This window comes from Rhinopithecus roxellana, chromosome 12 (assembly GCF_007565055.1).
Source record: "Rhinopithecus roxellana isolate Shanxi Qingling chromosome 12, ASM756505v1, whole genome shotgun sequence".
Classification (NCBI taxonomy): Eukaryota; Metazoa; Chordata; class Mammalia; order Primates; family Cercopithecidae; genus Rhinopithecus; species Rhinopithecus roxellana.
Genome location: NC_044560.1, coordinates 111,561,651 through 111,698,831, shown reverse-complemented (window position 1 = coordinate 111,698,831; position 137,181 = coordinate 111,561,651). Strand labels below are relative to the sequence as shown.

At 51.7% G+C, this 137,181-nt stretch overlaps 8 protein-coding genes across 17 annotated transcripts in view; 6 read left to right on the top strand and 2 right to left on the bottom strand.

Annotated features, from left to right (window-relative positions):
- Positions 1-3,074, bottom strand: part of SBSN (suprabasin) — a 5,085-nt gene extending 2,011 nt beyond the window's left edge. The window contains exons 1-2 of one of the 4 annotated variants that reach the window (XM_030913138.1): positions 2,089-3,073; positions 1,207-1,926 (exon numbers count right to left, since the gene is read on the bottom strand). In XM_030913138.1, the coding sequence (XP_030768998.1) occupies positions 1,207-1,926; positions 2,089-3,006 (1,638 nt within the window). In that variant the 5' untranslated portion in view covers positions 3,007-3,073. Of the gene's footprint in view, positions 1-1,206; positions 1,927-2,088 lie in introns of all 4 variants that reach the window. The other 3 variants (XM_010369293.2, XM_010369294.2, XM_010369295.2) reach the window with 3 other exon arrangements.
- The window catches only part of GAPDHS (glyceraldehyde-3-phosphate dehydrogenase, spermatogenic), a 20,788-nt gene extending 1,240 nt beyond the window's left edge, over positions 1-19,548 (top strand). The window contains exons 2-11 of the mRNA XM_030913137.1: positions 11,123-11,252; positions 12,559-12,655; positions 12,829-12,935; positions 16,592-16,682; positions 16,763-16,881; positions 17,220-17,301; positions 17,615-17,766; positions 17,935-18,097; positions 19,144-19,241; positions 19,329-19,548. Of these exons, the coding sequence (XP_030768997.1) occupies positions 12,596-12,655; positions 12,829-12,935; positions 16,592-16,682; positions 16,763-16,881; positions 17,220-17,301; positions 17,615-17,766; positions 17,935-18,097; positions 19,144-19,241; positions 19,329-19,401 (945 nt within the window). The 5' untranslated portion in view covers positions 11,123-11,252; positions 12,559-12,595 and the 3' untranslated portion in view covers positions 19,402-19,548. The remainder of the gene's footprint in view (positions 1-11,122; positions 11,253-12,558; positions 12,656-12,828; positions 12,936-16,591; positions 16,683-16,762; positions 16,882-17,219; positions 17,302-17,614; positions 17,767-17,934; positions 18,098-19,143; positions 19,242-19,328) is intronic.
- Positions 19,549-19,781: 233 nt separating this feature from the next.
- On the top strand, positions 19,782-21,749 carry TMEM147 (transmembrane protein 147). Its single transcript, XM_010369297.2, has 7 exons — positions 19,782-20,047; positions 20,119-20,188; positions 20,749-20,808; positions 20,894-21,030; positions 21,167-21,251; positions 21,340-21,461; positions 21,546-21,749. Exons 1-7 carry the CDS (start codon positions 19,971-19,973, stop codon positions 21,667-21,669), a joined length of 675 nt encoding a protein of 224 aa, XP_010367599.1. The 5' UTR covers positions 19,782-19,970; the 3' UTR covers positions 21,670-21,749.
- Positions 21,750-24,721: 2,972 nt separating this feature from the next.
- ATP4A (ATPase H+/K+ transporting subunit alpha) lies at positions 24,722-38,540 on the bottom strand. Its single transcript, XM_010369287.1, has 22 exons — positions 38,506-38,540; positions 38,272-38,415; positions 38,096-38,155; positions 37,204-37,407; positions 35,297-35,410; positions 34,841-35,093; positions 34,306-34,574; positions 33,505-33,703; positions 33,089-33,198; positions 32,874-33,008; positions 32,192-32,384; positions 31,449-31,624; positions 30,206-30,342; positions 29,971-30,121; positions 29,697-29,865; positions 29,453-29,607; positions 28,234-28,357; positions 27,575-27,720; positions 25,975-26,108; positions 25,541-25,642; positions 25,365-25,456; positions 24,722-25,175 (listed from the first exon to the last, which is right to left on the bottom strand). The coding sequence occupies exons 1-22, from the start codon at positions 38,515-38,517 to the stop codon at positions 25,147-25,149; spliced, it is 3,108 nt and encodes a 1,035-aa protein (XP_010367589.1). The 5' UTR covers positions 38,518-38,540; the 3' UTR covers positions 24,722-25,146.
- Positions 38,541-76,708: 38,168 nt separating this feature from the next.
- Positions 76,709-93,413, top strand: HAUS5 (HAUS augmin like complex subunit 5). Of its 3 annotated transcripts, XM_030912618.1 has the most exons (21): positions 76,709-76,852; positions 79,999-80,142; positions 82,058-82,341; positions 83,186-83,248; positions 83,324-83,356; positions 83,487-83,511; positions 84,420-84,525; positions 84,605-84,764; positions 86,448-86,517; positions 86,609-86,691; positions 87,149-87,206; positions 87,365-87,489; positions 87,693-87,756; positions 87,860-87,990; positions 88,175-88,337; positions 88,730-88,810; positions 88,911-89,056; positions 89,308-89,419; positions 89,491-89,623; positions 91,962-92,094; positions 92,243-93,413. In XM_030912618.1, the coding sequence occupies exons 3-21, from the start codon at positions 82,244-82,246 to the stop codon at positions 92,358-92,360; spliced, it is 1,902 nt and encodes a 633-aa protein (XP_030768478.1). In that variant the 5' UTR covers positions 76,709-76,852; positions 79,999-80,142; positions 82,058-82,243; the 3' UTR covers positions 92,361-93,413. The 3 variants fall into 3 exon arrangements, with proteins under 3 accessions (XP_030768478.1, XP_030768479.1, XP_010367588.1); XM_030912619.1 differs by lacking the exon at positions 79,999-80,142 and having other exon boundaries at positions 76,726-76,852; XM_010369286.2 differs by lacking the exons at positions 76,709-76,852; positions 79,999-80,142 and having other exon boundaries at positions 81,909-82,341.
- Positions 93,414-99,060: 5,647 nt separating this feature from the next.
- Positions 99,061-108,151, top strand: RBM42 (RNA binding motif protein 42). 3 transcript variants are annotated; one of them, XM_010369284.2, is made up of 10 exons: positions 99,066-99,326; positions 99,563-99,707; positions 101,153-101,237; positions 101,344-101,418; positions 102,953-103,018; positions 103,115-103,269; positions 103,707-104,039; positions 104,276-104,393; positions 107,625-107,819; positions 107,908-108,151. In XM_010369284.2, the coding sequence occupies exons 1-10, from the start codon at positions 99,199-99,201 to the stop codon at positions 108,018-108,020; spliced, it is 1,413 nt and encodes a 470-aa protein (XP_010367586.1). In that variant the 5' UTR covers positions 99,066-99,198; the 3' UTR covers positions 108,021-108,151. The 3 variants fall into 3 exon arrangements, with proteins under 3 accessions (XP_010367587.1, XP_010367586.1, XP_010367585.1); XM_010369283.2 differs by having other exon boundaries at positions 103,094-103,269; XM_010369285.1 differs by lacking the exon at positions 102,953-103,018 and having other exon boundaries at positions 99,061-99,326.
- Positions 108,152-112,960: 4,809 nt separating this feature from the next.
- ETV2 (ETS variant transcription factor 2) lies at positions 112,961-116,409 on the top strand. Of its 2 annotated transcripts, XM_010369281.2 has the most exons (7): positions 112,961-113,370; positions 113,647-113,739; positions 113,824-113,907; positions 114,170-114,250; positions 114,479-114,958; positions 115,771-115,883; positions 116,190-116,409. In XM_010369281.2, exons 2-7 carry the CDS (start codon positions 113,670-113,672, stop codon positions 116,388-116,390), a joined length of 1,029 nt encoding a protein of 342 aa, XP_010367583.1. In that variant the 5' UTR covers positions 112,961-113,370; positions 113,647-113,669; the 3' UTR covers positions 116,391-116,409. The 2 variants fall into 2 exon arrangements, with proteins under 2 accessions (XP_010367583.1, XP_030768726.1); XM_030912866.1 differs by having other exon boundaries at positions 113,106-113,370; positions 113,647-113,907.
- A 4,214-nt stretch (positions 116,410-120,623) lies between these two features.
- LOC104667089 (cytochrome c oxidase subunit 6B1) lies at positions 120,624-131,384 on the top strand. 2 transcript variants are annotated; one of them, XM_010369279.1, is made up of 4 exons: positions 120,624-120,804; positions 123,606-123,725; positions 127,036-127,136; positions 131,196-131,384. In XM_010369279.1, exons 2-4 carry the CDS (start codon positions 123,617-123,619, stop codon positions 131,247-131,249), a joined length of 264 nt encoding a protein of 87 aa, XP_010367581.1. In that variant the 5' UTR covers positions 120,624-120,804; positions 123,606-123,616; the 3' UTR covers positions 131,250-131,384. The 2 variants fall into 2 exon arrangements, with proteins under 2 accessions (XP_010367581.1, XP_030768850.1); XM_030912990.1 differs by lacking the exon at positions 120,624-120,804 and adding an exon at positions 121,796-121,852.
- The last annotated feature ends 5,797 nt before the right edge of the window (positions 131,385-137,181 follow it).

The window sequence follows — 137,181 nt, the reverse complement described above, 5'->3', positions numbered from 1 at the left end:
ATTCCCACTCCTCTACTGCACCGTTCCTCCCCACCCTGGCTCTGTCTGGCGGCCGATGTGGCTCTGGGCTTTGAGTTTGGAGCCAGTCACATCTTGCAGATCCCAGGACCCCTTATGGAGCCTGGAGAGTGAGGGCGCACAGAAGTCCACCCTCTCCTGCTCCCCATGCTCCCTTCTTGGTGTCTGTTCTGTTGTGAGTGGTGCTATTTGCCTGCCTCCAGTCTCTGTTCCCTCTACATATTTTATTTTATTATTATTATTTTTTGAGACGGAGTCGCACTCTGTTGCCCAGGCTGGGGTGCAATGGCACGATCTTGGCTCACTGCAACCTCCGCTTCCCGGGTTCAAGGGATTCTCCTGCCTCAACCTCCTGAATAGCTGGGATTAGAGGTGCCCGGCACCACACCCAGCTAATTTTTGTATTTTTAGTAGAGATGGGGTTTCACCATGTTGGCCAGGCTTGCTCTTGAACTCCTGACCTCAAGTGATCAGCTTGTCTCGGCCTCCCAAAGTGCTGGGATTATAGGCATGAGCCACTGAACCCGGCCTCTGTTCCCTCTACATAAATGGGTGAGAGAAACCTTCCAGAAAAACTCTCCTGGCTGGGCAGTGTAGGGGAAGAAAATCCTGGCCTGCCCTCCGCCAAAGCTGGGCACTAGCCACAGGACCTTGGCACGTCCCCTAACTTCTCTGAGCCTTTGTTTCCTTATCTGAGAATCAGGGCGCCAGCAGCCTCATCTTGACCACATCAGAGGGTAGTTATGGAGATTGCACAGGCCAAGGCTCATCTGCAAAAGCTGTTCCTCATGCTCACTCTCCTCACCAGGTTTTCTCCACACTCAATGCCTTTGCATTGAGTGCCTATACTAGATCTTGATCTCAGGAACTGTTTCCCATTCCCCAGGAAGGGCTTCACAGTCCCCACTTGAGGCCCTCTTAACCAGGAGGGCAGCTCCCTGAAGGTGGGACGGGGTGCCCGCCACCCTGTCTGATACATGCTTTGCAGATAAGGTGGCTCACCCCATCTGACCAGCTACCACCAGCTCCTCTGTAAGGGAGATGGGGAAGGGGGAGAAGCACAGTGATATAGCTGCCCAAGCTTCTTTCACCAAACGAAGACTACATGGACCCCCCAAATGTCCCAAGGGTTTAATCTTTCCCTCCCCCAACCCCCCGTCCCCCATTTCCCCATCCCTGTTCACCTACATTCAGCAGCTGGTTGGCCTCCTTGCTGGCTTGGTTGACCCCATTATGAGCATTCTGTGGCTCCTTCCCGGCCTGGCCAGCAGCATGGTGGGCACCTTGGCCAAGCTTCTCCACTTCCTTTCCAGCCTGGTCAGCAGCATGGTTGACCCCTTGGCCAAGTTTCTCTGCTTCCTTCCCAGCCTGGTGGACCCCAGTGTGGAACCCTTGGACCGCTTTGTCTGCTTCCTTTCCGGCCTGTTCAAGGGTATGGTGAACTCCCTGGCCAAACTGCCCGGCCTCCTTCCCGGCCTCGTGGACCCCGGGTTGGACACCATGGACTGCTGTGTCTACCTCTTTCCCAGCCTGCCCTGCTGCGGAGTGAATGTTTTGGCCAAACTGCCCCGCCTCCCTTCCAGCCTGACTAATGCCATGATGGAGGCCTTGGACCACTCCGTCTCCCTCCTTCCCCACCTGCGAGGCAGCATGGGGGACTCCCTGGCCAAACTTCTCTGCTTCCTTCCAGGCCTCATTAACCCCATGGTGGATCCCATGGCCGAGCTTCTCTGTTTCCTTCCCAAACTGACTGGCAGCATGGTGGACCCCCTGGCCTAACTTCTCTGCCTCCTTCCCAACCTGACCAGCAGCATGGTGGACCCCCTGGCCTAACTTCTCTGCCTCCTTCCCAACCTGACCAGCAGCATGGTGGATACCCTGGCCAAACCTCCCTGCCTCATTTCCTGCCTGCCCCACAGCTGGGTGGGCCCCCTGGCCGAGCCTTCCTGCCTCATTTCCGGCCTGCCCCGCAGCATGGTGGATACCCTGGCCTAACTTCTCTGCCTCCTTCCCAACCTGACCAGCAGCATGGTGGGCCCCCTGGCCAAACTTCTCTGCCTCCTTCCCAACCTGACCAGCAGCATGGTGGGCCCCCTGGCCAAACTTCTCTGCCTCCTTCCCAACCTGACCAGCAGCATGGTGGGCCCCCTGGCCAAACTTCTCTGCCTCCTTCCCAACCTGACCAGCAGCATGGTGGGCCCCCTGGCCAAACTTCTCTGCCTCCTTCCCAACCTGACCAGCAGCATGGTGGGCCCCCTGGCCAAACTTCTCTGCCTCCTTCCCAACCTGACCAGCAGCATGGTGGATTCCCTGGCCAAACTTCTCTGTTTCCTTCCAGCCCTCACTGAGACCATGGTGGGCCCCCTGGCCAAATCTCCCTGCCTCATTTCCCGCTTGCCCTGCAGCATGGTGGGCCCCCTGGCCAAACCTCCCTGCCTCATTTCCTGCCTGCCCCACAGCTGGGTGGGCCCCCTGGCCGAGCCTTCCTGCCTCATTTCCGGCCTGCCCCGCAGCATGGTGGATACCCTGGCCAAACCTCCCTGCCTCACTTCCCGCCTGGTTGACCCCGTGATGGACCCCGTGGTGGATCAGTTTGTCTGCCTCCTTCCCAACCTGTCCAGCAGCGTTGTTGACCCCATGGCCAAACTTCTCTGCTTCCTTTCCTGCTTGTCCAATACCATGGTTGATCTCATGGGCTACCTTGTCCATTCCGTGGTTGAGCCCCTGGACGCCTTTGTCCAACTCCTTGCCGGTGTGGCTCCCCATGTTGCTAAGTCCGTTGAAAACCTTCTCCACTTCCCTTCCAGCGTGTGTGATTCCACTGTTGATGCCATCCAGGGCCTTGCCCACCTCTCTCTCTGCATTGCTCAGCCCTCGGTTGATCCCTTCAATGACCTTCTCAATGGGGTCATCGCTGGCCGCCCATCCAGGCAGGGCCCCCAGTAGCAGAAGGAGGGAGCAGGAGCTGACCAGATGTGCAAGATGCATATTGCTGGGAAGGTCGGGGAGGATGCAGAGAGGAGCCTGGGAAGCCACACTGCTATTTATTCTCTCTCCCTCTAGCCCTCTTCTCCACCCTTCATGACTCAATTACCCCTGTGAGGCACTGACTTGATCCTCAGTCAAGGAGGTGTTTCCCAGGGAGATTTGGAGTTGAGCAATGGAGAGGAGGAGGAAGAGAGGGTGAGTCATGGATGGAGAAGAACTCTGGCATCTTTGCTTCTTGCCCTCCACCCCAGAGATGGGTGTCTGCCCTTCCAACCACCTCGTCTTTTCATTCCTCACCCACTGTCCAGGCCTCCTCTCTCTCAAACCAACCTTCCACACTCTCTGGGATGCAGGGGATTCCTCAACACCTCACTCCTCGCAGGCATCTAAGCCTCCAGCTCCCCCAGCAGTGAGGGGCTACAATGATGGGAGGCACTGTCTGGAGAGGGAAGAACCCTAGGGGGTTTGAGGGAGTTATCAGACCTCATTCTTGTGGGCCGGCCCCTGCCCTTCACTCATTCTATTCCAGCCACACAGGCCTTCTCCCTGTTCCACAAACAAACCAAGCTCATTCTTGCTGCAGGGCCTTTGCACATGCTCCTCTCTCTGCCTAGAATGCAGAACCCAGATCTTCACATGGCTGGCTCCTCCTCATCCATACTTGACTTAAATGCCAACTTTGAAAGAAAACTTCCCCTGACCATAACATGACATTAATTATATACTCTGTAGTATCACCCTTTTGTTTTCACAGCAAAAAAAAAAAAAAAAAAAAAAAAAATTCTGAAATTATCTTTATTTTTTATTGCCTGTCTCACCTACTAGGAATGTAAATTGGTCGTGTTGGTCACTGCTATATTCATAGCTTCTTGAACACTGCCTGGGGTTCAGTAAATATTTATGGACTGGACAAATGGATGGATTCAAGGAAGCCAAGGGAAGAGACTCCAAGCCCAAATCTGGGTTTCACAGAGTGCTGGAGGGAAGGGTGCCTGGGTTGCCAGGACAGCATAGGGTCTCTTGGGGAGTGTCGCGGATTTTGGAGGGGGGATCCCATTCCTGTCACAGAACCCAGACCGCCTGCCTCCCAGCCCTTGGGCAAGGGCAGGGGGCTGATTGGCATGAGCTGGAACAGGACGCAGTGTCTCCTGAAAAGCCGGTCGAGGCAGCCACAGGGAGGGGCTGAAGACCCGGGGCAGCAGGAGCCTGTGAGACAGAACCTGGGCTGGGGCCAGGCGCTCACCCTTCCTGCCCTGCCTGCATGGGCCCTCCTAAGCCCCAACCTGAAGCTCCAAGTGTTGACATTTTGGCTCAGGTTGGAGGGGAAACAGCTGAGAGTCTGACCTTGGGCGTGAAAAGGCATTGGAAGGAAGGGCAGGTGGTGGTGGGCAGGCTTCGGGCAGCAGATGGATCTAGGAGCCAGTGTGGAGGAGGCTAAGACCAGAACAAGAGCCAGTGGGTGGCTACAGTGGGTGCAAGGGTGAAAGATATTTGGGTTTTGGTGCCAAGGGGAGAGACTGAGAGAGGGGTGGAGGTGGGATTGCTGGTGGGAAGGCCAGGCAGGAAGGAATGTGCAGGGTGTGAGCAGCTGGAGGTGGCAGAGCTATGTGTGTGGGTGCCCAGGTGTGGCAAGAATCTGCTCGTGTTTTCAGGCTTTGCTCAAACAAGGGTGCTAAGGCCCACTCCCCTCAGAGGACCCAGGGTTCCTCTCCAGCTCCTGGACACTTGACTCCACCCAAAGACAGGCATCCCAGGACAGATACTCAGAAGCTTCTGCCTTCTCTGGGCTCTGCCTATAGAGGGTGACTAAGTGTGCCACCTCTCCAAGCTTGAGTTCATCAAATCTGTTCCCCGGTTTCACACTCCAGGGAAACTTCCTGGGCAAACTCAGGTGTGGTTTTTCTGCCCTGGTCCAGGGCCGAAATGATGGAGTTTCCCACACCAGGAGGTGGCTGGGCAGAGAAGCGTGGGTGATGAGTGTCAGAATCCTAATCCACCCGGAGATCAAGAGGTGGGGTTTCTCCCCCTTTGAACTATGTTCCATCTTCTTTTTGTTTTTTTTGGAGACACAGTCTCGCTCTATCCCTCAGGCTGGAGTGCAGCGGTGTGATCTCAGCTCACTGCAACCTCTGCCTCCCAGGTTCAAGTGATTCTCCTGCCTCAGCCTCCTGAGTAGCTGGGATTACAGGTACACGCCACCACACCTGGGTAATTTTTGTATTTTTAGTAGAGACGGAGTTTCACCATGTTGGCCAGGGTGGTCTCAAACTCCTGACCTCAGGTGATCCACCTGCCTCGGCCTCCCAAAGTGCTGGGATTACAAGCGTGAGCCACTGCACCCAGCCAAAATCAGCCCTTTTTTAATCCTGGTTTTGTCAATGTTATATTTTTCACCTCCTTGATTGTACACCAAAATGTAGCCCCCTTTGTTTAATTAATCATCTGTGTTTTGGTCTCGGTTCATTAAAACCTCCTCACCTGTACACCCAGTTTACTTTCTTCTCCCAGGCTATCAAAGAAGGAGAACCTCACCCTGCCCCAGTCCCATGGCAGGTGCTTGGCAAATGAATTTCCCATGGATGTTGGTGGAAGGAAGAGGTTATGTCATTCTGCCCCTTCTTGCATCCATCCCTCTCTGGGATGGTGACTCCTTCCTGGTGCAAACCCCGACTCCCCCTGAATCTTGGTCACAGCTGCGTGTCAACCTGCTGTGCAGGTGAGGGTGCCTGCCTGTGAGTCACTGAGGTGCAAGCAAACCCCTACCCCGGGGCTGCAGGGGAGGGAGCTGTTTGTCCACTTGTTCTTTGTGTTGTTCTAAGTGCTGGAGGCACAGTTGTGAACAAACAAACAAGAACAGGAGCCCTGTGAGGGGCTTAGAGCCCAAGGGAGAGACATAGAACAAATAAACCAATCAATAGATCATGACAAACTACATGAAAAGCTACAAGGAAAAGAATGGGTGCTGCCAGAAGATGTGACGTGAAGAGTGTGGTAAGATTGGCAATCAGGGCCGGGCAAGGTGGCTCACGCCTGTAATCCCAGCACTTTGGGAGGCCCAGGTAAATGGATCACCTGAGGTCAGGAGTTTGAGATCAGCCTGGCCAACATGGTGAAATCCCATCTCTACTAAAAATTAGCCAGGTGTAGTGGCACATGCCTGTAGTCCCAGCTACTGAGGAGGCTGAGGTGGGAGAATCGCTTGGATCCAGGAGGCAGAGGTTGCAGTGAGCCAAGATCGCATCATTGCACTTCAGCCCAGGCAACAAGAGAGAAACTCTGTCTCAAAAAAAAAAAAGAAAAGAAAAGATTAGCAATAAGATGAAACCTGAGGAATTGACATTTATTCATTCAGGCATAGTTTATTGGGCTAATGTCTTTTTCCGATTTTCAGACAGGGTCTTGCTGTGTCACCTGGCTGGAGTGCAGTGACACAATCATAGCTCACTGCAGCTTTGACCTCCCAGGCTCAAGTGATCCTCCCAGCTCAGCCTCCCTAATAACTGGGGCGACAGGTGTGCACCAACACACCTGGCTAATTTTTTTATTTTTTGTAGATACAGGGTTTTGCCACGTTGCCCATGTTGGTCTCAAACTCATGGGCTCAAGTGATCCTCCCACCTCGGCCTCCCAAAGTGTTGGGATTACAGGCATGAGCCACTGCACCCAGCTCACAAACACCTTTTAAGTGCCAAACACTTTTCTTGTCAATGGGATATAGAAGTGATATAGATGACGTCCCTGGTCTCTCAGAGCTTACAGTCTGGTTGGCAAAGACAGTTGGCAAGAAAACAATTTTTAGAGAGACATGTGCTCTAAGGAAAATAAAAACATAGACAGTGTAGCCCTAGAGAAATTTTGCACATTGGAACATAACCCAGAATGGAGAAGTCAGACAAGGCTTCCTGGAAGATGGGCAGAGATTGGGGGGAAGGGGGTGACGGCTGACAGTGACAGAGAAAGGAGGGAACTTAGATGGGGAGTCTAGAAAGCCTCTCTTAAAGAGTGGGAAACCAAGAGGCAGCCAACGGAAGCCCTGGGTGGGTTTTCCAGGCATATGGAGGCAGCTAGAGTCACTCCGGGGGAGAAGCCAAGGAACAGTATGGAGCCTGTGTACTTCAGGAGACGGAGAAGAGGAAAAGGCTTTCAGGAACGGTGTAAAAGGTGGAATTCCAGGCTGGGTGTGGTGGCTCACTCCTGTAATCCTAGCATTTTGGCAGGCTGAGGTGGGAGGATCACTTGAGCCCAAGAGTTCTAGACCAGCCTGAGCAAAAGAGTGAGACTCTCTCTCTACAAAAAAATAAAAAACAAAAATAGCCTGCCGTGGTGGCTGCAGCCACTGGAGCTGGTGGCTCCAGCCACTCAGAAGGCCAAGGCGGGAGGATTGCTTGAGCCCAGGAGTTCAAGGCTGCAGTGAGCCATGATTGCACCACTACACTCCAGCTTAGGAGACAGAGTGACACCCTGTCTCAAAATAAATAAACAAATGATAATTTTAAAAAGTGGGATTCCACTCCAGACAGCAGTGCGTGGCCATGGAACGGTGGTGCATAGCATGCTGACGTCCCATGCCTCTACGGGGATGGGATGTGGTGGTCTCAGGCCTCTGGCTTGGGCACCGCCTCCTGGGTGGCGTCACTGGATACTGTGACGTCACTGGGTACTGTGACATCACTGGGCACTGTGACATCACGGCAAGAAGCCCCGGATCCACCAGCCCTGGCGCTCCGCACGCACCTCAGTAACATCGCGGCAGGTCCCAGGGCAGCCAGGCCAATTATAACCTTATAAGAGGCCATGTCGAAGCGAGACATCGTCCTCACCAATGTCACTGTTGTCCAGTTGCTGCGACAGCCGTGCCCGGGTAAGGGAAGCAGCGGAGGACGCGGGGGAGGGGTGGAAAGGGTAGTGGGGAGCATCTGCACCCTCACACCTGTGCCGCATCCCGACCGCCCTTCCTGGCGTGTGCACCATCTAGGGACAAGGGGATCGTCTGCCCTCCCTCCCTCCACACCCGCCACTGTGCTGGCAGAGTGGGGTCTACCGCGATGGCGGGGAGACCGGGCCTCCGCCCCCAGGGCTGGGTAGGCTTTGCGCCGCTATCACGCGGTGGAAGGAGCAGAAACGAGGGCGCATCGGAGGCTGCAGCCTAAAAGTGGCGGAAAGTGGGAGGGCTTAGGAGGGGCTTATGGAGAACCCAGGGGTGCTGGGCTTCCACGTAAAAGTGATGTTCATGGCGCTTTGCGTGAGGTGGGCTTTGCCCTCCCTGTGATGCACAAAACAAGGACACTTGCAACCTTGCCGGGGACGTACTGACCACTTCGCAGGCGAGAGCTCAGGGAAGCCTCACCACCACTTGAGAAGGCCAATGTGTGCCCGCAGTTTGCAGAGCGGACAACAGAGGTTAAGAAAGGGCAAACTACTTCGTTAGTCTCTCAACTAGGGCGGCACGCGCGCACACACACATACACGCAGTCATTTTAGCCGGAGGAACCGGGTCTTCCGGGTGGGCTGTCCCCATTCCCACGCTGTTCCCTCACTTCCCACGGGCGGCGGTCGCAGGGGTAGGTGGGGCCGGGATGGGCGCAGGGCTTGGGTCCAGGAGACCCTGGAAGACATAGGAGCAGACAGGCTTAGCAGCCATAACAGCCATGAGACTTGAACCCCTGCCCCGCGCATCACTGCTCCGCGGCCTCGGGCTTCATTTTCCCCTCTGTAAAGTGGGTTTATAGCGCATGCCTCTCGGGATTCAGTGGGAGGGCAGCAGTGAGGAGCTCGGCACAGCACCCAGCTAGCCCCCAGGCTTTTCTCCAACCCAGGGACCCCACCCCTACAGTGGAGGGGAAGAAAGTGCAAGGCTGGGGGTGCTGAGAGAGGAGGAGCATCTGAGTTTTCTTCGGAAAGGTCACCCATTGGGCTCAGATTCCCACCCTGAACCAGATGTACAAATCCCCTTCCTCCGATAGCAGAAACAACCCCCAGGGATTCTAACATCCTCAAGTTCACCAATAAACACTAACACCTTCATGAACTTGGACAGCCACTGGAAACACCCATAGTCCAGCCTCAGGCCACAAGGTCTGTGGCAGCAGGGAGAGGTCAGGGAGACAGACAGGCCAGCTGGCCCCCAGCTCCCAGCCCCACCACCTCCCAAACGCCTTTGATGTGGTGACGAAAACTTGGACTCCCACTATCCCCTTCCAGCCCCTCTCTACCTACCCTCTGCTGTCTCCCTTTCCTCGTGAATCTGCGTAGGATCAGACTTCCCTCCTCTATTAAAATCAGCTCCTATGTGTGGGCCTCAAGATCTCACTGAGCCCTCACAGCAGCCCCAACGTGGAGGATCAGCCCCGAGAGGTTCATTAACTTGCTCAAGTCCACAGAGCAGCAGGTCTGTGTGGACTGAGCCAGGCTTGACTTTCCAGCTTGAAACTCTCTGCCACCAGGACCCCTGAGTCTCTACTTCTCCCCTCTTCTCAAGCCCTCCTCTGTAGCTCAGGTGGCTGCTACCTCCAGGCACAGGTGTTTGTAAGTGCAGTCTGGGAGTGGCAGTGTGTGTGGAGAGGTGGGAGCCAAGGCGAGCTTCCATGGGCTTCACAGAGTATGATACACGGCACTCTCTAAGCTTCCCTGGGGATAAGAAATGCCTGGAGTACTTATTTTATTTACTTATTTGTGTGTGTGTGTGTGTGTGAGAGAGACAGAGTTTCGCTCTTGTTGCCCAGGATGGAGTGCAATGGTGCAATCTCGGCTCACCGCAACCTCCTACTCCCGGGTTCAAGCGATTCTCCTGCCTCAGCCTCCCAAGTAGCTGGGATTACAGGCATGCGCCACCACACCTGGGCTAATTTATTTTGTATTTTTAGAAGAGACAGGGTTTCTCCATGTTGGTCAGGCTGGTCTCGAACTCCTGACCTCAGGTGATCCACCCACCTCGGCCTCCCAAAGTGCTGGGATTACAGGTGTGAGCCACTGCTCCTGGCCTGGAGTGCTTACTAAAAACAGGATTTCTGGGCCTCCATACAGACCTACGGAGTCCAATTTTTCTAGGAAGAGCCCTCCTCAGGTGATTTTTTTTTTTTTTAGACAGAGTCTCACTCTGTCGCCCAGGCTAGTGTGCAGTGGCACAATCTCGGCTCACTGCAACCTCTGCCTCCCAGGTTCAAGAGATTCTCTTGCCTCAGCCCCACTAGGAGCTGGGATGACAGTATTTTTAGTAGAGAATGGGTTTCTCCACATTGGTCAGGCTGGTCTTGAACTCCTGACCTCAAGTGATCCACCCACCTTGGCCTCCCAAAGTGCCAGGATTACAGGCTTGAGCCACCACGCCTGGCCACTCTGATGATTCCTATCATTGGAACAGCTTGGGGACCACTGGGCTAAATCAATTATTGGACAAGTTCGGGGAACAATCTCCAAAATACTAATGCATGTCAAACATTTCCTGGGCTTGGGCATAAGCACTCCATGTATTACCTCATTTAATCCTCACAACAACCCTCTAAGAAAAGTACTATTATCTCCCCTTACAGAGGAGGAAACTGAGGCACAGAGAATGTCACCCCAAGCAATCTGTGTTGAAAGTACATACCCAGGCCGGGTGCGGTGGCTCACACCTGTAATCCTAACACTTTGGGAGGCCGAGGCGGGTGGATCCCCTAAGGTCAGGAGTTCGAGACCAGCCTGGCCAACATGGTGAAACCCCCATCTCTACTAAAAATACAAAAATTAGCCAGGCGCCATGGCAGGTGCCTATAATCCCAGCTACTTGGGAGGCTGAGGCAGGAGAATCGCCTGAACCCAGAAGGTGGAGGTTGCAGTGAGCCGAGATCAGGCCACTGCACTCCAGCCTGGGTGACAGAGCAATACTCCGTCTCGGGGGAAAAAAAAAAGAAAACGAAAGTACATACCCAGTGAATTAGAATCTCAGGAAAGAGCCCTTGGGATTGATATTTTAAACAAGTTTATTCTGTAGAGAAAGTGGGTTTGGGAAACACTGGGCTAAATGGTTAGTCACTAGGGGCAAGGAACCAGCAACAGACTCTGGGCAGCAAAGACAGTTTGTTCTCTTTCACTTTGGTGGCCGGGCAACCCATTTTCCCTCCCTTCCCCCGCATAGTGACTGGAGCAGTGCCTCCACCTGAGCCCAAGGTTGAAATAGAGCCCCAGCCCACACCAGTCAGGGATGAAATAAAGCCACCGCCGCCACATCACCATGTGCCCCGGGAGCTGACTGTGGGCATCAACGGGTGAGTCTACTCCAGCCCCTGATCAGTCTGAAGCCTTAGAGCCCAGCCCTTCCTCTGGCTGCTAACTGGGGGCACCTCCACATTGGCCCCCATCAATGCTTTCATTCCGACGACCCTGGAGAAATAGCCCGGAGTAAGGCAGACAGGGCCCCATGCTCAGCCCACATTCTGGTGGGGAAGACAGTAATCAAATAAAGAAATGACATTGTTCAGTAGAGTGTGCTGGGAACAGCGTAGAACCCAGTGGAAAAGTAAGGCTGGAGAGGGCAGCCTCTGCCAGTGATCAGGGAAGGCCTCAGGGAGAAGGTGTCATTGGAGTTGGATCAGAGTGATGAGGTGCAGCCAGCTCTCAGGACACCTTGCTGGGGAAGGTGTCTTCCAGGCAGCAGGACAAGCAATGATTCTGGGGCAGAGGCGAGTTCAGTGTGTTCAGGGACAGCCAGGAAGTCACAGTGGCTGGTGTCCACCAAGCAAAGGGAAAAGGAGGGAGGCCGGTGGGAAGCCCAGCGGGGGGCTGCTACACCACAGTGAGGAATGTGGATCTTGTTTTACTAATGGACAGTCGTGGATGTTTTCATGCCAAGAGATGTAATCTGTCTTGAAGCTTTAAAAGATCCATCCAGGCTCACACCTGTAAACCCAGCACTTTGGGAGGCCAAGGCAGGAGAATCCTTTGAGACCAGGAGTTTGAGATCAAGTGTTTGAGGCCAGTGTGGGCAACATAGCGAGACCCTGTTTCTACAAAAAAAAATTTGTAATTGTTTAATGAAAAAATAAAAGATCCATCCAGCTACAAGGTTAAGAATAGGGGTTAGGAGCCAGGCACAGTAGCTCAGGCCTGTAATCCCAGCACTTTGGGAGGCTAAGGCAGGTCTATCAACTTTAGGTCAGGAGTTCGAGACCAGCCTGGCCAACATGGCGAAACCCCGTCTCTATAGAAAATACAAAAATTAGCCAGGTGTGGTGGTACACGCCTGTAGTCCCAGCTATTTGGGAGGCTGAGGTAGGAGAATCATTTGAACCCAGGAGGCAGAGGTTGCAATGAGCCCAGATAGCACCACTGCACTCCAGCCTAGGCAAAAGAGCTAAACTCCGTCTCAAAAAAAAAAAAAAAATAGGGGTTAGGGAACAGATTAGGAGAGGGAGCTGAAAAAGCAGTGAAAGGGCTGGTGAGGTCATCTTAGCAAGAGATGACCGTGGCTGGCACAGAGGTGGTTGCCTTCTTCCCTTGGATTAAGGATTCCCAACCAGCCTCCTCGCCATTACCCCCTCTCTCCCATCCCTTCCTCTGTCTGTCCCCGGCCAGATTTGGACGCATCGGTCGCCTGGTCCTGCGCGCCTGCATGGAGAAGGGTGTTAAGGTGGTGGCTGTGAATGATCCATTCATTGACCCAGAATACATGGTCAGTAGCTGGCAGGGGGCAGGAACAGCAGGGTGGGACTAGGGTGGGAAGGGGGCTTAGGGAAGCTGTATGGAAGGCTCTCAGCTGCAATGTGAGACCTTCGCCAAAGAGGGGACTCTCTAGGGATCCTCGCCCTGCCACCCTAAGACTGGGAGCCATTCCATCCCCCACAGGTGTACATGTTTAAGTATGACTCCACCCACGGCCGATACAAGGGAAGTGTGGAATTCAGGAATGGACAGCTGGTCGTGGACAACCATGAGATCTCTGTCTACCAGTGGTAAGGAGAGCATCTGTCTGATGCACGGCTGTGACATATTGAGACAGGGGATGTGGAGGTGGCTAAAATGGGATTCCAGCCTCTCACATGGGGTTCTGAAACCACCCCCAAAATTGCATGTGCATGCCTCTAGGTACTAATTTGAAGAGGGGAGTCTCAGATAGGTCCTTCACCCCTAAAATGGTTAAGAAGCACTAATCTAAAAAGATGTCTCACTGTACTCAAGAATGCTTTTTATTTTTATTTTTTTTAGGGACGAGGTATCACTCTCTTGCCCAGTGTGGAATGCAGTGGTGTAATCATAGCTCACCGCTATGAGACCTCCCGAGCTCAAGTGATCCTCCCACCTCAGCCTCCCGAGTAGCTGACACAAGCCACCACACCTGGCAAATTTTCTGTAGAGACGAGGTCTTGCCATTTGGCCCAGGCTGGTCTCAAACTCCTGGTCCCAAGCAATCCTCCCACCTTGGCCTCCCAGAGTGCTGGGATTACAGGCACGAGCCATCACATTTTGCTTTAACACACATTTGTATGTTTTCTTGGGGGCATATCAACATGTCCAGAACTCAACTCTTGATTTCCCTTCAACCCCACACCTATTCAGCTCCCACTGACCACTGCTGGTCAACTGTGCCTGAAATCCAAAGGGAGGAAGGTATAATGAGGCTTGTGCGAACATCCGAACATCCATTCCCATCACGGCCTGAACCAGTGTTTCAGGTTTACTTTAGAATGCCCTGGGCCGAGAGAAGGGCTACATTCAGTTAGTTGGGAGAGCTTAGAATTTTATTTTTGGCTGACATTCACCTTTCTAATGTAAACTATTAGCCACACCTGGCTCTGTGGCTGCCTGGGGCTTTTACACACACACACCCACAGGCACGCACACATGCACATACAGGCACACTAGTGAACCCTGTCCTGGCCCAGGCAGGGTCTGCAGCCTCCCCAGCGCCCCTCCCCACAGATCTAATCTCAGCCCTTCTCCTTGCAGTTACTGGGGGTAGGGTGAGAGATAAAGGAGCAGGGATGGGTGCAGGAAGTTTGCGGGCAGGGGGCAGAGACTGGAGAGTCAGTGAAAATGGAAGAAAGCTGCTTAATCCAAGTTTGAAATCAAGACAGCAGAAACAACTCCAGCACCGTAGTTATCATGCAGACTTCAACATGGCCACCACCATTCCTGCCACTTGGAGTCATCCCCCTTCCCCACCTAGCTGCCCCCTCCATCCACGGCCCCAACCCGGGTGTTGCCTTCTCTGGTCACTCATGCAATGCAATGCGGTTCCCCGCCCCTCCAGCCTCCTCTCCATTCCTGCACTGTTGGGCTGCACAAGCCAAGCTGTGTGCCTGCACTCTGACCTGTGCTGCCGCTAGCTGGCTGGGTGACCTTGGGCAAGGGACCAAACTTGCCTGAGCCTCAGTTCCCCACTGTGATGGGGAACGCACCACAGCAGTAGCTGGGAGCACGAGTGGAGTGAACACGTGATTGTGGACACTCAAATGGGCACTTCCCACAAGGCCATGGCCTTCCAGGGAGGGCTCTGTCAACTGGTGCCACCACAGTTGCTCTGGCATTAGGATGTACAGGCCCTGGTAGACATTCAGAACTTCCTTTGAATGAATGAATGGAATCCTCAAAACAGCCAGTGGGCAGGAGGCTGGGGCCCATGGCAGCCTTGGGGAGGGCCTGGGGTCTTCTGGGGCACATTCCTTGCCTCAGGCCAACTCAGCAATTGCTGCAGAGGAATCGGAAGTGTCCTGAATTTGGAAGGCAGGAAAGGGGGGTAGCTGAGAAGAGCTAGTTGGGCCAGATGATGGAAGGCGGACTGACAGAGCAAGAGACAGGAAGAGGATAACCATGTACTATGGCCTTGCGGGGCGGCCGATTCATTCACTCATTCAGGCAGTGGAAGGAGGAGTGCAGACACGAGCTGGGGCCAGCCACCTGCACTCCAGCAGGCTCTCCCTCTCACTCCCCTCCGCCCTGATAGCAGTAAAAAAAATGCAAAAAATGACAGTGGTAGCACTTCCTCATTGGGTTATGAAGATTACATGAGTTTAATACAGGTAAGGCACTTAGAATATGGGCACATGATAGGTGTTCAGTAAACATGTATAAAATGGCTAAAAAAAAAAAAAAAAAAAAAAAAAAAAACATGAGGCCAGGTACAGCAGCTCATGCCTGTCATCCCAGCATTTTGGGAGGCTGAGGTGGGAGGATCACCTCAGGTCAGGAGTTTGAGACCAGCCTGGCCAACATAGCAAAAACCCATGACCACTAAAAATACAAAAAACAACAAGAAAACTAGCCAGGTGTGGTAGTGCACGCCTGTAACCCCAGCTACTCAGGAGGCAGAGGCAGGAGAATTGCTTGAACCTGGAAGGTGGAGGTTGCAGTGAGCCAAGATCGTGCCACTGCACTCCAGCCTGGGTGACAGAGTGAGACTCTGTCTCAAAAACAAAACGAAACAAAACAAAACATAACAAATAAACAAAGAAAACCCATGAGGCCAGGCACAGTGGCTTACACCTATAATCCCAGCACTGTAGGAGGCCAAGGATCACTTGAGCCCAGGGGTGCTAAAGCACCCTGGGAAACAAAAGTGAGACCCCATCTCTACAAAAAAAATTAAAATTTAGCTGGGCATGGTGGTGTGCGCCTGTAGTCCCAAGCTGCTTGGGAGGCCAAGGCAGGAGGGTGGCTTGAGCCAGGAAGATCAAGGCAGCAGTGGGCTCTGATTGTACCACTGCACTCCAGCCTGGGTGACAGAGGAAGACCCTGCCTCAAAACAAACAAACAAACCCCACAAACATTGATTGAATCCCTCATTGAGGGGAGCAGGCTCAAGGGCAAAAGAAACAGACCGACACGACCGAGAATCACAGAAGGAAAGCACTCGGTTACTCGTGATAAACCTGGGAAGGAAGAAAGCGGAATACAGTTTATTCACTTAATGCTTATTTGTAAAGCCAAGTAGATAATGGCAATACTAGATGTTTAATGTGCTTCAAATACAAACGTCTGTCAAAATACCAAGTAAAAACGTAAATTTATAAAACAGGAAACCAGAAACCTCCCCCTACTTACCTTTCTAATGTAAACCATGAGCCACTGCTGCCCCAAGGCGGCCTCAGGCTTCAGGTGTCCTCCGGGAGCTTTTTCTTTAATGGCAGTGTCTGTTTTCAGGGACTCTCCTGGCCCTTGGCAGCCAGCTTCCTCTTGCAGGAACTGAGGGTCTAGGAGGGTTCGTGGCGAGGTTGTCGGGGTTGGGGACCAGAAAGCAGCCAGGCAGGCCTCACAGTCACAGAGTCCACATCCCGGGCAGCATACGGAGAAAGGGTCTGAGCTGGCTGACAGCAGTCAGGGTTGGCGCCTCTGAGGAGGATGAGGGCTGAGTTGGGGAGGTCACCGCCTGTATCCAGGCATAGCAGAGGTGGTGCAACCAACAAAGGGAAGGTGGTCCGAAGTGGGGCAGTGGTGAAAAGCTAGGCCAGCGGAGTGGAGCCCATCTGGAGCAAGTAAGTATGTGGGTGGGAGATGCAGGTGGTTGCAGGTGGGCTGGCACCTGCTCAGCCTTTCAAATGGTGAAGGCTGTGGACTATGAAGGTGGGGCTCAAGCAGGGGAGACTGACTCAGCCCTGCCACTACCCCACAGCAAGGAGCCCAAACAGATCCCCTGGAGGGATGTCGGGAGCCCCTACGTGGTGGAGTCCACAGGCGTGTACCTCTCCATAGAGGCAGCTTCGGTAAGCCGGGGAGAGGTGTCCAGGGCCAGCTGGGGGGATGATGGCGCCAGAAGCACCTGACACCCATGCTTCCTCCCCAGGACCACATCTCAGCAGGTGCTCAACGTGTGGTCATCTCCGCGCCCTCGCCGGACGCACCAACGTTCGTCATGGGTGTGAATGAAAACAACTATAACCCTGGCTCCATGAACATTGTGAGGTAAGGGGGCCAGTGACATCCTGCAATGTGTGGAAGGGAGGGTAGACTCGTCCTCTCCACTCTCAGCCCCACTGGATTCCTGGTCACTCCTGGCTTCTGCTTCTCCTTCCTGAAACTATCTGCTAAAAACGCATGACTTCTGGAGGACAAGCTTGGGGAGCCTCCCCAGCTGCATCTCAGTGCCTCCTTCAGTCTGACGGTGTCCGCACAGATCCCTCTCACCCTCATCCTGACGTTTCACAAAACCAAGTCTGCGTGCATACCCCAAGAGGGGTAAGGGTGGAGGGGTGGCTCTGCAACTCACCTCACAGTGCCTGTGCACACCTTGGCTGTTGCAGCAACGCGTCCTGCACCACCAACTGCTTGGCCCCCCTTGCCAAGGTCATCCACGAGCGATTTGGGATTGTGGAAGGGTTGATGGTGAGTTGAGGATGAGGGGCTGGGGCAGGATGGCAGGGAAACCCCAACCTCTTCTTCCCAGGCCTTGCTTACTGTATGGAGTTAAGAGGGAGAGACTGGTTTCAGGAGGAGAGGCCCACCAGTGCAGAAGTCTTTTAAAACACTGTATAACCCTCAGGCAAGGCTGGACCCTGGCCTGAACACATCCCCTCCTGTGGTCTGTGCTGGTGGCCCCACCAGTCTCCACACCTAGGCCACCACCCTAGTCCTGGAAAAAAGAGGTATGGGAGCTTAGGAGCACGAAGGCCTCATCTTGGTCCTTCTCTTCCCCAAGACCACAGTCCATTCCTACACGGCCACCCAGAAGACAGTGGATGGGCCATCAAGGAAGGCCTGGAGAGATGGGCGGGGTGCCCACCAGAACATCATCCCAGCCTCCACTGGGGCTGCGAAAGCCGTGACCAAAGTCATCCCAGAGCTCAAAGGGTATGAGGACAAGGAGCTGCAACCAGGGTGGGGGCATACCCCGGGAGGACTGGACTGGCCCTCAGTCCTTAAGGGGAAAGCAGGAGCCTGGCCCGGCCACAGGGCAAGGGGAAATGGAGGGCAACATTCCTAAGTTCTGACTCCTGTTCTTCATGGGGGATTCTCCAGGAAGCTGACAGGGATGGCATTCCGGGTACCAACCCCAGATGTGTCTGTTGTGGACCTGACCTGCCGTCTCGCCCAGCCTGCTCCCTACTCAGCCATCAAGGAGGCTATAAAAGCAGCAGCCACGGGGCCCATGGCTGGCATCCTTGCCTACACTGAGGATGAGGTAGGGGCTGAGGAGAGGAGACCCTGGGAAGAGACCTCTGGGGAGGGACATGATTTCCACTTGCCAGGGAGCTGCTCTCAATGTGTCAAGACAGAAACTGCAGGGCGGGAAGGAAGATCTCCCTGCCTCAGGGCCTTTGCACTTGCTGTTCCTTTGGTCTGGAATGCTTGCCCCCCCAGATGACCACACAGTCTGTCCTTACTTCCTCCAAGTCTCTACTTCAACCTCCCTCTTCAGCAAGGCATCCCCTCAAAAGATGTTCTTTCTGTGGCCCTATTCCCTCCTGAAATTTCTTGTCAGTCACTGTTGACCCCAATGGTGTGTGCATTCCAAGAAAACAGGGATTTAGGGGCTGCATTTTCACTTTTGTGGCTCCAACCTGGCATACAGCAGGTGACCAATACATGCTTAGTGAACAAAACAGTTCTCATTTTTTTCAATACTTGTTCAGGGCCAGGCCATGGCCAGGTGCGCCTTCTCTGTGAGGAGTGGATGCCATGGTCATGGTGGACCCCTGTATGTCCACCTTGGTGCTGTCTCCCTGCATTAACTCCTGCAGGTCCACTTTCCCACAGTCACCAGGATCTTTTGTTTTAATGGAATCACACTGCATCACCCGTTTTCAGGAGTGAAACACTCCTGTGGCCTTTCATGACACTAGGGCTAAAACCCTCAGGTTCTCCATTCCTGCAGCTCCTTCCACCTCAGACACTGTGTTGAGGGCCAGAGCCAGTGAGATCTTCCTAGTCATCTAGACCCAGGCTCATGGCCACCCCTCAGAGAGGCCCTCCATACTGGCCCATTCCAAATGCTTGCATTATTCCTAGGAAAGGGATGTACTGGTACAGCATGAGGGTGTTTGTGACCTGTGCCCTTTGGTCAGACCCCAGTAGAGTGCCTTGGTCCCTGTCCCCAGAGACTGAACACAGTAGGGCTACATCAAATATAGATGAGTGCATGGATGGGCGATAGAGCTAAGAGCTCTGTCAGCTCCTGGAGGTCCTTGCTCTGCCGGACACACTTATCTTTGAAATTCTGACGCCCAGGTCGTCTCTACGGACTTCGTCGGTGATAGCCACTCGTCCATCTTCGATGCTAAGGCCGGCATTGCGCTCAATGACAATTTCGTGAAGCTCATTTCATGGTAAGGGGAAAGGAGCTGGAGACTTGCAGGGGAACTAAGGGGTGGTCGGAAGGAACCCCCTTGAGCCTGCCAATCCCTCCTCCACAGGTACGACAACGAATATGGCTACAGTCACCGGGTGGTCGACCTCCTCCGCTACATGTTCTGCCGAGACAAGTGAAACGGAAAGGTCCCTCCTTTCCTTCCCAGGGGCCAGGGACGGAACATGTGCCTCCCGTTCCTGCATCTGGCTGCCCGGGGGAGGAAGGGCACCCGGGGCGGACGCCCCACGCCGCTGGGTCCATGGTGAAATAAAAAACAGTGCTCACAGCTGCGTCTCGTATTTCTGCGCCGGTCACGGCGGGTTCTGATCCGGGTTTGAGGCCCACCCCACCCTTACTCGATCTTCTGCGCCCACGGGCGAGGGGTCGCGCTTGACACCAAGCCGGGTTCCACTTCGGGAGACAGAGACAGCGATGGTAGCGAGAGAGTCCCCGCATGGCCGGAAGTCACTCCCCACAGCGCTGGGCCGGGAGCGCTGGCAACCAGGCCGGGCTACGGGCGCTCTGACGTCACTGGGCGCGACGCCCCGCGCCGGGACTACGGATCCCAGAAGGTCGCGCGCGGGCCCCCGCCAGTCAGGTGGGCACCAGGTCCTGGCCGTGGCGAAAGTACCGGCGGAGCCGGAGACTCGCTGCCGGAGACGCCGCCTCGCGATCCCCGCGCGGGCGGGACCGGGCGGCCGGCGTCATGACCCTGTTTCACTTCGGGAACTGCTTCGCTCTCGCTTACTTCCCCTACTTCATCACCTACAAGTGCAGCGGCCTGTGAGTGCGGGAAGGGCGCAGGGCGGAGAGGGCGCGGGGCCCGGGCCGATCCTCACCTCCCGCTTCTCCAGGTCCGAGTACAACGCCTTCTGGAAATGCGTCCAGGCTGGAGTCACCTACCTCTTTGTCCAACTCTGCAAGGTAAGGGCCGCCGGACTCCACGTGTTCTGGCCCCCAGGCTCTGCAGACCCAGGGACCCGCCCCCGTTGCGTATCCCCCGCCACGGTGGGAACGCCCTCGGGACTCCGCATAGGGAGGCGTCAGGATACCTAGAAAGGATGGACTTTAAAAAGGGCACGACCTGAGAAGAGGCCTAAAAGCAACTTTTGCGTCACACTTAGTAAAACTGAGAAAACGTCAGTAGTGTGGTTGGCTAAGAGGTGTTTTCTTTTGGTGCGATTAAGAATGATTACTGATTCCCTACATGCTGTTAACACTGCCCAAGGAGCAGCACCTTCAGACCTGACTCAGATGCCCTGTGATCACCCAGAACTCAAACTTCCAGCCCCCTCGGGGACCCGGGTACCTATCCTCTATTTCCTCCATTCCTGTAATCTTGCCACCATCTGGTGGTTCCTCTTCCAGATGGGTCCCCAGAACCTGTCCTGCCCTCCTCATACCCACGAACTTCCCACAAATCCCACGTGGTTTATCTTGATCCCCTCACCTTGAAGTGACCTCTTTCTGCTTTCTGTTCTCAGATGCTGTTCTTGGCCACTTTCTTTCCCACCTGGGAAGGCGGCATCTATGACTTCATTGGGGTGAGAGGGGCCAGGGAAGGGCAGGGAGTGCAGGAGTGGGGCTCCCTGTCCCCTGTGCTTACTTAAGCTTCAACCTGACCCGCAGGAGTTCATGAAGGCCAGCGTGGATGTGGCAGACCTGATAGGTCTAAACCTTGTCATGTCCCGGAATGCCGGCAAGGGGGAGTACAAGATCATGGTTGCCGCCCTGGGCTGGGCCACCGCCGAGCTTATTATGTCCCGGTGCGTGCAGCAGCCTGGAGCCCAGACACCTGAGAAGGAACACCTGGGTTCCACGGGGGTGCTGGAGGGCAGGGGCTCAGAGCCTGGTACTGAAGGTGTCTGGGTACTGGAGAATCCCATCCTTTGCCTTCCTCAGCTGCATTCCCCTATGGGTCGGAGCCCGGGGCATTGAGTTTGACTGGAAGTACATCCAGATGAGCATAGACTCCAACATCAGTCTGGTAGGCACTCCTGCTCTCCCACACACACATTTCTGCTGGCGGCCATACTCCTACCGAGGCCTGGCCCCAACTTTCCGCCTCCCTCCAGGTCCATTACATCGTCGCATCTGCTCAGGTCTGGATGATAACACGCTATGATCTGTACCACACCTTCCGGCCGGCTGTCCTCCTGCTGATGTTCCTCAGTGTCTACAAGGCCTTCGTTATGGAGTGAGCTGGGTGGGGTTTAGGGCTGGGTCCAAAGTGGGGTGGGTTATCTAGTCTTCCCTCCCTCATTGTGACATTTTCCTGCAGGACCTTCGTCCACCTCTGCTCACTGGGCAGCTGGACAGCCCTACTGGCCCGAGCAGTGGTAACGGGGCTGCTGGCCCTCAGCACCTTGGCCCTGTATGTCGCCGTTGTCAATGTGCACTCCTAGGCTTGGTGTCTCAGATATTGATGTACCCTTTCCCTGCCTCGCTTCAGGTTTTAGTGAAGTAAATAGTATTTGGAAAGTTGCTTCTGCCTCCATTTCTCTCTCTTGGGAACTGTCTCCCAATACCGTGCCCACCTGGGTCCCAGAGGCCCTGGTTCTGGGTCAGGAGCCAGGTAGACAAGCTGGAAGCTAGCCAGTCACTGACTTGTCCCATATCCTGTTCCTCAGGCTCCTAGTTTGCCAGGAGTAGACAATGTTTGGATGATCTTTGAGCAGTGGCAGAGGCCAGGGCCCTCAGGGAACAGGTGATAGAGGGGAGCTAGAATCCAAGAGAAGGCCCTTGGGGCTCTTCCTCTCCTCACAGCCTCAACCTGGGCCTCCCCACATGGGCCCTTCCCAGGCTGGTTACCTCCGAGGCTCCTGGCCCCAGTGTCCTCCTCCAGTCCATCCTCTGTATGGCAGCCAGGGGATCTATCTGAAACCCATCTAACCGGGTCATCCTCCCGCTTGCAACCACTTGCAGCCCCTTGTCATACAGCGGACAGTCCAATTGCTCGGCCTTTGGTTTTATCCAACCAGCAAAACCAGCTTTTCTGAAACTGCTCCCTAGAATAATTTGCCCAGCCAGATTCTTAACATCGTTCAAGCCATGGGGTCAGCATGAGGCTGGGGGGAGAGTTGTGACTGTGAGCTCCTCAGTTCTATGGCCCTCAGATCAGATCCCAGCCTGAGCCTTCTCAGGGTGGAGTGGAGAGACAGCTGCAGCCAAGGAGCAGAGCAGTGGGGCCCCCAGCTTCGACATTGTCCTGGATGCCCCCCTCCACCCTCAGCCTTCCTTGGTCCACTGAAGCCAGCTCCCCGCCTCTCTCTGAGGGGGATGTGTCAGAAGTTTTGAATGTCATGTTTAAGCTCCACTTTGATGCACACCTTCCCCACTCAGGAAGATGCTCCCCAGCCCTGACGTTCCCAGTGGAGTGCCCCAGGGAGTAGGTTAGGGCAGTTGCCCCTCCTCTTCCTCTAGGCTGTTGAGGTTCCATATGATTTTTTTCTTTTTTTTTTTTTTTTTGAGACAGAGTCTCGCTCTGTCGCCCAGGCTGGGGTGCAGTGGCGCAATCTCGACTCACTGCAAGCTCCGCCTCCCAGGTTCACGCCATTCTCCTGCCTCAGCCTCCCGAGTAGCTGGGACTACAGGCGCCCGCCACCGCGCCCGGCTAGGTGTAATTTCTAGTAGAGACGGGGTTTCACCGTGTTAGCCAGGATGGTCTTGATCTCCTGACCTTGTGATCCGCCCGCCTTGGCCTCCCAAAGTGCTGGGATTACAGGTATGAGCCACCGCGCCCAGCCCATGATTTTTTTTTTAAGGTTAGGCCTAGGAAAGCTCGCTATGACCATCTCAGTGTTTCTGGAGGGAGCATTTGCCCTCAGACAGAGCAGCTGCCATCTAGGCCCATTCTTTCTCATTGTTTGGAGTAAAGACAGGGTCCACGGGTGTCGGGAGCTGGGAGTGATTGATCGCCTTGACTTAGATGTGGAAACGAAGTAGATAGGGCAGTCTATCTGGGTGGACTTGTGACAAGGTCACTTTCTCCCACACTTCCATGCCCCACATAGCTCTTCACACATATTGAGACAAGTGTAGGTTGCAGAAATTACCAGCTGGAATAATCCCAGCTTACATGGGGTTCAGGGAGAGAGACTGGAGTGGTAAGGGCTGAGTTGGCAGAAGATGGTGAAGCCTGGGCAATTGGACTGTGGGGATCCAGGCTGCAGGTGATCAGGGTTATGATGGGAAAACATTGGGTTATGGGGATCCAGAGGAGCCACCTGGCCTGCCGTGGAAGCAGTGCGGGCTTCCCTGAGCAGAGGACGTGAGCTGAGACCTAAAGAATGAGTGATTGGGGCAAGGCAGAGGTAATGGTCTTGAGGTCAGAGAGGGGGCCTGTTTTTCCCAAGGGAACATCACTGGTTGGAATGAGTTCAAGGAGGCTTGTGAGACTACAGAAGCTGGCAGGGGTCAGATCACAGAAGGCTTTGGGAACCATGGAGAGCTCTAGGCAGAGGAAGGACAAGGTCAGATTTGGCTTTAGGAAGCTCTGCATGGCTGTTGTCTGGAGTGGGAAGGCTGAGGCCAGGAGGCCAGGGCTGGACCAGCAGGGCTGGTGGGGTTAGGGTAGCGACTGGAAGCCAAGCGGAGGTGTTGGTGATCAGTGGGCTGTGTGTATTTCTTTACCGGCAGGGGGCGCCGTGGGGTGGTAACAGGTAAGGGAGGAGCAAAGAGTTCCAGGATAACTGGAGTTTGGGGCCTGTAAGCCCAAGGGTTTACCACGTTTCCAAGGGAGAAGGGACCACACTGATGAGACAGTGGGACTATCAGATTGGGTCAGTGCATGGGTACAGGTATGGGGGGTAGGGAGGATGATGAAGAGACCAGTGTAGGTCACCTCTGACACTGGGGGAAGCTGGGGACAGATGTGGACCTCACGGCAGAAACAACTGAAGCCATGGGGGTCTGGGGGGCTGTGGTCACGAGGAAGGAGAAGCCCAGGACCTAGCCAGAGAAAGCTACATAAGAAAGAGGAAGAGAAGTGAACAGAGGGGCTGGGAAAGGAGCAGCAGAGGTGGGAGGTGGGGGGATGGGGTTAACCTTTCAGGTGAGGGGTGTGAGGAGGGCACCTCCAGGAGTTGTTCAGGAACTGGCCATTTCTGGGACAGAGGAGTAAGCAGGTAGGCTCAGAAAGGAGACACCGGTGGGGGGTGGGGGATGCTTGATGTGGAAATGACTTGGGCCCCCTTGTGTCTGGGAGCCCCCAGGAGGGAGAAGGGTGCTAAGAACAGAGAAAGCCCAGAGGTGATGGGGGGTGCCTGTGGTGATGGCCCAGCTTGCCTTTAGATGCCATGACCCTGGGCAAAGAAATAGGAATCATTTCCCCAAGGCAGGTTTATTGAGCACCTACTATGTGCCAGGCTGTGTCCTAGGCACTGAAGGTATAGGTGTAGGACTGTGGAAGATCATAAGTGCTAATGAGAGACGCTGAGGACAGCGTCTGGCACCGGATACAGCACAGTCAGCGTGAGCTGGTTTTATTACCATCGCCCAGGACACAAGCATGTCTTTAACGAAGGGCCCCTGGGCAGCCCTCCTGCCTGGACTGGAGTCCTGAGGACAGAAACACCCTCCAGGAGCGGCCAGCTGTACTCCCTGTCAGAGCCCCACCGCCACGGCAGGTGGGGGCTTTCCCAAGGCCAGCTCAGAGGACTGCCCAGGTGCTGCTGCTCCGGGAGGTGCAAACTTGGGGATGGGGGAGGGGAGTGGGCAGGTCCCTCCAAATGTGGGGTGCCGTGGGCTGCAGAAGCAGATACTGGTGGGGCTGGGACTCTTGGTTGCTCAGATGACTTGGTGGCTGGCTGTCTAGAGGCTCCCACGAGCCCCGCCCCCACCTGCTGTGGCAGTTGCAGGGATGCTTGAAGGCTGCTCTCCCTCTAATAGTAGAGTTCCTGGTCCCACCAGCCTGGGAGAGAGAGGGAGAAAGGAGACTCAGTGCTGGGGGTGCCACTTAGGCAGGGCCAGGGGCTGAGAGGTCAGAGATTGGTGCTGGTTGCTATGGAGGGTCAAGGGCTTGGAGGCCAAGTGTTGAGGATCAAAGGTGGGTGCAGCTGCTCGAGGCCCCCGCCCCCAGGCCCTCAGTCTCCACACTCACTCCCTGGGCAACAGCGAACTCCAAGCTTCCGGATCTCATCATAGACGAAGATGAGGATGCCGTAGGGCAGGGGGACCAGCCACCACTGGAACCTGAAGGCACATGGCAAGGTGAAGGCCATCCCAGGCCTGTGCCCCACAGCCCCCTCCCTCTCCTGACCCCTCACAGCCTCTCACCGAATGGGCATGAAGTTGAAGATGTTGGGCATCCCGGGGCAGTAGCACAGGAAGCAGCCGATGCAGACCTGGAACACGATGGCGATCACCAGGATCTTATTCCTGGGGGTGGGCAGGATAGGACAGGCCATTAGGAATTGGGGACGTGATGCAAATCAGGATACTGTGCGTCAAAGTAGGTCAGATGTCAGCAGCAGCAGGAAGGTGTTCTACACACTGAACACTGGAGTGGCCCAGGCCTCTCAGCACCACCCCTTTAGTGAAATGAGGGGGCTGTGGCGGGGAGCTGCTGGTCAGTTAGAAAAGTTTTTTGGCATGTCAGCATCTGGCACCGGCACCCGCTAGCATTTGCCGGCTGTTCTAAACCACAGTCAGGATCTGATGGGAGTTGGGACCAGGGGTTGGAGGGCAGGAATGGGGCCCGCCAGGGACACCTGAAGAAGCCTTGCTGGAAGGCGGAGAGGCGGCGCGTCTTGCGGATGAGGACGTCGGCGATCTGGCACACCTCGATGCTGATGAAGAACACGGTATAGCAGGTGTACTGCTGGTACAGGCGCTGCCCGAATGTCTGCAGGCCAGGGGCAAACGGAAACAGCCTGAGTCCAGCCTGAGTCCCGGCAGAGAACCTCTGCAGCCCACCGGGCATAGGGTCCCAGGGCCGTGAACCCCTAAATGCTCTCTCTGCCTTGCATCAGAGGGTGGGAGGTGGGGGGAAGGTGAGAGGCAGAGTCTGTCAGGTGTGCAGGACCCCAAACTGGGGCCCAGAAACCTCAGCCTAGCAGAGCTTGGATGACAGTGCCCGGGAAAACAGTAGGCTGGGCCGACTGCTTTCGTAGTGGAAGGGGGGAGGCACCCAAAAGAAAGGGCCTGGGAAAGGGGAATTGAAATCCTCAGATGGGATTTGCAAAGTCCAGTGACTCCAGGGGCCAGGCGGATGGCAAAAATAGGTGAGGCAGGCACCGCGGGCCTTTCGGGAACAGAGGGCACGTGCCCAATTTAAAGGGGGCAGCCACTATGCAGCCCATTTCTTCAACACAGCTACTTCTTTTTTTTTTTTTCTGAGATGGAGTCTCGCTCCATCACTCAGGCTGGAGTGCACTGGTGCGATCTTAGCTCACTGCAACCTCCAAATCCCAGGTTCAGGAGGTTCTCCTGCCTTAGCCTCCCAAGTAGCTGGAATTACAAGCATGCGCCACCATGCCTGGCAACACAGCTCCTTCTAATACCAGCTAACTGTGGGGATCCCCGACTGCTCCAGGTACCGAGTGTTGCACGCGCATTAGCTCATTTAATCCTCTGGGTAACCCTAGGAGGTAGATCAATGGTGCTGGAACTTGAACATGCATGAGAATCCCAGCAAGGGCTCCCAGAGGGCTGGGATAGAGCCTGAGAATTTGTGTTTCAAACAAGTTCCCAGGTGATGCTGATGCTGCTGGTCTGGGAACAAACTGAAAACCACTGAGGTAGACTTTGGTATTCTCTCCACTTTGCAGGTGAAAAAACAGGCACAGCAAGGCAAAGCAACCTGCCCAGGGTTACACAGCTTGTGAGGAGCAGTACCAGACCATGAGTCCAAGCGGTCTGGCTTCAATGTCTATCTTAACCATGACAGAAAATGTTTAAGGGAAATATCCTCATCCGTATGGAACTCTGCAGGTGGACTAAACACATCTGCTGGCCAAATCTAGCCTCACTGTGCTCCACACCTTCATTAAAATGGGCCACATGTGCAAATACCCTGTGGGAGTGATGCTGTAGGGAAAATAGCAGAATAGAGGCCTGGTTCCATGTCTGAGATGATTCATTAGTGTCAGGGCGGAGACACCCATCTGCAGCTGCCATCATCAGTAGCAGGAGTTTGCAGCTGGAGATGGTGGGAAAGGCCCTGGCCCCCAGAACTGGCAGGGAGTCTGGGTGTCCAGGATGCTCTGGCTGAACTCAGTCACATGTGGAGGAACAAGTGGGCTGCACGTAAGGCAAGTGGCCCTGGGAAGGAGGGAGCCCAGGGATGGGAGGGGGTGGGGCAAGGCTCACCCACTCCTGGCCGTAGCTGTCCTGCAGATCTTGTAGGTGGTGGTCCTCCCACTGCGCCCGCAGCCCCACACACAGCAGTGGGAACCAGCCCTCCTGGGCCATGGCCGTGAAGTAGTCGGTGAAGCCAGCAAAGGACTGAATGGCACCTGGAGAGAGGCAAGGGGACACAGGGAGACAGAGATGGACACAGAGACAGGGACATGGGAAGAGAGGGACATGGAGAGACAGGGACACAGATACACAAAGGTCAAGGACACACAGAGACGGACACAGGAAGAGAGACAAGGACATGAAGAGACAGGGACACAGATACACAAAGAAGGTCAAGGACACAGAGACAGGGACGCAGAAACAGACACAGAGGCAGAGAGAGACAGAAGCAGGGACAGAGAGAAAAAGACACATCCAGGACCGAAAAAGACAGAAACAGGCAATGACTCAGAGACAGGGTCATGGAGAGCAAGGTCAGAGACAGAGCAGGGATACAGTGGAACCAGAGAGATCGTCACAGATAGAGACACGGAGGACAATGGAGACCCAGGACCAAATGCAGACACCGAGGTCCGGAACCAGCCAGAGCCCAAGGCAGAACCTGGGGCAGGCAACCTGCCCAGCGCAGAGCCCCCCACCTCCAGGCTCCCTGGCCCATGGGCACCCACCAATCTGGAAGTAGGAGTAGGCAGCCAGAGGCTCGTTGACCAATCTGTCGCGCTTTGGGTTGCGTGGACGCAGGTGCATGATGTCGCTCTCGGCTTTTTCATACGCCAGGGACACAGATGGGAACTGGCCAGGAGTGGAAGGAACTGGGACTGAGAGTTTGGCTGGGCCCCTGTCCCCTCCACTCTGGGTCCCCCTTCCCCCACTTGTGGGCAGGAACAGGACTGAGGTTAGCAGGCAGGACCTGCAGGGACAGCACAGCCACACCAGCCTGGACAGCCTGGGCCCCACTGGCCCCTGGGTGTTGGCATCCTGGTGTCCATCTTCATAAGAACATCTACTTTTATCTTCTCCCTCTGTCTCCCTCTCTCTTTTTCTGTTCCTCACTCTGTCTGTTTCTCTGTCCCTGTCTCTGGTGTAACTCTCTTGTGACTGTATCTCTGCTTTTGTGCATTTCTGCGTTACTCCTTATCTCTGTGTATCTTCAGTCTCTTGGTGTCACCGTGCCCCCTTATCTGCTTGTGCCTAGAGTGGCAGCAGAGCATACTGACCACGACCACAGGCTGTGGGACCTGTGACTGCCCGGACTCAAGGCACAGCCAGGCCACTTATTTGCCCAGTGACCTAGGACAAGCCACTCTACCTGTCTATGCCTCGAAGAGCTCATCAGTAAAGTAGGGGTGATAGTAACAAAACTCATAGCGTGGTTATGAGTACAATATTAAGGAAATGATTGTGTGTCTGGCCCAGAAAAAGCACTATGTAAATGTTACCGAATAAATACCTGTCCACCCAGCCATACCTCTGTCTGCATTCATGACTGTATCTGTGGCTCTTTTCTATCTGTCTGCCATGGGGTCTATCTGAGGGCGTTTACTTGTCCATGTCTGTTTAGGAGCACGTGTCTGTGATTCAGGTTTGGCTAGATACCTATTCTGTTTCCATCTCTGTCTGAGTATCTGTATCTGAGTCCCCATGTGTGCATGTCGGCCCGGGCCTACCTGAGTGTCCGCCTGTGTGTGCATGGCTGTAGGTCTGTCCATTTAGGTCTGTCCACCTGCCTGCCACCCGTGTGTCCTGCACTGGCTGTCATTGCACACACAGGTCTTGTCTGTCACTCTGTGCCCAAGAGTGTCTGTGGTGGTCTCTGTCCCTCCTGTCCATCTGTGGGCAAGTATCTCTGGGCACCCTGTGGATGGGTACCCTGGGCTATGGACTCACAATGTCAGTGCAGAGTTCAATGAAGAGGATGGTGATGCACCCAAGGGGCAGGGGCACACTGACAGTGATGTAGATGAGGTAGGGTGTCAGCTCCGGGATGTTCTTGGTCAACGTGTAGGCAATAGACTTCTTCAGGTTGTCAAAGATCAGTCGACCTGTGGGGTCGGGCAGGCACCTCAGCCTCCTCACAGCCCTCTCCCTCCTGTGCCCACACCGCCTACCCCCTCCCTGGCCTGGCCCGGACCCTGCTCCACGCCTGTCACAATGGAGGCGAAGTTGTCATCCAGCAGGATCATGTCAGCTGCATTTTTGGCAGCATCCGAGCCAGCAATGCCCATGGCTACTCCGATGTCTGCCTTCTTCAGAGCTGGGGAGTCATTCACACCATCCCCTGTGACGGCCACAATCGCACCCTGCAGGCAGTGGGTGCAGGCGGGTGGGTGGGTGGTCAGTGAGAGGCCGGCCCAGGACCAGCCCCGCCCCTCTGCCCACCTGCCGCCCTCATCAGCAGGGCTCACCAGCCGCTGGCAGCTCTCCACAATCACCAGCTTCTGCTGGGGGCTGGTGCGCGCAAACACCATCTCGGGGTGGGTGCGCAGGGCTTCGACCAGCTCTGATGGGTCCATGTCCTTCAGCTGCATGCCATTGATCACACAGGCACGGGCCTCCCTGGGGAGGAGATGGGAAGACCTCACTAGGACCTTAGTCTGTGCCAGATGTGGGGAGAACCCCAGGAGTCTGGGGGGGACTTACTTGTGATTAACCTGGTCCACGGGCACACGGAGGCGGGCAGCGATGTCCTCCACTGTCTCGCTGCCTTCCGAGATGATGCCCACACTGGCTGCAATGGCCTTAGCGGTGATAGGGTGGTCACCCGTCACCATGATCACCTGTAGGTGGAACCAGCGGATCCCTGACCCCTTCAGATCAGCCCAATCCCCCTGTCCTCCCTGGGAGACATCTGCTGATACACGTGTTCATTTACTTGACCAAACGTGACCACCTGCTACATGTCTGGGATATAGCAGAGACAAAAGAGACAAAAATCCCCGTCCTTGAGGAGCTGACATTCTAGTGGGGGTGACAGAAAATAAAGAAATGAATTATATAGAATGCTACAAGGTGGGAAAAACATATTAAGCTTGGTGGAGAAAATGGTGACTCGATTTTAAGTGTACCCAGGGAAGGGCTTATTGAGAAGGTGACATCTGAGCAGAGACCTGTAAGAGGCGAGAGAGTTGGCCACGTGGAAAGCTGGGGGAAGAGTGCTCCTGGCAGAGGGAACAGCAGGTGCAAAGGCCCCGAGGTGAGGACAGGCCCAAACTGTCGGAGGAACAGCAGGGAGGACAGCATAACCGCAGAGGAGTGAACAAGGAAAGAGGGCCAAGGAACGAGCTTAGAAAGGTAACAAGGCCCTGATCTAACAGGGCCTTAGAGACATGGGAAGGGCTTGGGCACTGCCTGCCTGGCCTTGGCTTTCCCACCCTTGTTTTGTGTTTGGGGAACCATTCCTCTCCCCTAGACCATCGGTTGCAGTGAGGTCCCTGGCTAAGACTGGGCAAGAAAGCCCAGACCTGGCCAATCAAGGTCTTCCATCCCCCAGCCACAGTGACTGGCTCAGGGATGAATGAGTGACCCAATCTGGTGCTACTGAAAAAGAGGCACTCTCTTTTTGTGGGGTGGCTAAACAAGTGGGAGTTAAGTTCAAGCTGCTTGAGCAGGGGTGTGTGTGTCCCCAAGTGGAGGGAGTGCTTGCAAATAAAGCCAGCAGAGAGAAGAGCAGAGCTGAGACATGGAGAAAGGAAAATTCCTAATGACACTGAGCTCCTGGATCCAGCTATACCTGAAGCTTAATTCCCCAGAATTTTTCAGTATCATAAAACAATGCATTTTTGCTCAAGCCAGTTTCAGGTGGGTTTGTCATGGGGTTCTTCAACCCAAATCCCGCTGCCATCTTCTGTCCTCACCCCACTTGTTCCTCCCCACAGTGGCATACCCGGATGCCTGCTGTGCGACACTTGAGCACAGCATCAGGGACAGTGGCCCGGGGTGGGTCAATCATGGATACAAGTCCCGCAAAGCAGAGGCCGCTAGATGGAAAGTTCATGTCCTCCATGTCGAAGGCATAGCCGGGTGGGTAGTCCTTCTCATTCAGGTAGAGCTGGCAAAAGCCTGGCCGGAAACGGTGAAGTCAGGGAGGAGCCCTGGGCAGACCCTTCCTTAGCAGGGCCAGGAAATGAGTAAAATAACCAGGCCCCTTGCACCAAACACCTATGGATGCCTGACCCTGTGCTGACCCCTTCACTCACATTATCTGAATCTACCCTCACAACCACCCTGTGAGGCCTATTCTCATCTTACAGATGAGGAAACTGAGGCTCAGAGAGGGGACATTTCTTGCCAGAGGTCACACAGCAAGTAAAAGGGCCAGAATTGGACCACAGATCTGTTTTCTAGGGTAGAGGCAGGGAAGTTTAAGGCGTCAGGACAAAAATTGGGAGAGGTCAGAGATCAGGATAAGGATGAAAAGTCCAGGTGAGGACTGGGGTCAAGATAGAAAGTGAGGACAGACAGGGGTCAGGACTGGTACAAAGAAAGTCAAGGGTAAGGCTGTGGACTAGGTCAGATCAGCCAGCAGCCAGGGATGAGGACGGTCAGGGCTGGGCGGGGAGGGGTGGGCAGGGTCTGTGCTAGCTCCTCCTCCCACCTAGAGTCTCCTCACCTGCCCAGGGATCTCACCGAGCACGCGTTCGCCCAGGCCTCCCAGGCTGAGGTAGGCGGTCTGGAAGGCCTCGCGCCACTGCTCGTCCAGCGGCAGTTCCTGGCCCTTGATAAGGATGGAGCTGCAGCGCTCCAGCACGCGCTCGGGGGCGCCCTTCATCACCAGCAAGTGTCGCGGGTCCCGCGGGTCCTCCAGCGTATGGATGGACAGCTGTGGGCGGGGAGGGGCGGGGATGTGGGCGGGGGAACAGGGCGGGCCTGAGGAGATGGGCGGGGCCGAGAGCTCGGTGCGGCGCCTGAGAGCTGCGGGGAAGGGTGAAGGTGGGCGATGTGGGCTTGTGTAGAGAGGTCCTTCGTAGAAGGTGAGCGTTAAGGCGGGGCTAGGCGCATATTTGGAGTCCTGGGCGCAGGGAATGAACAGAATTAGGGTGCGGAGTTGCAGGCTGGGGGCGGAATTTGGAGAGCGAGGTGCTCCTCATGGAGAGTACCGACGAGGAGAAGCTGTGGGCGGGGCTGGGTGATGAGCGGGACCTTGCCTCTGGTGGGCGGGGCCATAGGCACACCGGGAGATGGGGTGGGGTTTGGCTGCGGAGAGAGGAAGCTGCGAGCGAGGCCCCGCGTGGCCCGCCTGATGTGGGTGTGGCCTGGGGCTGGGCCCGAGGTGGGCGGGACCAGGCCGTGGGCGGGGCCGGCTGCGCACCTGGAACTTGTTGGTGGAGTTGAAGGGGATCTCGCAGACTTTTGGGAAGCGGTCACGGTAGCCCATGGCGTTGCCCAGCGTCAGCTCCGAGAACTTGAGCAGCGCCGTCTCCGACGCGTCTCCGATCACGATGCGCTGGAAGCGGGGGCCGGTGTCAGGGGCGAAGCCGGCTACACTTGCCTCCCGGGATTCCCTGGGGGCCCCCTGGCTCTCACCTTGGGCACGGGCACTGCATCCTGGCCGGACTTGAAGGCAGCGCGGTTGCACAGGGTGAGCACCCGGCACAGCGCCCGCCATGTCTCCGAGGACTGGTCAAACGTCTGCCCTGCAGACCAGGTGTCCAGGCTGGGTCCCGCATGGCGGCTCTCCCGGACCAGAACAGAGCCCCCTCCTCCTAGGCTCATGTCGCGTGCCCCCTCCCCAGACCTGGGTGGGATTGGGTTCCACCCAACCCTGAGGGACCCAACCCCAGGATGACCCTTCCCTCTACACCCAGTAGCGAGTCTCCTTTGAGACCTGGAGCCGAGCCGCCCTGCCTTCGTACAGAGCCCTCCCTACCCCCCTAGCCCCCTTCAGGTCTCCACCATCCACCAGATCCTGCCCTGGCGCCTGTGCCCTCCCTGCCCCACACCTGACTGGTCTTCTGTGGTGTCAGCTGTGTGGATGTGGTTGTCAAACCACAGATGGGACACAGTCATGCGGTTCTGAGTGAGAGTCCCTGTCTTGTCTGAGCAGATCACTGAGGTGGAGCCCAATGTCTCCACCGCCTCCAAGTTCTTGACCACGCAGTTCTTACTGGCCAGGCGCTTGGCTGTCAGGGACAGGCAGACCTGGGGAAGGGGTGAGCACCACAGGCTAGGGATCCACCCTTGCTTCCAGTCCTCTTCCCCGCCTCACAGAACCTGGAAGGCTTTACCCCAGCCGCGGGGCTGCGTGTGCAACGTGCTTCTGCAAAAACCAGGTGTTTGTTTCTTGGCCCCAGCTTTTGTGGAGCCTGTGCTTTGTTTGAGACTCCTTCCCCAGTCTGCCCAGATACAGTAGCCAGGCCCCTCTCTGAGCTGTCCCAGCCGAGATTCTGAAAATTCTCTTCACACAATCAAAATGAGAAGAGGAAACTTCCCCACACCTTCCCGGGGGCTGGTCTGGGGCTGGGTGCTGACTGTGGAAGGCCCTGTGACATGCTGGCTGCCTGCACAGGACCTCAGCCTCTTCCGGTTAAGGACCTGGCCTCATCGTCTCTGTGCCCTCAATGTGTGGCAGGCTTGCATCGGGATGCACTTGCTGAATGAGTGGATGATGGGAAGGTGGGAGAGTGGATGGGAGCTGAGTGAACAGATGGACAGGCAGGGAGGTGATGGGGGGACTGTGGAGGAAAGAACAGATGGTTGGGTAGGCCCCTCAGCTCCCTGCATTCCCGCCTGCCCCCACTCACTGTGACAGTGGCCAGCAGCCCCTCAGGCACATAGGCCACCACAATGGCCATGAAGAAGACCATGGCCCGCAGGAAGGTGTAGCCAATGCACATGGCCACGATAAAAAACGTGGCACCGAAAAGAATGGCCAGGCCCGCGATGATGTCCACAAAATGCTCGATCTCGATAGCGATGGGCGTCTTCTCATTTTCCACCCCCGATGCCAGCGACGCGATGCGCCCAATGATGGTGCGGTCGCCTGTGTTCACCACCAGGCCCTGCGCGGTGCCTGCAGGGGGGCCAAGGAGTGACTCAGGGATAGGGGGCAGCAGTGGGGTGTGCACTGCTGTGTGAGCTGACAGTCAGTCACCGCCAGTGGAAGATGTGACCTGGGGAGAAGGGAGCGACAGTGGGAGACAGAGAAGCAGTGTGCCCCGGGAGGTGGCAGTCATGCAGGGGAGAGATAGGGAGACAGAAGCCCCCTGTCCTAGAAGGTAGCAGGAGAGGGACCGGTGGAGGCAGCAGTTACTGGGCAGGCAGGCCCAGTAGACAGACCCTCCAGGCACATGGTGGAGAAGAAGGCGATGTTGCGGGTCTCCAAGGGGCTCTCGTGCGTGCACTCGGGTGAGCGGGTCTGCGGCTCGGACTCCCCCGTCAGTGAGGAGTTGTCCACCTTGCAGCCCTGGGCCGCCAGGATGCGGATGTCAGCGGGCACTCTGTCCCCGCCTTTCATCTCCACCAGGTCGCCCACCACCAGCTGGTCAGCGTTGATCTGGAACTTGTCTCCATCGCGAATGACAGTGGCTTGCTGCGGGGCAGGGGTGCCAAAGTTGAGGTGGACTTAGGGGGTGGGAGCTGCTGCACATGGGGAGGTAGAGGATGGAGAGAACTGGGACCCATGGGGAAAGATGGAAGCCACGGATGAGGGGCAGGTTGGACCTGATGGGAGGAGGCTACCCGAGCAGTCTGGAGTCTCTGGGATCTGGAGTGGTTGGGTGCTGGGGAACCCACCTGTGGCACAAGGTTCTTAAAGCTGGCGATGATGTTGGTGCTCTTGAATTCCTGGTAGTAGCCAAAGCAGCCAGTGACGACAACCACAGCAATGAGAGCGATTGCCAGGTACAGCTGGGGACAGGGACAGGGCTGGAGTTATTCAGAGGGGCTGGAAGCTGCCTACCTGAGGCCACCCACCTGCTCCCTGGTGCCCTGGTGTTCTTGGTTTTCCCCATGCTTTTCCCTGCCTACTAGGAAGCTCATGCACCATTCCCTGTAGCCTTTAGCCCCCTTCCCACGTCCCTCATACCCCACACTCGGCCTGCCCTGTCTTCTCAGTGTCTTATGTTCCTGTGTATATTTCATATCCTCTGGCCCTGAATCCTCAATCTTCCGTGTCCCCATATCTGTGACTTGTGCCCCAAATCACTGTGTGCCTTGGTCTGACACGTTCCCTTCTCCTGTGTCCCCAAGCCTTGCATTCCCCATGTCCACTGTCCCATGTCTCCTCCTGTCCCCATGGCCTGTATTCCCTGTGTCTCCAGTTTCACATCCTGGATTTTCCATAATCTGCTGCCACCTTTGTGTCCCCTGGGCCCCCTTTTCCCTGCGTCCTCACATCCCCATCCCTGCATGTGCTGTAGACCTTGTGCGTCATGGTTTGTGTCCTCCGTGGCCACGGCCCCCGTGTTCCAGCTCCCCAGTCACTGTGTCCCGTGTCTCCCATGTCTGCGTATCTCCAAGTTCCCATCCTGTGTCCCACGACCATGACTTTTCGAGCCTCTGTCTGATGTCACATGTCCCTGAGTCCCCATGTCCCTTGCCCTGATCTCTGCCATATGTCCAATGTCCCTTGCCCTACACCTCCATTTCCTCTCTGTCTCTGTGCTTCTATGTCTCATGTTTTGTGTCTCTCCATGTGCTGTGTCCTGAGGCTTGTATCCCTGCCGTGGTGTCCCATGTCTGAGTCCCAGGGTCTCCTGTTCCCCATGCCCCAGTCTGTCCTGTGTCTGCACTGCATGTCCTCTGCTTCCAAGTCCCACCTCTTTTTTTTCTTTAAGTCATAGTCTCACTCTGTCACCCAGGCTGGAGTGGCAGTGGCACGGTCTCGGCTCACTGCATCCTCCACCTCCCGGGTTCAAATGATTCTCCAAGGCCAGGAGTGGTGGCTCAAGCCTATAATCCCAGCACTTTGGGAGGCCGAGACGGGCGGATCACGAGGTCAGGAGATCGAGACCATCCTGGCTAACACGGTAAAACCCCGTCTCTACTAAAAAATACAAATATCTAGCCAGGCGAGGTGGCGAGCACCTGTAGTCCCAGCTACTCGGGAGGCTGAGGCAGGAGAATGGTGGGAACCCAGGAGGCAGAGCTTGCAGTGAGCTGAGATCCGGCCACTGCAGTCCAGCCTGGGTGACAGAGCAAGACTCCGTCTCAAAAAACAAACAAACAAAAATGATTCTCCTGCCTGAGCCTCCCGAGTAACTGGGATTGCAGGTGCCCGCCACCATGCCTGGCTAATTTTTGTAATTTTAGTAGAGATGGGGTTTTGCCATGTTGGCCAGGCTGGTCTCGAACTCCTGACCTCAGGTGATCTGCCTGCCTCAGTCTCCCAAAGTGCTGGGATTACAGGCGTGAACCACGCTCCTGGCCTCCAAGTCCCATCTCTTACGTATTGCATTGCCATACTCTTTATGCCCCCAACTATGTCCCGATACCTGAGACTCACCCCAGTGTCCCTGTGTCCTTGAGTCTGCCCCATCCATATCCCAGTGTCCTCCACCCGCCGTGACCCCTGTCTTGAGACTGCCTTTCATGTTCCTCTATCCCCATCCTCCTCTGCCCCTCTTGTCCCAAGTCCCATTCTCAGTGTACTCCTTTCCCAGGTCCCCATGTCCCAAGCCTGCCCCCGCAACATGACTCACATTGTCGTCGGTGGTGAGGTCCCCCTCACTGGCCTGGATGGCAAAGGCGATGAGGCAGATGGCGGCAGCCACCCACATGAGGCACTGCAGGCCCCCAGCCAGCTGCCTCGCGAACTTGACATACTCTGGGGTGCCCCGTGGTGGCCGCAGCGCATTGGGCCCGTCCCGCAGCAGCAGCTCAGCAGCCAGGCTCGCAGACAGGCCCTAGGACAGAGGGGTAGGGCGAGGCAGTGCTGGGGGCTTTCCTCCACATGCACACCCTGAAGGAAGCCCCCTGCCTCGGTTTCACTTCCCCAGCTCGGTCTGTCCTGCTCCTTCTCATCTCTTTGTCTCTTGGTTCCTGCCCACCCCCCGCCCCGTCTCTCCCTCCCTCCTTCATCTTTCCCTTTGTCTGTCTCTCCTCACTCACCTTTCTGTGTGTCTCTCTCCTGCTGCTCTCTCCGTATTTGTCTCTGCCTTTTCTGTGTTGCTATCTCTTTTCATCTACTCTTCTCTCCATCTCTGTGTCTAACCCTTTCTCTCGAATGCTTTCTCTCTTCTCTCCCTCTCCCTCTCTCCATCTCCCTCCCTGTCTCTTTCCTTCTTTCCCTCTCTCCCTCTTTCTCCCCTCTCCATCTCCTTCCCTCTCTCCTTCCCTCCCTCCCTCCTTCCCTCTCTCCCTCTCTCCATATCTTCCTCTCTCCATCTCTCCCTTTCCCTCTCCCTCTCTCTCTCCCTCCCTCTCTCCATCTCTCCATATCTTCCTGTCTTCATCTTTCCCTTTCCCTCTCTCTCCCTCTCTCCCTTTCCCTCTCTCTCTCCCTCTCTCCCTCTCTCCATCTCCCTCCTTCCATCTCCTTCTCCCTCCCTCTCTCCCCCTCCCCTCTCTGTACCCTCCCAGTCTCCAGCTCACCTTGGTGGCACTGGTCTGGTATTTCTGTTCCAGCTCCGCCACTGATAGCTGGTGGTCATTCTGTGTGGTGGGGTGGGGCAGGATGCTTGTTCTGGGCTCTCCTGGCCCCCTCCCTGCCCACTTGTGTGGTTACCAGCCCACCCTCCAGCTCGCGGCCCTCCCCAGCCAGAGCTCACAATCTCCATCTCCTTCTTCATGTTCTCCAGCTTCTCCTTCCTCTTGCCGCCCCCGCCACCCGCCTTCTTCTTCTTGCTCATCTTGGCAGCCATGTCCCCGCCAGGGCCAGGACCCAGCTCCACCGAGTAGAGCTCGTAGTTCTCCTGGGGATGGATGGGATGGAGGGAGGGAGGCCTCAGATTCCACTGCAACCCCTGTCCCCACCACACCCCAGACTCCTGGGCCCCACTCACGGCCTTCCCCATGGTGCCCGGTGCCTGTGCTCCCACCCGACAGAGCCTGGGCCCGGACCAGTCCTGATATACTCGGGGAGGGCGGGAGGTGGAGCAGAACCGCCTGACCACAGCTGATTACGGGGCTCCTTGGGGCGACCTCTAGGCCTGGGTGCCTTAGGCATTCCCTCCTGGGCTGCTCCCCCCGCCCAGATCCCCCCATGTCAACCTGCCCTGAGATCGGGGAGCCCCTGGGAACAGCCCCAGCAACAAGAAGAGCAAACATAAGGTTTGCTCCAGTGGGCATTGTGCTGAGGGCTTCTGCGTGCTAACTTATTTAACCTTCCAATAACCCTTTCAGGGGACAAGACCCCTTACAGATGGGGAAACTGAGGCATGGAGGGGTTGAGTCACTCTCATATGGCTCCATCACAGGCTAGGATGTAATGGAGTGAGAACCAGATCGGCTGGCTGCAGAGTGTCCTCTTTCAGTTTAAATAGCACGTGCCTGAAGAGGCATGGAAGAGGAGGGTGCTCCCACACCTTTTTTTTTTTTATTTGAGTCTCACTCTGTCACCCAGGCTGGAGTGCAATGGTGCAATCTCGGCTCACTGCAACCTCTGCCTCCCGGGTTCAAGCGATTCTCCTGCCTCAGCCTCCTGAGTAGCTGGGATTACGGGTGCGCACCACCACACCTGGCTAATTTTTGTACTTTTAGTAGAGACAGGGTTTCACCATGTTGGCCAGGCTGGTCTCAAACTCCTGACCTCAGGTGAACCACCCGCCTTAGCTTCCCAAAGTGCTGGAATTACAGGCAGAAGCCACCACACCCTGCCATGCTTACAACACTCTCTATGGTGGCTGAATGTTTACTGAACTCTGACTATTCACTATGGGCTGGGTATGCTCTGTGTGTCACTGGAATGGTTTCCTTAGCATCTAACAGCAGCCCTATAAAGCGATGTTCTCTTGGCCCCTACCAGGGACTTTGCAGAAGATTTCAACATCTAAGAATTAGGGACAGGGTTCCAGCCCAGGCTTGACCCCAGAGCCTGGCTCTTGTATGGCACCACCAATGGAAAAAACCGAACTTCACCACAGCAGCACCGTACACATGCCATGTTCTGCACGTGTGACCTCACGGGTCTTTGCAAAAAAACCCTGTACAGGCGGCACTATCATTCTTGTCGTGCAGAGGGGGAAACTGAGGCTCAGAGGGACTCACATATCCAGCTAGAGCCTTTACAGCTCTCAACCATTCCCTGTCCCTACCCCAGATGGGGAAACCAAGGTGCAACGTGGGGAAAGGATGTGTCCGAGGGTCTTGGCTTGAGCTTGGTGTTTGGTGACAGATGCCAGGAAGCCTGGGGACTCCCTCCTCATCCCTCAGGTAGGGACCTCCATGGGCAGTAGTGAGGGGCTAGGCCAGTGGAATGGTGGGGACCTTGGTATGTTACGGGGTGGGCATGTCTCCAGGAGCAGGTGAGGGTGCACCTGATAAGATAACTGCGCTGCTGGCAATGTCCTTCTCCGCTGGGGCAGGTCACCTGGGAAACTCAAAGTTGCTGGGCAGCCGGAGCTCCTCCCCGCACCCACATGGCTGGTCATCCCCAGCCTGCTAGAAGAAACCTCCAAAGAGGAGGTGGCGTGGGGCCGCACACTGTCTTTGCAGTGAATCTACCTGCTCACTGGGCGCCCATCAGCTCTGAGCCGTGTTAGACAGCTTTTGTCACCCCTCTGCTTACAACCCTCCAAAGCCTTCCCTTCCCACTCACAATAAACTCTGCACTCCTTCCTGCAAGATCTGGCCCTGGTCACCTGTCCTGCCTCCATCGCTACTAGGTTTCCAGGGGCACTGGCCTCTCTGCTGCACTTTGCACAGACCAAGGTCGTTCCTGCTTCAGGACCTTGGCACTTACAGTTCCTTCTGCCTGGGCCCCCTTCCTTAGATGTCTGCACTGGCTTTCTCACCTCCTTCAGGTCTCAGCTCAAATGTCACCTCTTCAGAGAGTCCACTCTGTAATACTGCACCCTACTGTGTTCTGTTCCTTTACCCAACTGTATCTATACCTCTTACTTCAACCCAATACTGTGTCTCCTTTTTATTTGTTTGGTGTTCGTTAGGAGGACTGGGCCAGGCACTGTGGCTCACATCTGTAATCCTAGCACTCTGGAAGGCCGAGGCGGACGGATCACCTGAGGTCAGGCGTTGGAGACCAGCCTGGCCAACATGGTGAAACCCTGTCTCTACTAAAAATATAAAAATTAGCTGAGCATGGTGGTGCACACCTGTAATCCCAGCTACTTGGGAGGCCGAGGCAGGAGAATCACTTGAACCTGGGAGGTGGAAGTTGCAGTGAGCCAAGATCGTGCCACTGCACTCCAGCCTGGGTGACAGAGTGAGACTGTCTCAAAAAAAAAAAAAAAGATAAAAAGATAAAAATAGATAATAGATGTTAGACAAATAGATGGATACATAAATGATAAATGATAGATGATTGATAGATAGAATTGTTTTTTTTGAGACAGTCTTTCTCTATCGCCCAGGCTGTAGTGCAGTGGCATGATCTCGGCTCACTGCAACCTCTGTCTCTTGGATTCAAGCAATTCTTGTGTCTCACCCTCCTGAGCAGCTGGGATTACAGGCACCCGCCACCATGCCTGGCTAATTTCTGTATTTTTAGTAGAGATGGGGTTTCACCATGTTGGCCAGGCTGGTCTCGAACTCCTGGTCTCAAGTGATCCACCCGCCTCGGCCTCTCAAAGTGCTGGGATTACAGGCGTGAGCCACCATGCCTGGCCAAAATTCTTGAAATTTTTGGCTGAATCATTTGAGAGCAAGTTGGAGACAGGATCCCCTTTATCCATACTTAGGCATGTGTCTTCTATGAAAAAGGACATTTCCTTACATAATCCCAGTCTAATGATCAAACTCAGGAAATTAACATTAATCAAACACTAATAAATAATCTAGAGCAAGCTTGTCCAACCCATGGCCTGCGGGCCGCACGTGGCCCAGGACTGCTTTGAATGCTACCCAATACAAATTTGTAAACTTGCTTAAAACATTATGAGATTTGTTTGCGATTTTTTTTTTTTTAGCTCATCAGCTAGTGATAGTGTTAATGTATTTTATGTGTGACCCAGGACAATTCTTTTCCAATGTGGCCCAGGGAAGCCAAAAGATTGGACACCCGTGATTTAGAGAATTTATTTGAATTTCCCCAGTTTTCCCACTAATGTCCTTTTCCTAGCGCGGGATCCAGTCCGGGACCACACCTCACGTTCTGTTGCTGTATCTCCTTGGCTTCCTCCATTGCGTGACGATTCCTCCGTCTTTCCTTATCTTTCGTGACCTTGGCGTTTTGGAAGAGTATGAGTCAGTGATTTTGTAGACTTCGCTCGGTGTGGGTTTGCTGCTGGTTCTTCGTGATTAGGTTCGGGTTGTGTGCTTTTGGCAGGAACACAGAAGGCATGTGTGTCCCCCCAACCTCACCGTGTCAGGCCATGCCCCATTTTTGAGTCTGTAACTTGTCTAGAGCAGGGTGGACGTGGTGGGGAGGGGTCTCAAGAGCCTTAGGGAGTGATCAGGAAACCATTCTATGCCCTCTTTACTTTCTACTCAAAACACTGCCACAGCCAGGGCTGGCACCCAGCTGCCCTGGTGGTTAAAGTAACTGAAATACAACCATTGCCTGAGCCCCCAGCACTTCCCCTAAGACTCCAGACCTCCCACACCTGACCCCTTACAGTGGATGCCTGTGGCAGCCCCAAGGCCTCGTCCTTTCTTTCTTTCTTTTTTTTTTTTTTGAGACACAATCTTGCTCTGTCGCCCAGGCTGAAGTGGTGGGATTTTGGCTCACTGCAACCTCCACCTCCTGGGTTCAAGCGATTCTCCTGCCTCAGCCTCCCAAGTAGCTGGGACTACAGGCGTGCGCCACCACGCCCAGCTAATTTCTGTATTTTTAGTAGAGACGGAGTTTTGCCATGTTGGTCAGGCTGGTCTCCAACTCCTTACCTCAAGTAATCCACCCGCCTAGGCCTCCCAAAATGCTGGGATAACAGGCGTGAGCCACCACACCCAGCCACTTTTGTCCATTCTGACCGTCCCCTGCTCAGCTGGGTTCATGGGTAAATACTTTTACCTACTCCCTTGATTTTGTAGTCTTCAGATGGTACGCAAGTTCTGTGTTTTTGTGGGGAGGGTCTTTGCTTGTGCAATTTATTATTTCACCGTGTGTCTAAGCAATACTAACCCCTGTCTCTGGGAGGTGAACACAGAGGCCTTAGTCCACAGGCAGGATCTGATAAGTTGGGAAGTGTTCCAAATCTTTGGCACCTTGGAATGAAGCCTGGGTGGACCACACGATGCCATTTCAGGCAGATGGACAACCTCTAGCACAACTCAGGGGCAAAGAAACTTCTCACAAGAATGTTGCAAGCGTGACACGGTCCACAGTAGTGCAAGTTTCTCTGAGCCTGGGGCGCATAGAACATTGGAAACTTTTTTGAGAACAATTAGTGGTCAGAATTGAAAAAATTTTTTTTCTTGAGAAAGAGGGGGCAGAGGACAGACTATTAAATGGATGGTGGGCCAGGAGCGGTGGCTCATGCCTGTAATCCCAGCACTGGGAGGCTGAGGCGGGCAGATCACTGGAGGTCAGGAGTTCAAGAGCAGCCTGGCCAGCATGGTGAAACCCTGTCTCTACTAAAAATACAAAAATTTGGCCAGGCGCAGTGGCTCATGCCTGTAATCCCAGCACTTTGGGAGGCCAAGGCGAGTGGATCACGAGGTCAGGAGTTCAGGACTGAACAACAGGGTGAAATCCCATCTCTACTAAAAATACAAAAATCAGCTGGACATGGTGGCGCATGCCTGTAATCCCAGCAACTCAGGAGGCTGAGACAGGAGAATCTCTTGAATCCAGGAGGCAGAGGTTGCAGTGAACCAAGATCACACCACTGCCCTCCAGCCTGGGTAACAGAACGAAACTCCGTCTAAAAAAAAAAAAAGAAAGAAAGGTGGATGTTGAACATTACGTGGGTTTGAAGGGGAATTTGAACAATAACGTCCTAGAATTGTGGCCATACACACTCTTAGGGACCCAGAGCCCTGTAAACCTTGATGGAATCAGACCCCTGGCTATTCCTCTTCCTTCCCATGTTCCACTTTCCACTTTTCCCTTTCATGCTTTGGGATCCTGCCCGCCCAGGCCTTCTACTTTTCCAAATGATCATTTCAAAACCTCGGCACATGCAATTTCCTCTACCTGAAGCGTCCACCCTACCTCCTCCCCATGTTCAACCCCTCCTCACCTTTCCTGTTAAGCACAGACGATCCTTCCTCCAGGAAGCCTTAGACATCCCACCAGGCTGGGTCAGGCACCTCTCTGGGCTTCCACAGACCCCTGGGCCTCCCCATCACAGTCCCCACCTCCCTGCCTGTGCTTCCCCCATCCCAGTCCTGACAAGTCTGACCCTATAATTCCTCCATCACAGCCCTGACCACTCTGGGCTGTCATGTTTTGGTGACATTTCATCTCCCCCTCCAGATCCATGAGGGCAGGACCCAGGATGTCTCAGTCACTACTGTATGCCCTGCATTGCCCGGCCCGAGCTGGCCTTGGGGAGTGTTTGCCGAGTGACAGGAGTCATTGTGACCGTGACTTTGGGTACAGTGTTTGCGTCTCCCTGATAAGATAATGGGCCCAGCAATGCCCTTCACCTCCTGAGCAGGTCACCCTGCCCCCTCTACCCTGGGAGGATGAAAGCGAGGGGCTGGGCATGCAGGGACCTTGCTTCTCCCTCCTCTCCAGGCCAGGGGCAGGGGCAGGTGGTCAGAATTGAAAAAATTGTCAAGGAGTCAAGGAGTTGGCCCCCAGCCCAGCTAAGCTGGCAGCCAGGCCCCTGCATTCTGTTCCTCTCCCATCTTTGTGCAGATTGGAAAGGTCAGCCGTCCTGGGCTGGGTGCAGAGCCCTTCACTTCTTCAGGAAATTTCCAGGCCGTCCTCACTCTGGGATCTTAAAAAATCATATTCAGGGCCAGGCGCAGTGGCTCACACCTGTAATCCCAGCATTTTGGGAGGCCGAGATGGGCAGATCACCTGAGGTCAGGAGTTCGAGACTAGCCTGGCCAACATGGTGAAACCTTGTCTCTACTAAAAATACAAAAATTAGCCAGGCATGGTGGCACATACCTGTAGGCCCAGCTACTCGGGAGGCTGAGGCAGGAGAATCACTGGAACCTGGGAGGCGGAGGTGGCAGTGAGCCGAGATTGTGCCACTGCACTCCAGCCTAGGCGATAGAGTGAGACTCCAGCTAAAAAAAAAAAAAAAAAAAAAAAAAAAAAATTGCCGGGCGCGGTGGCTCAAGCCTGTAATCCCAGCACTTTGGGAGGCTGAGATGGGCGGATCACAAGGTCAGGAGATCGAGACCATCCTGGCTAACACGGTGAAACCCTGTCTCTACTAAAAATACAAAAAACTAGCTGGGCGAGGTGGCGGGCACCTGTAGTCCCAGCTACTCGGGAGGCTGAGGCAGGAGAATGGCATAAACCCGGGAGGCGGAGCTTGCAGTGAGCTGAGATCCGGCCACTGCACTCCAGCCCGGGCGACAGAGCGAGACTCCATCTCAAAAAAAAAAAAAAAAAAAAAAAAAAAAAAAAAAAAAAAAGTACCGGTGGAGAGACTTCTGCCATGGGATGGGGCAAGGGCAGGGTGCTGATGTCCAAATCCAAGCTCAAAAGTTCCCAGGGGAGCAAGGAGGCCTTGTGGTGCCTGGAACTGTGAAGGGTACAGGGCAATTACAAGAGGGCTTCTGGCTCATGGGTCTCCTGCTTCTGGGCTGTCTGCTGTCACAAGAACCTGCAGGATCATTAACAAGCTCAGAATGATGGCCCTGATGCTGAAGCCCAAACCCAGCTTGCAATTTCTCTTTGTACTGACGTTGTTTTCCAAACGGCTCACTATCCGTGCCTATGGAAGTGAAGACAGGCTGATGGGGGTGAAATTTTCTAAGAAGGGGTGAAATTGCCAAAGGGCCACCTGGAGTGAAACTGAAGGCCATGATCAGGGTTGGGGGAGGGAGGATTCGGCAAAGGAGAGGAGGAGGCAATGCAGGAAGACAGTGTGGGGGTCCTGGGCACGCCCAGGTAGGAGGGCTGGGAGACCTTGGGAAGAAGTGGGGTTGGCAGGACTGTGAACAAAGTGAGGACAAGTCCCAGAGCAGCGGAAGGGTGGGATGGAGAAGGGGTTGGGGCTGGTAACTAGAGAAGAGGGGAAGCTTCTGAGGCACCCGTGGAAAGGGGTACAAGATGGGGCGGGGGATGTTTCACTGTGGGGGACGGAGGGTCAGTCCCCACCCACCAAGCAGGATGGCACAGTGGCAATTCCCAGCAGGAAGAAACAAAAGACGAAAAAGATGCAGAGAGGCAGGCAGTCATTCACAGGAACACTTAAGGGCATCTTGTAGATGGTCGTCTCGAGACGACCATCTTATAGATGGTCGTCTCGAGATGTTCATCTTGTAGATGAACCCCAGTGGAGGGAGGGGCGGGGTCTGCAGAAGGACTGAGAAGGATTGGCAGACACCAAGGAATGGGGACCAATAGAATCAACCCCAGCAATAGGAATGTGCTGGGAACACTCAACCCACAGTGAACTTGGCCTTTCTTGTAGGAAAATAACCCTGCAATGCCCCAACTGACTCCTATAATACCCTTGCTGGCCCTATAACACCCTCAAAGTATCCTGTTGGCTGCTTTTTTTTTTTTTTTTTTTGAGACAGAGTCTTGCTCTGTCACCCAGGCTGGAGTGCAGTGGTGTGATCTCAGCTCACAGCAACCTCCCAGGTTGGGATCCTCCCACCTTAGCCTCTTGAGTACCTGGGACCACAGACCTGCACCACCATGCCCAGCTAATTTTTCTATTTTTAGTAGAGACAGGGTTTTACCATGTTGGCTAGGCTGGTCTCAAACTCCTGACCTCAAGTAATTCACCGGCCTTGGTCTCCCAAAGTGCTGGGATTACAGGCGTGAGCCACCGCACATAACCCCTGTTGTCTTCTGTCTCCCTAAACCATCCCTGTTCTCCAGTAAGCACTACCTCTTGGTTTGCTGATGCTTCCAGTTAGGTCTGGTCCTAGCAGGTTCTTCAGAACTCCCCTTTCAGTCTGAAAAATGCTCAGTTTGGATTTTAAATCCAGTCACTCATTGCTTTAATCCAGTCACTCAATGGGGATAAGTTCTGAGAAATCCAGTCACTCAATGGGGATAAGTTCTGAGAAATGCATTGTTAGGTGATGTCATTGTTTGAACATCATAGCATATACTTACACAAACCTAAATGGAGAGCTTACTGCACACCTAGGCTATATGATATAGCCTATTGCTCCCAGGCTACAAACCTGCACAGCATCTTACTGTACTGAATACTGTAGGCAATTTTTAACACAATGGTAAGTATTTGCATGTCTAAACATATCTGAACATAGAAAAGGTACAGTAAAAATACAATATAAAAGATAAAAGTGGTACACATCTGATATAATTTGGCCGTGTCTCCACCCAAATCTCATCTTGTAGTTCCCACAATTCCCATGTGTCGTGGGAGAGACCCAGTGGGAGGTAATTGAATCATGGGAGCGGGTCTTTCCCGTGCTGTTCTGTGATAGTGAGTAAGTCTCACAAGATCTGATGGTTTAATAAAGAGGAATTCCCCTGCACACATTCTCCCTTCTCTGCCACCATGTAAGATGTGCCTTTCACCTTCCACCATGATTGTGAGGCCTCTCCAGCCACATGGAACTGGGAGTCTATTAAACCTCTTCTTCTCTATAAATTACCCAGTCTCAGGTATGTCTTTATCAGCAGTGGGAAAATGGACTAATACAACATCTCTACAGGGCACTTACAATGAACGGAGCTTGCAGGACTGCAAGTTGCTCTGATGAGTCACTGAGTGAAGGGTGAGTGAATGTGAAGTCCTAGGCCATTACTCTATACCACCATAGACTTTACAAACACTATACTTAGGCTACACTAAATTTATAAACATTTTTCTTTCTGCAATAATAAATTGACCTTAGCTTACTGTAATTTAACTTCTTTTATTTTTTTTTTTTTTTTTTTTTTTTGAGACAGAGTTTTGCTCTTGTCACCCAGGCTGGAGTGCAGTGGCAGGATCTCAGCTCACTGCAACCTCTGCCTCCCACCACACCCGGCCTGATGTTCCTATTTCATTCTGTTTTTTCACCACCTAGAACTGTGCTTTCCAGTATAGTAGCCAGTAATACATGTGGCAAATTAAATTCAACTATAATTAAACAAAAAAATAGGTTGAGTTCTTCAGTTGCACTAGCCACATTTCAAGAGCCAATAGCCATGTTTGGCTGGTGGCCACCATATTGGACCAAGTAGATTATAGAAATTTCTATCATTGAAAAAAGTCCTGTTAGACAGCACTGACCTCGAATTATCTTGTTGCTTTATATTTTACTCTTTTTACTCTTTTTCCAGTGTCCTCTGAATATAATGTAAATTTTATGGAGGGAAATACCTCATCTGCCTGAATCAGCACTGAACCACTAAGGCTTAAAACAGTGCCCAGCACTGTTACCCAATAAATGTTCATTATATATATGAGAGTCCCATGGTACCTGGCAACGTGGACACACAGGAGATGTGAACATGTGGGCACACATACATGCACACAGCAGATGAATCAGAAAGTGGAAACCTCCTCATAAACTTTACTGCTCTTAAAAATGCTGATGGAGGGGGACTTCCTCCAGCACAGGCAGTTACTGATGTCCTAGTTCCAGGGGGAACAGTCCACTACTCACTGAGGGAGGCAGGCTTTCATATTTTCTGTTTCAAGCTTTTGATTACAATGGAGCAAATGATCACAATGCAGCCCACCAGGATGCTGGCGATGCTGAAGCCCAAAATCAGTCTGGAATTGATCCGTGCTTTTCTCTGATTCCCAAGGAAGTTGGCTTCCCGGGTCTGTGGGGGTAAAGGCAAGCTGGTGTGAATATTTCCAAGACGGGGAGGGGGAGGAAAATCCCTGGGGAGAGGCGAAGAGGGGAAGATCAGAGTGGTGGCATGAGGGCGGGCAGGGGGGCAGGGCTCAGTCTACCAGGGGACAAAGGAAGAAACCAGGGAGCCAGGATGAGGGAGTAGATCTGGGCAGAACACAGAGGGAGGAGCGGAGAGATGGCCCTAGAGAGGGGCAAGGGCAAGCAGATGGTGAAGAGGGAGGAGGCAAATCCCTGAGAAACCTGAAGAGGTCCCTGGGGAGAAGCAGGGCATCGGCAGGAAAGAGAAGGCAGATCTGGGGACAAAGAGAGTTTGTGGTAGCTGGGTGGTGCTCACCTTGAGGGAGAACACCAGAGCGGGGATTGCCAGCAGGATGCAGAAAAAGGATATGATGGCGAGCAGCAAATAATCTATTTCTGGAGGACGCAAGGGCATCAGGGTGACTGGTTGCATTGGGGTGAGCAGCTGCACTGGGATGAGTGGGTGCATCGGAGTGACCGGTGACTTCAAGTCCCTGGGGCTTGTTGCAGTAGCCATGGGTCTTGGCCTGAGGAGGAGATGCTGGGTGAGTGGAATCTGCAGACAGGGGTCATGGGTCCGGGAAGGGGACATCTGAGTCCCCAAGCAATTGAGACCACCCAAACCAACTCCTCTGGCTAGAAAGGTACTGAAAGTTGACACTGCCCCAAGCCAGGGGACAGCGCCCCAAACCAGAACTCACCACAGCCCCGTGCTCCTGTAGAGTAGCCTTGCTGGCTCCGGAACACCCATGCCACCCTCCTCTAGACCCCCTCCCTGCTCCCCACTGGCTGCTCCATTTTCCTCCTCTAAACTCTCCCTACCCCTCCTCACCCCCCAAACTCACACACCCCACTGTTTTCTGATAACCTATCATAAACGTAAATGTCCCTAGGGGTTCTCTTCACTGAGGCGGCTTTGGTGATTTCGGTCACAGGGCGTGGCCTCTATGGGCCACTCTTTCATTATGATTGGCTACTTCTTTTTTTTTTTTTTTCTGAGGCGGAGTCTCGCTCTGTCACCCAGCCTGGAGTGCAGTGGCCAGATCTCAGCTCACTGCAAGCTCCGCCTCCCGGGTTTACGCCATTCTCCTGCCTCAGCCTCCCGAGTAGCTGGGACTACAGGCGCTCGCCACCTCTCCCGGCTAGTTTTTTGTATTTTTTTTAGTAGAGACGGGGTTTCACCGGGTTAGCCAGGATGGTCTTGATCTCCTGACCTCGTGATCTGCCTGTCTCGGCCTCCCGAAGTGCTGGGATTACAGGCTTGAGCCACCGCGCCCGGCCGATTGGCTATGTCTTTATAGGCGGGTCTCCAGTGCTTCAATCTGGCTTCTGATTGGTACCATGTGTATAAAGGGGCGTGGCCCAGACACTTCCCTTTCTTCCTGCCCTCGGGATTGATTCCACGAATAAAGGGACTGGGTTGTAGAAACTTGTCCTTTTTAAATTTTTTTCTCGCTGTTTCCTTTTTTTCTTTTTTCCCTTAGAAACAGGGTCTCACTCTGTCATCCAGGTTGGAATGCAGTGGTGCAATCACAGCTCACTGCAGCCTCAACTTACTGGGCTCAAATGATCCTCCTGCCTCAGTAACTAGGACCACAGGCATGCGCCACAACACCTGGATAATTTTTTTTTTTTTTTTTTTTTTTGTAGCGGTCTCACTATGTTGCCCAGTCTGGTCTTGAACTCCTGGCCTCAAGCAATCCTCCTGCCTCGGCTTCCCAAAACGTTGGGATTACAGTCTTGAATCACTGTGCCTGGTCACTCCTTTTGTTGTTGCCAGTTTGAACGCCTGATGGGTTTAATATATAGTGTGTAGATTTCACATCCAGATTGAATATAAGTGTAATGGGCAGATTTATCACTATTAGGAGGTTACTGTACATTAGGCCCAGGCTAGCCCCTGAGGGCCACGTGGTAACTAAGGCAGTCAGGACCATAGCTATCCTGGAATTCTAGGTAGAGAAAGAAGGAAAACACCTAAATAATGGAAATAATAATTATCATATGATTATAATTATATTTAATACATATTATATTATAATAATTATTATTATTGAGACAGGGTCTCGCTCTTTCACCCAGGCTGGAGTGCAGTAGCACGATCTTGGCCCACTGCAGACTCCACCTCCCGGGCTCAAGTGATCCTGCCTCAGCCTCCCAAGTAGCTGGGACCACAGGTGCACACCACCACACCCAGCTAGTTTTCGTATTTTTTGTAGAGACAGGGTTATAATAGAAATTATTTCAGAACCAAGAGCTATGGAGGAAATAACTAAAATGAGGAGGGGAGAGGGACTCTGGAAGATCACAAGGAACCAGAGGACAAGGCTGAATAGACAGGAAAGGCCCCTCTGAAAAGAGAACATCTGAGCTGAGACTTGAAGTACAAGGGGAGACAACCACCAGGGGAAACATGGTGAAACCTTGTCTCTACTAAAAATACAAAAAATTAGCTAGGTGTGGTGGCACACACCTGTAATCCCAGTTACTCGGGAGGCTGAGGCAGGAGAATCTCTTGAACCTGGGAGGCGGAGGTTGCAGTGAGCCAAGATTGTGTCACTGCACTCCAGCCTGGGCGACAAATTTTAAAACAAATAAATAAAGGGGAATATCACGAGCAACGTATGGCAACAAATTAGACAGCTTAGATGACATAAAAATTCTTAGAAAGATGAATTACCAAAACCAACTCAAGAAGAAACAGAAAATCTGAGGAGATGTATAACAAAAAGAGATTTGTAATTTAAAATACTCCCACAAAGAAAAGCTCAAGCCTAGATGGTTTCATTGGTGCATTTCACAAAACATTAAAGCATAAGCAATATTAATTCTTCACAATCTGTTCCAAAATATAGAGAAAGGGAGCACTTCCCAGCTTATTATATGAGGTGAGTATTATCCTAATATCAAAACCAGACAGTAGCATCTCAAGACAACTAGAGAACAATCTCCTTCATAAATATAGATACAAAAGTCATTAGTAAATATCAGTAAGCCCAATACAGCAATATATAAAAAGGATTATACATCAAGATCAAGTGGGATTTACCCCAGAAATGCAAGATTGGTTTAAGTTCTGAAAACCAATTAATGTAACACACCATAGTAAAAGAATAAATTTTATTCATTTATTTTAAAGATGGGGTCTCACTCTGTCACCCAGGTGAGATCATAGCTCACTGCAGTCTGAAACTCCTGGGCTCAAACAATCCTCCTGCCTTGGCCTCCCAGAGTGTTGGGATTATAGATATGAGCCATTGCACCTACTCCTGTAAAAGAAGACACTTTTTTTTTTTTGAAATAGAGTCTCACTCTGTCATCCAGGCTGGAGTGAAAGACTAAATGCTTCCTGGCTAAGATAGAGCACAAAACAAGAATGTTCATTCTCACCACTTCTATTCAACAGTGTAGTGGAGATCCTAGCCAGTACAATTAGTCAATAAAAAGAAATAAAAGGCATCCAGGTTGGAAAGGAAGAACTGCTTTGATCCAAAGTTGACTTAAATTTGCATGTAGAAAATTCTAATGAATCCACAAATAACCACTAGAAGAAATGAGTCCAGCAATGTTGCACAAGACAAGATCAATATCCAAAAATGAATTGTATGTCAATAAGCCAGCAATGAACAATAAAAAAAAAGAAATTAATAAAATGAATTCATTCCCAATAGGATCAAAAAGAATAATAAATTAGGTCTGGACATGGTGACTTAGGCCTATAATCCCAGCACTTTGGTAGGCCGAGGCAGGCGGATCACCTGAAGTCAGGACGGACTTCAAGACTAGTTTGGGCAACATGGTGAAACCCTGTCTCTACTAAAAAAATACCAAAAATCAGTTAGGCATGGTGGCAGGTGCCTGTAATCCCAGCTACTTGGGAGGCTGAGGCAGGAGAATTGCTTGAACCTGGGAAGTGAAGGTTGCAGTGAGCCATGATTGTGCTACCGCACTCCAGCTTGGGTAACAGAGGGAGACTCCATCTCAAAAAAAAAAAGAAAAAGAAATTCAATTTAAAAAAAGTAATAAATTTAACAAAAGAAATACAAGAGTTGTACAATAAAAACTATAAATCTTGGCCGGGCACAGTGGCTCACACTTGTAATCCCAGTACTTTGGGAGGCTTAGGCAGGTGGATCACGAGGTCAGAGATCGAGACTATCCTGGCTAACACGGTGAAACCCCATCTCTACTAAAAATACAAAAAATTAGCGGGGTGTGGTGGCGGGAGCCTGTAGTCCCAGCTATTCAGGAGGCTGAGGCAGGAGAATGGTGTGAACCTGGGAGGCGGAGCTTGCAGTGAGCCAAGATCGCTCCACTGCACTCCAGCCTGGGCGACAGAGCAAGACTCCATCTCAAAAAAAAAAAAAAAAAAAAACCTATAAATCTTTCCTTTAAAGATTTAAAGATCTAAATAAATGGAGTGGCATCCCATGTTCATGATTTGGAAAACTCAATATTAGCAGCAAAAGGGCAGTACTCCCCTAATTGACCTAAAGAGTCAATGCAATCTTTATCGAAATCTCAACCGGCTTGTTTTTTTGCAGAATTTGACAAGTTGATCCTAAAAGTTGTGTGGAAATGCAAAGGATGCAGAATAATCTAGCAATGTTGAAAAAGTAAAATAAAGTTGGAGGACTTCCAATTCCCAATTTCAAAATTCATTCCTGATTACAACGCTATAAGAATAAAGATAGTGTGGTACTGGCATAAGGATGGACATATAGCTCAATGAAGCAAAATTGAGAGTCCAGAAATAACTTTTATATTTGTGGTCAACTGATTTTTGACAAAAGTGGCAAAAACATTCAATGTGAAAAGGAGATCCAACAAATGGTGCTAGGACAATTGGATCTCTCTTTTTTTATTATTATTTTTACTTTTTGGAGATGGAGACTGACTCTGTCACCCAGGCTGGAGTGCAGTGGCATGATCTCAGCTCACTGCAACATCTGCCTCCTGGACTCAAGCGATTCTCCTGCCTCAGCCTCCCAAGTAGCTGGGGCTACAGGTACCCACCACCACGCCCATCTAATTTTTGTATTTTAGTAGAGACAGGTTTCACCATGTTGGCCAGGCCAATCTTGAACTCCTGGCCATTATTTTCAAATGATTCTCACATGCTCTGAACCCCGCTCATTCATCATTATTATCTTTTTTTTTTTTTTTTTTTTTTCTTGAGACAGGTTCTCCCTCTGTTGCCCAGGCTGGAGTGGAGGGGTGCGACCATGGCTCAACACAACCTCACATTCCTAAGCAAAAGCAATCCTCCTATCACACCCTCCCAAGCAGCTGAGAATACAGAAGCCTGCCCTCAGAGCCATATATGCCATATGTATGTGTATGTATGTGTGTGTGTGTGTGTGTTTTCCTAAAGACATGGTCCCACTGTATTGATCGAGCTAGGTTTCGAATTCCTGGTCTCACACGATCCTCTCCCCTCAGCCATCATCATCTTACAGAGTGCACATTTTGTGCCATACCCTGTTCAAAACCACTTACAAACATTAATTTATTTAATCCTCACAATGAAATGAGAGAGAAATAATTATTATTCCCATTTTAAAGATGAGAAAACTGGTACACAGGTTTTGATTGCACAAGGTGATATTGCTAGTTAGTGGCATGGCAGGGATCCAAACCTAGGTAGTCTAGTTCCAAGGTGTGTTTATTCAGCCCATGTTTACTGAGCACCTACTACTATGTGTTGGGCTCTGTTCTAGGTGTTGGAGATGTAGACAGTACAAATGAACAACCTCACCCCCATTAAGACATCTCTCCTGGCTGGGTGCGGTGGCTCATTCCTGTAATCCTTGCACTTTGGGAGGTCAAGGTGAGTGGATCATTTGAGGTCAGGAGTTCAACACCAGCCTGGCCAACGTGGTAAAACCCCATCTCTACTAAAAATACAAAAATAAGCCAGGCGTGGTGGTGGGCACCTGTAATCCCAGCTACTCGGGAGGCTCAGGCAGGAAAATCGTTTAGAACCCGAGAGGTGGAGGTTTCAGTGAGCCAAGATTGCACCATTGCAGTCCACCCTGGGCAACAAGAGCAAAACTCCATCTCAAAAAAAAAAAAAACATCTCTCCCATATCTCCATTCTCTCTTATTGAGACATGGTCTGTCTCACCTTTCCCACCAAAAATTTTTTTTCAAAAAAGCAAAATCCTTTGATCACTCAGCCCCCTCAAGTTATGAATCTGATTTTCGGTTTTTAATTCCAGAGACAAAATGGGGCAGAACATAGACCATGCTACCATCTTGACAGTCTCTATCTCAGTTCCATATGATCAAGTCTCTCCTATCTTTAAAACAAACAAGTAAAATCATCATTCTCACCCTTTTGCGTCTACCCTAGTCCTGCCTTTCTTGGCTCTTCATAGGCAAACTTTTTTTTTTTTTTTTTTGAAATAGAGTCTCATTCTGTCACCCAGGCTGGAGTACAGTAGCACGATCTCGGCTCACTGCAACCTCCATCTCCCGGGTTCAAGCAATTTTCTGCCTCAGCGTCCCAAGTAGCTGGGATTACAGGCACCCACCACCACACCTGGCTAAAATTTTGTATTTTTAGTAAAGACGGGGTTTCACCATCTTGGCCAGGCTTGTCTTGAACTCCTGACCTCGTGATCCACCCACCTTAGCCTCCCAAAGTGCTGGGATTACAGGCATGAGCCACCGTACCCAGCCATAGGAAAAATTCGTGAAGCAAATGTGTACACTGTCTCCAGTTCCACACCTCACACTCAATCCATGGCTCTCTGAAACCAGGTGTTGGCTTACAATATTCCAGAAACTGGAACCCATGTTCTTCTCAGCTGTGGCACTGCTCTCCTTACTCTTTCACCTCCAAGCTCTTGGAATAAATGTCTACATTGTCTATACTACCCCCTTTTTGCTCACTGCCCGGATCCCTGCAGTATGGCCACTGCTTCTGCTGATCCTCTGACACTGCCCTTACCAAAGGAGCTAATTCATTCCTGCCTTCAGAGCTGGAGTACGTGTCTCAGGGCTTGACACATTTGTCCATGTGCTCCTTTCTAAGCCTGTCTTAGTTTGTTTGTTCCACCATCCAAGGGACTTGCCAGCAACCAATACACATGCTTTATCTCACGCAACCTTCACATGTTCTGTTGTCCTGGAATATCCACTTGGTCCTTTGAAAGGCTCTGAACCAATTTCCTCCATGAAGAATATCCTGACTTCCGGATTGCATGTGTTGTCACTGTTCTTCTAACTACTTCTAGGTCCAGGACTGGTCTTACATACACAGGTTGTGTCTTGGACAAGCCATACTGAGGTCTACATTTGTAGACTGCACAGTGTCATCTCCCACCCACTCCCAGCTTCCTGAAAAGTGACTCCTCAAACCCTCTACTCCCCTAGAACCATCAGCTAAAGGAAGCATCAGCTAAAACCCCACAGTATTAGCATTCATTAAAAGCTCCTACCTGAATCAGCAATTACCATGGTATTTGAAAATGTCTTCTAATGGTGCATAACAAATTCCCACACAGTTATTCACTCACAGTTCTGTAAGTCAGAATGACTGCTTCTCTGCTCAGATCTACCAACGCTAAAATTAAGGTGTCAGCTGGGCTGGGTTCTCATGTGGCGCTCAGGATCCTCTTCCAAATGAATGTGATTACAGCAGGATTCACATCTTTGCTGTTGCAGTGCTAAGGACCCCGTTTCCTTGCTGGCTGTCAGCTGGGAGCCATTCTTAGTGAGAGGCTGCCTGGATTCCTCCCTACGTGGCCCGGGCGACATCTTCATACCAGCAATGGAGACCTTTGCTTGGCTCGAATCCTCTCACACCTGAAATCTCTTTTGCCAGGAAGACTCAGTCCCTTTCAAGAACTCACCTCATTAGGTGAGACCCACAGAGGATATTCTTCCTACCTTAAAGTTAACTGATTTCAGACCCTACCTGCGTCTGCAAGACGCCTTCCCAGCAGCATACAGACTAGTACTTGACTGACTGGAGGAGTGTGTACACCAGGGAGCAGGAATCTTGGGGTCATCTCAGAGTTCTGCCTATCACATTGGCAATTTCCTGTTTCATTGTTCCATTAGGTTGTGTTCTACTTTAAGAAAGACCTTCCCGGCCAGGTGCGGGGGCTCACGCCTGTAATCCCAGCACTTTGGGAGGCTGAGGCGGGCGGATCACGAGGTCGGGAGATCGAGACCATCCTGGCTAACACGGTGAAACCCCGTCTCTACTAAAAATGCAAAAAATTAGCTGGGCGTGGTGGCGGGCGCCTGTAGTCCCAGCTACTTGAGAGGCTGAGGCGGGAGAATGGCGTGAACCCGGGAGATGGAGCTTGCAGTGAGCTGAGATGGCACCACTACACTCCAGCCTGGGCGACTGAGCGAGACTCCGTCTCAAAAAAAAAAAAAAAAAAGAGGCCGGGCGCGGTGGCTCAAGCCTGTAATCCCAGCACTTTGGGAGGCCGAGACGGGCGGATCACGAGGTCAGGAGATCGAGACCATCCTGGCTAACACGGTGAAACCCCGTCTCTACTAAAAATACAAAAAAACTAGCCGGGCGAAGTGGCGGGCGCCTATAGTCCCAGCTACTCGGGAGGCTGAGGCAGGAGAATGGCGTCAACCCGGGAGGCGGAGCTTGCAGTGAGCTGAGATCCGGCCACTGCACTCCAGCCCCGGCGACAGAGTGAGACTCTGCCTCAAAAAAAAAAAAAAAAAAAAGAAAGAAAGACCTTCCCCCTTTTCCCCTTCTTTCTCTATTCTTTCCGTCAGCATAAACCAAGGAATTCTTTTTTTTTTTTTTTTTTTTTTGAGATGGAGTCTCACTGTCACCCAGGCTGGAGTGTGCAGTGTGATCTCGGCTCACTGCAATCTCCGCCTCCCGGGTTCAAGCGATTCTCCTGCCTCAGCCTCCCTAGTAGCTGGGATTACGGGCACCCGTCATCACACCCAGCTAATTTTTGTATTTTTAGTAGAGACGGGGTTTCGCCACTTCAGTCAGGCTGGTCTCGAACTCCTGACCGCAGGTCTCGGCCTCCCGAAGTGTTGGGATTACAGGCATGAGCCACCGCGACCAGCCGGAATTCATTTTTAACTCAAGGCTTTACAATCCACTTCTGACATTACTCAGTTTCCTCCCCTCAGTAAATTTCTTACTCTTACTGGGCGTGTCTAGTTTCTCTCTTCAGCAACTCCTGGGAGACCCTCCTGACACCGCCCATCCGTGCGGCCTGCAGAGAGAGATCAGTGGGAGGAGGAGGAGACAAGAACCACCACTTAGGCTTCCAACCAATCCCTATCAGAGTGGGCGGAGCTCACGTCCTGATTGGCTGCACGCTCTGAGTCTTGGGGCGGGCTAGAATGGTGGGGCCATGCCCCCTAACTAGGCAGCCAATCAGGACGTGGGGTGCTGGTTTCTCCATTGTGAAGTTTCAGCCTTTGATGGTTTGGGTCCTGGGATTCTGGTTAGTACAAGGGGAAGCCTAGTGGGTCTGGCACTCCGTTTTCAAGACACTCGGAGTCCGTCTTTGTCTAAGGGGAAAGGTCATGGCCCCGAAACCTCCTCCTGCCACCCAGCCTGCTCCCAATGAGCCCCCTACCACAGGTGATCCAGGTGACTCCCCTACCACAGGTGGTCCAGGTGCCCCAGCTGAGGTGCCCAAAGAGCCGCAAGAGCCTACACAGACACCAGAGGAACTAGCGTTTTACGCCCCAAACTACCTATGTTTGACCATCTTTGCTGTACTTTTATTCCCTCCATTTGGATTGGCAGCTTTGTACTTCTCTTACCAGGTAAAATAATGCCCAAGTCATAGCCCCTGTCTTTTATTTTTATTTTTTTCCTTTGAGACCCAGTCTCACTCTGTCCCCCAGGCTGGAGTGCAGTGGTGCAATCTCGGCTCACTGCAATCTCTGCCTCCCTGGTTCCAGCGATTCTCCTGCCTCAGCCTCCCGAGTAGCTGGGATTACAGGCACGGGCCACAGCGCCTGGCTCATTTTTGTATTTTTAGTTGAGACGGGTTTTGCCATGTTGGCCAGGCTGGTCTCGAACTTCTGACCTCAGGTGATCCACTCGCCTCGGCCTCCCAAAGTGCTGAGATTACAGGCGTGAGCCACTGCACCCAGCCTGCCCTGTCCTCCATTTGGCCCCTGCATCTGCTCCTGTCCTGGGACCTGCACAGGGGCTTTCCCTCAGTGACTGCAGGTCTCCAACCGTTCTCCCCAGGGTTCCTAGACACAGAAACCCACATCTGTGCTTCCACCCCTACAGACTACGAAGGCCAACAAGAACAGCGAATGGGAAGCGGCTTACACCAACTCAGGCCGAACTGGTTGGCTCAGTGCATTTGCGGTAATGATCGGCTTAGGCCTCATTTATGGCTTGGTCCTATATTAATGAAGTCTAGGCATAGCAACCCAGGGGTCCGCTCCCCAACCGAGCCACTCACCAAAACACTAGCCAGCCAAGTCAGCCATCGAGCAAGAAACTCAACCGCTGAGACATCTAGCCAAGAAATCCTCCAACCAAGAAACTCAACATTCAAGAAACCCACCAACCCGGGAACACCCAGACCACCTGCCTGTGCTACTTCAACTCACTCAGCTCCAGAGCTGTCTTCATCCACCCTAGGGGTCCACACTTCATGCCCTAGATCCCTTTAACTCCTTGACAGTGGGTTGTTCTTTCAGAGGAATCTTTAAACCAAAAAACTGGAATAGAATGTTCTGGTTTCCTGTGGTGTGTGTGTGTGTGTGTGTGTGTGTGTGTGTGTGTGTGTGTGTGTCAACATGCCCACTATTGTTTTCTGTTTCTGGGTCAGTGACCAGTGTCTGTGTTTCCCTGGAGCTGTTTCCTAGACTGTGAAAATCAGAATGTCCCAATGGGGAAGCCCACAGACACAGAATTCAGGCAGATGGGGGTTAAAAACTTACCTCTGACACTGAAAAACTGTATAGCCCTGAACAGATGCTTTTCTTGAGCATAGTTCCTTTGTCTGTAAAGCAGGCCTAATTGCCAATGTGTGGATGATATTTAGAAATCTGAATTGACGTTTATTCTCTAGGAGTCTTCTCATTTGAGCTGGGATTGGAGATATCTAGTGTCAAAGAGCAGCAATAAGAAAACAGAAACCTCTTCCAGCTTCTGACATCCAAATGTCAAGCTCTTAGGGGAAGAATGGAAAGTCCCCAAGAAATGCAAATAGCTTTGGCAGACTAGCTGATGAAGACCACCTCTCCCCCACTCCAGAAAGGCATTTGTTCGCCATTCATGGAAAAAAGAATGTGGAGAGAGATTAGATAATAGTACATCCATAAGGTTCCTGGAACCTGCATCTGAGGAAGAGGGGTGTCAGAGACCCCAGCTGTTATCTGTATTCCCTCCTCACAGATAAGGCCGAGAAAGCCTCCAAGTTCTCAAAGAAGATATGCTACATGGTGTAGACATTTACAAAGAAATGATCTCAGACAGCCAAGGAGGATACCCCATGGCCCAGCCTAGTGAGAAGAAGGTGGGTTCCATAGGAATCCCAAGTGTCAGGTGGAGAGAGAACTATAGAGGAAAACTAGGGATAAGCAGGGAGCTATCCTGCATGAATCAAAACAGAGATCTAGACTGCCACTGTGGGCCACAGATACCCAGGGGCTGCTTCTGATGCCCAAGCTTCATGGACAACCCCAAGTTCAGAACCAGATTAATATTTAGCACAATATTTAGCAGAACTAAGTTCCCACCACCATGGAGAATGGGGATTCTCAGTAGAAATTCAATGGAGCTGCTGGGGAAGAGACTGCTCACTGTCCCCTAGAGCCCATCACCTCTTTGTCCTGGGAACATTGCCTGGCCACATCTCAGAGGTTCCCCTCTGCAGCCATGAAATGTGCTTTGGTCCTGTGGAATGTGAGCAGAACTGACATGTACCACAAACAAACCTGGCTTTTCAATGTCTCCTGGGACACTCCTCTAAACTCCTCCTCCCCTGGCCAGCGGGACAAGTGATACCCATGTGATGATTTAGAAGGCCACACGTTGTAGACATGGCAAAGCCCCCATTAGCCTGGGTCCCTGAATCATTCTGGGAACAGTATCCCTTCCCCCAACTGCCTCATGTGGTCAAGCAGAAAATAGGCTACCATGTCGACAAATGACATGCTTGGCCTGTTTCCACAGCCCAATCCACCCGAACCAGTGCAGATGCAGGAGGAGAGAGTTCTATTTCTTGCACATCTGGGATTACAGCTTCAAGTTCATGCACAATAGAGACAACCATCTTGTTGGGTGGTTTACAGGAAATAATAATAGAAGGAAACAACAAAGGCCCTAGTCCACCTTAATTGTAACTGTTGTGATGCTGAGTTTGTCTCCTCTGTGGGCCTGGGTGTCTGGGCCGTGTGTTTGTGGGACAATGCTCTGGGTTATGGGGATGCCTGGAGACAGGATGATGCCTAGTTGTTTGTCATGTTAGTGGATCTAGAGGGTTAGCTATCCCTGTCCTTCTCTAGATCCAGCCCAGGCCAGGCCTGTCACATTCAGCTGCAAAGCCATGTCAGGTTAGGATGGCCCATGTCAACATAAGCAGGCAGACGCAAGTGTCATCTTCTGCTACAGGCCTCGGAAAGCCAGCCAGCCTCCTCTACTTCAGCTCCCAGACTTCATCCAACCTGAATTTCACTCTCGGGTATCCAATTGGTATTTAGCACCAGGCAAACACAAAATGAGGCCAGGCACAGTAGTTTGTGCCTGTAATTTCAATGCTTTGGGAGGCTGAGAGAGGAGGATGGCTTGAGCCCAGGACTTTGAGACCACCCTGGGCAGCAAGTCAATAACTGTTTTCTACAAAATTTTTCAAAATTAGACAGGCGTGGTGGCACATGCCTGTAGTCTCAGTTACTCAGGAGGGTGAGGTGGGAGGATCACTTGAGCCCAGGATTTCGAGGCTGCAGTGAGTCATGATGATGCTACAGCACTCCGGCCTGGGGGACAGAGCTAGACTTTGTCTCTAAAATAGATAAGTGTAAAAAATAAGGCCAGGTGCAGTGGCTCACACCTGTAATCCCAGCACTTTGGGATACCAAGGCGGGAGGATCACCTGAGGCCAGGAGTTTGAGACCAGCCTGACCAACATGGTGAAACCCTGTCTCTACAAAAATACAAAAATTAGCCAGTGTGTTGGTACACACCTGTAATCCCAGCTACTCGGGAGGCTGAGGCAGGATAATCTCTTGAACCCGTGGGTGGAGGTTGCAGTGAGCTGAGATTGCACCACTTAACTCCAGCCTGGGCGAAAAAGTGAAACTCCATCTCAAAAAAAAAAAAAAAAAAAAAAAAAAATCTTATCTGACTTTGATTGCATTACAATAAATTTAGTTTTCAGTTTGGGGAGATTTAATATCTTTATGATAAGCCTTCCTATTCATAAATAAGACATATCAAATAGGACTTATACCTCTTTAGCTTTATTTTATGTATTATAAGCAATCCTATTTTCCATTACATAATCTAAATTATTATTGGGGTAGAAGAAAGGTACTGAGTTTCTCAATGTTGATATCTTGTGTGGCAAACTTACTGAACTTTCTGGGTGTAATAATTCATCATTTTACACGCTTAGATTGTCTATGCTAAATTTGAATTATTTCTTAACAATTTTAATACCTCATTATATATGCATTCTTTTAGTTCCTCGGCTAAACCTTTCAGCAAAATATAAATTAGCATCATAACCTCGTTTCCATCCTCGTATGGGATCGTTCTATTGTTTTACTATTAAGTCAGGCAGTTGATGTAGATTTCTGACAAAAATTTCATCTTTTTTTTTTTTTTTCCTGAAGCAGACTCTGGCTCTGTCACCCAGGCTGGAGTGCAGGGGCACAATCTCAGCTCACTGCAATCTCCGCCTCCTGGGTTTAAGCGATTCTAGTGCCTCAGCCTCTATAGTAGCTGGGACCACAGGCACGTACCACCACGTGGGGCTAATTTTTTGTATTTTCAGTAGAGGGGATTTCGCTGTGTTGGCCAGGCTAGTCTTGAACCCCTGGCCTTAAATGATCTGACTGCCTTGGCCTCCCAAAGTGGTGAAATTACATGCATGAGCCACCATGACCAACCAAAATTTCATCAATTTTGTTGTGTTTTCTTCTATTCCTGGCTTGCCAAGAATTTTTAAATTAGAATTTTATGTTGAGGCTAGGCACAGTGGCTCATGCCTGTGTCCCAGTACTTTGGGAGGCCAAGGCAGGAGAATCATTTGAGGCCAGGAATTTGAGACCAGCCTGAGCAACATAGCTAGATCTTGTATCTACTGAAAAAAAAAAAAAACAAAAAAAAAAATTAGCCAGGCATGGTGCCTGTATTCTCAGCTACTCAGGAGGCTGAGATGGGAGGATCACTTGAACCCAGGGGTTAGAGGCGGCAGTAAGCCATGATCACACCCTTGCACTCCAGCCTGGGCAACACAGCAAGACCCTAAAAATTGTGTTGAATCATATTAAATACTTTTCAGCATCTATTAACATGATCATATGAGATTTTAATTCAATCCTTTAACAAAATTATTCACAATGAACCATTCTTATACTCTTGGGAAAACTTTACTGGGTCACAATCTATTATTCTTTTTTTTTTTTTTTTTTTTTTTTTAGAGATGGAGTCTTGCTCTGTCACTCAGGCTGGAGTGCAGTGGCGCGATCTTGGCTCACTGCAAGCTCCGCCTCCCGGGTTCACGCCATTCTCCTGCCTCAGCCTCCCAAGTAGCTGGGACTACAGGTGCCTGCCAGCACGCCCAGCTAAGTTTTTGTATTTTTAGTAGAGACGGGGTTTCACCATATTAGCCAGGATGGTCTCGATCTCCTGACCTCGTGATCCACCCGCCTCAGCCTCCCAAAGTGCTGGGATTATAGGTGTGAGTCACCACACCTGGCCTCTATTATTCTTTTAATATGTGATGGATATGGTTTGCTTATGCCTTATTTGGGTCCTATATAGTTTTCATTTGGGGGCTGTTCTCAGTACTTTGCATTGGGGCAGTGCTGGCAATGCAGAATGAGTTGAGAAGCATTCTGTGTGTTACTGTGTTCTGGAAACATTTCTATGTCATGGGAATTAGTTGCTTCTTAAAAGTTGGAGTGGGCTGGGCGTGGTGCCTCATGCCTGTAATCCTAGTAGTACTCTGGGAGGCTGAGGCCGGTGGATCACCTGAGGTCAGGAGTTCGAGACCAGCCTGGCCAATATGGTGAAACCCCATCTCTACTAATAATATAAAAATTAGCCGAGCATGGTGGCACACGACTGTAATCCCAGCTGCTCAGGAGGCTGAGGCAGGAGAATCACTTGAACCCGGGAAGTGGAGATTGCAGCAAGCCGAGATCACACCATCGCACTGCAGCCTGGGTAACAAGAGCGAAACTCCATCTCCAAAAAAAAAAAAAAAAGGTGGGAATGAACATGCCTGCAAAATCTCCTGGGCCTGTAATCTTTTTCATGTAGTAGATTTTGAGTACTTTGTCTTCATAATGATGGTGAAAGCAGGAACTCTGGGAGTCAAGGGCAAGCCACTGTTATGAGCACCTTCGGAGTATTGATTCTTTTGATCTCCACACTAACCATATAGCCTGCAATCTTACAGACTGAGGATAAAGCACAGGGAGCTGGAAAGACACAGTGCAGGTCTCACAGGGAATCCACTGAGGGGCCAGGATTGGGAACCAGGAAATCTGCCACCAAAAGCCATGTTCTCAAGCACTGGGTGGACAACACTGCCTCCCATCGACCGTTAGTAGCAATTCAATCTTTTTACCTGCTGAAGTCACTTTTTAATAACTTACCTTTCTTTTAACAAATAATTTTCATTTTCGACATAGAAGCTGACTTGAAGGAGCGCCCACTGGCCCAGAGTGGTACAACCTGAACGTCAAAAATATTAATAGCGGCCGGGCGCGGTGGCTCACGCCTGTAATCCCAGCACTTTGGGAGGCTGAGGCGGGTGGATCAATTGAGATCAGGTGTTCAAGACTAGCCTGGCCAACATGGTGAAACCTTGTCTTTACTGAAAATACAAAAACTAGCCGGGCAAGGTGACGGTCACCTGTAATCCCAGCTACTCGGGAGGCTGAGGCAGGAGAATGGCTTAGAGGCCGGGAGACGGAGGTTGCAGTGAGCCAAGATGGTGCCATTGCACTCCAGCCTGGGCAATAAGAACAAAACTCCATCTCAAATAATAATAATAACTATAATAGATTTAAACACACCAAATACATATCATACTTAATGATGAAGGATGGAATACTTCCCTATAAGATCAACAAGAAGGAAAGAATGTCTGCTCTTGACACTCCTATTTGACACAGTGCTGGAAGTTCTAGTCACTGCAAGAAAAAAAGGCAAACAGTGCCTGGCGCAGTGGCTTATGTCTGTAATCCTAACACTTTGGGAGGCAGGAGGATCACTTGAGACCAGGAGGTCAAGACCAACCTGGACAACACAGCATGACCCCATCTCTACCAAAAAAATTTAAAAATTAGCCAAGCATGGTGGCACATGCTTGTAGTCCTACCTATTTAGGGGGCTCAGGCAGGGAGATCACCTGCACCCAGGACTTTGAGACTGCAGTGAGCTATGATCACTCCACATTGCACTCTAGCCTGAGGGATAGAGTGAGACTCTGTCTCAAAAAAGAAAAAAAAGGCACGTAGATTGGGAAAGAAGAAATAAAACTAAATCTGCAGGTGACATATATGTGTGTATGTGTGTGTGTGTGTGTGTGTGTGTGTGTGTGTGTGCGTGTAGCTGATGCAAAAATAATTGCGGTTTTTACCATTAAAAGGAATGACTGCTGGGTGCAGTGGCTGACACCTGTAATCCCAACACTTTAGGGGGGATTTTTTTTTTTTTTTTTGAAATGGAGTCTCACTCTGTCACCCAGGCCGGAGTGCAGTGGCGCGGTCTCGGCTCACTGCCAGCTCCACCTCCTGGGTTCACACCATTCTCCTGCCTCAGTCTCCCAAGTAACTGGGACTACAGACACCCGCCACCATGCCCAGCTAATTTTTTGTATTTTTAGTAGAGACGGGGTTTCACCATGTTAGCCAGGATGGTTTTGATCTCCTGACATCGTGATCTGCCTGCCTCAGCCTCCCAAAGTGCTGGGATTATAGGCATGAGCCACTGTGCCCGGCCTTTTTTTTTTTTGGAGATAGAGTCTCACTCTGTCACCCAGGCTAGAGTGCAATGGTGTGATCTGGGCTCACTGCAACTTCTGCCTCCTGGGTTCAAGTGATTCTCCTGCCTCAGTCTCCCTAGTAGCTGGGATTACAGGCGCCCACCACCATGCCCAGCTAATTTTTGTATTTTTAGTAGAGATGGGGTTTCACCATGTTGGCCAGGCTGGTCTTGAACTCCTGACCACCTACCTCGGCCTCTCAAAGTGCTGGTCTTGAACTCCTGATCCACCTACCTCAGCTTCTCAAAGTGCTGGGATTACAGGCGTGAGCCACCGCCCTGGATGGATGTATTTTCAATGCATGTCTTCATAATGCATGTGAAAGCCAACACATAAATGGGAGACAATGAAGGGACCAATATGGTGGAAGGTTTCCATATTCCACTTGAAGTTGCAAAATATTCAATCTAGGTAGACTACAAAATGTTTAAGTGTGTTTACCATAATCCCTAGAGCAATCACTTAAAACTTACAAAGATATATAGTGAAAATCACAATGAATAAATTAAAATGGAGTATTAAAACAATATTCAAATAATCCCAAAGAAAGGAGGAAACGGGAAAACAATGAACAAAACACAGAAAAGGGGAAATACAAAACAAATAATAGTAGACCTAAAGCAAAACATACCAATAATCACATTTAAGGCACATGATCTAAACACACAAGTTATAAAATATTTTCGTAATGCACTTAAAAAAAAAAAATAGCCAGAGCCGGGCGCGGTGCCTCACGCCTGTAATCCCAGTACTTTGGGAAGCCAAGGCGGGCGGATCACGAGGTCAGGAGACCATCCTGGCCAACATGGTGAAACCCCGTCTCTACTAAAAATACAAAACATTAGCCGGGCATGGTGGCGCACGCCTGTAGTCGCAGCTACTCAGGTGGCTGAGGCAGGAGAATCACTTGAACCCAGGAGGCGGAGGTTGCAGTGAGTCAAGATCACACCACTGCACTCCAGCCTGGACGACAGAGCAAGAAGAAAGAAAAGAAAGCAAAGAAAGAAAAGAAAGAAGGGAAGTGAAGGGAAGGGAGAACGAAGGAAAAAATAAAGGAAAGGAAAGGAAGGAAGAAAACAAATGATCACTTGCTTGGTGTTGGAGGGGATTGAGCGGGTGGGAAAAAAAGGGGGAGAACCCATACATTTGATCAAAGAACTCTTCTGTGTTGACTGTTGTGGTATGAGAGCAGAGAAAATGCACTGTGTTTTTCCTGAAACACAAGACTCGGAGGCCCACGTCACTCTTGCCCCGAGTAGTGTTTTTCTCTCAAGATGCTCGGAAGGAATCTTTAAACAAAGATGATCAAGTAAATGAAACTTATTTATAGGTCTATTTTGAAGGTGGAACCAGGGATTCCTCGATTGGCCAATGACTTGAGTGAGTAGGAGGTGCCGTCACCCCATCACACCAGTCAGAAGCCAGGTATTGGTTCCCACCCTATGACATACCACCTCCAATTGGCCAATAGAAGCAGAGAGACAGGCTAGGAGGTGGGGCCTGCCTGGCCGCCATGGTAATCACCGGTGGTTGGTGACCAAGGAAGAGCTTCCATGTAGCACTGGTAGTGCCAGATCCAGGTGCCCTCCTGGGAATGTTCGAGGAGGGCAGGAGGAGGAGGAGGAGGAGTGTTAGAGAGAGTAGAGGGGAAATGATGAGAGCAGAAAGGGTATCATAAAGGAACCTCAGGGGTGATATAAGTGGACAGAGACATATGTTAGAGGGGCAAGGGTTTAGAACAGGAAGGCTGTTGTACGTGGATGGAGAAGGAGTTCAAAAGGTCAGGAAGCTGGTTTCAGAAGTTGAGAGGTGTTAGAGGGAGACAGGGCAGGACTTTGTAAGGGGACAGAGAAGTAGAGACAGTGAAACCCTGTCTCTACTAAAAATACAAAAATTAGCCGGCCGTGGTGGCAGGCGCCTGTAGTTCCAGCAAAAGGAGTGAATAGGTGGTCAAATAAGGTCTTAGAGGAGCTAAAGGAGCAGGGAGTTCATGGGCGAACCGGAAAGGTTTACAGCAGGATTCACAGGGACGAAGTAAAGGATATTATAAAAGGAACAGTGAGAGAGCTAAGAGAAGTTTTACTTTGGGGGGCAGAGGTGGGAGGATCACTTGAGCCCAGGAATTCAAGACAAGCATGGGCAACATAGCAAAACCCCATCTCTACCAAAAGAAAAAAAATTTTTTGGTTTTTTTTTTTTGAGACGGAGTCTCGCTCCGTCACCCAGGCTATAGTGCAATGGCAGGATCTCGGCTCACTTCAACCTCCACCTCCTCAGTTCTGCCTCAGCCTCCCAAGTAGCTGGGATTACAGGTGTGCGCCACCACACCTGGCTAATTTTTGTATTTTTAGTAGAGACGGGGTTTCACTATGTTGGCCAAGATGGCCTCAAACTCCTGACCTCAGGTGATCCGCCCATGTCGGCCTCCCAAAGTATTGGGATTACAGGCGTGAGCCACCGCACCCAGCAAAAAACAAAAATGTTTTTAATTAGCTGGGCATGGTGGTGTGCACCTGTAGTCCCAGCCACTCAGGAAGCTGAGGCAGGAGGATCACTTGAGCCCAGGAGTTTGAGGCTGCAGTGAGCTATGATAGTGCCTCTGCACTCCTATAGCCTGGGAGAGCAAGACCCTGTCTCTAAACACACACACACACACACACACACACACACACACACACACACACACACAGAGAGAGAGAGAGAGAAGACAAAGAAGTTTTATAGGGTGAGAGTTTTATAAGGGAACGGTGAATTTATAATGAAGGTTTTATACCCAAACACAGGTCCAGTCACTCTACTCTTGGAGAGTCCAATTAACAAGAGCAAGTTCTGGTATAAAGAAGGTGACTTTATTCCAGAACTCAGCTGAGGGGAAGAGGTACAGGTTCCTGCCTTAGGGGTATTGCTTCAGCTTTCAGGACAGAAAGCAGGAACTTTTAAAGGGGGGTTTGATGTGAATGACATAAAGGTGGGGGGCAAGAAGGTGTGGGGTCTATGTGACATGCTTTGATGTCTTATCTATCAGGTGCTCTAGCTGTCACCATTGTGAGCAGAGAAATTGACCATTGTCTCAAGGCAATTTGATGGGAGAGAATTCTGGGGGTGCCTGATTTGTTTCAAGGTTCAGACCCTGGAACTTCTAAGTAAACATATAATTAGATAAGTTTGCCATGTAGGGAGGTTACAATTGCATTCCTAAAGAGCTAAGTAGGAGATGGGGGGAAAAGAAAAAGGAAAAAAAAAATCTTTTTTTTCTTTAAAAATGGGGTACTCTGGCCAGGCACAGTGGCTCAAACCTGTAATCCCAGCACTTTGGGAGGCCGAGGCAGGCGGATCACAATGTCAGGAGTTCAAGACCAGCCTGGCCAACACAGTGAAACCCTGTCTCTACTAAAAATACAAAAAGTAGCTGGGCGTGGTGGCGGGCGCCTGTAGTCCCAGCTACTTGGGAGGCTGAGGCAGGAGGATCGCTTGAACCCGCAAGGCGGAGGTTGCAGCTGAGATTGCACCACTGCACTCCAGCCTGGGCGACACAGCGAGACTTTGCCTCAAAAAAAAAAAAAAAAAAATGGGGTACTCAATTACAGTTTCCCACTGTCAAATTCCATTCCATTTCTATGGGATTTCAATGCCACATTCATGCTGGCTACTTCCTGCTGAAAGAGGGCATTGTGATTGATCAACAGAATGGAACTGATCCACTTGGAGTTGGAAATATTTTTTTTTTTTTTTTTGAGATGGAGTCTCGCTCTGTCGCCCAGGCTGGAGTGCAGTGGCCAGATCTCAGCTCACTGCAAGCTCTGCCTCCCAGGTTTATGCCATTCTCCTGCCTCAGCCTCCCGAGTAGCTGGGACTACAGGCACCCGCCATCTCGCCCGGCTAGTTTTTTGTATTTTTTAGTAGAGATGGGGTTTCACCGTGTTAGCCAGGATGGTGTCGATCTCCTGACCTCGTGATCCACCCGTCTCGGCCTCCCAAAGTGCTGGGATTACAGGCTTGAGCCACCGCGCCCGGCCAAAGTTGGAAATATTTATGAGTAGTTGGACTAATATGGTGTAAGGTCTGGAAAGTCTCTGGGAAAGTCTGTCTTGCATTCCCATACGGAAACTGAAACAGCAGAAAAATCCACAGCAGAGAAGTATGTCTATCATTGCAACTAGGGCCAAAGTTGTAAGGAGCTTCTGTCCAAGTGAGAACAGTCCTCACCTGCAACAGGATGCCAACCATTGACCTGGTGATAATGTGGGGGTCAGACATAGCTTTGATGTTTTTGGTGCATGTCTCTCAGGGCTATTGAGACATTTACTGAATTATCTGAGATGTGTACATTTGTCAGGCACATTCCCAGCTGCCAATTGTACCTGGAGCTCCTGTGGAGATATGATGACAGGGTGGCTAAACATATATATTTAACAGGTTACAAGAGGAGCTGTGGGCCGGGTGTGGTGGCTCACGCCTGTAATCCCAGCACTTTGGGAGGCTGAGGTGGGAGGATCACTCGAGGCCAGGAGTTCAAGACCAGCCTGGCCAACGACCAGACTGATGAAACTCAGTCTCTACTAAAAATACAAAAATTAGCCGGGCATAGTGGTGCACACCTGTAATTCCAACTACTCGAGTGGCTGAGGCATGAGAATTGCCTGAGCCCAGGAGGCAGAGGAGCAGTGAGGCAAGATTGTGCCACCACCCTCCAGCCTGGGTGACATAGTGTGAGACTTTGTCTCAAAAATAAAAAATAAATAAGAAAGGGCCAGGTATGGTGGTTCATGCCTGTAATCCCAGCACTTTGGGAGGCCGAGGCAGGCAGATCACCTGAGGTCAGGAGTTCAAGACCAGCCTGGCCAACATGGTGAAACCCCATCTCTACTAAAAATACAAAAATTAGCTGGGCGTGGTGGCACATGCCTGTAATCCCAACTACTCAGGAGGCTGAGGCATGAGAATCGCTTGAACCCAGGAGGCAGAGGTTGCAGTGAGCTGAGATCATACCATTTTACTGCAGCCTGGGCAACAGAGTGAAACTCTGTCTCAATAAATAAATAAATAAATAATTAAATAAGAGTGATACAGAGGCCAGGCATGGTGGTTCACACCTATAATCCTAACACTTTGAAAGATTGAGGCAGAAGGATCACTGAAGGCCAGGAGTTGAAAACAAGCCTGGGCAACATAATGAGATTCCATCTCTACAAAAAAAAAAACCACAATCAAAAATTAGCTGGGTGTGGTGGTTTATACCTATGGTACTACCAGCTATTGGGAGGCTGAGGCAGGAGGATTGCTTGAGCCCAGGAGTTCAAGGCTGCAGTGAGTTATGATCATGCCAGTGTACTTCAGCCGGTGACAGAGCAAGACCTTGTCTCAAAAAATAAAAGGAATTGAGAGAGGTTAGAGGAGACATGGTGGGGGTTAGAGAAAGTCAATGAGAATTTTAAATGGGGTCAATGAAGATCGTATAGCTGCCAAGGAGAGATGAGTTAGGTAAGTGGGGAGAGAGTGAGAAAGGATTGTTGGAGTTCAGAAGCCATAGTGAGACATAACCAACTCTCTGCCCCCCAGGTGTTTAAACTGATGTCTGATAAGGATGAGTCCAGCGACTACCTCTGCCTGTCCATCCTGGGCCTCTTCTGTTGCCTTCCCTTAGCCATCCCAGCCGTGATCTTTTCTTGCCTGGTGGGCACCTGCACCATGCCAATCCTCACCCTCCCTCTCCATCTCACCCCTGCCCCTGACCCAACTGCTTCCTTGTTCTCCCTTTTTTTTTTTTTTCTGAGACGCAGTCTCGCTCTGTTGCCGAGGTTGGAGTGCAATGGCGCGATCTCCACTCACTGCAAGCTCCGCCTCCTGGGTTCACGCCATTCTCCTGCCTCAGCCTCCCGAGTAGCTGGGACTACAGGCGCCCGCCACCTCGCCCGGCTAGTTTTTTGTATTTTTTAGTAGAGACGGGGTTTCGCTGTGTTAGCCAGAATGGTCTCGATCTCCTGACCTCGTGATCCGCCCGTCTCGGCCTCCCAAAGTGCTGGGATTACAGGCATGGGCCACCGCGCCCGGCCTATTCTCCCTTCTGAACTAGGAGCCTGAGCAACGCCAGCACCTCCTGTGGGTTCAGACCTCCACCCTGAGTCCTTACAGTTCCACAGCGCACCCTCACCCAATAACTCTTTTTTTTTTTTTTTTTTTTTTTTTGAGACAGAGTCTCGCTCTGTCACCCAGGCTGGAGTGCAGTGGTACGATCTCAGCTCACCGCAACCTCCGCCTCGCAGGTTCAAACGATTCTCCTGCCTCAGCTTCCTGAGTAGCTGGGATTATAGGCGCCCACCACCACACCCGGCTAATTTTCGTATTTTTGGTGGAGCTGGGTTTCACCATGTTGGCCAGGCTGGTCTTGAACACCTGACCTCAGGTGATCTGCCCACCTCAGCTTCCCAAAGTGCTGGGATTACAGGTGTGAGCCACCATGCCCAGCCATGCAATAACTCTTTTATACTCATCTTTCCCTGTTCCCTCTCTCCTAAAACTCAGACAAAGAACTACAATAAATCCAGTGACTATGAGCTGGCAGCCAAGACCTCCAAACAAGCCTTCTACTGGGCCATCACGAGCATCACTGTGGGAATCTTAGGCACCATCTTGTACACCTACCTAATATACTTACTTAGATAGTAAACTGCTTCCCAACTCTTGAACAAACCACCAAATATACACTGCAGTGCAATTTACCTTGGCTCTAAGCATCTACTTGGGCTGAACGGAACACCTGCTCCTCAATGTCTGGAGTGCCAAGCTATCTAAGATTAGAAAAACAAAATGCAAAGTATTCTTCCTATTCTTACATGTCCCTCAACATAACACTGCTTTTTTTTTTTTTTTTTGACAGAGTCTTGCTCTGTCCAGGCTGGAGTGCAGTGCTGTGATCTCAGCTCACTGCAACCTCTGCCCCCCAGGTTTAAGCGATTCTTCTGCCTCAGCCTCCTGAGTAGCTGGGATTACAGGTGCATACCATCCAACATGCCCAGCTAATTTTGTATTTTTAGTAGAGATGGGGTTTCACCATGTTGGCCAGGTTGGTCTCAAACTCCTGACCTCAGGTGATCCACTCACCTTAGCTTTCCAAAGTGCTGGGGTTACAGGTGTGAGCCATCGTACCAGGCCTCAGCATAACACTTCTAATACCAAATATTAGAGCCGGGAGCAGGGGTACTTTCCCCACCTACCAACCAACCAGATTCTCCATCAGATACCAATTGGGTGTCCTGTAATTTAATTCAATTCTGACACTATCTACCCGGAGATGGCATCAGATCCCACAGGTTGAAGGCTCAATCCCATAAGACTCCCCCCTAACTTTGGATATCAGCCACAAGTAGTAAGTTGTTACCTAGACTTGTGATTGACAAGCTATAAATCGGGTGTTCCCATGACCCCCCTCCTCAAGCCTGATGAATTTGTTCCAGCTGGCCAGGTGCAGTAGCTCAGGCCTGTAATCCCAGCATTTTGAGTGGCTGAGGCAGGAAGATCGCTTGAAGCCAGGAGTTTGAGACCAGCCTGGCCAACGTGGCAAAACCCCATCTCTACCAAAAATACAAAAATTAGCCGGGTGTGATGGCACACGCCTATAATCCCAGCTACTTAGGAGGCTGAGGCAGGAGAATGGCTTAAACCCGGGAGGTGGAGGTTGCAGAGAGCTGAGATCGCACCACTGTACTCCAGCCTGGGCAACACAGTGAGACTCCGTCTAAAAAAATAATAATAATAAATTAAAAATTAAAAAAAAAAAAAAGACAACGTTTATCACTCCAGAGATCCCAAGGGTTTTAGGAGCTCTGGGCCACAAAATGGGACCTAGACCAATATATATTTCACAGTATCACACAAGTGTTGCCAGCCTGAGTCGGCAGCTTGAAGGGAAGGAAGTGGTAGCTCCAGCAGCCCACTCGACCAGAACTCAAGACCAGCTCCAGGACCCTGCCATGGCATGGGGGCCATGGGAGAGAGAGGAGGAACCTGTTGCTTGAGGACAGCCTGCCCACATTCATGTATTCACATCAGAAGCCTAGTTCTGCCTACCAAGGGCCTTGGCTGTGCTACCTAACCCTGGAGACCTAGCAGTGACTACTTCAAATTCAACCCAACCCCCTCAGAACATATAAATTGGGGTGAGAGACAGACATGCCGCCAGACAGTGACAATTGGAGTGGTCCAATATATAATGGAAGAAAACTGGGGAAGCATTACTAAAGAAACACTTGTTCAATGACACTCATTACAGACAGTAAGGCAGGCCAGACACAGTGGATCATGCCTGTAATCCCAGCACTTTGGGAGGCCGAGGCGGGCAGATCACTTGAGCTCAGGAGTTCAAGACCAGCCTGGCCAACATGGTGAAACCCTGTCTCTACTAAAAATACAAAATTAGCTGGCCGTGGTGATGGGCACCTGTAATCCCGGCTACTCAAGAAGCTGAGGCATGAGAATTGCTTGAACCTGGCAGGCAGAGGTTGCAGTGAGTCGAGATCTTGCCACTGCACTCTGGCCTGTGGGACAGAGCAAGACTGACTCTGTCTCAAAAAAAAAAAAAAAAAATACAGTAAGGCAGACTTTATTCAGAACCATTGCAATATGCAGAGGGAACACTGCAAAACAGGGGCTTGCACTGAGGGAGAAAGATGGGGCTCAACACTGAATACAGCATGAGCAAGTGGGAAGTCCTAGTCAAGGAGCAGGGTAGGGGTCAGTAGATGGAAAATTAGTAAGAGAAAACATTGAGGGTAAGGGGGATTCTGACTAAATCAACCTAATAGGATTCTAGTTGAAGACAGGCCAGGGTGACCAGACATCACAAGGAGGATGGTGGAGGTTGAGGAACCTGATCAGATGCTGAGGTTTATTAGATACAGAGGATGAGGGTTTCTAGCTAAACTGACGTAGAAGGGTTATTTTGCTACAACTGGATTTTACAAAGAAGTGCACAGATGGGCCTAGGAGAAGTTTCAGGTTCCTTTTTTTTTTTGAGACAGAGTCTTGCTCTGTCACCCAGGCTGGAATGCAGTGGTGTGATCTCGGCTCACTACAGCCTCGGCTTCCCATGTTCAAGCCATTCTCCTGCCTCAGCCTTCTGAGTAGCTGTGATTACAGGTGGTTGCCCCCACGCCCGGCTAATTTTTTAAATATTTTTAGTAAAGATGGGGATTCACCATGTTGGTGAGGCTGGTCTTGAACTCCTGACCTCGTGATCCACCTGCCTCGGCCTCCCAAAGTGCTGGGATTACAGGCCTTAGCCATTGTGCCTGGCCTTTCTTCTCTTTTTTCTTTTTCTTTTCTTTTTTTTTTTTTTTTTTTTTTTTTTTTTTTTTTTTTTTTTTGAGACAGGATCTTGCTCTCTCACCCAGGCTGGAGTGCAGTGGCATGATCTCGGCTCAATGCAACCTCTGCCTCCCAGGTTCAGGCGATTCTCCTGCCTCGGCCTCCTGAGTAGCTGGGATTACAGGGGCGTTACTGGAGATGGGGGCTTATTTCATCCCTTTGTCTATAACCGTAAAAGACAGTCATCCCCAAAGCGGCCATTGTAGAGGCCTTCCCTCAGAGACACATTCTCTTTCTCAGGGATGTTCCTTGCTGAGAAAAAGAATTCAGCGATATTTCTCCTATTTGCTTTTGAAAGAAGAGAAACATGACTCTCTTCCGCCTGGCTCACAGGCAGTCAGAATTTAAAGTTATCTCCCTTGTTCCCTGAACATCGCTGTTATCCTGTTCTTTTTTCAAGGTGCCCAGATTTCAAATTGTTCAAACACACATGCTCTACAATTTGTGCAGTTAACACAATCATCACAGGGTCCTGAGGTGACATACATCCTCCTCAGTTTACAAAGATTACGGGATTAAGAGATTAAAGTAAAGACAGGCATAGGAAATGACAAGGGGAAGTGATAAGTGTCTATGAAATCTTCACAATTTATGTTCAGAGATTGCAGTAAAGACAGGCATAAGAAATTATAAAAGTATTAATTTGGGGAACTAATAAATGTCCAGGAAATCTTCACAATGTATGTTCTTCTGCTGCGGCTTCAGCCGGTCCCTCCATTCGGGGTCCCTGACTTCCCACAACACATGGTGAAACCCCGTCTCTACTAAAAATACAAAAATTAGCTGGGTATGATGGTGCACGCTTATAATCCTAGCTACTCGGGAGGCTGAGGCAGGAGAACTGCTTGAACCCAAGAGGTAGAGGTTGCAGTGAGCCGAGATTGTGCCACTGCACTCCAGCCTGGGCGACAGAGGGAGACTCTATCTTGAAAAAATAAAAATAAAAAATAAAATAATAAAAAAGCAGAAAGTGTCCAGGTATAATGGCTCATGCCTATAATCCCAGTGCTTTGGGAGGCCAAGGTGAGAGGATTGCTTGAGGCCAGGAGTTTGAGAACAGCCTGGGCAACATAGTGAGACCCCATCTCTACAAAAAATTAAAACTGAAAAAATCTAGCTGGGAGAATTGGCTCAAGTCCCAGCTACTAAGGAGGCTGGGGCAGGAGGATCACTTAAGCCCAGGAGTTCCAGGATGTGATGAGCCATGATTGGGTCATGGCTCCAGCCTGGGCAACAGAGTGAGATCCTGTCTCCCAAACAAACAAACAAACAGATAAAAAAGCCCAGGTAGCAATGAGAATGAGACTCACCCAGACAGGCACCCTGGGTGACCGCTCCTGGGGGTGCAGGTCATCCATTGTCCTTTGGTGGTGTCTCAGTCCAAAGGCAATTGTGACCAAATCACAGGGACAGATCAAGTCTCCTCAAAGTGGAGACTGGTGAAACTTTCCAAATCATGGCGGTAAGGCTTGTCTTGCATGTTACTGAGAACTTCCTCCTCTCTCTTGACTTTGCGGTCTGAGACCCAGTCTTACCTACATGTGTGTTTGGGGCAGGATGGGCAGAGACATAGCAAGAAAGGAAGTCACAGGGGTGTGTCCTACCCCAACCAGGAAGCAGGCAGCAGGGACTGCTGTGGGGCATGCCTGGAGGTTCTTCACCATCTGCTGAGCACCAGCATAACAATGGGACATTGGGACTGTCAACCTGCACTGTGCTGTTACCACCAACCAGACAACTGGCTTTCATGGTATTCACCCTGGGTTCTGGGGTCAGAAAGCACCCTAGGTGCTCAGGGCCTTCCTCTGAAGGGGTCACTTTTTCCTTCATTGTCTTGGGTGATGTAACAAGCTCTGCCAGACTGGAGGGAGCGAGACCAGGTGCCTGCAGTGAGCTACTGAGACGCAGGTGACAGGCACAGCAGTTGCATAATCAGGGAGCTTCCTGTGGTCATCTGAACTTTCAGGGAGGTTTTCTGGGGCTGGGTGTTCCTTCCTCATTCCCATTTACCTAACTACCTAATTTACCTTATTCCCATTTACCTAAACTGACCCATCCTTAGCCAGTAGGTCAGCACCCAGCAGAGGCTGCTCCCCAGGCACAACACTGTGAGGCTTGGGCACCTGGGCACAGTAACCACAGTGATTCCTGGAAGCCGGTGGGCATGCTATCCTGGGGCCATTTGAACTGGGAAAAGCTGTGTGAGTTCTTGGGGGCCAGCTTGCAGCTTTTTTGACTGGGGCCAGGTTGAAGATCTTCCTGGGAACCAGAGTCAAGAGTGGCCAGTTCCATTAAGCAGATAAAGCCCACCACTTTCTTGAGCTGCTTGACAACTGTACCAAAAAGGCACAAACCCACTGAGGATATTATAAAACATGAATACAGATATTTATTTTATTTTTGGTTTGGTTTTGTTTTGACTTTGAGACAGGGTCACCCATGCTGGAGTGCAGTGGTGCAATCATAGCTCACTGAAACCTCAACCTCCCAGGCTCAAGTGATCCTCCTGTTTCAACCCCCCAAGTAGATGGGACTACAAGCGTGCACCACCACGCCTGGCTATTTTTTTTTTAATTTTTAATAGAGACAAGGTCTTGCTGTGGTGCCCAGGTTGGTCTCAAATTCCTAGCCTCAAACAATCTTTCCACCTCGACCTCCCAAAGTGCTGGGATTACAGGCATGAGCTACCACGCCCGGCCATTGCCTTACAATTTTTTACTGACATCAGGTATTGTTAATCTTACAGTGTTGGATGCTGGATTTTTTTTTTTTATCTCTATACATATTATTGAATTTTGTTCTGGAATGCAGCTAAATAATAGCTTGATCCTTTTGGGCCTTGCTTTTAAGCATGTTTAGTTAGCATCAGAGAAGTATTTCATCTAGGGCGGGGCAGGGGTCTCCAAACCCCAAGCCATGAAACAATACCAGTCCATGACCTGTTAGAAACCAGGTTGCACAGCAGGAGGTGAGTGGCGTATGGGCGAGCATCACCGTCTGAGCTCCACCTCCTGCCAGTTCAGAAGTGGCATTACATTCTCACAGGAGCACGAACCCTATTGTGAACTGCGCATATGAAGGATCTAGACTGCACACTCCTTATTAGTGAGCCGAGATTGCACCACTGCACTCCAACCTGGGCAACAGAGCGAGGATCTGTCAAAAAAAAAAGAAAAGAAAAGAAAAGAAAAAAAAAGAATGTAGATAGCCAATAGGTTAAAAACAGTTTCTTAGGAAAACTGATCTTATGTTTCTGCCAAAACTTACTAACATGCTGGTAATGAACCAAAAAAGTAACAAAAGTATGCCAGTTCACAAAGTGTATGGAAAAGAAGAGCTCATATCCTTTAAAAGTAGAATGCTTACGTAGCTGGTTTATTTTCTTTGTTTTGCTTTGGTTTTTTTTTTTTTTTTTTTTTTTTCCCTTTTCTTTGAGACTGAGTTTCACTCTGTCACCCAGGCTGGAGTGCGGTGGCACGATCTCAGCTCATTGCAACCTCTGCCTCCCAAGTTCAAGCGATTCTCATGCCTCAGCCTTCCGAGTAGCCAGGATTACAGGTGCCTGCCACCATGCCCAGCTAATTTTTGTATTTTTAGTAGAGACAGGGTTTCACCATGTTGGCCAGGCTGCTCTCCAACTCCTGACCTCAAGTGATCCATCTGCCTCGGCCTCCCAAAGTACTGGGATTACAGGCATGAATCACTGCACCCGGCCTGCTTTGTTTTTTGAGAAAAGGTCTTGCTCTGTCACCCAGGCTGGAGTGCAGTGGCATAATCACAGCTCACTGCAGTCTCAAACTCCTGCGCTCAAGCCATCCTCCCGCCTCAGCCTCCCAAGAAGCTGGGACTACAGGTGGACACCACCATGCCTGGCTAATTTCTTTTTCTTGTGTATAGATGGGGTCTTGCTATATTGCCCAGGCTGGTCTCAAACTCCTGAGCTCAAACAATCCTCCCACCCGGGTCTCCCAAAGTGCTGGAATTATAGGTGTGAGCCACTGTGGCCAGCCCATTATTGTTGTCTTAAGAGTTATTTATGTATTTTAGATACTCCTTTATAAGTGTTTTGCAAATATTTTCTCTTAGTCTGTGACTCGTCTTTTCATTCTTTGTTTGGTTTTTTTTTTTTTTTTTTTTTTTTTTTTTTTTTTTTTAGACAGGGTCTTGCTCTGTTGCCCAGGCTGGAGTACAGGGGCACAATCCAGCTCACTGCAGCCTCTGAATTCTTTGGCTCAAGTGGTCTTCCCGCATCAGCCTCAGCCTCCCAAGTAACTGGGACCACCAGCACATGCCACCACACTCACCTAACTTTAAAAAATTTTGGGCCGGGTGCGGTGGCTCAAGCCTGTAATCCCAGCACTTTGGGAGGCCGAGACGGGTGGATCACGAGGTCAGGAGATTGAGACCATCCTGGCTAACACTGTGAAACCCCATCTCTACTAAAAAATACAAAAAACTAGCCGGGCGAGGTGGCGGGCGCCTGTAGTCCCAGCTACTCGGGAGGCTGAGGCAGGAGAATGGCGTAAACCCGGGAGGCGGAGCTTGCAGTGAGCTGAGATCTGGCCACTGCACTCCAGCCTGGGTGACAGAGCGAGACTCCATCTCAAAAAAATAAATAAATAAATAATAAATAAATAAATAAATTTTTTTTTTAGAGATGGGGTCTCTCTATGTTGCCCAGACTAGTTTCAAACTCCTACACTTGAGCAATCCTCCCGCCTTGACCTGCCAAAGTGCTGGGATTACAGGCACAGGCCACTGCACCCGACCTCATTCTCTTAACATGTTTTAAAGGTCTCAAATACATTCAGAATCCCCTGAAAAGATCATAGACCCATGGCAGATGTGGTGTCCAACTGATTTTCTTAAAAAATAGCAAAAAAAATCTCTACACAGGTAGAAGAATGGGCATATTTGGGGGAAATGGCAGCTGTTAAGAAACCAGACATCCAGGAGTCACACTGGCAATCCTTCCTCCAGGAAGCCCACCTGGATCCCATCAGCCCATGGCACTCTCTTCTGCCTCTCAATCCTCGACAGGTATGTGAAGCTGGCTTCAGCTTCTCCTGCACACCTATCTCAGTGGTGATCATTGTCCCCTAGGTCAGAGACCTGAGGCGCCCCTTGGATGTCTCCCTGGCTCCTCACACTCCCGAGACTCCATGCTGTCCTCAGCATCTCTCCCAAAACAGCTCTTCCTCACAGGTCCCTGTTTCAAAGTCCACCCCATCCAATCCCTGGGCCAGAGCCCTGAGCCTCACCCTGAATCCCCTCCCTTCTTCCAGTTCATCAAACTTATGACCCATTTACTCTGGCTCCTCCTCCCTTCCCCACAGCTCCACCCTGGCCCAGCAACTGTCCTCACCCTCCATCCCTCAATCTGCTCCAGCCTCCTCCCTGGGTACCCAGCTCTAGTCTCACCCCACCATCCTTCCCCCACTTGCTGACTCAAAAACTATTTATTTATTTTTGAGACACAGTCTTGCTCTGTCACCCAGGCTGGAACGCAGTGGCGGGACCTTGGCTCACTGCAACCTCTACCTCCTGGGTTCAAGTGATTCTCCTGCTTCAGCCTCCTGAGTAGAGTACCTGGGACTATAGGCACAAGCCACCATGCCCAGCTAATTTTTGTATTTTTTGTAGACAAGGTTCCACTATGCTGGGCAGGCTGGTCTCGAACTCCTGACCTCAAATGATTTGTCCACCTCAGCCTCTCAAGTGCGGGATTACAGGCGTGAAACACAATGCCCGGCCTAATTCAACAACTATTTCGAAAGCCAGGCTCTGAACTGGACACCAAGGAGAAAGTGATGGCCTAGGCAAGCACGCTGAGTGAAAGTTCCATAAATACTGCCTTTCCTCAGGGCCCGTCTTCCTCTGCTCTGGTCTCATACCCAGGCCCACAGCGCATCCAGCTCTCTGACCTGGCCCAGTGGGCTCTCCAGAACTCCAGCCCTACTGCTTTCTGGGCATCCCGCAGACCTCTCACACCTGCTGTGTCCCAAATTGACCCACCCCTGCTGCTTATTTTTACCATCCCTACCTGGTGGTGTGTCTGTCTCCCCACTGAACTGTGAGCTCTGTACAATAGGGACCAGGGCTGTCGTGGTCACCATATTGTCCCCAGCATCACCCAGCACAGAGTCAGCTCCCTGAGTTTATGGAATGGTGAGCACGAATGAATGGGAAAATGCATGCCAGGAAAATGTTAGGGCCATACTATCTGCCCCTACCCTCCACTCAGACATGGGACACCTGTTTCTGAAATCAAAGAGCAGTAAGTCCAGGATCTCATTGCCTGATTCCAGTCCTCCTAGGATGCAAGTCCTATTTTGTCAAGAAAATAAAGGGGGCGGGCACGGTGGCTTACACCTGTAATCCCAACACTTTGGGAGGCCGAGGCGGGAGGATCGCTTGATCCCAGGAGTTAAAGAGCCCAGAAGCTGAGACTAGCCTGGGCAACATAGTAAGATCCCATCTCTATTAAAATAAAAATGTTTAATTAAAATAAGAAGAAGAAAATAAAGGGAAGCATCAAGGTCTGTTTTTGCCTCTTTCGGGTTAGCTGGTAGTGAGCGAGAGAACGAGGGAAGGAGGGCGGGGTCGCCGTCTCTCCACGCCCCTTTTTTTTTTTTTTGAGACGGAGTCTCGCTTTGTCGCCCAGGCTGGAGTGCAGTGGCCGGATCTCAGCTCACTGCAAGCTCCGTCCCCCGGGTTCACGCCATTCTCCTGCCTCAGCCTCCGGAGTAGCTGGGACTACAGGCGCCCGCCACCTCGCCCGGCTAGTTTTTTTTTTTTGTATTTTTTAGTAGAGATGGGGTTTCACCGTGTTAGCCAGGATGGTCTCGATCTCCTGACCTCATGATCCACCCGTCTCAGCCTCCCAAAGTGCTGGGATTACAGGCTTGAGCCACCGCGCCCGGCCATCTCCAGGCCCTTTTCATTTCCACTCAAGGAGACCCACCTGGGAAGAGTGAGAGCCGCAAGACCCAACCTTACCACGCTAAGATGACTACGCAGCGCCGGAGCCCACTGTCTGCCCGGCAACCGATGACGTCACTGTTGGCGCGTCCGTGACGTCAGAGGCGGGCGCCACACTTGAAGAGGCTGAGGGAGGCGGTGGCGCAGCTGCGGCGCTGTCATGGAGCTAGCGCGGGAAGCCCGGGAACTGAGTTGCTGGGCGGCCGAAGAGATGGGGGTGCCCGTGGCGGCCCGAGCCCGGGAATCGACGCTGCGCAGGTGAGGACCGCTCTTGGAGTGAGAACTCCCCACCCTGGAGACTGAGTCTCCGGGAGTGAGAACTCCACCCCTCATTGAGGACTCGACCCATCGAAAGTGACCCGAGTTACTGAGGGCTCCCTGCCCTGGGAGGCTTCCCAGAGTGAGGTCCCTAGCACTGGTGAGGATCCTCCACGAGTTAGCGAAGACCCCTCTCCGTATGGAAATGGGATCTCCAGGCTGAGGCTGTCCCCGCAGCACCTCCCCTTCCCACCCTTACCCTAACCAAAAAGGACACTCAGGAGTTAGCCGTGGCCACCCCATCGGGGATTGAATCTGTAGGAGTGATGACCCACATCTGGCCATGAGATGGCACTTCCTGGCAGTACATCCCCCACCTCCACCTCTGAATGTGACTGGATAACCCTCTCCCAGGAGAAAGGGAGCACTCGCCACTCACCCCCACCCCCACCCCCAACCCCCGCCTTCCCGGGGAATGAGAATACCACCATACTTAGTGCAAAGATCCAGTCCCTACAAAAGCAATGTTTTACCAATTAGCCGGGTGTAGTGGTGCCTGCCTGTAGTCCTAGCTATTCTGGAGGCTGAGGTGAGAGGATCGCATGAGCCCAGAAGGTTAAGGGTGCAGGGAGCTATGATTGTACCACTGCACTCCAGCCTGGGCGACAGAGTGAGACTCTGTCTCTTAAAAAAAAAAAAAAAAAAAGGAAAAAAAAGTTTGGGCCTTCCCTCCCCAAGAAGTGAGAACTCCCTAATAAAGACTCCCTACCACCATCACCTTGGGAATGAGGATCCCACACGCTGTGTGCTGCCCCAGGCATACACTTACACACTGTCCCCACAGGCTGTGTCTGGGCCAGGGGGCTGACATCTGGGCCTACATCTTGCAGCATGTGCACAGTCAGAGGTAAGCTGGGCTAGAGTAGGGGAGGGGGCACAGGTGAGGTCCGTAGTAATTCCTCCTTTTGCCTCTGCACTGTAGGACTGTCAAGAAGATCCGGGGAAACCTACTCTGGTAACTGCTTCTTAAAGCTATCCCTTCCTATCTTCCCCACTCCCATCTAGCCCTGTCCTCACCACAGCATCACACCTGTTGCCCTCACTGGAAGCCCCCTCATCCACTAACTCTGGTCTCATTTTCCTAGGTATGGCCACCAGGACAGTCCACAGGTAAGAAGCATATGCTACAAGACTCTCTTTCATCCAAAAAATGATTTGTGGATCTCCTGCTCTAAGCCCAACCAGATGCTGGGTGATGCTGGGGACAATGGGTCACAAGATAGCCCTGATCCCCATCCTCATAGGGCTTAAAGTCCAGTGGAGATAGCATTAGCTCAGCTGGGAGTAGTGGCTTACACCTGTAATCCCAGCACTTTGGGAGGCTGAAGCGGGCAGATCACCTGAGATCAGGAGTTCGAGACCAGCCTGTCCAACATGGTGAAGCCCCATCTCTACTAAAAATAAAAAATTAGCCAGGTGTGGTGGCGCACACCTGTAATCCTAGCTACTTGGGAGGCTGAGGCAGGAGAATCGCTTGAACCTGGGAGGCAGAGGTTGCAGTGAGCTGAGATCGCTCCACTGCACTCCAGCCTGGGCAATGCAGTGAGACTGTGTCTCAAAAAAAGAAAAAATTATAAAGAGATAGTATTAGCTGGGGGCAGAGAGGTGGGACATGGATATGTAGCATCAAAGCTGCTGAGAAGAGATGAAGGGACAGGTTTGGAAGAGATGCTGAGGCCAGTGTAGGACCTAGTGGGTATAAGGGGCTCATATGACACCTAAGGGGAGGCTTCCAGGAGTCCTTGGGACTTCTAGGTGCAGGGCTCCAGGAAGAGATCAGTACTGGGACAAAGATGTTGTCACCAGCACAGACAGGAAACAGGAAACAGGCTGGAAGTGTGGGTAAGACAATCCTAAGAGGAAGGAGGGAGCCAGTACCCTAATGCTTCTGCATCAGACACAGAAACTGCTGAGCAAAAACCCTCTGCCACCAGCTGAGGAGCCTGGTACCCCCAAAAGACAGGCCAGGCTGAGCCCTGATCAGACCATGCATCTGACCCTGAATCTGATCCTCCCAGGTCCGTCGGAAGTTAGAGCTGGAAGCTACTGTGACCCGCCTGCGGGCAGAAATCCAAGAGCTCGACCAGAGCCTGGAGCTGATGGAGCGAGACACTGAGGCTCAGGGTGAGCCATGGGGCCAGAAAATGGGCAACAGAATGTGGGGCGGGAAAGGTGCTGATGGCCACCCTTGTTCCTCCTACAGACATAGCCATGGAGCAGGCACTTCAGCACACTCAAGACACCCAGCGTCGAGCTCTCCTCCTCCGGGCCCAAGCTGGGGCCCTGCGAAGACAGCAGCATAGGCTCCGAGATCCCATGCAGCGACTGCAGAATCAACTGAGGCGCCTGCAGGACATGGAGAGGTGGGCCTCAGAGACCACCCTCACCAGGCTGGGTGGCCAGACATTCTCTTAGAGGCCTCAGGGCTCTGCCCTGATCCCTTCTTGGGTTCCAGAATTCTCAATTCCCACCATTAGGATGGAAGGTCCATGAGGCCAGGAGGTTTTGTCATGTCAGTCACCTACATTTCCAGTGCCTAGAATGGTAACACCTGTATACCTAGAACACCAGCTCTGGGGAAACAGCCACAAACAGAGAACAAGTCCTTGCCCTCCTGGAGCTTACATTGTGACACGGAGAAGACAGATAGTAAATTAGGAACCAAACAGATCCTATCATTTCTGGTAGAGATGAGTGCTGTGAAGAAAAGCCTGTAATAGAAGGGAGAGGGAGATGCTGCCCTAGCGAGGGAAGGCCTCTGAGGAGGTAACACTGAAATGGGAGAGGAATTTCTGTGGAGAGGGAATAGCAAGAGCAGAGGCAGCATGCTCAGCATGCAGGAAGAGCAGCCAGGGGCCAATGTCAGCTCGAGTTTCTCAGGCAAGACTGAGAACCTGAGGAGGTGAGGTTGGAGGAGTGGACAGAGAACTGTGGATGATGTGTTGCGATTTTGCCCTGAGACTGGTTCATGCCCTGGCTTCGCCACTTAAAATTGAGTGACCTTAGGCTGGGTGCGGTGCTCACACCTGTAATCCCAGCACTTTGGGAGGCTGAGGCAGGCGGATCACTTGAGGTCAGGAGTTTGAAAGCAGCCGACAAAAATTAAAGTCAGGTGTGGTGGTGCATGTAGTCCCAGCTATTCAGGAGACTGAGGCAGGAGAATCACTTGAACCCGGGAAAAGGAGGTTGCAGTGAGCTGAGATCACACCACTGCACTCCAGCCTGGGCTACAAGAGCAAAACTCCGTTTAAAAAAAAAAAAATTAGTTGACCTTGGGCAAGGTATTTAACTTCTGTGTGCCTCAGATTCTAAGATCTGTGGAATGGCGATAACATTAATACCAAGCTTATCGGGTAGGCATGATCGTTAGGTGGAATCAATCATGTGAAGTGCTTAGAAAAGTGCCTGTTAACCATTGTTATTTTTCTGGGTTTTTTTTGTTTGTTTGTTTTTGTTTTGAGACAGAGTCTGGTTCTGTTGCCCAGGCTGAAGTGCAGTGGCATGATCACAGCTCACTGCAACCTCTGCCTCCCGGGTTCACACCATTCTCCTGCCTCAGCCTCCCCAGTAGCTGGAATTATAGGCACGTGCCACTGTGCTCGACTAATGTTTGTATTTTTAGTAGAGATGGGGTTTCAGCATGTTGCCCAGGCTGGTCTTGAACTCCTGACCTCAAGTGATCTGCCCACCTCGGCCTCCCAAAGCGCTGGGGTACAGGCATGACCCACCACACTGGGCCCATTGTTATTCTGAATGTGCTAGGGAAACATCACATTATTTTGGAGGGATCTGAGCAGGCACATGATCTTCCTCCGGTTTTAACAGGATCATTGACTCCTGGGTGTAGAACAGTCTCATGGGGCAAGAGCAGTGGAGAGGCTAATGTGATATTCCGGCTGGGAGGTGACAGTGGCCTAATCTGGATACGGCTCCCGGGATCTAGGCTTTGTGATTCCTCTGACTGGCCTTGCTGGCAGTGAGAGGAGATGGGGCACAGACATCTGTTTTCCCAGGGACCCCAGCCCCAACTGCACTTCTCCCTCCAGGAAAGCCAAAGTAGATGTGACCTTTGGATCCCTCACATCGGCAGCTCTGGGCCTGGAGCCTGTGGTCCTGGTAAGAGTCCCCGATCATGGGAGAAGGGGCAGGGAGCCTGGAGTCAGGCAGATGCCAGGGTCCCCCTCAGGTCCCTTCCTCTTCTCCCTAGCGTGATGTTCGAACAGCCTGCACTCTCCGGGCCCAGTTCCTGCAGAACCTCCTGCTTCCCCAGGCCAAGAGAGGCAGCCTCTTGTGAGTGTCCCTAGCCCCCAGAGACTCTGCAAAGAACCTGGGTTTTAAGAGGGGGGTGTCTCTTATTTATTAATTCCTCAGACACTGAGCTTCTGGGCTACGTTCTATAGAAGGGGACAGACTCATCACAGTGACAGCCAGGTGGTCAGGGCTGTTGGGGGAGTGAGGAGGCCTGAGAGGCTCTGGGCACCCAGAGGCAGTGCCTTTCCCAGCTAAGAAGAAAGGGAGGGGAGAGGTTCTCTGGTGAGGAGGCTCAGCTGGGGTGAAGGGTCCAGAGAGTGTCCCAGATGAACAACCCATGTAAAGGCCCCAAGGCTAGCAGGTTGGTATAATTGGGGAACTCAAGTCTAACAGGCATAGGGACGATGACAGGCCCTACCTTATAGGGCGGTGGTGATAACTAGAGGATAATTGACGTGTCTTGTAACATTTTCTGTCCCCTTACCCAACCCCACAGAACCCCTCATGAAGACCACTTTGGCGCTTCCTACCAGCAGTGGCTGAGCTCTGCGGAGGTGAGAGGGCAGGGCTCTCAGGAAAGGCACACCCTCCCACCCCATGATCAAAACTTAGGGTGCCAGGACCTAACTCTTGATGACAGCCCCATTCCCATGGGGTCTCAGCTCACAGCCCTGCCCCGATCCTGCCCTGACTTCACCCTCCCTCCCCCTAGATGCTGCTGACAAACCACCCCCCGGGCCACATCCTGGCTGCCTTGGAGCACCTGGCTGCAGAGCGGGAGGCAGAGATTCGGTCCCTGTGCAGTGGGGATGGGCTTGGTGATACAGAGATATCCAGGTGTGGGGCAGGGTATCCCTACAGTTGGGGAAGGCCGCATGAGTGCGTGAGCTGGGTAGCCTCAGGACCTGGCCCAGCCACCTGCTGACGGGGTGGAACTGAAACCCACTGCCTGGTGGGGTGGCAGGACTGATACTGGCCACCCTCGAGTACCAAGGCAAGGCCACCGCACAGCTCCCTCAGCAGCTCTTTCCCCACCCCAGACCCCAGGCCCCGGACCAGTCAGACTCCAGCCAGACCCTGCCGTCCATGGTTCATCTCATCCAGGTGACCCCAGGGCTCACCTCCCCACCGCATTCCAAGACTTCCTCAATCCCCTCACCCATGGATCATACCCTGGGTGTACCCTGACTCTGTACCCCCCTTGCAGGAGGGCTGGCGGACTGTGGGTGTGCTGGTCTCCCAGCGGAGTGCCCTCCTGAAGGAGCGGCAAGTCCTGACCCAGCGCCTCCAGGACCTGATGGAAGAGGTGGAGAGACGCGTCCTGGGATCCAGTGAGAGGTGAGGGGCTCCCCGAGCAGGGGCCTCTAGGCCATCTCGCTTCTGAGTATCTCAGCCCAATGGACTTTTTCAGCCCCTGTGGCTCCCATCCCTGCCTCTCCCTGCGGTTTTTCTCCCTGGTTTATTGTCCCTTGTGTGGCTCAGTCACCCTCCTCCCCTTTGCTCTCCTCCGCTTGCCCTGCAGGCAGGTGCTGATACTGGGGCTTCGGGGCTGTGGCCTGTGGGCGGAGCTCAAGGCCCTGCGTGCTCAGAGCCAGGAGCTGGAGGATGCAGCCGGGCATCGGCAGCTCCTGCTGAGGGAGCTACAGGCCAAACAGCAGCGGATCCTGCACTGGCGCCAGCTGGTGGTGAGAGGCTGGGCCCGGGAAGAGGTGGCAGGGCCTTGTGGAGGGCCAGAGGGGAGGCTTGAAAACTGGCTAAGAACTGGACCTGATCCCAGTACGGTAGCACATGCCTGTGGTTCCAGCACTTTGGGAGGCAGACGTGGGAGGATCACCTGAGCCCAGGAGTTCAAGGCTGAAGTGAAGTGTGATCACACCACTGTACTCCAGCCTGGGTGACAGAGCAAGATGCTGTCACTTAAAAAAAAAAAAAGAATGCTGTCAGTTAAAAAGTAAGAACTGGGCCTCCTAGGCAAGAGCCCAGGTGAGACTCCCAGGCAGAAGCAGGACCTAAGTAGAGAGGTGCACTAAGGCTGGGAGCTGGGAGGAGTGAATCTCAGGGTATCCTGGTTCCTCAGGAGGAGACCCAGGAACAGATCCGCCTGCTCATCAAGGGAAACTCAGCCAGCAAGACCCGCCTGTGCCGGAGCCCGGGGGAGGTGAGATGGGCATTGGGCTGAGGTCTGGGTAGGGCTGGATCTGCCAAGATGGGGCTGAGTGGACGTGGGCTGCCCCACCCATCCCTCGCCTTCCCCGCAGGTGGTAGCTCTGGTCCAGCGAAAGGTGGTCCCTACATCTGAGGCAGTGGCACCACAGAGCCAGGAGCTGCTGCGCTGTTTGGAAGAGAAAGTCCGGCATTTGCCTCACATTCTGTTGGGCACGCTGCTGCGGCACAGCCCTGGAGAGTGAGACTGGGGCCACCCCACCCCTGCCCTGCTTCCTGCCATGGGTGACTGTCGCTCCCTGAACCTCCTCAAAAAAGATAACCCCAGACCCCCAGTGTTCCCAGGCTGCCAGACCTCACCCTTGGGTCGGCAGCCCTGGTCTTGGCATCCTAGGCCCCAGACCCACCTTGAAGTTCCTGGGCCCCTAGAGCCTCCAGAACTCAAGGCCTCCTCTCAGTCCCCACCCAACCCAGACTTCTCCCCACCCCTAGGTTGAAGCCTCTGCCCACAGTCCTCCCGTCCATCCACCACCTGCACCCCGCATCCCCAAGGGGCTCCAGCTTCATAGCACTGAGCCACAAGCTGGGGCTGCCCCCAGGGAAGGTGAGTGCCTGTCTCCTGTGACTTGTCTCCCCAGCCCCGCCCCAGATGACCATCCTTCCCTCCCCTTCTAGGCCTCAGAGCTGCTCCTGCCGGCAGCTGCCTCTCTTCGCCAGGACCTTCTGTTCCTGCAGGACCAGCAGAGCCTCTGGTGCTGGGATCTACTCCACATGAAGAGCAGCCTGCCGCCAGGCCCTCCCACCCAGGGTAGGCCTGCCCTGCCGCCCCATCCAGCCTCCCCGCCCATTCCCACTACCAACAGCCTCCACAAGTCCTTACCAGCAACCCCGTTGCTTACACAGTGTCCACTGTGTGCTAAGGGCTTTAAACATTCTCCCTTCTTTCATCTGCACAGCAGTCCCATGAGGTAAGTGCTGCTGTTCTCTCCATTCTACAGAGAAGGGAACTGAGACGCAGAGGTTAGTAGGTTGCCCAAATGGCAAAGCTGGAATTTGAATCCAGGTGGTCTGAAATGGGTCCGTGCTCCCCACCACTAAGCCACACTGCCCGTCGACTTTCCACGTGTTCATTCATCACCGTCACGTAGTATACCTCAGCAGTTCAAAGCCTGGGAATCCTCTCTGCCCTGTCTCTTCCTAACTGTGCGGCCTGCCTGTGCCTTAGCTTCCTCTTCAGTGGAGTAAGCATAAAGCAATGTCTTACCCAGGTGCTGGGCAGATTCAGGCAGGGGACCCGCACAGGGCACTGAACATTGTCTGCTATGCAGGAAGCACCCTGCGTCTCCAGTGTGATTAGCATCATTGTCTGTGTACACACGTAGTCTCTTGGAGTCATGACCATGAGGAAAGGGACTTTAAGACCCCCAGTTTACAGATGAGGATACTGAAGGTCAGAGAAGTTCGTTAATTCCTGGATTCACTCACCAAATACTCACTGGGTGTCTGCCAGGTGCCGGCCCAGATGGCTTGATGGGGAGTGAGGAGAAAGGTCCCCACACCAGGGGTTTCCCCAGGGGTTTCCCCAGGATGGAAGTAAAGAGTAAAGAATGAAAGGATAAATACATGGAAGAGGAGAATTGATGAGAAATGAACTGGCAGTGCCAGCAGCACTGGAGGAAGAGACTGTGTTCAAGCCTCTGAGTTTGGGGCTCCCTGCCCTCCACTTCTCCACGGGAGCAGTGTGCAGGAGCAATGAGAGCAGCCCCAGACCCTGCATGGCCTCTGCCCACCACGGCCTCTGCCCACCTCAGCCTCTGCCTACCATGCCTTCGACCCACCGTGCCCTCTGCCCACCTCATGTGTTTTTTGGTTTTGTTTTTGTTTTTTTGAGACAAGGTGTCATTCTGTCACCCAGGCTGGAGTGCAGTGGTGCCATCCCGGCTTACTGCAGCCTCAACCTCGGGCTGAAGCCATCCTCCTGCCTCAGCCTCCCGAGTAGCTGGGACCACAGGCATGCACCACCACGCCTGGCTAATTATATATTTCTTGTAATCATGGGCATCTTGAACTCTGCACATCTATCATGGAACTCCTGGTTCTCTCTACTCCAAAGAACAATATTGTTCCTCCTCTTCTTGTTTCCTCCCTTGTTAAATTATCTCACCCTCCTTATCCAAGTGCTGCACCCAGAAACCCAGGAGTCATCCTGAATTTCCCCATCTCCCTAATCCCCCCACCCCCACCAGCTTCAACCTCTTAGCAAGCCCTAAGGGTCCCATCCCCAGAGTTCTCCCGGCCCTCTGCCCCACTAGCCTACAGCTCCAGTAATTCCACCTGACAGCAGACGGAGCTGAAGAAAGAGCCAGTGTCATGATTAAGGTCACAGAGCAGGGATGGGATGGGGTCAGGATTCAGACCCAGCTTGTCTGATCACGCTGCTCGTCCACACTTGCTGAGCTGGGCCTGTTCTGCGCACATGGAGAGGGAGTAGGCCCAGTCCCAGTCTCAGAGGAAAGCACCACTAGGGTGAAGCTAGAGCAGGTGGAGGAGGAAGCCTTGGGGCGAGGAGTGTTGGAAGGGCCTCCAGGAGGAAAGATGCTCTCTACTGTGGGCCCTGGGAATCGGCCAGGTTTTGCCACATCATGAAACTCAAATACCTACTGAAGAGCTTGGACTCTGCCTTGGGGGTACTGGAGAACCTTGGAGGGTTCCAGACAGGAGGGAGAGCGTCAGATTTAGGCTTCAGGAAGATCACTGTGCATAGTGCAGAGGGTGAGCCAGAGCAGGAGACCGAGGCCTAGAGCAGAGGAGAGGAAGAAACGCTCAGAAGACTGAGCGGACAGGCCATGGAGATTGATGGGCTCTCAGGGGTAGGGAGGAAAGCATCCAGAAAGAGGCCTGGGTGGGGCCGGGGGGGGTGGTGTGGACTGCCTTTGAGATGAGAACCTGGGAGGAGGGGACAGGTCCTCATCTCAAGGGCAGTCCCTCAGAAGGGGACTTCCAGGCTAGGAAGAGGAGACAGACTCATCATTAGTTTGTGGGAAATGCTGAGGTCAAGACTAGGGGACTGGAGACTTGGGGACATTGCTGTAAGGTACCAGCGAGCCAGAGGACTCAAAGCTGCCTCCCGGCTTTCTCACCCTCAGAGCTGCTGCAGATCCAGGCATCCCAGGAAAAACAGCAGAAAGAGAACCTGGGGCAGGCTCTGAAGAGGCTGGAGAAGCTGCTGAAACAGGCGCTGGAGAGAATCCCTGAGCTGCAGGGGATCGTGGGGGACTGGTGAGAGGGGAACGTGCTGTGGGTGGGAAACAGAAAAGTTAGGACTCAAGCCGGGGGGCTGGTGAAAAGGAGCAGGCCATGGTTTAAGGGGAGGCCAGCGAGGGTCTGGAGTGCCAGGCCTTCCCTTTGATGCCATGCCCTTCCCCAGGTGGGAGCAGCCAGGCCAGGCTGCCCTCTCTGAGGAGCTCTGCCAGGGCCTGTCCCTGCCCCAGTGGCGGCTGCGCTGGGTTCAGGCCCAGGGGGCCCTGCAGAAGCTGTGCAGCTGAAGAGTGTTCAAACAGAAGCTGAGAACTTGACACTGTTCACCCCAACACCTCACCTCCCCCAGGACATTTGGAAGAAAGTGGCGCCAGGATTCCTCGGCCATCGTCCCCACCCGCACCTGCAATCCCCTCACGTGCTGTTCTGCTGCCCCGCTCAGCTCCCTGGCCCCTGTCCTTTCATCACTTTCATTCTTAGCAAAAAGTAATTGAGCACCTCCTCTAGGCGCTGGGGAGTCCACACTGAACAAAAGAGCCAGAAGGCCCTGTCTTCCAGCAGTGGAGTTCTAGGGCAGGGAGACAGAGTTTACAAGATAAGGAAAATATATATGTAGTATGCTGCAGGTTAACTGCTGTATGGAAAATCCAGCAGGGGGTGGGAGGTGTGATTTGAATTGAGGGCCACACTGCCCAGGCCGCACTCCATCAAGGGGTGAGCAGGAGCGACAGGATGGCTGAGGAGGAGCTTGCAGCTCAAGGCAACAGCACATGCAAAGGCCCTGAGCCAGGATGTGCTGGAATAAGGGCCGTTGAGGGAGACAGTATAGGTTGGGGATAAGGAATGTATTAAAAGATGAGAATGACTTCTAGTTTGTATAGTTTCTTTTTTTACATGTAAATCAGCCATTTGGAATTTATCCTACCACATGGATCCAATTTTGTCTTATTTTACATATATCCTAGTAGCACTTACTGAAATTCCTAGTCAGAGTGGCAGTTGCCTCTGAGGGAAGGTGGGCGGCTGGGATCAACTGAGGAGGAGACACAGAAATGTCCTAGCTGATGGGAATGTGCTGTGTTGAGAGCAGTGGAGGTGATGCAGGTATAGAGATTTGTCAGAGCTCATTTAGCTGTAGTCTTAAGGCCTGTGCATTTTACTGCATGGGTTACTCAATTTATGAAGCAAAGCCTTATGCTTTTGAGATGCCACCTTTTTATGTGCTAAATTTCCATGTTTAATTGGGTTATATCTGGCTTCTCTCCAGAACTGCTTTGTATCTAACCCTCCATGTGCCATTCCCACAGTAGCTTAATAGAAAGGTTTGTGACACATTGTCATATCTGTTTTTGTTTTCTTTTGGTTTTGTTTTTGAGATGGAGTCTCACTCTCTTGCCCAAGTTGGAGTGCAGTGGCGTGATCTCAGCTCACTGCAACCTCCACCTTCCAGGTTCAAGCCATTTTCATGCCTCGGCCTCCCCAGTAGCTAGAATTACAGGCACGCACCACCATGCCCAGCTCACTTTTGTACTTTTAGTAGGGACGGAGTTTCATCATGTTGGCCAGACTGGCCTTGAACTCCTGATCTCAAGTGATCCGCCAGCCTCAGCCTCCCAAAGTGGTAGGATTACAGGCGTGAGTCACCGCACCCAACCACATTGTCATATCTGAAATGGCTAGATGCTCTTAGGTGCTCTTCTTTTTCTTTTTCTTTCTTTCTTTTTTTTTTTTTTGAGACAGAATCTGGCTCTGTTGCCCAGGCTGAAGTGCAGTGGCACGAACTCAGCTCACTGCAACCTCTGCCTCCTGGATTCAAGCAATTCTCATGTCTCAGCCTCCTGAATAGCTGGGATTACAGGCACCTGCCACCATGTCTGGCTAATATTTGTATTTTTTGTAGAGTCGGAGCTTTACCGTGTTGGCCAGGCTGCTCTCCAACTCCTGGCCTCAAGTGATTCTGCCGCCTCTGCCTCCCAAATCTTCGCCTACTGGGATTATGGTTTCCCCTGTCTCGGTAATTTTTTTTTCCCAAATTAAGTGAACATTAGATTTAATTTGCCTGACCCCAGAAGAAAAACATGCACAGATGGTAGTTTTACTGGTGTTGCAGTAAGTTTTCAAATTTGGAAGTTTGGCAGCTTTATGATCTTAAACCTTGCTGTCCATCTCTCACACAACTCCTCTCTTGGCCTCCAGAGCCCCTTCATTCTCCCAGCTTTCCTCCTGCTGCTGGTTGCTATTTCCCAGCCTTTCCACGTTGGCTTTCCCATGCACAGTCCTTAGTGTACCTGCTCCTCCTCTCTCTCCTCATCACAGTTCCCAGCCCCCACCTTCAACTGAACTCAACAAAATCTTCAACTTCATACAGTAGTCACATTGTTAGTAATAACACTGGCATTTTTATTTTGATAAAATAGACCGTTTAAATTTTGAGATTCTACCTTATATTTTTTGAAATTATATACTAAAGCAAATAGTGATGTAATGTCATTGGGGACCGAGATTTTTAGTGTAAATGAAAAAAGATAACAAACATAAACTCGAAGTAAACACCTGTAGTCTTTCATATGAACTGGAAATATCAGAATAAAGTCATGATTTTTCTGTTTCTAAAAAATATATATTTCCCTGGTTAAGTCCCCTGAAAAGCTCTAAATATAATGACACCCCAGTAACTGAGCAGCACTAGTGTACAGACTGTGGTCTCGTAAGTGCCATTTCTGATTAAGAACTAGGGACTGTTGTGAAAACAGCTGATTCCAGGTCTGGGGCAAGAAATGTGCAAAATGTGTACAGGATATTTTGTGCCAGGAAGCAAAGAAGTCCTCCAAGACTACTGTGGCCAAGTCAAAGGAACTCAGGAGCCAGTCTGAAGGGCTCTCACTGGTCAAAGGTGGGACATGTTGAGCAGTAAAAAGAACCACAGTGGTTTGAAGCACATCAAATATGCCTGAATGGGTAAGTTCATGTTGACACTCATATACCTCATTGAAATCACCTTTGAAGAATACTAGGCACCCATTCATTATTTTGAAAAATTTTATATATAAAAGAAGCATGTTCTCTATTTTTCTTATACATACAAGTAACCAAATTTTTTGTTTGTTTTTATTTTTGAGACAGGGTCTCATGCTGTCGCCCAGGCTGGAGGGCAGTGGTGAGGTTTTGGCTCACTGCAATCACTGCCTCCTGGGTTCAAGTGATTCCCCTGCTTTCAGCCTCCCGAGTAGCTGGGATTACAGGAGCGCGCCACCATGCCCAGCTAATTTTTGTATTTTTACTAGAGACGGGGTTGCAACATGTTGGCCAATCTGGTCTCGAACTCCTGACCTCAGATAATCTGCCCGCCTCAGCCTCCCCAGAGTGCTGGGATCATAGGTGTGAGCCACTGTGCCCGGCCTAAGTAACCAGATTTCTGATGAAGAGGTTATTTATGGAAGAATCACAACTAATAACTTCAGAGAAAATACTAGAATTCAAAAACCACTATTTGCCATTAATTAAGTGATGGATACAAGTAATGATGATGAAGGGCTACTAAAACTATTAGGGAAAGGTTGATTGGGCTTCTTAAAATGGGTAGACCAGGATGACACCACTGATCAATCCTCACACCAAAGGAAGGCAACTAGACATCTTGTGCTTCTGATGGGGTCCAATAGGATACAATCAATATTACCTATGAAGTGTGCTTTTACCAAATTAAACCTAAATCTCATCTAGCCTTAGCTCTCATTACAAGCATATGGGAAAGGGGCGGGAGGCAGTCAGAAACAAGTGAAACAAAAAGGATGTAATTAGTTAAATTCAAAATGTGTGACACCCTATAGCATAAATGACCCAGTTTCTTCAATGAAGAGAAGGCAAAAGGGGGAATGGAGAAAGAAAGAAAGGAGGGAGGAAGGAAGGAAAGAAAGATGGCAGGCGGGCAGGTATTCATTTGTACTGATTCATACTGCAGCTTCAAGAAACCAAAGCAGCCAATAAAATTAAATATTTTCTTTTCTTTTCTTTTCTTTTCTGACACAGTCTCGCACTGTCACCAGGGCTGCAGTGCAGTGGCGCACTCTTAGCTCACTGCAACCTCCGCCTCCCGGGGTCAAGCGATTCTCCTGCCTCAGCCTCCCGAGTAGCTCAGATTACAGGCACCTGCCACCACGCCCAGCTAATGTTTGTATTTTTAGTAGAGATGGGGTTTCACCATGTTGGCCAGGCTGGTCTTAAACTCCTGACCTCGTGATTCACCCGCCTTAGTCTCCCAAAGTGCTGGGATTACAGATGTGAGCCACCTCGCCTGGCCTCTTAAGTTTTTCTTGTTGGTAAACAACTGAGCAAGCAAAAATTAAGTTTTGACAGAAAGAAAACAAAAAAGACAATCAAATGCAATGTTTGGACCTTGTTTTGATCCTGATTCTACTATTGTATAAAGACATTTTTGAGACAAGGAAAACTGAACACAGTCTGGGTGTTAAATGATACTAAAATTAATGTGATGGTATTCATAATGGCATAATGGTATTTTTATTTTTCTTCCTTGAGACTTAGTTTCACTCTATCGCCCAGGCTGGAGTGCAGTGACGCGATCTCAGCTCACTGCAACCTCTGTCTCCCGGGTTCAAGCAATTCTCCTGCCTCAGCCTCCTGAGTGGCTGGAACCCCAGGCACACGCCACCACTCCCAGATAATTTTTGTATTTTTAGTAGAGACAGGCTTTCACCATGTTAGCCAGGATGGTCTCGAACTCCTGACCTTAGGTGATCCGCCCACCTTGACCTCCCAGAGTGCTGGGATTACAGGTGTGAGCCACTGAGCCCAGCGTTAATGGTATTTTTTAAAAATAGTTCTTATCGGCCAGGCGCGGTGGCTCACACCTATAATTCCAGCACTTTGGGAGGCCGAGGCAGGTGGATCACAAGGACAGGAGATGGAGACCATCCTGGCTAACACGGTGAAACCCCGTCTCTACTAAAAACACAAAAAATTAGCCGGGCGTGGTAGCGGGTCCCTGTAGTCCCAGCTACTCGGGAGGCTGAGGCAGGAGAATGGCGTGAACCTGGGAGGCGGAGCTTGCAGTGAGCCAAGATCACACCACTGCACTCCAGCCTGGACGACAGAGAGAGACTCCATCTCAAAAAAAAAAAAAAAAAGTTCTTATCTGTTAAGGAGACATAATGGCGCATTTATGACTGAGTTGATGTCTGCAATTTGCTTTTACTCCAGCAAAAATATATAAAAATAAGGAAAGTATAAGGCCATGTGCAGTGGCTCGTGCCTGTAATCCCAGCACTCTGGGAGGCCGAGGTGAGTGGATCACTTGAGATCAGAAGTTTGTGACCAGCCTGGCCAACATGGTGAAACCCCGCCTCTACTAAAAATACAAAAATTAGCTGGTGTGGTAGCACACACCTGTAATCCCTGCTACTAGGGAAGCTGAGGCAGGAGAATTCCTTGAGCCCAGGAGGTGGAGGTTGCAGTGAGCTGTCTCAAAAAATAATAAAAATAAAAGGCCAGGCATGGTGGCTCACGCCTGTAATCCCAGCACTTTGGGAAGCTGAGGCGGACAGATCACTTGAGGTCAGGAATTTGATACCACCCTGGTCAACATGGTGAAACCCCGTCTCCTCTAAAAATACAAAAATGAGCCAGGCATGGAGGTACACGCCTGTAATCCCAGCTACTCCTGGAGCTGGGGCAGAATAGATTGAACCCGGGAGGTGGAGGTTGCAGTGAGCTAAGATGGCACCTGCACTGCAGCCTGGGTGACAGAGCGAGACTAAGTCTCAAAACAAATACATAAATTAAAATTAAAATACAAAATAAGAGTGTCAGACCTCTGAGCCCAAGCTAAGCCATCATATCCCCTGTGACCTGCAGGTATACATCCAGATGGCTTAAAGCAACTGAAGAGCCACAAAAGAAGTGAAAATAGCCTTAACTGATGACATTCCACCATTGTGATTTGTTCCTGCCCCACCCTAACTGAAGCGATATATTCTCCGCCCACCTTTAAGAAGGTACTTTGTAATATTCTCCCCTGCCCTTAAGAAGGTACTTTGTAACATTCCCCCCTGCCCTTAAGGTACTTTGTAACATTCTCCCCGCCCTTGAGAATGTACTTTGTAGCCTATCCCAAATCTGTAAGAACTAATGATAATCCCACCACTCTTTGCTGACTCCTTTTTCGGACTCAGTACGCCTGCACCCAGGTGAAATAAACAGCCTTGTTGCCCACACAAAGCCTGCTTGGTGCTCTCTTCACACGGACGCGCGTGACAAAGAGAAGTATAGATCAAGTGAAATCCAGACGTGTTGAATATTGGTAGCGTTTGAGAGGTACTTAAGAGTTCGTTATACTATTCCCCCTAATGTGCATGTTTGAAAATACTCAGAATAAAACACTTGTGAGGGCTACGGGGATAAAAAGAAAAAAAAAAAAAAGGGTCAGCTGTGGCCCAAGAAAGGACAGGGACCAAGCCCACGGACGTGCTCCTCTGAGTTGCACTAGTCTCTGGGCCTTGACTCCCACGCAGAACAGCCTCCTCAAATGTCTTCACCACCTGTCGTCCAGGAAGCTCGGGTCAGGCGCTTCCTCCTCGGCATCGCTGGTCTTCGTGGGAATCACAGGTCGGGTGTCAACCTACCCCAGGATAGGGAACTCCAGGCCTCCCAGGCTTGCCCAATCCTGGGGTTGACGCGGACTTTAGCGTCTTTTTAAACTTCCGGCGCGGGCTCCGCAGTGGCACAGGAGGGTCCTCCGAAGTTTCCTGCATTCTCAAAGGTCCACATTCCACATTGGGGATGGGCCCAACTGACTTTGCTTCGCTCTCATTAGCCCGTGGTACCCCAGGAAGGCGGGGCCGCCTCTCTTCGCTGTGCTCTCATAGGCCCAGGTTCTTGCGTTCCTGTGTCCTTCTCTCACTCTGATTGGCCTATATTCCCCTGAGGGTGTGGCAAAATTTCATTGGCTCTCGCGCCCGAACGTATGACGTCATGCGCCACCGCCCGTCGCTTTCGCTGGACGTCATCCTCGGGAGCCCACCCAGACGAAGGCGGAGAGTAGACAGCAGAACCAGCGGCGGCAGCTAAGCTGAGACAGTAGTAGCGGCGACAACGACGGCGGCAGCGATGGCTGGGGCGGGGCCAGCCCCGGGACTCCCGGGTGCAGGAGGACCCGTGGTCCCGGGTCCTGGCGCTGGCATCCCGGGCAAGAGCGGCGAGGAACGCTTGAAGGAAATGGAGGCGGAGATGGCCCTGTAAGGCCCGCGACAGGGAGTGATAAAAGTCGTCCCAGAGCCAGAGCCACCGAATTCCGGAGCCTCCAGGCCTCGATAGGCCAGAGATACGGCTCTAACATGGGGAAGTGGGACCTTCGGGATTGTGGGGGCGGGGACAGGGGAGAGGTTGGCAGGGGTGAGGGTCCCCTTCCGATATACCGAGTTCCAAAATTGGGACGAGGTCCTGAGCACTGGTGTCTGTTCTTCTCCTCCAGGTTTGAGCAGGAAGTTCTGGGGGCTCCAGTACCCGGAATCCCAACTGCTGTGCCTGCGGTGCCCACGGTCCCCACGGTAGAAGCGATGCAGGTCCCAGCGGCTCCTGTGATCCGCCCAATTATCGCGACCAACACATACCAGCAGGTACGGCTGAGCTAAGGCATATAAGTCAGGGAACACAATGCCTCGAACACAGTAGGTGTTTGTGTACAGAAAGCTGTTGACGTTTTATCTTGTTGACTAATTAGCATGACAAATATTTTATGTGCCAGGCACTGAGAACACAGTAATGACTGAGGGAGACATTTCTGCCCTTTGGGAGCTTATATTCTAGAGCATGTTGTCCAGTAGAGCTTTCTGCAATGATGAGAATGTTCTGATATATTTAAAATTCATATTTAATAGTTCGTTATTCCCAGTCACATTTCAAGTGCTCAGTAGCCAGCTATATATGACTAGTAGAGAAAGAGAGAAATTATTGAGAATAGGCTGAGCGCCGGGCGCGGTGGCTCACACCTGTAATCCCAGCACTTTGGGAGGCCGAGAAGGGCAGATCACAAGGTCAGGAGATCGAGTCCATCCTGGCCAACATGGTGAAACCCCATCTCTACTAAAAATAGAAAAATTAGCTGGGTGTGGTGGCACGTGCCTGTAGTCCCAGCTACTTGGGAGGCTGAGGCAGGAGAATCGCTTGAACTCGGGAAGCGGAGGTTGCAGTGAGCCAAGATTGCACCACTGCACTTGAGACTGGTGACAGAGCGAGACTCTGTCTCAAAAAAAAAAAAAAGCCCTGAACCTGTTGTGTTCAAGGAACAGCAAGGAGACCAGTGACAGTGGAGTGAGCAAAGAGGAAAGTGGGAGGAAATAAGGACAGAGAGGTGAGGCCAAATCTTGGAGACCCTTACAGCCATTTTAAGAACCCTGGCAGCCAGACACGGTTGCTCCCGCCTGTAATCCCAGCAATGTGGGAGGCCAAGGCGGGTGGATCACGAGGTCAGGAGTTCAAGACCAGCCTAGCCAACATGGTGAAACCCCATCTCTACTAAAAATACAAAAATTAGCCGGGCGTGTTGATGGACTCCTGTAATCCCAGCTACTTAGGAGGCTGAGGCAGGAAAATCGAACCTGGGAGGCAGAGGTTGCAGTGAGCCAAGCTTGTACCACCTCACTCCAGCCTGGGCAACAGAGCGAGACTCCGTCTCAAAAAAAAAAAAAAAGAATAGACTGTAAAGGACAAGGGCAGAAGCCAGGAGATGAAGGAAGGGGCTAGTACAGTAATCTAGACAGGAGCTAATGGTGGCTTGGATGGAGGTTGTGCATGTTAGATGGGGAGGACAGGTTGGACACAGTTGCAGTCGGTGCTAAGTGCTGTGGGGAAGATGAAATAAGGTGGTGAAAGAAGCTGCTGCTCAGAGAGCCCTAGTGTGATCCCGAAAGCCTCCCCGAGAAGTGGCATTGTAGCTGAGACCTGAGATAGCCAGTCACATACAGAGCATAAAGCATGAAGCTCTTGGTCTCTTGGGGTGAGCTGGCCTCAGCAGATGGGGAATGCCAAGTCAGGCCCCTCACCCTGACCTCTTCCCCGACAGGTCCAGCAGACTCTGGAGGCCCGGGCAGCTGCTGCAGCCACAGTAGTTCCTCCCATGGTGGGTGGCCCTCCTTTTGTAGGCCCCGGTAAGTAAAGAGTGGCAAGGTGAGGGGGTTGGGCAGTCAGGCAGGGTGGTAAAAAGGTGTGCCCAGGACTCTCCTCCCACCATCCTTGCCTCTTCCCTCCCAACAGTTGGCTTTGGCCCTGGTGATCGGAGTCACCTGGACAGTCCAGAGGCTCGAGAAGCCATGTTCCTGCGGCGGGCAGGTGAGTCTGGGGCCAGGGACCCCCACATTTAATCAGGCACTCTTGTTTACATGACTTCAGCCTCTTGCCTGAATCCTTGCTCTAAATCACCCTTTGCATTTCATCCCAACTTGATGTTGTCATCCTAAAGCACAAACCTGATCATGTCCTTCCTGGTGATGTCAAGTCAATTTTGTTTTAACCTGATCATTGCAAACCAACCCTCCTGCTGTCAGTCCTAATTCCAAATTGCCACAGCACTTAACACCTTATAATAAGCTGTGTCATTTCTTATTGACTATGGCTATCATCTTTTGCATCCTCTGAAATACAAGCTCCATGAGGGGCAGAAGTCTCAGTACCTGCCACATAGGAAGCATTATGTACTGTCTGTTGATGGGATGAACAGACTGTTGAGACAAGCACCAGGCTCTTCCCCTGGCAGTCACAACCCTACATGACCTTGCTTCTTGCAGGGAGAGATCCCCAGCAGCCCGAACATTTCTGGGATGTGCCAGCAGTGCTTTTGTTAAGGTCCCTTCTCTCCCTGCTCACTGTCACCCAGCTGTAATCTTCCAGCCATCCTCCCCCGCAGGCCATTTTCCACATTCCACCTTTTGTTCTTCAAATAACCTTTACTCACGCTATCAATTTGTAGGACATTACTTCCTTATATGTATGAAAAGGATGCGTGTTCTTATTTGGATGTAAAATTCTGGTATAATCTCTGTTAAACCAAACATGCTACTTACGTTACCTAAATCCTGTTAAACTTTTTAATCTGGTGATCTCTGAGAAGTTGTAATGTCTCTTAGTTTTTAGTATGGTTTTGATCAAAATGCAAATCTGACCTACTCCCCCTGCCCAGCTTCCAACCCTGCCGTGGCTCCCCAGTGCCCTCAGGAGGACACCCGTGGTTCAGCCAAGAATGTTGTGCTTTCAAAATAAAACAGCTCTACTTGGGTGTCTGCTGGCCGCTCAGCCCTTCTCATGACACTCTCTAAGCCCCGCTTCTTCTATTACAGTTACACTAAACTGAAAAGGGAAAGGTTTTGCTTATAAATGTCCTCCCTGCCAATAATATTCCCAGTCACCCTTTGCCTAACACTTCATTGTCCCTCGGGTCTCAGCTCACAGGTCCCTTTCTCCAGGAAGCCTTCCCTAGGCCTGGCTGGGTCAGAGGGCTCCCCTCTCTTAGCACTGATCCCGCTGCCTGGGCTTCCCCACTTCCAGTCCTGGTCCCCATAGGCTCTCCTTCTCTAGTGATGTCTCCATTCCCTCCTCTGGACCAGGAGCTCCCTGAGAACCCTGGGTCTGTAGGTGTGTCCCCAGCATTGCCTGCCACAGGGCTGAGCCAGAGGAGCTCCTCAGTGGTAAATTTTCATGGAATGAACCAGGTGAGAGGCCCCCACATCTCCAGGAGGGCTCCCCAGACTCTTCTCCAGGATTTCTTGTATGCTGAGAGTGCGCACACACACACGCACACACGCACACACACCTTGCTCCAAGTGCCCCTGTCCCCCATGACACACACCCCCATCTCTCTCTCCCACAGCTGTGGCCCCCCAGAGGGCCCCTATCCTGCGTCCAGCCTTCGTCCCCCACGTGCTACAGAGAGCAGGTGAGGGGCCAGGGTCATCATCCCTGCCACATAACTCCCCCCAGGCCCTGGAACTCCCCACTAACACCCTGACAGATTCCGCTCTCTCCTCTGCAGCAGCCGGCCCCCGCCCTATGGCCCTACGGCCCCCTCACCAGGCCCTCGTGGGCCCCCCTCTGCCTGGGCCCCCTGGACCACCCATGATGCTCCCACCAATGGCTCGGGCTCCAGGGCCTCCGCTGGGCTCCATGGCTGCACTGAGGCCCCCTCTGGTGAGTGTGGACAGGGGACTAATGGTCAGACGTGCGGTGGACGGGGAGACCATCTATCCTGGCCCAATGGGCTATGTCTGAGTTGGCCTCTCCCCTGACTTTCTGTTTCTCTACCTTCTCGCTCTGCCTTTATCTCTTGTCTCTTTCTGCATCTGTCTTTCTGTGACAAAATCTGTTCTCTCCTTTTGTGAAGCAAGTACAGAGAGAAACACATGGTATTGGAATATTTCTCTTTTGATTGTTCCTGATGTTCTTGTCTGTGGCTGTCTCTCTCTGCCTATGTTTCTCCTTCTCTGTGTTTATCTGGCTGGAGACTGCCTGGGTGTCTCTTGGCTGCTCTCTGGCCCCCAGGCCCTTGCTTTGTTGGATGGAATGGGGATGAGAGTAAGGTCTGAGCCTGTGAGCCAGCCCCCCTCATGCTCTCCTCTTACCCACAGGAAGAGCCAGCAGCACCCCGAGAGCTGGGCCTAGGCCTGGGGTTGGGCCTGAAAGAGAAAGAAGAGGCAGTGGTGGCAGCGGCGGCTGGGCTGGAGGAGGCTAGTGCAGCTGTGGCCGTGGGGGCAGGAGCTGCCCCAGCTGGCCCTGCAGTCATTGGGCCCAGCCTGCCTCTGGCCCTGGCCATGCCATTGCCCGAGCCTGAGCCCCTGCCCCTCCCGCTGGAGGTCGTCCGTGGCCTTCTGCCCCCACTGCGCATTCCTGAACTCCTGTCCCTGCGTCCTCGGCCCCGGCCCCCTCGGCCAGAGCCACCCCCTGGCCTCATGGCTCTTGAGGTAAGCAGGGAGCCTAGTGGTGAGGGGACAGAGAGGACAGGGGGCAGACAGGGGCCCAGGAACTTCCACACAGACGGACCGGGCAGCAGGAGGACCCGGGGGAGGGAGGCGGACACATGTGCCCCACATCCAGAAGCACATCCAGCCCTTACTGTGGTGGCAAGAGGGCCAGGGATCAACGGACAGTGGGAGACCCCAATACCAAGCCCTTTGCACCCCTCCCCTTTCCTCTGCAGGTCCCAGAGCCCCTGGGTGAAGACAAGAAGAAGGGGAAGCCAGAGAAATTGAAACGCTGCATTCGCACAGCAGCAGGGAGCAGCTGGGAGGACCCCAGCCTGCTGGAGTGGGATGCGGGTAAGCTGCTGAAGCTCGAGGTCAGGCATGGCTCAGCCAAGGTCAGACCAGGCTGCTGTCCTTGGGATGTAGACTGGGAGGGTGAACCTGGTAACTCCACCTCTCTCAGTAGGGTGGGCGCTGTTGTTAGCCCACCTTGGGGAGGGGAGGCTGTGGCTCAGGGGCTGGTTCCTCACCCAGCCATGGGCCAGAGCTTGGTGGAGGTGACAGGGACATTGGGCTTTATAGCCCGTTTTACTCATGAGGTGCCTGGCTTCAGAGAGCATTCTTTTTTTTCCCAACTCTTAGAAAAAAAAAAATTTTTTTTTTTTTTTTTATGAGATGGAGTCTCACTCAGTTGCCCACACTGGAGTGCAGTAGCGCAATCTTGGCTCACTGCAGCCTCCGCCCCCCAGGTTCAAGTGATTCTCCTGCCTCAGGCTTCCAAAGTGCTGGGATTACAGGCGTGAGCCACTGCGCCTGGCCGGGAAAAATTTTAAACAAAGAATGGCACAGTAAACAGCTGTCTACCCACCACGTAGATTCTGCAATTAACATTTTGCTGTGTTCACTTTTTTCCTCTTTGTGTACATATATGGTTTCTTTGTTTTTAGCTCAGTCGTTTGAAGCAAGTTATAAGTGAAGTCATCACTTCTAAATATCTCAGTATTTATCTCCTAAGAAAAGAGAGATTTTGGCCAGGCACGGTGGCTCACACCTGTAATCCCAGCACTTTGGGAGGTCGAGGCAGGCGGCTCACTTGAGGTCAGGAGTGCAAGACCAGCCTGGCCAACTTGGTGGAACCCCGTTTCTACTGAAAATACAAAAAAATTAGCCAGGCATGGTGGGAGGCACCTATAATCCCAGCTACTTGGTTGGCTGAAACAGGAGTATCACCTGAACCCGGGAGGCGGAGGTTGCAGTGAGCCGAGATCAGGCCACTGCACTCCAGCCTGGCAATAGAACGAGACTCCATCTCAAAACAAACAAAAGAGAAAAGAAAAGAGATACTTTTTGCACATCATAAGACCATTATCAACTCTAAGAAAATTAATTCTTTGGTATCATATTTTTAGTTTATATTCGTATTTCCCTAGGTGTCCCAAAACTGTTAGAACTATTAATATTTTTGCTCTGAACCAGCATGCATGCAGTTTTATGTCCCTCAATTATATCTTTTTGGTTTTTTTGTTTTGTTTTGTTTTGTTTTTGAGACAGAGTCTCACTCCATCACCCAGGCTGGAGTGCAGTGGCTCTATCTCGGCTCACTGCAGCCTCCACCTGCCAGGTTGAAGTAATTCTCCTGCCCCAGCCTCCCGAGTACCTGGGACTACGGGCGCACGCCACCATGCTTGGCTAATTTTTTATATTTTCAGTAGAGACAGGGTTTCACCATGCTGGCCAGGCTGGTCTCGAACTCCTGACCTCGTGATCCGCCTGCCTCTGCCTCCCAAAGTGCTGGGATTACAGGCATGAGCCATCGTGCCTGGCCAAAATATCTCTTTTCTTAGGAGATAAATATTGAGAGATTTAGAAGTGATCACTTAAAACTTGCTTCAGGCCGGGCGCGGTGGCTCAACCCTGTAATCCCAGCACCTTGGGAGGCCGAGACGGGCGGATCACAAGGTCAGGAGATCGAGACCATCCTGGCTAACCCGGTGAAACCCCGTCTCTACTAAAAACAAAAATCTAGCCGGGCGAGGTGGCGGGCGCCTGTAGTCCCAGCTACTCGGGAAGCTGAGGCAGGAGAATGGTGTAAACCCGGGAGGCAGAGCTTGCAGTGAGCTGAGATCCGGCCACTGCACTCCAGCCCGGGCGACAGAGCAAGACTCCGTCTCAAAAAAAAAAAAAAAAAAACTTGCTTCAAACGGCTGAGCTAAAAACAAAGAAACCATATACACGCCCGACCTCGATTATATCTTAATAAGCACGGTCTCTTTCCTACTTCGTTGTTTTGTATATATTTTTTGAAGTGTCCAGGGCAGTTGTCATGTACAAGGTCCCACCTTCTGAGTTTGGCCAGTTGTTTGCCTCTGGCATCGCTTAACTTGTGCTTAGAGTGTCCCAAATCACAGACACCATGGGGCAGCCGCAGCAATGGCCGAGGAAGGAGATGGACCCCTCCTGCCTCAGTGTTTGACTTCTGCCCCTCTCCTGGGACCGTCCACCTGGCCCAGAGAAGACCCTAGCTCTGTGACCTTGGGCAAGTCACTTAGCCTGTTTTTTTTGTTTGTTTGTTTTTCTTCTTTTTTTTTTTTTTTCTTTTTTTTTGAGACAGAGTCTCGCACTGTCACCCAGGTTAGAGTGCAGTGGTGTAATCTTGGCTCACTGCAACCTCCACCTCCTGGGTTCAAGCAGTTCTCCCACCTCAGCCTTCCAAGTAGCTGGGATCACAGGCACCCATCACCACACCCAGCTAATTTTTGTATTTTTTGGTAGAGATGGGGTTTCACCACATTGGTCAGGCTGGTCTTAAACTCTTGAGCTCAAGTGGTCCACCTCCCTCGGCCTCCCAAAGTGCTGGGATCACAGGCGTGAGCCACTGCGTTTGGCTCACTTAGCCTTTGAAGCCTTATCTGCCTCCTCCCCTCCCTTGTGGAGACAGGGATTCTTTGGGACAGAGCATGTTCAGTGGAAGCAACGGCCCAACTCAGAGGCAGCGTGAGAATGTCAGCTGGGTGCAGCCGTGGCAGAGCAGCAGGCAGCATGTCCAGGTCTCAAGGGGAAGTTAGGGCAGGCTTTGCAGGGGAAGCAGGGCTGAGGAAAGATGAAGCCCATGTTCCTGAGGTGCCATGACGGGCAGCCAGTGGGTGACGGCCCCAGGGGACCAAAGGATGCCGAGGCTCAGAGGAAAGGCCAGGGCTGGGGCAGAGTTAGGGGTGTTACTACGGGAATGAGTGAGGTGGCCCTGGGGTGGGGAGGGCAGTGCAGTTCACGGTTAAAAGGAAGAACTCAAGCCAGATGCCTGAGCTCTTATCCCAGCTCCACCACTTCCTGCTTGTGTCACTTAGAGCAGTGACTTGACCTCTCTGTGCCTCAGTGTAAAAGCATGGTTGGGAGTGCCAGAAATGGAAAACACCGCTCCAGGTGCCCAGCAGAGCTCCTGGCGCAGGGTCAGTAGGTGTTGACCATTATTACTAAGAGGTCCCTAGACAGAGACTGGATACCTCCGAAAAGGTGGGGTCATTCAGACAAGGTAGACACCGGGCAAGGCCTCTGCATCCTCTGACGTCATCTCTCCCCCATCCCCAGATGACTTCCGGATCTTCTGTGGGGATCTGGGCAATGAGGTGAACGATGACATCTTGGCACGCGCCTTCAGCCGCTTCCCATCCTTCCTTAAGGCCAAGGTGATCCGTGACAAGCGCACAGGCAAGACCAAGGGCTACGGCTTCGTCAGCTTCAAGGACCCCAGTGACTATGTGCGCGCCATGCGTGAGATGAATGGTGGGTGTGGCCTCCCCTGGGGACTGCGGGCACGGCAGGCGCTGACCTAAGCCTGACCGAGCCTGCCTCGAACCCTCTGTCTCCACAGGGAAGTATGTGGGCTCGCGCCCCATCAAGCTTCGCAAGAGTATGTGGAAGGACCGGAATCTGGACGTGGTCCGCAAGAAGCAGAAGGAAAAGAAGAAGCTGGGCCTGAGATAGGGTCTGTGGCCAGGCACCCGCTCCCACCTGGCCGGGCGCTGGCTCCTCCCTCAGTTCTCTTTGGAAAACCCCCAGCTGTCCACCCATCCCCTGCCCCAAAACCAGTTTCAATAAATTTATGTTCATTTCCACCCCTGGCTGGGCATGGAAGCACGCTGTGGGGAGCAGCGCTTGGCTTCCCCACACGTGGAAATGGCAGCGAGCCTTGAGAGTTTACCCAGACAAACACCCAGGCAGGGGCTTCTGAGCCCTTCCTGCGCACCCATTCCCTCTTCAAACCTCTTCCACACATGCTGAGTGCCGCCTATTCCAGAGGAGAAAGGGGGCGCCAGTGGCAAGGGTTGAGCCAAGCTGAGGCCCACACCTGTGGCCTGGCTACCTCCTGTGTTCTCAGCACTAAGGTAGGAGATCTAGGCCCTTCCCTTCTGGAGCTCACAGCCTTCTAGGCCCTCCTCCATCCAGCAGACTCACCAAGGGTCTGAACAGTGCTTGGGGACACAATGGTGACTAAAAGTCCTGGGCCTTGCACCCTTAAGAGCTCAAGGGCCAGTGGCAGAAAATAGGCTCAATGCCCTGACAGAGCCCAGAGTGGTCAGGGCAGGATGGGGGCGCCCAGGACACTGACCTGTGGGTAAGGGGGCCCTTCCTGAAGGAACTGTCCACCCCCAAGTCTCCTCTGGGGCTTTCCAGCTTCTCCAGTCTGCCACGCCCAGCCAGCTCACCATGCTCTAAGTCTCGGTGGGCACCTCTGTATCTGTGTCTCTGTGGGTGCCCCTCCATTTCTTGTCTCTAAGCCTCTATATCCCTTTTGGTCTCTGTTCTCTCCTTTGAAGCTGGGAAATAAAAAAGGAGGAGAGACCCACAGATGGAGAGAGAGAACAGAGACTCAGGGTCTGTCCCCCTCTTTTCCCAGCTCCAAGCTGGCCTCTGCCTGTCTGAAGAGGTGTCTGTGCAGGAAGTTCAATGCCAGGCTGAGAGCTTAAGCTTTACGCAGAAGGCAGCAGCAAACCCCAAAAAGCTAAGAAAATTCAAGCAGCAGCAAGGTCCTGGGCAGCACAGACGTGTACTGGGCGTGGTGGCGCAGGCCTGTAATCCCAGTGCTTTGGGAGGCAAAGGTACGCAGATCACTTGAGGTCACGAGTTCAAGACCAGCCTGGCCAACATAGTGAAACCCCGTCCCTACTGAAAAATACAAAAATTAGTTGGGCATAGTGGTGGGCGCATGTAGTCCCAGCTACTTGGGAGGGCTGAAGCAGGAGAATCGCTTGAACCCCGTAAAAGGTTGCAGTGAGCCGAGATCGCGCCACTGCACTCCAGCCTTGGTGACAGAGTGAGACTGTCTAAAAAAAAAAAAAAAGCCCTGCGACCACCACTGTGGCTGGAAGTCTGGAAGGAGGCTTGGGCAGGGACCAAGGCAGAGGAGGGAGATGGCAGGGTCTGAGTATGGGGAGGAGAGGGGGGTCTCCCAGGGACACAGCCATCAGAACCCTCCATTAGGAGGAAGCAGGTTGGGCAGGACTTTGTGGGGCATAAGTCGGGGGATGGATAATACCAAGGCCTCTCAGGGATGGAGGTTCCCCCAGGAGAGGTGTCAAATTTCTCCTGTTCCTGTCTTCCCTGCCTTACTGCCCCCTCTCTGACGTCACATTTTCCAGTCTGGTCAGAGGGTGAGAGCCTCCCTCCCTGGCAGGAAGTGCCCTTTAGCCCCCTGCCACCTGGGCCAGACCACCCAGCCCCAGGATCCTCAAAGCCCCTTCCCCCCATCACTAGTCTTTCCTACCCCGACCCCCCTCGTGATCACTCCAAGTATAGGGGCACGGGAGGAGATGGGAAGAGAGGATGGCTCCAGAAAGGACGCTTCCAGATGCATGTGATTCTCACTTCTGAGTGGGAGCAGAACAGTAGGTACAGGTGGACATGCAGAGTGGGGCAACAGGCACTGCAGACTCCAAAAGGCGAGAGCGTGGGGGAAACTGAACGGTTACCAGCTGGGTACGTTGCTCACTATTCGGGTTCTCTAAAGGCCCAGGCCTCGCCGTGACATGTATCCAGTAAGGACTCTGCACTTGTACCCCCTAAATGTTTTATCTTTTTTTTTTTTTTTTTTAATGTACACGAGTCTTCCTGAGAACAGGGAAAGACACACACACAATGTGGCAGGCAGAGGTAGAAATGGCGCTGTGAGCAGGAGGCTCAGAGGCAGAGATGAGAACCATCAGAGACTGTGCAGTGGGAAGGGAGACGGGGAGAAAACCAAGAGACAGATGGAGACAGACAAGGAGATGAGATAGGAACACTCAAAGACAGATGGGGAGGGACAGCGATGTCAGAAGAGACTGGGTGACAAAGCCTCACTGGAGTCAGGCCCATGGCAACAGAGACCCAGCTTTAGAGATGCCAACCTGAAGAAACAGGGCAGGGAGACATGGAAAGACAGTCAGACAAGAGGCCAGCTTCACGGACGGGAAGCCAGGATTCCCTTCAGGCCCCCGCACTGGATGAATAGAGGGACCAGTGATGCTCCAGGGCTCTGTGGCTCACCCCACACTGATTCCATCCCAGTCCCACTCCCACCCCATGGGACCCCATGGAGCCCAGTTTACTTTTTGTAAAATGGAAGAAGGAGCAGTGCCCCCCGCTCTCCAGAACAGCAAGTAGTTAATGATCAACAGGCTGGGTGGGGATTGAAAGATGCCTATATGCAAAAGTTATTTTTAATGGTAAATATTACGTACTTACTAAAATACAGCAGGATGGGCTGGGCATGGTGGCTCATGCTTCTAATTCCAGGACTAAGGCTAAGGCAGGTGGATAGCTTCAGGCCAGGAGTTTGAGACCAGCCTGGCCAACATGGCAAAACCCCATCTCTACTAAAAATGCAAAAATTAGGCTAGGCATGGTGGCTCACACCTGTAATCCCAGCACTTTGAGAGGTCGAGGCAGGTGGATCACTTGAGGTCAGGAGTTCGAGACCAGCCTGGCCAACATGGTGAAACCCCGCCTCTACTAAAAATGCAAAAACTAGCCAGGCGTGGTGGCGGGCGCCTGTAATCCCAGCTACCCGGGAGGCTGAGGCAGAAGAATTGCCTGAACCTAGGAGGCAGAGGTTGCAGATCGAGACTTCTTGTCAAAAAAAAAAAAAAAAAAACAGGCCGGGCATAGTGGTGTGCACATGTAATTCCAGCTACTTGGGAGACTGAGGCAGGAAAATCACTTGAGCCTGAGAGGCAGAGGTTGCAGAGAGCTGAGATCGTGCCACTGCACTCCAGCCTGGGTGACAGAGTGAGACTCTATCTCTTGGAGAAAATAAAAAAAAAAAAGGCTGGGCGCAGTGGCAAGCCTGTAATCCCAGCACTTTGGGAGGCTGAGATGGGCGGATCATGAGGTCAGGAGATCAAGACCATCCTGGCTAACATGGTGAAATCCCGTCTCTACTAAAAATACAAAAAAATTAGCCAGGCTTGATGGCGGGCACCTGTAGTCCCAGCTACTCAGGAGGCTGAGGCAGGAGAATGGTGTGAACCCGGGAGGCGGAGCTTGTAGTGAGCCGAGATTGCACCCCTGCACTCCAGCCTGGGCGACAGAGCAAGACTCTGTCTCAGAAACAAACAAAAAACTATAGCACGATGGGCACAGTCTGAAGCCAAGTTACCTGGGTTAAAGGTTGCAGACTTAGCAAATAAAAATATAGGACACTTGCTGGGCACGGTGGCTCACGCCTGTAATCCCAGCACTCTGGGAGGCTGAGGTGGGCCTATCACCAGAGGTCAGGAGTTTGAGAACAGCCTGGCCAACATGGTGAAACCCCGTCTACTAAAAACAAAAAAAAATTAGCTGGGCGTGGTGGCACTTGCCTGTAATCCCAGCTACTTGGAAGGCTGAGGCAACAGAATTGCTTGAACCTGGGAGGTGGAGGTTGCAGTGAGCTGAGATCGTACCACTGCACTCCAGCCTGGGTTACAGAGCAAGACTCCGTCTGGAAAAATATTATATACAGGACACCCAGTTATTGAATTTAAATGAACTATTTTATAGTTTAGGTATGTCCTAAATATTTCATGTATGTATGTATATGTTACATGTATGGCTGGGGTTTTTTGTTTTTTGCTGAATTATTTGAGCAAGTTACAAACTTTTTTTTTTTGAGATGAAGTTTCACTCTTGTTCCCCAGGCTGGAGTGCAATGGCGTGATCTCGGCTCACTGCAGCCTCCACCTGCTGGGTTCTAGTAATTCTCCTGTCTCAGCCCCCCAAGTAGCTGGGATTACAAGTACCTGCCACCACGCCCGGCTAATTTTTTGTGTTTTTAGTAGAGACGGGATTTCACCATATTGGACAGGCTGATCTTGAACACCTGACCTCAGATGATCCACCTGCCTCAGCCTCCCAAAGTGCTGGGATTACAGGCGTGAGCCACCGCACTCAACCACGAGTTACAGACATTATAACATTTCATCTCTGAGTTCATTTCCTAAATGATATCTTTCATCTTGAATACCATTATCAAACCTAAGAATTCTATATTTCATATTCAGTTCATACTCCAATTTCCCCAGTTGTCCTAAACTATTACAGCACAGAAGGCATGGGGTCTGAAGAAGAGCAGTGGGAGGATGCCTGCCTTAATTTCCCCCTTCATCAAATGAGAGTATGTATTGTACTTGCCTCATAGGAGGATTCAATGAAGGCGCATGGCACAGCTGGTTTCACACAATGAGCCCTCATTTAATGTTGGCTGTTATTGCTACTATTGTTATTGTTGACATTGTTTTTGTCAATATTGTTATGATTGGCACTCCTGGGAAGCAGCCCCCGGGGCCCAGTGGGGGATTGGGTCGGCCTTCACTCCTGCTCCACCCCCTGCAGTTACTCTGCCGATTGTGACGTCACTGACGCTGGGGGCGGGTGGGGGAATCTGGCCGGAAATCCCTCTTCCTGTTGCAGATAAGCCCAGCTCAGCCCAGCTGACCCCAGACCCTCTTCCCTCACTCCCCCCATGTGGCAGGATCAAGACCCTGAGGCAGAGAGCCTGTTCACCAAGCCCCCGCCCCGCCCCCATCACCCCGTAAACTTCTCCAGCCTCCGCCCCGCCCTCACCCAGCCCGCTGTTCCCCAAGCCCCGCTCCAAGCCCACGCCACCCCTGCAGCAGGGCAGCCCCAGAGGCCAGCACCCATCCCCGAGGCGGGGGTCGCGGCTCGGCCCCGCCCCTGCCCCTGCAACTTGAGCCTGGCTGCGACCCCTGCTCTGACGTCTCGGAAAATTCCCCCTTGCCCGGGCCCTTGGGGGAGGGGGTGCATGGTATGAAATGGGGCTGAGACCCCCGGCTGGGGGCAGAGGAACCCGCCAGAGGTGAGCCATGAACTGAGGACTAGATGCCTGGGTGTCTGGGTTAGGAAGGACCTGGGGACTAGACTCCCAAGAGGCCGGGGGCCTGGACTTCTGGGTCTGAGAGAGGAAGAGCGCTGGGGTCCCTCACTCCCGGGACCAAGATTCTAGGCTCCTGGGGAAGGAGGGAGCGGAAGCCTGGACTCCCGGCTGTGAGGGAAGCCAGGGCTGGGGCCCAGACTCCAGGGCCTCCAAGTGTCACCAGCTCACCCATTGCCATCTGGACTTTTCCCGACCCAGAACATTCAGAAGGCATCGCATCCATGGACCTGTGGAACTGGGATGAGGCATCCCCACAGGAAGTGCCTCCAGGGAACAAGCTGGCAGGGCTGGGTAGGCTGTCGGGGCTGCCACAACGTGTGTGGGGAGGGTGTCCAGGTGGGGCCTCTGCTAACCCTAAACCCTTATCGCCTGCAGAAGGAGCCGAATTAGGCTTCTATGTCCCTGATGTGGCACTCCAAGGGGACACGCCGACAGCGACAGCAGAGACATGCTGGAAAGGTGGCTGCAGGCTGGGACCCCTGAATGCTGGAAAAGAAGCGAGGAGGCTGGGATCCTAGGGAAAAGGGAGGAGGGGGGCGTGCCTAGGCTCCTGGGACTGGGTGGGGAGGGGCCGCGTGCTTGACCCCCTGAGGGTGAATGAAAAGGGGGCGCGGGGTGCTGAAATACGGGCTGGGGGGTCATAACTCTCAGTCCCTGACAAGACCAGAGAGTGGGTAGTTGAGGGTTCTCTGTCATTGCTCACACTCCTCCCTAAACTCAGGTACAAGCTCATCCCTAACAAGCTTCCCACAGCTGGACTGGGGCTCCGCGTTACTGCACCCAGAAGTTCCATGGGGGGCGGGTGAGTGTGGGGAGAGGCGGTGGGAGGAGGGGACTGGGGTCTCGAGGCACCAGGGCTGGAGGTGTAAACTCCCTGATCTTTGAGGACTGAGAACACCTGCGCTCGCAAGGTGGCATGGCCTGGATCAGGGACAGCCCGGCCCAAGTGCCAGGGCTGACAGCTTAGACCCCTAGAGTTTTTGAGGGTGCACTTGGGCTCCCCTCACTCAGAGTCCGTTACTCCTCACAGAGCCCGACCCTCAGGCTCTTCCGGGGTCGGGGGACTGGACAGACGTGGCGTGCACAGCCTGGGACTCTTGGAGCGGCGCCTCGCAGACCCTGGGCCCCGCCCCTCCCGGCCCGGGCCCCGCCCTTGCTGCAGGCTCCGAAGGCGCCGCGGGCCAGAACTGCATCCCCGCGATGGGAGGGGCCACCTCGTGGTCGCGCGCTCAGGCCGCCGGGAGCAACACCACCTGGGACTGTTCCGTGGGCCCCGACGACGTCACCTACTGGGGCAGTGGCCTGGGCGGGGAGCCGCGCACGGACTGTACCATTTCATGGGGCGGGCCCGCGGGCCCGGACTGTACCACCTCCTGGAACCCGGGGCTGCGGGCGGATGGCACCACCTCTTTGAAGGGGTACCAGAGCTCAGCTGTCACCGTTTCCTCCGAACCGAGCCCGCAGTCGGACCGTGCCAGTTTGGCTCGATGCCCCAAAACTAACCACCGAGGTGAGAAGACCACAAAGACTGCAGGGAGGGCGAAGCTGGAGTCTTGAGCCGGGACCCAGGCACTTAAGGGGGCGGGGCCCGGGAGACTGACAGCGAGGGGGCGGGGCTTATGGACCAGGGACTCGAGGGAGGAGGGGCCGGTGGCCCGCACTCCTCTCCAGAGGGTAAGACACTGGTAGTCTTTTTTTTTTTTTTTTTTTTTTTGAGACGGAGTCTTGCTCTGCCACCCAGGCTGGAGTGCAGTGGCCGGATCTCAGCTCACTGCAAGCTCCGCCTCCCGGGTTCACGCCATTCTCCTGTCTCAGCCTCCCGAGTAGCTGGGACTACAGGCGCCCGCCTCATCGCCCGGCTAGTTTTTTGTATTTTTTAGTAGAGACGGGGTTTCACCGTATTAGCCAGGATGGTCTCGATCTCCTGACCTCATGATCCGCCCGTCTCGGCCTCCCAAAGTGCTGGGATTACAGGCTTGAGCCACCGCGCCCGGCCGACACTGGTAGTCTTATAGGGACCAAGGGGATGAGGACCCAGGCTGCTGGATTATATAAAACGAAAGCGATGAAGGCCCAGACTCCTGGTTCTCCGAGATGGGGAGGCCAAACTCCTAAATCTCTGAGACTGGGGCCCTGGACGCTTGAGTCTCCAAGACTGACTGTTGGGTCCCCTATATAGAGGGATCTGAACTCATGGATCTCAGAGAAGGGGAGGATCCGGACTGCTGGGTCCCGAGTTGGGAGGACCCGGACCTCTAGATCATTGAAGTGGTGTGATCTAGGGCCGGGAAGACTGAGTGTGCCCCTTCCTTCATCCTGCAGGCCCCATTCAGCTGTGGCAGTTCCTCCTGGAGCTGCTCCACGACGGGGCGCGTAGCAGCTGCATCCGTTGGACCGGCAACAGCCGCGAGTTCCAGCTGTGCGACCCCAAAGAGGTGGGGCAGCTCCCCCGCCCAGCCAAGTCCTGCTCCGTTTCCTCTGGTTCAATTTAGCTCCGCCCAAGGACTAGGTTCAATCGCCCAGCCCTTGGCCCCGCCCCTCCCCGGCCCACTCGGGGCCCCGCCCAACCCTTCTCAAACCCAATCTCCCGCCTCGACTTCTGCCTCAACCAACCCAGTCTCCACCAGGCTCCGCGGGGCCTCGCCCAGGTCTGCACTGCACACCTCCCCCAGGCCCGGCCCGCCCAACTATTGCCAAGCCCCGCCCCTTCCCACTCCGACCGAGCCTGGCCTCTGTCCTAGGTGGCTCGGCTGTGGGGCGAGCGCAAGAAAAAGCCGGGCATGAATTACGAGAAGCTGAGCCGAGGCCTGCGCTACTACTATCGCCGCGACATCGTGCGCAAGAGCGGGGGGCGCAAGTACACGTACCGTTTCGGGGGCCGCGTGCTCAGCCTAGCCTATCCGAACTGTGCGGGGGGCGGAAGGGGAGCAGAGACACAATAAAAATTACCGGTCAGACCTCTTGGCGCGTGCTCCTCTGCTGCATTCTTCCCGCTGATACTGACTATACCCGCTAGGGAGCCTAAGTGTGCAGCTCCACATGTTGGAATTTGGCCTCCCCACCTCGGAGACCCCAGGCGTCTGGGCCTTCATCTCTTTCCTCTCACATAATCCAGGAGCCTGGATCCTTGCGCCCTAAAAGACTGTAGTGTCTTAGTCCTCTCCTCCCCGAAGACCCTGGAGTGTGGGCCACCAACCCCGAGTCTCTTAAGCGCCTAGGTCCCTAAGCCCCGCCCCTCGCTGTCAGTTTCCCGGGTCCCGCCCCCTTAGGCCCCGCCTCTCGACTCAGCCTTCACTCCCTCTGCAGTCTTCGCGGACCACCCACCTCGGTGGTTAGTTTTGGGATAACGAATCACCTACCTCCAATGCTGGGCAATGACCAAAGGAGACCCAGACCCTTAGGGAGCCTGCCATGTGCCCGCCCTGTGATGAGAGAGGCAAATAAACTAAACCCAAAGCCCATAGGGCCTACTGTGTGCCTGACCTGTGTCGGGACTTGTAAAGGAATCAGACCCAATCATGAGAGTATATCTGCTGTGTCCCCTTAAAGAGAAGATTCAGACTCCGAAAAGGGCTTACTGTGCTGTGTGTCATCCCAGTGCAAGGGATCGTCAAGGAATTAAAACTAGTGCTTGCACCCCAACACCACTCACCCTTTCCCCACTCCAAGCCCGACACAGGACTCAGACCAACACTCTAAAGACAGCCTACGCCATTCTCCGAGCCACTGAGCTCCTAAAGAGAGCCTGCTGTGTGGTCGCCTGTGGGCGATGCTGGGGATAGAGCAGGGACCAAAACAGCCCTGGACCCTCCCCTCAAGGAGCTCACAGTCCAGTGGGAAAACAGACCCATCACCAGAATGTTTTGAGCTGGGATGAGAAGATTCCAGGGGATCGAGGGAGGCCAAAAGGAGAGACCTGACCTAGCCCAGGAGGAGAAGGGTCAGGGGAGACTCCCTGGAGGAGGAGATAGCTGATTTGAGAAGTCAGGTAGGCAAAGAATGTTTCAGGCAGAAGGAACAAGAAGATCAAAGGTCCAGAGGTGGAGGATCTCATACCACTGCTCAAAACTATCAATGTGGGCCAGGCACAGTGGCTCACACCTGTAATCTCTCATTACTTTGGGAGGCTGAGGCAGGAGGACGGCTTGAGGCCAGGATTTCCAGACCAGCCTGAGCAACATAAGGGAGACCCCCATCTCTGTTAAAAAATATATATATTAAAAATAAACGTGGCTACAGCAGCAACAGGGACCAATTCATAAAGGATCTGTGGGCCGTGGTGAGGAGCCCAGACTTTGTCTCCAGGGCTCCCGAGGAGCCATCGAGGGTTTTGTTTGTTTGTTTGTTTTTTGAGATGGAGTCTCACTCTGTCACTCTGGCTGGAGTGCAGTGATGCAATCTCAGTTTACTGCAACCTCCGACTCCCTGGTTTAAGCAATTCTCCTGCCTCAACCTCCCAAATAGCTGGGATTACAGGCACGCACCACCACACACAGCTAATTTTTGTATTTTTAGTAAAGTTGGGGTTTTCACCATGTTGGTCAGGCTGGTCTGGAACTCCTGACCTCAGGTGATCTGCCCGCCTTGGCCTCCCAAACTGCTGGGATTATAGGAATGAGCCACCATGCCTGGCTCCCATCAAGGGGTTTTAAGCAGGGAGAGGGATTTGGGTTTTGGGAAGATCTCATTGCAGGGGATGAATACATGCATGTAAACAGGTAATTCCACAAATAATCACAATGTTGATGGACACAGAATGTGTAAGAAGAGGTCCCTAACCCAGTTCCGTCTGGACACTGCACCCCAGACGGTGTGGGAGAAGCTTTAGAGGCCAGACGCGGGAGGAAGGAAAGCAGTTCTCTTTCATAGCTCCCTCTCCTAGTCCCCAAATGCTTCCTTCATTTCCACAAGAAATTCTTGCATTCAGCAAATATTTATAGAATACTTCCTGTGTACCAGGCACTGCTTTAGATACAATGGTGAATAAGGCAGACAAAAATTCTTCCTTTATGATTCTATTCTATTGAGGGAGGCAAAAAGAGGTAAACATAATTTAAAAGAACAGATATAGCCGGGCGCGGTGGCTCATGCCTGTAATCCCAGCACTTTGGAAGGCCAAGGCGGGCAGATCACCTGAGGTCAAAAGTTCAAGACCAGCCTGACCAACATGGAGAAACCCCATCTCTACTAAAAATACAAAATTAGCCAGGTGTAGTGGCGCATGCCTGTAATCCCAGTGATTCAGGAGGCTGAGGCAGAAGAATCGCTCTAGCCTGGGAGGTGGAGGTTGCAGTGAGCCAAGATCGCACTACTGCACTCCAGCCTGGGCAACATGAAAGAAACTCTGTCTAAAAAAGGACAAATTGGCCAGGTGGGGTGGCTCACGCCTGTAATCCCAGCATTTTGGGAGGCTGAGGTGGGCAGATCACCTGAGGTCAGGAGTTCAAGACCAACCTGACCAACATGGTGAAATCCCCTCTCTACCAAAAATACAAAAATTAGCTGGGAGTGGTGGCGTGCACTTGTAATCGCACCTACTCAGGAGGCTGAGGCAGGAGAACCACTTGAACCCAGGAGGCGGAGGTTGCAGTGAGCCAAGATGGTGCCACTGCACTCCAGCCTGGGCGACACAGTGAGACTGGGTTTCAAGAAGGAGAGGAGAGGAGGGGGAGGGGAGGGGAGGGGAGGAGAGGAGAGAAGGGCCAAATTGTGTAGATCATTTATAAGGACATTGGCTTTAGACTAAAAGTCAGATCAGTGTTCCTCTGGCTGGGTGGACATATTGCAGAGGGCAGCTGGAAGCCAGGAGACCAGGGAGTGGGCTACTGCAATAGTCCAGTCTGAAGGTGATGGTGGCTTAAACCAAATGTGCTAGAGGAAGATTATGGATATATTTACAGGCAGAACCAACAGGATTTCTTGATAGGTCAGCTATCAGGTGTGAGAGAAAGATCGGAAACAAGGACAACTCTGTGGCCAGAAGGACAGAGTTAGCCATTGTCCCAAATGGAATCCTTTCTGCCAGACCCTTCATAGAGCCAAGCTTTAACTCCTAACCCCACCTGCCTGGGATGCAAGACTGGTTCTTGAGCCCTTGGCCACTCAAATCTTTGTTAATCTGAGGTTTGGGAAAAGATGGTAACCAGCAGGGAGGTAAAATCTGGGCATTCCTAATACCCTGACGAGTGACACCTGGGGAGAGATTGGTTCGTTTTCAATCCCCTAACAATTGGCGCTATAATTATTTAATATTATAAGGGTAGGGATTTCTGTGTTTTGTGCAGCGTGCTTTCTCAACCCTTATAGAAGTGCCTGATGGCCAAATACAGTGGGTCACGCCAGTAATCCTAACGCTTTGGAAGGCCGAGGAGGGAGGATCGCTTGAGACCAGGAGTTCGAGTCCAGCCTGGGTAACATAACAAGACCCCATCTCTACAAAATGCATATATATGGATCCAGGAGTAGTGGCGCGCACCTGTAATCCTAGCTACTCGGAAGGCTCGGGAGGGAGAATCGCTTGAACCCAGGTGGTGGAGGATGCAGTGAGCTGAGATCGAGCCACTGCTCTTCAGCCTGGGCCATAGAGTAAGACCCTGTCTCAAAAAATTTAAAAAGGGCCGGTCGCGGTGGCTCACGCCTGTAATCCCCAGCACTTTGGGAGGCCGACGCGGGCGGATCACGAGGTCAGATCGAGACCACAGTGAAACCCCGTCTCTACTAAAAATACAAAAAATTAGCCGGGCGCGGTGGCGGGCGCTTGTAGTCCCAGCTACTCGGGAGGCTGAGGCGGGAGAAAGGCGAGAACCCGGGAGGCGGAGCTTGCAGTGAGCCGAGATCGCGCCACTGCACTCCAGCCGGGGCGACAGAGCGAGACTCCGTCTCAAAAAAAAAAAAAAGAAAGAAAAAATTTAAGTAAAAGAAAAAATTTTTTCAAAGAAAAGAAATACCCGACACAGAAAAAGCGTTCAATAAATATTTCTTGCATGAATAAAAGTAGTTTCGCTGGGACATTTTTCCCCGCACCCACCCTCCAGCCAGCCCAGGGACCTATAAAGCTCTCTCGGACAAGACCCGGTAATCACAGGCGCCCGAGCCCCAGCCGCGCAAGCTCACGATTGGGCCAGAAGTGATGATGAACAAGCATTCAGCTCAATAGAAAGTCGTAGTTCTCTTGCTGGGCGTGGCTTGAATGGCTTCGGTGGCCTCCTCCTGCGAGGGAGCTCTAGCCTCTGGAAAGACTCCCCTAGTCCCCACCTCGCTCAGCTTCCGGCTGGTCATAGTTCCGCTTCCTGTCCGACCCTGGTATCTTTGCTGAGGGTGACATTGAGCTGCAAGTTGCATCTGGGGTGCCTTTAGGTGAGTGTGGAGGGTTCTGGAACCTGGGACCCCAGTCTAGCGGGCCGAGGAGCCGGACCCCAGCTTCCCTGAGAACGGGTTGAGGCTTCCGGCTGGCGGCGTCCGGCCTCCCTGGGCCCCGGGGCCCTGTTCTGTTCATCGTAAGGTCTAACAGTGATACGGTTCTTCCTTGATTCCGGGCAACATCCCAAACAACTTTAATTAATTCATTTAACTCTCTCAGCAGCCCTGTGAGAGAGGGCCTGCGATTATCCACTTTTGTAAGTAAACAGGCTCAGAGATACCAAGCGACTTAGCTGAGCCTACACAGCGAACAGGATTTGACCCAGGAGTTTGTCCTCCAGGACTCTTCACGGCCAATTCACAGGCGTGGCCTCCCGCGGCTTGCCTGGGCCGCAGCCTGGCTCCCTGGTGTCCAGTCCATCCTCCCTTTTGGACGTTGGAGGGGCTGCAGCGTCATTTCCGATGCACCCTCATCCTCAGATACCGGGTCGAGATCTCGCCGGTAACGATCCTACCGATTGCGTCTGTGCCCCAGCAGCTGGTGTTTTACACCCCACCTCCCCACCGAAAGACCGTTTTAGTGCTCCAGACCCCCACCACCACCTTGGTCGCTTGAATCTGACACTGCTCTGCAAGTCTCTGTATAGCCCCACGACTCCTAGGATTCACTGGAATATAGTAGACACTTTCTCTCAGGTTCCCGACGAACACTGTCATTTCTTCAGAGACATTATATTAAAGGTTTTTAACCCTGGGTCCGTAGAGTTGGTAGAATTCAAGGAATGCTAGTACTTGAATTGGGGTGGGGGGTGGAATTACATCTGTGTTTTTACTAACCTTTTGAGGCAACAACCTTGGTCGTACTAGCAGCAGCTGTGATTTTGTTAGCAATCAAAATCATATATATTCCTTTTTTTATTTTTTTCTCCTTTTTTGAGACAGGGTCTCTGTGTCACCCAGGCTGGCGTGCAGTGGATAAATCTCGGCTCACTGCAACCTCTGCTTCCCTGCGCAAGCGATCCTGCCTCAGTAGCTGGAACCACAGGCATGTGCCACCACACCTGGCTAATTTTAATTTAATTTAATTTAATTTTTTGAGACAAGGTCTTGCCTCCTGAGTAGCTGGGATTACAGGTACATGCCACCACCCCCAGCTAATTTTTTGTATTTTTAGTAGAGACAGGGTTTTACCATGTTGGCCAGGCTGGTCTCGAACTCTTGACCTGAGGCGATCTGCCCATCTCGGCCTCCCAAAGTGCTGGTATTACAGGCGTGAGCCACTGCTCCCAGCCAATTTTAATATTTTTTTGTAGAGATGAGGTGGGGTTTCACCATGTTGCCCAGGATGGTCTTGAACTCTTGGGCTCAAGCGATCCTCCCACCTCAGCGTCCCAAAATGCTGTGATTACAGGTGTGAGCCACTGTGCCCCACCCAAAATCACAGATATTCTTATATCACATTATAACTGCAAATGTCACAAAGTACTATATTCATTTATGATTACTTCAAAATTGTATTCTTTTTTTTTTTTTTTTGAGACAGTGTTTTTGCTCTGTTGCCCAGGTTGGAGTGCACTGGCACAATCTCGGCTCACTGCAACCTCCGCCTCCTGGGTTCAAGCGATTCTCTTGCCTCAACATCCAGAGTAGCTGGGATTGAACCCAGGTGGTAGAGGTTGCAGTGAGCTGAGATCACGCCACTGCTCTCCACGGGAGCTAATTTTTGTATTTTTAGCAGAGATAGGAGTTCACCATGTTGGCCAGGCTGGTCTTGAACTCTTGACCTCAGGTGATCCATCCCCCCAACCCCGGCCTCACAAAGTGCTAGGATTACAGGCGTGAACCACTGCACCCAGCAAAAATTGTATTCCTTAATCCTCAGCTGGATATAACTGGTTTTCTTTGTGATGCTGTGCAGGTTTTTTCTCTTCTTCGTGTACTCATGGAACCTATGCAATTTTTAAATACATTTAAACATATTCAGGCCGGGTTTGGTGGCTCCCTCCTGTAATCTCAACATTTTGAGAGGCCAAGCCAGGCGGATCATTTGAGATCAGGAGTTCGAGACCAGTCTGACCAACATGGTAAAACCTTGTCTCTACTAAAAATACAAAAAAATTAGCAGGGCACGGTGGCGGGCACCTGTAATCTCAGCTATTCAGGAGGCTGAGGCAACAGAATTGCTTGAACCTGGGAGGCGGAGGTTCGTGAGCCTAGATCGTACCACTGCCCTCCAGCCTGGGTGACAGAGCAAGACTCTGTCTCAAAAAAAGAAAAAAAAAAAGAATATTCAGCGAGAGGTTTATGGGATTCATCAGACTGCTGAGGAGTTTGTGGCACCAAAAAGAATAAGAATCTTTGCAGTGTAGATTATGCCAACAACGGAGGCAGCCCACCATTTATATTTATGCCCTTTAACCTTAGGAAGTCACTTAGACACCCTGTTCGTTCCTCATCTGGGCAATGGTGATAGTAATAGTTCCTACCTTTTAGAGTAAAGTAAGAGTAATGTGTGTAGAACAGCGCCTGGCATGTAGTAAGCACTCAGTGAGTGTTAGCTCATGTTATTTGGGGACCAGGCTTGATTTTGCTGAGGAATTGTATCCCAACCCTGCCGTGACCGCCACATTCAGATGTGTGAATTCGCCCTGCCCCTCATCTCTGTATATGTTGAGAGGCAGGAACTTGTTCACACTCAGCCCATTCTTCTGTGCCTGCCCTCTTCCATTGATCCTGGGTAGTCTGGCTTGCTCAGGGGCCCTGGGGCCCCTGCCAACACCCACTCCTTTCGCCTCCAGGATTCAGCACCATGGCAGAAGAAGACATTGAGACCAAAATCAAGAACTACAAGACTGCCCCTTTTGACAGCCGCTTCCCCAACCAGAACCAGACCAGGAACTGCTGGCAGAACTACCTGGGTAAGGAGGACCTTTCCCTGGCCACATACCTCGAGTCACTCACCGCTTGCCTCTTCCTAGAGGACTCATCCACCCCCGCGTCCTCCCTTTTGTTCTGAACATCCTTACTCTGGAAGGCCCATACCTCTCATCACCTTGCTGTTGAGGTCCAGGCTAGGGTTACAAACTTTAGTTCCTGCACTGATTTTTTTTTTTTAATTTAAATTTATTATTATTATTATGTGTTGTTGTTGTTGTTGTTATTGTTTTCCAGAGATGGGGTCTCACTGTCACCTAGGCTGGAGTGCAGTGTTGCAGTCATAGCTCACTGCAGCCTCAACCTCCTGGGCTCAAGAGGTCCTCCTACCTCAGCCTCTCAAGTAGCTGGGACCACAGGCCCACACTGCTGCACTTGGCTAATTTTTTTGTAGAGAAGAGGTCTCGCTTTGTTACCCAGGCTGATCTCAAACTCTTGACTTCATGCAATCTTCCTGCCTCAGCTTCCCAAAGTGTTGGGATTATAGGTGTGAGCTACTGTGCCTGGCCCCTACAATGATTTTTTTTTTAAGCTGTATGTGTGTGTGTAGTGTAATATGTACAGAAAGCACATAACAAATATATACAGCTAAATGAATAATTCTAAAGTGAACCCCTTGTGCAACCATAACCTGTATAGAAAAGCAGACATTGCCCACACTCTTATCTCCCTACCTTCTTTCTTTCTTTCTTTCTTTATTTTGTTTTTTTGAGACAGAGTTTTGCTCTTGTTGCCCAGGCTGGAGTGCAATGGAACGATCTTGGCTCACTGCAACCTCTGCCTCCTAGGTTCAAGTGATTCTCCTGCCTCAGCCTCCCTACTAGCTGGAATTACAGGCATGTGTCACCACACCCGGCTAATTTTGTTTTCTTAGTAGAGATGGGGTTTCTCCATGTTGGTCAGGCTGGTGTCGAACTCCTGACCTCAGGTGATCCGCCTGCCTCAGCTTCCCAAAGTGCTTGGATTATAGGCATGAACCACTGCGCCTGGCCTCCCTGCCTTCTTTATGTCCTGTCTGGAACACAACATCCTGCTCTCCCCAGTAGAGAAGTGACCCCACTAACTGGGGGTAATCACATCTTTGTTTTTGTTTGTTTTTTGTTTGTTTTTGAGACTGAGTTTTTTGCTGTTGTTGCCCAGGCTGGAGTGCAATGTCACAATCTTGGCTCACTGCAACCTCCCCCGCCTCCTGGGTTCAAACGATTCTCCTGTCTCAGCCTCATGAGTAGCTGGGATTACAGGCACCCACCACCATGCCCAGCTAATTTTTTGTGTTTTTTGTTTTTAGTAATGACTAGGTTTCACCATGTTGATCAGGCTGGTCTTGAACTCCTGACCTCAGGTGATCCACCCGCCTCGGCCTCCCAAAGTGCTGGAATTACTGGCGTGAGCCACTGCACAAGGCCTCACATCTTTGTTTTTTACCACCATGTTTTTTAATTTAATTTTATTTTATTGTATTGTATTGTATTGTATATATGTTATGTATGTTATGTTATGTATGTTATGTTATGTATGTTATGTTGTTATGTTATTGATGGAGTTTCTTTCTCCTTGCCCAGGCTGGAGTGCAGTGGCATGATTTCAGCTCTCTGCAACCTCTGCCTCTCGGGTTCAAGTGATTCTCCTGCCTCAACCTCCTGAGTAGCTGGGATTATAGGCACCTGCCACCACACCCAGCTAATTTTTTTTTTGAGACGGAGTCTCGCTCTGTCGCCCAGGCTGGAGTGCAGTGGCGTGATCTCGGCTCACTGTAAGCTCCGCCTCCCAGGTTCACGCCATTCTCCTGCCTCAACCTCCCTAGTAGCTGGGACTACAGGCACCCGCCACCACGTCCGGCTAATTTTTTTTTATTTTTAGTAGAGTTGGGGTTTCACCATGTTAGCCAGTATGGTCTTGATCTCCTGACCTTGTGGTCCACCCGCCTCAGCCTCCCAAAGTGCTGGGATTACAGGTGTGAGCCACTGCACGCGGCTTTTTTTTTTTTGAGATGGAGTCTGGCTTTGTTGCCCAGGGTGGAGTACAGTGGTGCCATCTTGGCTCACTGCAGCCTTCGCCTCCCAGCTTCAAGCAATTCTCTGCCTCAGCCTCCTGAGTAACTGGGATTACAGGCACCTGCCACCATGCCTGGCTAATTTTTTTAATTTTTTTAATTTTAGTAGAGACAGGGTTTTACCATCTTGGCCAGGCTGGTCTGAAACTCCTGACCTCGTGATCCACCCGCCTCAGCCTCCCAAAGTGCTGAGATTACAAGCGTGAGCCACTGTGCCTGGCCAAGTTTTTTTTTTTTTTTTTTTTTTGAGACAGAGTCTCACTCTGTTGCCCAGGTTGGAGTGCAGTGGTGCAATCTCAGCTCACTGCAACCTCCACCTCCTGGGTTTAAGCAATTCTCCTGCCTCAGCCTCCTGAGTAGCTGGGACTACAGGCACGTGCCACCACACCCGGCTAATTTTTTGTGTTTTTAGTAGAGACAGGGTTTCACCATGTTGGCCAGGCTGGTCTCAATCTCCTGACTTCGTGATCCGCCTGCCTCAGCCTCCCAAAGTGCTGAGATTACAGGCGTGAGCCACCATGCCTGGCCAATTGTTTGTATTTTTAATAGAGACAGGGCTTCACCATGTTGTCCAGGCTGGTCTCGAACTCCTAACCTCAAGTGATCCACCTGCCTCGGCTTCCCAAAGTGCTGGGATTACAGGTGTGAGCCACCACGTCCAGCTACCACCGTGTTTAGATTCACCTCTTTGTGAACTTTATAAATACCGTGTGTATTCTTTTGTGTTTGGATTTTTTCATTCGAATACCTTCTCAGATCTGTACATGCTGTGGCATATACCTTGTTCATTTTCATTGCTGTCCAGTTTTCTACAATTTATTCTACACCTGGACACTTGTGTGATTTTCATTTTGGAGTTCTTTCAAATGGTGTGGCTATAAACATCTTTATAAATGTAATTTTGCTGGATGCGGTGACTCCCACCTGTAATCCTAGCACTTTGGAAGGCCGAGGCGGGCAGATCAAGACCAGCCTGGCCAACATGGCAAAACCCTGTCTCTACTAAAAATACAAAAAATTAGCCGGGCATGGTGGCAGGCGCTTGAAATCCCAGCTACTCGAGAGGCTGAGGCAGGAGAATCACTTGCACCTGGGAGGAGGTAGAGGTTGCAGTGAGCCAAGGTCACACCATTGCACTCCAGCCTGAGTGACAGAGCGAGACCCTACCTCAAAAAAAAAAAAAAAAAAAAAAATGTGTTCCAGCTCTTGATCTGGGCTGACTTGAACCCCTTTCTTCACAGACTTCCACCGCTGTCAGAAGGCAATGACCGCTAAAGGAGGCAATGTCTCTGTGTGCGAATGGTACCAGCGTGTGTACCAGTCCCTCTGCCCCACATCCTGGGTATGTGCCTCCTACCAGGGCCCTTGGGATGCTGAGGTGGGGTCTTTGCAGAGGGGAGTGTGGTGGCTTGGTGGGAGCTCATCTGTGAGGGGCAGAGGGAGGACAGGGCTCCACACTGTCCCGGGACTCAATGCCTTTCCTCCCTCCTAGAATTGCCTCCCTTTCTCCTTCTGCTGATGCCTCTTAACCAGTCAGGGCTCTCAGCTGAGGCGACCAGGGCATCTTGCTAGATGTAGCTCAATCATGCACTCTCCAAATACACACTCAGCACTGGGTTCCCATCCCTGTATAGCTCACAATTCTGTGCAGTCCTGTCCTTTTTTATTATGAGCATTTTCTTTTTCTTTCTTTTCTTTTTTTTTTTTTTTTTTTAAGACAGTCTTGCTCTGTCACCAGGCTGGAGTGCAGTGGCGCAATCTTGGCTCACTGCAACCTCCGCCTCCCGGGTTCAAGCGATTCCCCTGCCTCAGCCTCCCAAGTAGCTGGGACTACAGGTGTGCACCACCACTCCCAGCTAGTTTTTTGTATTTTAATAGAGATGGGGTTTCACCATGTCAGCCAGAATGGTCTCGATCTCCTGACTTCATGATCCACCCGCCTCGGCCTCCCACAGTGCCAGGATTATAGGTGTGAGCCACCACTCCCGGCCCTATTACGAACATTTTCAAAGTAGAGAGAATAATTCATTGACCCCATCCATCACCCAAAGTGAATAGTTATCAAGATTTATCCACAGTTTCTTCATCTACCCCTTTTCTTTTTCTTCTTTCCTTTGCTGAAGTATTCTAAAGCAAGTCCCAGACACATCATTTCACCCCTGCCTACTTCAGTGTGGACTTCTAAATAATGACACAGTAAGAGAGTCCCTTCAGCCCTGATCTGAGCAAATCTGTTGTCAATATTTAATAGCTCTTTGCTATGCCCCTGCCCTTTGTTTGAAAAACAAAAACAAAAACAAGTTTTTAAAGACAGGGTCTCACGATGTTGCCTAGGCAGGACTCGAACCCCTGGGCTCAAGTAAGTGTTCCTCCTGCCTCAGCCTCCTGAGTAGCTGGGACTATAGGCATGTGCCACTGTGCCTGCCTCTCTCTGTGTGTGTCTCTCTCTCTCTCTCCCCCCTCCCCCTCCCTCCTCTCTCTTCCTCTCTTTCCCTCTCTCCCTCCCCTCCCTCCTTCTCTCACTCTGTCCTTCTCTCCTTCTCTCCCTGTCTCCCTCTCCCTCTCCCACTCTTTCTCTCTTTCTTTCTTTCCTTTCTTTCTTTTCTTTTCTTTCTTGAGTCTTATGCTGTTGCCCAGTCTGGAGTGCAGTAGCATGATCTTGGCTCACTGTAACCTCCGCCTCCTGGGTTCAAGTGATTCTCCTGCCTCAGCCTCCTGAATAGCTGGGACTACAGGCATGAGCCACCACACCTGGCCCAATGTTTGTATTTTTTTTGTAGAAATGGGGTTTCACCATGTTGCCCAGACTGGTCTCGAACTCCTGAGCTCAAAGCAGTCTGCCTGCCTCAGCCTCCCAAAGTGCTGGGATTATAGGCGTGAGCTACTGCACCCAGCTGAATCTTTCAAAATAAAAAAAAATTACCCTTCTTTAACTTGGCAATTCTACATCTAGGCATGCTACAAAAATCTTCATGTACAAAGATGCCCATTGCAGAGTTGTTTGTAATGGGGAATGTTTGGAAATAACCCAACTTAAAACATTTATCTTGATAGTCTTTATGGAGACTGTGGTGATCTACATGCTGGCACACGGAAAGAATGCTAAGACACAGGAAAAGCAAGTTGCAGAACAATCTATATAGTAGGAATCAATCTGCAAGGATGGAGTTTTTATGGTGTGGTGTGTGTATGTAAATAAAGTAGGAATACACTGATGGCACTTATTATGGGCCAGCTACGTTGTTAGCATTTTTTTTTTTTTTTTTTTTTTGAGATGGAGTCTTGCTGCTCTGTCTCCCAGGCTGGAGTGCAGTGGTGCAATCTCAGCTCACTTCAACCTCCATCTCCCGGGTTCAGGCAATTATCCTGCCTCAGCCTCCTGAGTATCTGGGATTACAGGCGCCTGCCACCACGCCCAGCTGATTTTTGTATTTTTAGTGGAGACAGAGTTTCACCATGTTGGCCAGGCTGGTCTCAAACTCCTGACCTCAGGTGATCCACCTGCTTCGGCCTTCCAAAGTGCTGGGATTACAGGCGTGAGCCACCGCGCCTGGCCATGTTAGTACTTTACATCACATGAGGTCAACATGCTAAAACAACCGTATGAGGTAGGTATTATTGTTAGTATCCTTATTTTACAGAATTGGAAACTGAGGCCCAGAAAGGTTGAGTAACTTGCCCAAGGTCACACAGCTCGGAAGTGATAGAGCAGGGATTCAGATTCAGTCTCTCCGTTGTCCATGCTTTCATCCACTGTTCCTTGCACCAGTGGTCCTCACCCTTTTTGGCACCAGGGACGGGTTTCATGGAAGACAGTTTTTCCACAGACAGGGTTGGGGATGGTGTAAGGATGAGTCCAGCATATTACATTTATTGTCCACTTTATTTCTATTATTATTAAAATATATAATAAAATAATTATACAACTCACCATACTGTAGAATCAGTGGGAGCCCTGAGCTTGTTTTCCTCCAACGAGATGGTCCCATCTGGGGGTGATGGGAGACAGTGACAGATCATCAGGCATTAGATTCTCATAAGGAGCGCACAGCCTAGATCCCTCGCATGCGCAGTTCACAATAGGGTTCGCACTCCTGTGAGAATCTAATGCTGCCACTGATCTGACAGGAGGTGGAACTCGGGCAGTAATGCGAGCCTTAGGGAGTGCTTGTAAATATAGTTGAAGCTTCTCTCGCTTGCCTGCCACTCACTTCCAGCTGTGTGGCCCAGTTCCTAACAGGCCACAGACCAGTACCTGGTTGGGGCTCAGGGACCCCTGCCTTATAGCATAAACTGTGAGCGCGTGATGTATATAAAAAGGTTTATGCTTGTAATTGCCTGTGAGGTCCACAGAGTAGAGTGTTACTTTCAGGGAGTGTTAATTTGACATAGGCCTTATATGGGCCTTTTCATCTTTTTTTTATTTTTATTTTTGTATTTAGAGAGACAGTCTTGCTCTGTCACTCAGGCTGGAGTGCAGTGTGCAATGGTAGCATCATAGCTCACTGCAGCCTCGAACTCCTGGGTTCAGGCAGTTCTCCCACCTCAGCCTCCCTAGTAGCTGGGACTACAGGTGCATGCCACCATGCCTGGCTAAGTTTTGTATCTTTTGTAGAGACAGGCTTTTGCCACGTTCACCAGGCTGGTCTCAAACTCCTGTCCTCAAGCGATCCTTCCACCTCCACCTCCCAAAGTGCTGGGCCACCATGCCCAGCTTGTTTTTTATTTTTTGTAGAGATGGGGGTCTTGCTGTGTTGTCCAGGTTGGTCCCAAACTCCTGAGCCCAAGCAGTCCTCCTACTTTGGCCCCGCAAAGTACTGGAATGACAGGCGTGAGTCGTGAGTCACCACACCCGGCCTCTATCATCATTTATACTAAGCATTGCCTGTGGTCAGTGGTGGGATTGCACTGTGTATTCTGTTTGGCACCTTTTTTGCAATTGACTGTATATCTTGAAGATCCATCCATTTATGTGGGAACATAAATCAGCCTCGTTTTTTTTTTTTCACAGCTGCCTGCTATTCCATCTCCCCTATTTGGACAAACAGCATAGTGTTGACATGAGGTTTTCAAAGCAGGGCCCACCCTTGGAGCTCTGTACAGTGACAGATCTCCCCATCGACAGCTCTGTACAGTGACAGATCTCCCCATCGACAGCTCTGCAGCAGGCCTGGGGTTTTCCTGCTGCCCATTACTCTCCTCCCAGCACGTCAGCTTGTTCAGAACAGTGATTTCTGTCTTTTGGGGTCACTGCTGATTCCCCGGCCCCTGGAATAGAGGTTGGCACACAGCAGGTCCCTGTGGATATTGGTTGAACAAACAGGTGGGCAAGGTGAGGAAGATAAGAAGTCCCCCCATTCGGTTTCCCTACCACGGGAGGAATAACACTGTCTTTCCACAGGTCACAGACTGGGACGAGCAACGGGCTGAAGGCACATTTCCCGGGAAGATCTGAACTGGCTGTACCTCCCTGTCCTCTGTCCTCTGTCCTTCTCCCAGGATGGTGAAGGGGGACCTAGTACCTAGTGATCCCCACCCCGGGATCCTAAATCATGACTTACCTGCTAATAAAAACTCATTGGAAAAGTGAGACCGTGCGTGTGAATGGGCTAGGCAGTGGCAAGAAGCTGGGCTGGAATCAGTGCCCTGACCAGGGAGGGGCTTGAGTGAGTATTTTTTCTGTTTTGTTTTTATTTTTTTAATTTAATTGTTTTGTTTTGTTTTTGTTTTTTTTTTTTATGATGGAGTCTCATTCTGTCACACAGGCTGGAGTGCAATGGCATGATCTCTGCTCACTGCAACCTCCACCTCCAGTGTTCAAGCGATTCTCCTGCCTCAGCCTCCCAACTAGCTGGGTTTACAGGCATACTCCACCACGCCTGGCTAATTTTTGTATTTTTAGTAGAGATGGGGTTTTACCATGTTGGCCAGGCTGGTCTCAAACTCCTGACTTCAGGTGATCCACCTGCCTCAGCCTCCCAAAGTACTGGGATTACAGGCATGAGCCACCGCGCCCAGCGTTTTTTAACTTAATTTTATTGAGCCTTGACTACCCTCTCTGTGCCAATGAGTCAAATAGTTGATTATACAGAATAACCTAAGTCCCTATGTGTGCAACCACCCTACATAATTTTAAAGCAAATCCTGGAGATTATATTTTATCCAGAAATAAGAAACTGTATGTATCTCTTGGAGATACCTTTTTTTTTTTTTTGAGACAGAGTCTCAATCTGTTGCCCAGGCTAGAGTGCAGTGGTGTCATCTCAGCTCTCTGCAACCTCTGCCTTCTGGGTTCAAACTGTTCTCCCACCTCGACATACCTATTTTTTTAAACATAATTATTTACACCTAAGAAATTAGTTCTTAATGGCTGGGTGCAGTGGCTCACACCTGTAATCCCAGCACTTTGAGAGGCCGAGGAGGGCGGATCACCTGAGGTCTGGAGTTCGAGACCATCCTGGGCAACATGGTGAAACCCCGTCTCTACTAAAAATACAAAATTGGCCAGACGTGGTGGCACATGCCTGTAATCCCAGCTACTGGGGAGGCTGAGGCAGGAGGATCACTTGAACCTGGGAGGCGGAGGATGCGGTGAGCTGAGATAATGCCATTGCACTCCATCCTGGGCAACAAGAGTAAATCTCCATCTCACCAAAAAAAAAAAAAAAGGGTTCTTAATATCTCATAAGCAATCTCCTGCACAATGTGTAACTTCTCCCTGTGTTGGGGCCTGCTCTTTCATGCCGATCATGATGGTAGTTGGAAGTCATTTAAGTAGGCCAAATTGAAGGCCGGGCGCCGTGGCTCACACCTGTAATCCCAGCACTTTGGGAGGCCGAGGCAGGCGGATCATGAGGTCAAGAGATCCAGACAATCCTGGCCAACATGGTGAAAACCCCTCTTTACTAAAAATACAAAAATTAGCCGGGCACGGTGGCGGGCGCCTGTCGTCCCAGTTACTTGGGAGGCTGAGGCAGGAGAATGGCGTGAACCCAGGAGGCGGAGCTTGCAGTGAGCCGAGATCGTGCCACTGCACTCCAGCCTGGATGACAGAGCGAGACTCTGTCTCAAAAAAACAGGCCGGGCGCGGTGGCTCAAGCCTGTAATCCCAGCACTGTGGGAGGCCGAGACGGGCGGATCACGAGGTCAGGAGATCGAGACCATCCTGGCTAACACAGTGAAACCCCGTCTCTACTAAAAAATACAAAAAACGAGCTGGGTGAGGTGACGGGCACCTGTAGTCCCAGCTACTCGGGAGGCTGAGGCAGGAGAATGGCGTAAACCCAGGAGGCGGAGCTTGCAGTGAGCTGAGATCCGGCCACTGCACTCCAGACTGGGCGACAGAGCGAGACTCCGTCTCAAAAAAAAAAAAAAAAAAAACAAAAACAAAAACAAAAAGGCCAAATTGAGAGCTGTTCTTCATGGTGTCCCCAAAAGAATTGCCACACAATAACAGCCCAGAATATCCCCAACAGACTTGTCAACAGGGACCTAGCAAGCAACCAGCTGGAGCATTCTCGTGGCTGAACTGGTGTGTCCTGAAAACCTTTCAAATGACCGGGGCGCAGTGGCTCACACCTGTAACCCTAGCACTTTAGGAGGCCCAGACGAGCGGGTCACGAGGTCAGGAATTCAAAACCAGCCTGGCCAAGCTGGTGAAACCCATCTCTTCTAAAAATACAAAAATAAAAATAAAAATACAAAAATTGGCCAGGTGTGGTGGTGCATGCCTGTAATCCCAGCTACTAGGGAAGCTGAGGCAGGACAATCACTTGAACCTGGGAGATGGAGGTTGCAGTGAGCTGAGATTACACCACTGTACTCCAGTCTGGGCGACAGAGTGAGACTCCATCCCAAAAAACAAAAATAAACTTCAAATGGTGACAAACTTGTCTGATGTGTTCACATGAGCAGAGATGATTCTTGTATGGTGAAAAATGGCCCCAGAGATAGATCTTGTGAAATAGCTGCTCATGAGGAAAAGTGGCTGTAGAAGCTGGGCACGGTGGCTCATACCTGTAATGCCAGCACTTTGGGAGACCGAGGCAGCCAGATAACCTGAGGTTGGGAGTTCGAGAACAGCCTGACCAACATGGAGAAACCCCGTCTACTAAAAATACAAAATTAGCCAGGCGTGGTGGTGCATGCCTGTAACCCCAGCTACTCTGGATGCTAAGGCAGGAGAATCGCTTGAACCCAGAAGGCGGAGGTTGCTGTGACCCGAGGTTGCGCCATTGTACTCCAGCCTGGGCAACAAGAGCGAAAGTCCGTCTCAAAAAAAAAAAAGCAAAAAAAAAAAAGCGGCTGTAAACAGGATCTTAGTGCACACACAGGGAGTTTGAGGGATCGTGGGAGGAGGTTATGACGTGGGTCGGAAGTAGCAAAGACCTTAAACACCATGAAAATTTTTTTTTTTTTTTTTTTTTTTTGAGACAGAGTCTCGCTCTGTCGCCCAGGCTGGAGTGCAGTGGCCGGATCTCAGCTCACTGCAAGCCCCGCCTCCCGGCTTTACGCCATTCTCCTGCCTCAGCCTCCCGAGTAGCTGGGACTACAGGTGCCCGTCACCTCACCCAGCTCGTTTTTTGTATTTTTTAGTAGAGACGGGGTTTCACTGTGTTAGCCAGGATGGTCTCGATCTCCTGACCTCGTGATCCGCCCGTCTCGGCCTCCCAAGGTGCTGGGATTACAGGCTTGAGCCACCACGCCCGGCCAAAAAAATTTTTTTTTGAGACAGAGTCTTGCTCTGTTGTCCAGACTGGAGTGCAGTGATGTGATCTCTGTTCACTGCAACCTCCACCTCCCGGTTCAAGCAATTCTGCCTCAGCCTCCCAAGAAGCTGAGATTACAGGCGCCCACCACCACACCCAGCTAAAATTTTTTTTGTATTTTTAGTAGAGATTTAGAGAGTAGTTTTACCATGTTGGCCAGACTAGTCTTGAACTCCTGACCTCAGGTAATCCATCCACCTTGGCCTCCCAAAGTGCTGGGATTACAGGCATAAGCCACACCGTGCCCAGCCAACACAATGAAAATTTCAAATGAAACAGGATGGCCAGTGAAAAGTCAAGGTGCTGGACTCCTTGAGTCCAGCTGCCCAATTCTGCCCAGGGTTTGCCGCCGGTGCCAGTGTTTCCTATACATTCCTTTGGAGATAGCTCATGCATCTAGAAATATTTGTAAATATATTGATCTGATTGGATATGGTGGCCGTTTCCTCCCTGATGTACTACTTCCATTTGCTCACACGGCTCCTGCCACACTGGCCTCTTCAGTGCACAAGAACTGTGAGCAAATGAAGTATTTCGATGTACCAGGCTGGCTCCAACGCCTTTACGCTCCAGTCCTTTACACTTGCTGTTTGCTCGACCTGGAATGTTTGGCCACCAGGTGTCCACAAGCTCACCCCTCACTGCCTTCAGGTCTTCATTTAGGGAGACCTTCTCTGACCACTCAGCCTTCACCTTCAACTCCTCCCCCTTTGTGCCCCTTCACTCCTTTTGTTTCTTTCTCTTTTTAAAAATTTTTATTTATTTATATTTTAATTTTTGGAGACAGTCTTACTCTGTTGCCAGGCTGGAGTGCAGTGGCGCAATCTTGGCTCACTGCAATCTCAGACTCCCTGGTTCAAGCGATTCTCCTGCCTCAGCCTCCCAGGTAGCTAGGATTACAGGCACACACCACCACGCCCAGCTAATTTTTGTATTTTTAGTAGAGATGGGGTTTCACCATGTTGGCCAGATGGTCTCGATCTCTTGACCTTGTGAGCCACCCACCTCGGCCTCCCAAAGTGCTGGGATTACAAGTGTGAGCCACCATGCCTGGCTGTTTTTTTTTTTTTTTTTTTTTTTTTTTTTTTTTTTTTTTGAGGGGGGAGCGGGGACAGAGTCTCACTCTGTCGCCCAAGCTGGAGTGCAGTGGCGTGATCTTGGCTCACCACAACCTCCACCTCCCAGGTTCAAGTGATTGTCGCCTCAGCCTCCCAAGTAGCTGGGACTACAGGCGCATGCCACCATGCCCGGTTAATTTTGTTTATTTTTAGTAGAGACAGGATTTCACCATGTTAGCCAGGATGGCCTCAATCTCATGACCTCGTGATCTGCCCACCTCGGCCTCCCAAAGTGCTGGGATTATAGGCATGAGCCACCGCACCCGGCCCATTTGAATATTTTCATTTTAGTTACTGTAATTTTCAAGTTCCAAATTTCTGTTTAGTTCTTTTTAAATAATTTCTGCTTTTAGGCCAGGCATGGTGGCTTACACCTGTAATCCCAGCACTTTGGGAGGCCAAAGTGGGAGGTTCACTTGAAGTCAGGAGTTGGAGACTAGCCTGGCCAACACTCCGTCTCAAAACAAACAAACAAACAAACAAAAAAGACGGTATTCTTTAGCATGTGTTCAGCTAATGATTGGACAAAGATTTCCTTAGCCTCCAAGAACCAATAATCTCCTAGCCTTTGCCGAGGCGTGGTAGGCCATGCAGTTGAGCCGGGCAATTGACAGCTCTGCCATCGTCATTACTTCTCACAGGAAGGCACACATCCTCAAGGGCAGCCCAATGTAAGAAGACTGGGTTCTCATCTCTGGTCTTTCTTGAGCCTGCCTATACTCCTGGGCATGCACACAACCCTATGCATGCATGTGACCTTCTAGATTTCCAAGAATATTTTGGAGTTTTTCAAAGCCGCCTCATTCCCCAGCTTTATCTTTTAAACTTTTTCATTAGCCTATTATTGGTCTCAACTGTTATTCATTGCTTAGGCAGCTGCCTACTTGAGCAATTGCATACAATTGTGTTTCACAAATGCCCCTGGGGAAATAATTCTGACAATGTATGAGCTCTAAGTTAGGTCAAATACAGACAATATTGCAAGCAAGGTCTTCCAAGGAACCACAAGACGAATCAAATATTTCTGACTTTCTGGGAGTGAGGCTTTTAAGGAGTTTCATCCTCTTCTGCTCCATTTGGTGTATGCCAGGCTGCTAGTTTCCAGTGAGAATGCCGGCAGTTAACATTCAAGGCTACCATGGAGCTGGAGTGGGGGAATGGAACTAGGGCAATTAAAAATGTCACAAAGGGCCGGGCGCGGTGGCTCAAGCCTGTAATCCCAGCACTTTGGGAGGCCGAGACGGGCGGATCACGAGGTCAGGAGATCGAGACCATCCTGGCTAACACGGTGAAACCCCGTCTCTACTAAAAATACAAAAACTAGCCGGGCGAGGTGGCGGGCGCCCGTGGTCCCAGCTACTCGGGAGGCTGAGGCAGGAGAATGGCGTAAACCCAGGAGGCGGAGCTTGCAGTGAGCTGAGATCTGGCCACTGCACTCCAGTCCGGGCGACAGAGCGAGACTCCGCCTCAAAAAAAAAAAAAAAAAAAATGTCACAAAGTA

Coding starts and splice junctions, on each gene's coding strand:
- TMEM147 (XM_010369297.2), top strand. CDS start 19,971: ATGACCCTGTTTCACTTCGGGAACTGCTTCGCTCTCGCTTACTTCCCC. Junction 20,809..20,893: donor GCATCTATGACTTCATTGGG/GTGAGAGGGGCC, acceptor CCTGACCCGCAG/GAGTTCATGAAGGCCAGCGT. Junction 21,031..21,166: donor GCCGAGCTTATTATGTCCCG/GTGCGTGCAGCA, acceptor TGCCTTCCTCAG/CTGCATTCCCCTATGGGTCG.
- ATP4A (XM_010369287.1), bottom strand. Junction 38,156..38,271: donor TGAAGAAGGAGATGGAGATT/GTGAGCTCTGGC, acceptor CCCACCACACAG/AATGACCACCAGCTATCAGT. Junction 29,866..29,970: donor TGGAGAGCTGCCAGCGGCTG/GTGAGCCCTGCT, acceptor CACTGCCTGCAG/GGTGCGATTGTGGCCGTCAC.
- HAUS5 (XM_030912618.1), top strand. CDS start 82,244: ATGGAGCTAGCGCGGGAAGCCCGGGAACTGAGTTGCTGGGCGGCCGAA. Junction 84,765..86,447: donor CGCCTGCAGGACATGGAGAG/GTGGGCCTCAGA, acceptor TTCTCCCTCCAG/GAAAGCCAAAGTAGATGTGA. Junction 87,207..87,364: donor AGTGGCTGAGCTCTGCGGAG/GTGAGAGGGCAG, acceptor CCCTCCCCCTAG/ATGCTGCTGACAAACCACCC.
- RBM42 (XM_010369283.2), top strand. CDS start 99,199: ATGGCTGGGGCGGGGCCAGCCCCGGGACTCCCGGGTGCAGGAGGACCC. Junction 99,327..99,562: donor ATGGAGGCGGAGATGGCCCT/GTAAGGCCCGCG, acceptor CTTCTCCTCCAG/GTTTGAGCAGGAAGTTCTGG. Junction 104,394..107,624: donor CCTGCTGGAGTGGGATGCGG/GTAAGCTGCTGA, acceptor CCCCATCCCCAG/ATGACTTCCGGATCTTCTGT.
- ETV2 (XM_030912866.1), top strand. CDS start 113,670: ATGGACCTGTGGAACTGGGATGAGGCATCCCCACAGGAAGTGCCTCCA. Junction 113,908..114,169: donor AGCAGAGACATGCTGGAAAG/GTGGCTGCAGGC, acceptor CCCTAAACTCAG/GTACAAGCTCATCCCTAACA. Junction 114,251..114,478: donor AGAAGTTCCATGGGGGGCGG/GTGAGTGTGGGG, acceptor TACTCCTCACAG/AGCCCGACCCTCAGGCTCTT.
- LOC104667089 (XM_010369279.1), top strand. CDS start 123,617: ATGGCAGAAGAAGACATTGAGACCAAAATCAAGAACTACAAGACTGCC. Junction 123,726..127,035: donor CTGCTGGCAGAACTACCTGG/GTAAGGAGGACC, acceptor CTTTCTTCACAG/ACTTCCACCGCTGTCAGAAG. Junction 127,137..131,195: donor CCCTCTGCCCCACATCCTGG/GTATGTGCCTCC, acceptor GTCTTTCCACAG/GTCACAGACTGGGACGAGCA.